Here is a 135,194-nt window from a genome sequence, read left to right on the forward strand (position 1 = left end):
TATTATATTATTTAATTTGGATGGTTATGCACTTCTCGTGATACTTGTTTTGGATTTTTGCTTATCCGATTCTAACATTCATGCCAATATATATAATTATATATATATATCTCACATGCATCTTAGCATCAATCTAGAGGTGTATGTATGTATCTATTATTATTCAAATATATATATGCTCTAATTAATTTTATCTTGGTCATTTATATATGTTATATTATATTTTACTGCAAATCTTGTCTCTTGGACTCACTTTCTGTCCCTTGGAAATTTCTATAAATCGACTTAAGTAGTATTAATTAATTCAATTTTATGAATTTATTAACTAGTGTTTCCAAATTAAGGATAAGTTACGTTATTAGGGACGAAAAACTTATAAAAACTGTCTCAAAATATATTCGTGATTATGTGTATAAATGATTATTTTCACACACACACAACACACAGTATGAGTATGACCATTATTATTTGTTAATTAAACTGTCCATTGTAAAGTTTGAACACGTTAGAGATCGAGAAGACGAAGATTCTAATCAATCTATAATATTAATTAATAATTAATAATTGATATATAATAAGAAGGTAGTGGAAATGAAGCAGTGCACGCACCTCTCACATGACCACCGCCGATACTGTGTTGTTTCATGGAGTGTATATATATATATATATATATATATATAGTAATCATACTTATATAATGGTATAATTACAATTCCTAGGAGCGACAGCTTAAAAACACTGACAGAATATTCATTACTTATATAATTACTTTCTCTTAAACCCCTCTCTCTCTCTCTCTCTCTAGACCTCCCCTACTTTTATTCCAACTTACACGAATTTTAATTTACCAAGTATAAGTTTTTCACTAGAAATGTATGTATATTCAGAATTAAAAAAAAAAAAAAAAAAAAGAGAGAGAGAGAGAAAATTTTCTCGTTGGTCACACACACGCATGCACACATGTTAGTGTGTGTATGAATAATAATAATAATAATATAAACAAAGGGCACGGTTTTCTACAGTGTGTAACTAGCTAAACGACTATTAGCAAGAAAACGAGAGAGGAAGAAGAATCAAAAGTGTTGTAAGAAAGAGACAAAGCTACAAGGTTCTCTACTCTGTCCCATTCTCAAATTCAATACACCACCATCCTTCTCGGCGATAACCCCAACGCTATATATACCTTTTTATTAATTACCACTATTACCCTAATTACCCTAATTTTATTTCAATTAATTAATTAATTAACCTCAAATCAAGATTTGGCATCCCCAACTCAATCTCAATACAACACACACAGTGTGTGTGTGTGTGTGTGTTTTTATGTGTTTGTGTCATAATAAAGAATCTTTTTATTTCTTTATCTAAACTTTATTAGTAGTCATTCAATATCTTAAAATAATGCAAAATATATATATATATATATGGCTGGTCAAAGATGGTCTCCAGTAGGGTGGGTGTCTGCAAGTTGCACGGATTAGGTCTAGATTTGGATTAATGCCTCACGAGGGGGCCGGGTTGGGGAGGGTATAATAAGTAATTAATAATTTTCAAAATATATATAATTAAATAAATATAGCACGAGGAATAGTCCTAGTGATATAAATGGAGAGGACAAAGGGTTTGCTTATTTTGTCTTAATTATTTATAGAGATATCTGGCTGTATGTATAGTATAGTATAGTATAGTATTAATTCAGACGCCCGGCCAGTTGCATTTATATGCCTGAAGGATTATTTATTTATTTATTTTTCCCTCATGATTTTTTAGTTTTGAATTGAGTTTTGTCATTCGTTCTTTTTCTTTTCTTTTTAATTATTAAAACATATAGGCAAGTTCCTTTTTTATGTTCCTTTTCTTCAATTTATATAGTATAATCAACAGGCCTGGTGTATATTTGTCAACCCTTTAGGATACGAATTACCAGAAATTAAGTAAGTACTTTAGGAATTAATAACAAAATCCAATAAAGAAAAATGATGTAAAGAGAAATAAAGTAGTAGTAGTAGTAGTATTGGGGATAGTGTGATTAGACAGAGAACCAACAAAGCTAATTAAGTAAGTAAATGGAGGAATAATTAGAAGATAAGTGAGAGTCTCTATACATGCGCAAAAGTTCCTTTAACAAAGAAAACATATTTGACTAATTAAAAGCAGGAAATTAATATAACTTATATTAATTATATTATCTTTTAATTATTTATATTAGTATAGCTCCAAAAGGAGTTTTCCTTGCCAAAGTTTAAACTTTAAAGCCATTATTTACACTTCTTGCATGGCTCATTCTTTCTAATCAATTATATAAAAGCCGATTTTTACATTCTTTACGGATGCATTAAAAGTAGTGTCATCTCTCTCTCTCTCTCTCTCTCTCTCTCTCTCTCTCTCTCTCTCTCTCTCTCTCTCTCTCTCTCTCTCTCTCTCTCTCTCTCTCTCTCTCTCTCTCTCTCTCTAAAATCTTTGCATGCATGCATATGGGCTGGTAGAATTTTATTTTTCCTATGAATTGACATATATACATAATGTAATAATGAGAATCAAATCAAACCGCAACAATATAAATAACCTATGACCTGAAAATGATTAAACAAAAAAAAAAGTGGGAAAAATCGATTAGCCTCCAAATTAAAATGTTGTGCCTAATTAAGAAAAAGGACAAGATATGTTAGAAATGGTGGGTTTTGAGCAGTAATATAGTTAACTTTAATTTTATATTAATCTTTATAAATAAATTAATTTGATATATTAATATTACAACATAATAATAATAATAATAATAATAATAATAATAATAATAATAAGGAGGAAACATAAAGGCTGTTGGTTCACATGCACATCACCTTTCTTTTCTCTCCTTCTGTTTCTCTTCTTTTCATATACTGTGCCTGATAATTAAACGTTACAAGAAGGAGAAAAGGGGGTGAAATAAATATAAATATTTAAAATTGAAAAAAAGGGGAATAAATAAAGGTTGTAATTAATTAGAATTGGAGCCCACGTTCATTCTCAAAGCTGCTGCTCCAATTTCCATTTCAATTTTAATTTCTATTCAATTATCTCCCCCCAATTCAAGGGATTCCATTACCCAAAAATTAATTAAGACCTGAAAAATAAAATAAAAAAGAATTTAAAAATTTAATTATGGGTCCCTCCATGATAATATTCACCATCATTTCATGCAATATTGAAGACCCACCTCTCGTGTTCAATTTTAACTTGCAAAGTAGTAGAACATATTATTAGCCTTCTCATCTTCACTACCAATAATTCAAATTTAATTGGGAGTTGTAATTTATTTATTTTTCTTGATGTTTTTGTTTCTTTTAATAAAGGGATTAGGGTAATGAACATCTCATCATATATATGATGTATAAATTTAGCAGCCGTTGATTGGGGGTATAAATATTGATGTATTAATTTCCGATTTAAAAAAATTCCGATTAAAGACATTATTAATTAATTATCACTACATCATTTGCACTACAATTGGACTTTTGCTTGGATAAATAAAAAAATGGGTTCAATTTAAGATATAACTAGATGTATTTAAAACTATTAAATGCATAGATGTTACACCAATTGAAATATATGATCTTGAACCATTGTGTCATTCTGCGCGCTCAGTTGGTGATTAGTTTTATAATTGAAATAAACTTTTTCTTAATATTTCTAATCTTTAATGACTAAATTACCCTCGCCTTTCTACTCCAAGTGTAACTGGCTTGCTAAAATCATGGCTTTAATCCTTCAAATCACCCAATGAGAACAGAGGAACTGACGTTTTTCCATTAAAGATTTTAATTGACATATATGATATATACAATGTAATTCAATTTAAGAAAAAAAAAGAAAGAAAGTGATGATACGACATCGTATTGTATAAATAGATTATAGCATGAGTGAGATAATAAAACAAACACCAACAAGCTCGTGAGTGGGAGTTAAATCAGAAGGTCTAGATAAGTTAGTTGAGAGTGAAGAATATGCGTGCACAATTAATTAATTACATGAAATTCTAGAACGTTACTTCAATTAAACGCCCGCGCATTATCACGTTCTTTCAAGTGTATTTAATGAATAATAATATATATAGGACCATTAAATTAAATTTAAATAAATATTCGTTTAAAAAAAATTTAATTAAATTACAATGTTTCTCCTTTAATTAATTTAGTTACATATACTTAAACACGGCCCGAGCTCGATTCTTGGTAGCAACTATTTTTCAGATCGAACTCGTCGCACATGCTTTCGATCCACTAATGCATGCACATATGCGGTTATGTACAACTGGTGTTAGAGAGTGGTGTGTTTTGGTATAATTCTTTTATCGATCAATTAAAATTTAATGAAATAATAAAAAGTTAGGAACTACTAGTCTAGGTTTGTATAACTGACATTCCAAGTAGTGTAGGTGTAACAAAGTTGCGAGTAGGTGCAATGTCAATTTATACAATTTCTCTGGTGGATGTTAGCTGGAGATCGATGGTGGAGCTTCTTCAATGTTAATTATTTCATCCACACAAATTATTTTCACTACTCTCCCATAAATATAAGTAAATAAGACAAATTAATTGTATCACAGCTCAAATTATTTTGTGACTTACGTCAATTTAACGTTAGTCTGCTAGTTAAGGCAGTGACGGACACGTGCTTGATTCCCTTATTATCAACAAGAGAAATTGACGAAAGGACAAAAACTGTTGAATGTTTTAAACACAAAGGACCGAATGTGGAATTAATGCAAACTTGAGGAATGAAAACTGTATTTATATCTGATGGAGTGAAAAATATTAAAATATGTGATGAGTTGGTTATATCAAAAGTATGGTTAATTGAGCCAAAAATATACAAGCAAGCACATCTCTTTTTTTCCTTAGTGTAAGAAAAATAATAATAATGATAATTGAGAAAGGTAGGTTGGAAGAAGTTTTATGGACCTACAAAAGATTGGTGAAGTGAAGTAACTTTAAAAATGGCAGAGAGAGAGAGAGAGAGAGAGAGAGAGAGAGAGAGAGAGAGAGAGAGAGAGAGAGAGGGAATGGATATAATTTGGATTGAAGAACAAAATCCCACATCGGTACAAATGGTGATAAAGACATACAAAGTGGAAGTTTACAAGGCCAGATATATACCCCACCTGACAACCACAATGCCTTAATCAAAAAAGAAAAAAAGAAAGGAAGAAAAGAAGAAAAAACAGCTTTATAGGGAATAAGAGATGTTCTTTTTTCTTTCCCCCCCTCTAAGAAAAAGAATTAATTGACCTTATGACGTGGTTTTACAACACATTGCATAAAGCGATTCGAACTTCCTACATCACACAAAACTACGGTAGCAATCGAACACAGATCGGTTAACATATTCGTATAAAATTCCAAATTTTTCGAAGAAAGTGAAAAATCGTTCCAAAATAATTAGGAAAATTTGAATTTCAGTGTTTAGAAACTGAAATAATAGAATTCGTCTAAACTCGAAATTTTTTGGACCGGAATCGACAAAATTCAAAAATTGTATCTTTTTTTGTTACAAATGTACAAAATGCATCATATTTTTTTCACTAGTCACGCAGACGTCTATAGCTGGTCATTTCAGGTTTATACCATGTATGCTGCATGGGGTGAAATACAACGGATATGATAATAATAATTCTACTTCCATTACCCCAAAATCAGAATGATTATCAATACTTTCTAACATGAAAGAAACAAAGATTTGATGATATTTTTCACAAACACATGCATATGCTAATGTTTTTGGGTGGATAAAGCAATTTGACATGACAAGAAATAAATTCGGCAGTGGAGAAGGGAATAATTTTCAATAATGCTACTACAAATTGCATATATGTATCTATGTAATAATAATAATAATTTTAATGATATTAATAAATAATACTAATAATAAATAATAATAATGATGGCCAAGCATATTCACTTTCTTCTTTGTCATCACTTTTCTATGGCCTAGTTAAAAAAGAAGGTTTTTAAATCAAAATTAAAACTTTAAAAAAAGAAACATTTTTTTTCTCAAAAAATAGAAAGAAAGAAAGAAAAAAACATGTGTCCTTAGCTTAATAAATTAGTTCCCATCCCATGTATAAGCTTGCTCCACAAGCTTGTCCAAACTAATTATTTCCAACAGGCTGACCTGGAATTTAATTTAAATTATATTATAAATTAATTTGGTCCTACTTGCATTAAGAATTAATGGAGCTCCTAATTCATTCTATTTGATCAGTTTCTATCCTTGTCAAAAGATGCTAGATAAGTTCAGGAGGATTGCGACAAGTCAAACTCGGTCAAAATCGAACACGTAATGAATGACATCCAAGAACTAACAAGTTAGTAGTGAAGCAAACTTGTACACATTGTTGTTTAGAAACCATATTACATACATACATACAGACGAAGCGGTTCATCATATATGATAACCAAATGCACGTACGTGGATTAAAAAAAAAAAAAAAAACCGAAGTTACGTTAGATTCACATATAAACCTCCATGCCAATATACTTAGACGACTGACACAAGGGACAAAGACTCAACTTACTCTCGCAATCTTTACACAGGCAGAGATGCTTACAAGGCAACAAAAGCATGCTCACCTCCTTCACCCTACAAACCCTACACGTCAGCATAGCCGCCACGTCATTCGCGGAGGGTCGTCCGTCACAGCAGGACGCGGTATCGTCCACCTCGCTGTCGCCGTGCCCTTCTTTGCTATCCCTGCTCTGCGCGTAAACCTGCTGTAGGTTTATCTTGAGCGTGTTGATCATGCTCTCGTTGTATTTTGCCCTTTGCTGCCACGCGTTCGCCTCGAGCGCCAGCTGTTCCATTCGCAGCTCTAGCTCGGAGTTCTTCTTGTTGATGTCTTCCACCTCGGCCTCTTTCTCGCGCAGTTTCTGTTGGACTTTTTCTTCTACGTACGAGATTGTCTGGAGCTGTGTTGCTTGGAATTTTTCGAGTATGGCTTGTCGTAGACGATTGCCCTAATCGAGGGTTAAAACAAGATTAGATAGTTAAATGACAAAACAGCACACTTTTAAATCACACCTTTCGTTCGGTCAGATAAGAATATTCTGAATTAAACAAAAGAAAACCCTGATGGCAATTAGCAAATGTTTGGGATTGTGGATTGGACATGATTTATTATTTCAACTCATGTAAATGAAGGACTATTAATCATGTTTAAGGGTTGAAACCAAGAAATATAATTTTTTTTCGAAAACCCTCAAATTGAACAAAAATAACCTAGACACTTGAGGAAATTTTAGATGTTTTATGAACTATCCTAGATAATCGCGATTCCCGAACTGTTGATTAGAAATTATTATACGATATTTCATTTAGTAATCATATATCTAAAAAATTAAACAATCTCATATTACATACACTATAAAGAATAGGCGTAATCCTACATAATCTAATCAATATTATCTATCCTAGGAACATTCTCAATCGAGACCAAAAGACATCCTTAAACTCGTTGAAATATTACAGCAGCAATCAGAACCGCAGGAAAGCCAAGTTTAAGAATGCTCAAACAACATTGAAGAAAAATAAAATCATCTTATTAAGAAAATTGTTCGAGCAAAAAACTGTCTCATATCTAGATACACAAACCTAAGTGAGAAAATGTGCGTCACGAGTCGAAACCCGAGTGAGAAACTAATTTATCGAGCTAAGCCAAATAACTACAAAGCTTAAATTTTTAAAGCAGCCATATATTATTGCTACTTCCAAAGGATAGTGTATACGAGTGTTCGGGACGAATATCAAAGAATCGTGTTCAAACAATTCCAATTCAGATAGTACAACGGATAAATTCAAACCTAAATCGCTTTTCATCGTCTGCAGTGTAGTTCCGAACTCAATCTATAGTTAGACGACGAGAAACTATTCAAATACTAAGATGTCGATTTGCTGCACTATTCAAACATGTTGTCTAAATATCACACACAAAGGGTCAACCCGATTACCCAAACCAGAAGAACTAATTATCAGTACCAACATTTGCTCTATCGCACATTTGTACCACGATAATGAATTAGCCAATCAAACTCGAAAACCCTAAAAATTAAATTTCATCACGAAATGAAATAAACGAATCAAGAACCCATAATTTCGCACCTGAAGCTTAATATATCTATCGATTTCGGCGTCCTGCCTTTGCAATTCCCGATCAAGAGCATCTCCGAACAGCCCAATCAGAGCCGAGTCGCCGGAAGAAGTCAATCGGGGATTTTCCAACGAAAGGCCCAAACCAGTAGAAACTGATCGGGCCTGAAATAAATCCACAGAAGATATCTGAGAGTTATTATTGCTTTTATTATTGTTGTTAAAATTGTTCTCCAGAAAAACTTGCTCCGTAGGCCTCTCTTTCTTCAACCCTAGCCCGAAATTCCACTGCAAATCCGGCCCGTTTTCTTCGTGAGACGGGCCCGGTGCCAACCCGGCCACTTGAACTGAAATTTTGAGATGGGCATTAGGAAAAATGAATAAACCCCATGAAAAATAATTAAATTAAAAAAAAATATTAGTCAAAGTGTGTAGAAAAATACAAGGAGGGATGTAAGGAGGGTGATGATCGAGAAGATTAGGGGTATTGAAGTAGGCCACTTGCTGTGAAATCTGACCCTCCATGTTGCTGTTATACACATCTCTGAAAAAAAAATGTATAAAATTGATAGATGAAACAAAAATTCAAAATAAAAATTGAATCTTGATAATAAAATAGAAAACGAAAAGCTACAAGGGGAATTAATTACCTGAAGGGTTTGGATTGTTGTGGCTGTGAGGGTGGTTGCTGCTGAAGAAATTGTTGGAAGTGATCTTGAGGAAAAGACGCCATTACTGGGTCTAGAGAGAGAAACAAGAAATGGGTCCTTGATTGTGGGTGGGGGTGGGGGGCTGGGGGTGGGGGGACGTGGTTCAAAGGAGAGTGAAAGAGATAACTTTTTTGTATTTGCTGATTGGTCCTTCAAGTGTTGGACAATTCTGGATTTTGTCTCCTTGTGGATAAGAAGAAGCTGCATTGACTGCTGATTGATTATTCATCGAGGAAGGGTTTTGTAATTTCGGGCCGAAAACAAAATACACTTTATATAAAATTTCGGCCCGAAACTATAAAGAATTGTAAGGCCCATTTAGAATATGAAACGTGAAGAGGTTTTGATATAATCTAATAGCCCAAGCTTATCAAAGAATAAATAACAGCCCAAACGTGCGATTTTCTTATCTTTCTAATAAATATTTCTCCATTGATTAATAAAATTAATGTGTAATTAAAATTTTAAAATGATAGATAAATAAAATCTACAAAAAATGAGAATTAAAGTAAAACGGAGTGGGAGTGAGTGTAATAATTTCCAAAATTAAAATGAATAGGAGTAGTAAGGTGGTGTTTGCAAAAACTTTTAAAAATAGATTATGAGCTTTTTTTCTTGTATAATTTATTTTTAGGTATTTGCTAAATCGACTTTTGTTTTTGCTTCTCTTAAAATAAGTTGCTTTAAGCTATAATTTTAAAAGCACCAATGTACATGTGTTTCTATTTTAGTTCATTTTCAACATTTTTTACAAACACCCCCAACTTTTAGAATTAAGCTCTTAATATCAACTTAACTCACCATCACTAACTTATGTTTTTAAATAAGCTTTTGCAAACCCTACATGAATAGAGAATAGTGTTATTTTTCTTTAAACATACACAATAACGAAAGTAAAAGCGTGTTATTATAAATAAAAAAAGAAAAAAAGAAAAGGGTAAATTACACCAACACCCCTAAGGTATGCTTAAATAATTTTAAGGTCCATGTAGTATCGATAATTACACTCACCCCCTTGAAACGTAGTTATAAACTCTATTGAGATAATGCATTGGATACATTATTACCGTAGAGTTCTAACGGACTATTGGTTTCAAGAAATGGTGGAGACAACAAAGAATTATGAATTATTTAAGAAATATTGAGGGAGCCATGTCACCCCATAACTCCTCATAACTCTATGTTATCTCCACCACTAGCTAAAAGTAATAGTCCATTAGAACCCTATCGGAATAATGTATCCAATGCATTATCCCGTTAGAGTTTCTAACTACGTTTCAGGGGGTGAGTATAATTATCGACACCACAGGAATCTTAAAATTATTTAAGCATACCTCAGGGGTGTGGGTGTAATTTACCCAAAAGAAGAAAAAAAAAAAAAAAGGAGTAAAAAGCGTAAATCAAGGAAGGCAAAAAGTAGAAGCATATACTCGTCGGCGCGTTATCTTCTTCCTCCATGTGACTTCCTAACTTCACTTCCCCACACCTTGTCCTCTTTCTCTCTCTCTCTCTCCTCTTTCTCTCTCTCTCTCACACACACAATAGCACACACACATCTCGCAATTCATTTATCTCCACATACTCACACACACACACACACTTCCAATTCCCATGGCAGCAAAAATTTCCTTCATTCACATATTTTCCCTTCTCATTATAATATTCACTTTCACCATTCCCGCTGCAATTGCTGCTGACGTGGATGGCCATGGCATGAACGAAACCCTGGAATGGCGATTCCAAAGCCAGTTCCATCTCGAACCAGAAATCGTCGTACAAGAAGAAGAAGATGAAGAAGAAGTAGAAGGAGATGGCGCATTGCACCGTAGATCTCTGTACTGGAGCTCACCTTCTTCGCCCAAACGATACTACATTTCGTACGGAGCTCTCTCTGCGAATCGGATCCCCTGCCCGGCCCGATCCGGCAGATCATACTACACCCATAACTGTTTCAGAGCACGAGGACCGGTTCACCCCTACACCAGAGGCTGCTCTGCAATTACTCGCTGCAGAAGATGATATATATGAAGATTTAAGTTACATCTCTTTACTCAATTTTCTTATCTCCACCGGATTTTAAGAAATTATATATTTACTAATATATGCTTGGTGGCGTTCAAATATATTTTCTTGCTTATTTTTGTAATTCTTATTGTTCAATTGCTGTTTTTCTGTATCGCTGCTTGCTTCTGTGGCGGCCGCCTCGAAATTTTCTAGATCTATGATAAAAATGAATTTGTTTATTATTTAAAAATAAATAAATAAATAATTGTGTTGCTTGATCCTATTTCTCTTAAGTTCTTATTGGCAAAAAAAAAATTGGAGTAGAGGAAATTGATTAATGTTTGAAGGTTATGAGATTTAGACATAAGATTTTGAAATGGTTTTTGTGTGATTGTGGGATTGGAAAAAAAACGGTTTTATAGATACTCCACCCGATAAAATACATTTGAGTGATCTTGGCTTCCACCACCGACGGGAATCTTGAAGATTAATGTCGATGCCGCTTTCCCCAAGGACAAGGATTATTTCTCAACCTCGCTAGTGGTTCGGGATTGGAATGGAAAATGCATTTACTGGAAAACTCGAAAGTATCTTGGCAGGCCACAAGTTACTGATGGTGAAGCTCGGGCAATACTTAATGCACTGGATTATGCAACTACGAAGGGTTGGAGATCGATTATGATTGAAGGAGATAATATCCAGGTCATTGAAGCTATTCGAAAAGGAGAATCAACTTTATCACCATATGGGGTGCTCGTTGAAGACTGTTTACAGTTCTCGAGTTGTTTCTCTCATTGTTCTTTTCATTTTATTAAACGAAACGGCAATACGCTAGCACACAACATTGCTATAACGTATGGACACGAATGTAATGAAGGATCGTTTATTCCTTTGATTTTGGCAAACTCTGCCTAATAAGAGAATGTTTATTTTCAAAAAAAAAAAAAGATCTTGCACCACTATATGCATACGAGCCTAGTGAGCCGTCATTGCACCGAGTGAAATATATTCGAGTAGTTATTTGTATAGGTCAAATTTGCAGAATCCTTCGAGCGATTTCACCGAGTGTAGAATTTCATTGACCGAAAAATCAGATGGAAGCGAATTAAAGTTGTATCTACCATTTCTCTATATGAAAATTATATACTAATAATACACAAAAACAAATTATTTTTGTTCTTTATTTGAAGAATAATATACTGAAATCTGAATTATATCCTCAGGATTTTATTAGGAAAAATGATTTCCAAAAACAAGCACATTAGCACACAAGATACAAATACTATTTTGTACACTGATGGGGCCCTGGGGACGAGGGATTTCGTATTTGGTGCAAGCAAAAAAAAAAAAAAAAAAAAAAAAAACTCACGTAATTTAATTATTACAAAAAATAAAAGTTCACAATAATACAATATACTGTCACAATTAATAAATAAATAAATAAATATACAACGGTTGATAATTCATGTCAACTGACCAAAACACCCTGTTTGTAATCCATATGATCCAAACTCCATTAATCTTGATCATTCATAAGTGCATGAGTTCTTGAGTGATATGGGAACATTCAACTTCTTAAGATCTAACACAACGGCGCAACCGATTTTCTTGTCGAATTTTGGTTTCACCAGTTTCCCCAGAACATAACCCCTTGATCGGACTGTGAAGTTCAGCTGTAGCGGCACCGGAGAGGTGGTGATCAACCCCGCCGGAGTCGTCAAACTAACACCACTTCCGTACATCGGAATCTTGTCTCCGATCACCGACACAACCACGTTCCTCTGGCTCTTTCTCGATTGATAGAACTTCTTCATCTGTAAAATCCCCCAAAATAAAAAAATCTTTAATTAGTTGCCAAATTTCCTAACAAGTTTGTTTAGGATTGATTTCAGAACTTACATCTCCAGATCCAATGGTGAGCTGTGTGTAGGAGAGAGAAAGAGGAGTGGTGTGAACATGAACACCAAAAAAAGTGGCTGTGTTACGGAAAGTGAGCTTCACCGTTGAGTTGACGGAGATCATGTCGGTGGAAACTCCGCTCTCATCTGAACCGGCTTGAACCACTAATCTCTCAAATGTAATGCTCTGCAATTAATCCATAAGAACAAAAAAAACCGATTTATAATAAAATTGAAAATTAGAAAGAGGAGAAAGCTAATTAGGGCAAATTGACAGTACTCTCTCACCTTCACGGCGATTACAGGTTTCTGAGGTTTACTGGCGCCCCACAGAATCAAAGCAAATAACGAAAACAGCACAAAAAATCCGACGACGAATGCCAGAAAATAGCAGCGGCGGGGCAATCCTTTCTGCGATTCCTCGTCGTCGAGGATTCCTTCCTCTTCAATGGCGTCGCACTCCTTCCAATTCTTCCGGCGGTTCTTCTTCCCGCCAGATCCGGCGTCGTTTGGGGAAACCTTCTTAGATCCGGGCTTCAGGGAGCCGGAGAAGCGGCTGGTGGAGGACTCACGGGAGTGGCGGCCGACGGAGGAGTGGGAGTGCGGAGGAGAGCCCATGGGGCTGCCGGCGACTGGAGTCGAGTGGAACGACGTCGTCGTCTTCTGATCCCCATCGTGCGAGTCACGTGAGGGGCTCTGCACGTAGTACACGGGGCGGCGGTTGTGGTCAGGTGACGACGGCGCCAAGCTGGTCGCGTCGGAGTCCGTCTTTGCGTGCATTCTCGAGTTCTGTGTGTGTGTTTCGGTGCGTGAGTTTCGGAGTAAAAAAATTAGATTTGGAGAGAGACTTGTGTCACTGTAGAATTGAATTTTGCTGTTTCGGCAAATATTTATTTTCTCTTGGCGAAATTATTTTGTATTAATAAAAATGTGAGCAATTATTTTTCTGTTTCATTTGACGGTACAGTGCTGAAGATGATAATTGCAAAATTAAATATAAATAAAAAATTATTATTCTAAATTGTTGATTGAATCAATATTCTAATGGTCTAAGTTGACCACAATTTTATGAAATCAACTAACATCTTCAATAACAATTGAAGTGATATCATATATGTACTGAATTTAATTTGGTAAATTAATAGCAATAAACTAATAATAATTATATCACCGACTGGGAAAAAAAAGGACAGCAATTGAGAACGAGTGTTTTGGTGGTTTGTAATTGTGACAGCTGCGTAGAGTTGGCAATCCAGCTTTCTAGTGGAGTTTGCGCCGCTCCTGTGTTCATAATTACTTTTTATTTCTATTATTCATTCATTATCGATATTTATAATAATTTTCAATTAAATTCGTAAGAAAAATATTAGTAAGGAGTATATTTTTACTAATTATGTGAAACTAAAACTAGAAGACTGGGAAATTTATGATTACAATACAACCGAAAGCAACATGTGAAACCATGTGCAAGGCATGTTCACTTTGTCTTTCCAAAAGGAAAATATCAAATTGTTAAGATAACTAAGTGATTATGCACAGTCTTTCTTTCTCCCTTAACATCTCAACTTAATTACAAACCTAATCACGATTTAAATTATTCATTACAATTTGCAAACGATACGTACAAATTAAATAAGTACCATTACAATTAAATAATTAACCATTGTTATTCAAATGAAGCAGAAACTTGTGAGCAGAATAAAACTAAAAATTAATTTACAGAATGTGAGTTTTGGGCCTCACATTAATTTAAAAATTGACGAATATTATATTAATTTTTTTTCTTCAAATTAAATTAATTTAAATATTGTACATACATTAAAAAAAAAAAAAAAAAAAAAGCACTCTACAATGTTCAAATACGAAAACAAGAAATTTCAAACATTAATAAATTAACAGTGTTATGTTTCCCGGCTTAATCCTATATATCCTTGACAATCATAGAGAATGGTTAAGTTTATATCATTATGATCCGGCCAGATTTAGTATGACCATAAGGGATTGTCCCAATTGAACTGGCCCATGTCCAATTGAATTGGGCTCATGCAAAACGAGGAAATAAAGCCATGTGGTATATGTGACGAGCAAGTGAGTGAGAAGAAGACAATAGGCGACGAGCAGACGAGCAAGGCGAGCAGGCGAGCAAGGCGGCCGGCGAGCAAGGGGAGCAACGAGCAATAATTGACGAGTGGGAGGTGGCAAGTGCCACCTCTTTACTTAACACTAAGGCTTGGACTTGAAGTCACCTTATTAAGTAAAGTGAATAAACTTGTTGAAGTCCACCAAATATCTTTACAATAAATAGAGGCTTATATCATTTTCTTCAGGGACACACAACAATCGGCAATAGAAGCCATAAATAACAGATTCAATACTATCCCTCCTTTAATTTTATTTCTTTAATTTTATTGAACATATTATGAATCTGAGAGGTGTTCTGACTTGAGCTTCGGAGTGCTAACGCCGGGAGCACCTCTCCCGGTCCTTTTGCAGGTTAAACGATGAACATGCCCTAGACGAAATAGACTCGAGGGTTCAAGGCAAACGGAGAAGATGTTATCACATTCGACCGAGCCAAGAATGGGCGACCGAACCCGCTCGTAGCCGGATCATTATCTATATTGTTGGTATCAGCCGTCATCAAACAAATACAAGCTCTACAGTTCAAACCCTCCAAAATATTTCAAACATATTTTGTATAAAATTCAATCCGAACGGATCACATTACATTGAATGAAAGAATTTCTTACATTACAAAAAAACAATTAAACCTCAATCAAATGAAAACCTTTACACAATTAATTAAAAAAAGAAACTAAAAAATAAAGTGATGAATGAATGAATTAATTTCCTTGGCCCGGGCTCGGGCCTGATCTCTTGATCCCTCCAAGGGTTAAACTATTTCCATCTCCTCCATGGCTCGGCCCTCCGGTTTTCACCGCCTGAATATACAGCTCCTCCAATATCTTCTCAATGCCATTATCGATCAAATTATTAGTTGTATTGACATATTCTTCCTTTAGAACACGGCCCTCGGTCACCGTGAATAAACAACTCAAGAAGATTATTGCATAAATGACGAAGAACAAGGTTAAAACATTACTTCTATTTGCTGCCATATTAATCTGCTAGCTGTCTTGTTTTTTTTTTAAATCAATATAATCTCGAGATTATAATATAAGAAGAATTAATGCTTATTTGATTTGTGATGAAATGAGAGTTTCTAATCATGTATTTATAGATGATGGTCATGCTCATGCATGCAGAAACAGGAAATTTCATAGGGTGTCAGTTTGAGAAAATTTTAACTAATTGAGTATATATTAATGAATTAATTAATTGAACACGTGGGGTATTAGTGAGAGAGTACTGCCGCCATATCCATACTATTGATCTGTTCAATTTTGAAGGTCGAATTTATATAATTATAATATTGGTGGTGGAAATAATTAGGACTAAAATATTATATATACATACTTTAAATTATTCATTGACTAGCTAGTCTAACCATAACTCGTTCGAGGTGACTCGGGTTAACCCATTCCCTCTTTTTTTCTTCTTCTTTTGTCACAAAGGGAGATGAGTTGAGATAGTGATTGCCTCGTCGAAATGCATACATACAAGATAGTTTTAACTTACAACTTCATTTGAAAAGCTTATTAAAAGCTTAATCTGTTAATTAGATAAATAATTGAACTGAATATGGAGGGAGAAAAATAATTAAAGGGCATAATCAGGTTTGAAAGTCAACACAAATTGTATGAGTCCACAACATCGAAAAGTAGTGAGCTTTTGGGTCAAAGTGGAAACTTTTGGGAAAAACTAAATGTTGTACAAATAGGATCATAAAGCAATTAGGTAAGGATGAGGTCAAATTATACCTAATTAGGAAATGTAATTAATTATTGAAGACTAATCTTATTATATTCTATGCATGAAGTTTCAATTTTTACGTCACGTTTGCGTCATTGTCTCATTATCATTATATTGATGGTTTAAGATCTACACCCTCAAGGTTTGTCTTCAAATTCTACTCCTTTCGACCATCGGAGAGCACATCGGATGTCGGACCTTTAGGCTGACGGTGGTAAAAACACGAGGATGGGCGGCGAGCTTCTATGCTCCATGCAATGAGGTTGGTATCATTGAACTCTAAAAAAGAGCTTCGTGATATGTGGGGTGAAGTCTTGGCTAGCCTTATCGTCCCGAGAGCGGAGGGTTAGGCCGAATCCTGTTGAACTATCCATCAATCAGTTCGTCCAATTCTTTTCGTGATCCATCGGGCCTTTAACCCAATAGCTAAGAATAAGGAGTTTGGCCCAATAATACTAAACCGAGAGTTCTTATTGGCCCATGATCACTAAATAAATGACCCTAGACTTTGGGTCAAATCTATTTCCCAATTAAATACAAGCCCATGAAACTATGAGTTAAATGTATCCAAGCCTGCTTATATATATAAATAAACTCATTTTATACTTTTATTATAATTATTAAATACACTTAAAAAAAGATTAATTGTATTGTCTGCGTTTTATCATGCTCTGGACACTGCCACCAAATAACAATCGACTTTCCTTTCATAGAAGCAAAACCTGTAAAACTGCCTATAATGGCTGACTTAAATTGACTCCCCAAAAAATAAAATTAAAATAAAAATTAAAATAAAAATGAGCAGCTCTGCGGCTGCAGAAAGCTCCACCCCCATCTCCGGCGGCGGCGACGCCGGAAATAAATCCGTGAAAGAAGAGGACGCCGATTCAACCCCCTTTCGAGAAGGTGAACAGGTCTTAGCTTATCATGGCCTTTGTCTGTACGACGCCAAGGTGAGTTTATTTAATAATTTCATATTTCGTCTTCTGTTGGGAAAGGGGAGGGTTTCCTGTTTGATGCGTGTTATTTTGAATGCATTCACTCAGCAAAATTGGGTGAAATCAATTTGGAATTCTGAATTAGCTATCTGAGAAATATATTCCTTCTCTCAATTTTGCGAGAAACAACGTTTAAACTTATGGTGTTATGATCAATTGACATGATTAGTGATTACTGTTGTCCCCGAAGAAAAAAAAATAATGAAGAAAAAATATGAATCGAAATGCTGCTTACAGAAAACGATTAGCTAATAGGAGCATGCTTAGATTCAACACACACTGGACAAAGGGAAGGAGAGTTTAGAGTAATGCATTATCGAGAAATAAATTGACAATCGAGAACAGTTAAGAACGAGAATTCAACTTGTTCTTCTGTTTGTATATATATTAGTTCGAGCTTACGGATTGCTGTGAGAAATTTTTTTGATGATTATTTTTCCTGTTGCGGATTTGATGTTTAAATTTGATCTATTTTTGTTCGTTTACTCCTTAAGTTACACTTAATGGTTTCGTAGTTCCTTCTTTGATGTAGTTCTTTTGTTTTTTCATGACAAGGTACAAAAGGTTGAATTTCATATCGACGTGTGGAGGTATTATGTTCATTATCGTGTAAGTATAATCTCCTAAGTTCCTAGTTCCTACTGCTAACAGCATTCTCGTTTCTGGTTGTTTTTATTTAACTAAAAAAGTGATAGATTTAATTGAAATGTAATTGTATAATCTCCTAAGTTCCTAGTTCCTAGTTCCTACTGATAACAGCATTCTCGTTTCTGGTTGTTTTTATTTAACTAAAAAAGTGATAGATTTAATTGAAATGTAATTGTATTTTTTTTATTTTTTGTTTCCTTTCTCTTCTGCAGGGGTGGAACAAAAAGTGAGTGTATACGTCTGCTCTATATAACATGCTTGCTGACATGAATGTGAAGACCAGTCATTTTTATTGTGAAACTGGGAATTGTAGATTTTTTATATTTAGCAATCCTTTTATGAGCTGTTCTTGCAAGTTTCGGGTTAAAAAAGGCTTTACATGGAATTCATTTGGAGCAGTGCTTCATGTTTTTCCACACTTATATTCTGTACTAATCGTTTCTGATAGTCTTCTTTCGAAAAAGTTTGACGCAAGCTCGACGTTTTGGTGGGACAAAAAGTAAATTTGGAACTCGTGATTTTTCAAGAAGACCAATAATTTTAAGCATTTATTTCTTCTAGTTTCTTAAATCTATTGATGAGAATTTCTGGGAAGCACACAACTTCTTTTGGCCCTCAACAAATGGGATGAATGGTTGGGAGTCGATTGCCTGTTAAAGCATACGGAGGAAAATGTTCGAAAGCAAAAAGAGCTCAAGGAGAAGCATGCCATGGAGAAGAACGTGAACGCTGCACGTCTATCGCAAGATAAAACTAAAAGTCCAATTGGTTAGATTAACTTTTTCCCTTTCGGCTTTGATTCGATGGGAAGACATATTCTTTAAGTTGAACTTTATGCTTTTCCCGCTTGCACATCGGGTTTCGGTCAAATTTGAATCTTCTTGCTGTATTCTTCATGGGATATTTCTTAGCTGAAGTTTAATGCGGACTGCTATCGCAGGGGTGAGAGGCAAGAAACGGAAACAAGAAATCCTTGAAAAGGTAAAACTGTCTTTATTATTCTTTAACGTTTATGTACCAACGCCTCTAGGATTCGACTTTATCCTTCTGCAGTTCGTATCTTCAGATTAGTCCTCGTTTAGGTTTTTACTTGGTTGGAGACTTGAGTGAAACGTATCTTCTTTTGTTTGGTAGGAGTGCATTGTTCCTTCGGAAAAGCTTGTAATCATCCAAATTCCATCTACCTTGAAGAAACAACTGATCGATGACCATGAATGTATAACTCATCTGGATCAGGTAAACGATGCTGCAAGTAATATCATCTATTGCTAGAATTTTTAAATAATTTTCTTTGTCTTTTGTTGCAGTTAGTCAAACTTCCTCGTTCTCCTAGTGTTCATGAGATATTGAACAAGTATACTGATTACCGGGTGAAGAAAAACGGCAAGTAAGTCCCATTGTTTAAAATCAGTTCTCTTTCATGTAATGGCTTTGAAGTTGTAACAGTATAGAAAAGGTAGTGGTTATTATGTTCGTAAACTTTTATTTTATTATTATTATTATTTTCTTATGGGTGAAGGGTACCCGAATCAGTTGGAGAAATTGTGAATGGGTTGCTCTGTTACTTTGACAAAGCGTTGCCTTCAATGCTCCTCTACAAACACGAGCGTACACAGTACAAAGAAGTGATTGCTGATAATGTATCTCCTTCGAGTGTATATGGAGCCGAGCATTTATTAAGACTCTTTGGTATGCTGAAATTCTCTGTCCACACAATCTTATTAATTATTACAGAGAGACTAATTGTTTTTGTATATTCAGTCAAATTACCGGACATGCTCTCGTGTATGCATATCGAAACCGAGACACTAACGGAGCTGCAGCAAAGATTGAACGACTTGCTCAGGTGTAATGAATTACGAATTGTTTGATCTTTTATATATATATTCTCTGTAATATAAATCAAAACTTGCTTATGTTGCGATACAGGTTTCTCCAGAGCAACCAAGGTGCATTTTTCGATTCAAATTACCAGAAATCTGAAGGTTTTGTGGGTGCTGTAAAGAAAGAAGAGAAATAGGTAATATATGTTTGGACTCTTATTCAGTTATATATGCTGTCTACCAATCATATGCTTACATTTGGACATCATCATCTGTTTGTATAAAAACATCAAAACACTGTGCTGTGGAGATTATTAGTGAACCTTATCCAAAATTGTTACAAGTTGTTAATGAAGAATATATTCAAGTCTTTGAAAACAACTTGTCAATAATTCATAAAACCAGTCAGAAATGGGAAACTATTTTTCCTAATTCAACGAATTCCTATAGTAATTTCTTTTACCAATTATTATTTATTTTGAAAATACATATTAGACTCCAATTTAATATTTTTCCTAAAGTTCCATTTTATTAAATTACACTAATAATATAAATATATACCATAGGTGAATGAGAACCAAAATTCCTCGCAATTTCTTCTCTTTTCTCGTCTCTTTTTGGGGAAAATAATTGGATTAATTTTTGCTTGATTTAAAAAAAAAAGTGCCAATTTCGAACTAGTTAATGCATGATTCGAAACAAAAGTTAATTAAGTAATTAACAATCGGTAATCAGTTCATCATCTCTCCCTTGTGTTATAAACTATTTCGACATAAAAATTTATAGCGTTAAGCGCTTCTGCTGCTGCCGGCGGCTCCTCCTCCTCCATCTGTACACAAACAACACTACCCCGAAAATTATTTTTCTACGATCGAAGAGAGAAAAAACAACACCGCCATTTCCGAATTTCCTCTGCATTTCCAAGGTTGCATTTTGAAGATCTAAGCCTCTCATTATTCATTAACTGATCAACTCTTGATTACCATAATTAATTAATTAATCATATCTCATCGATTAATTAATCTTGCTTATCCCCATTCTCTTCACAACAGCATTCCTAATCACCTCACTCTGTACGCACAGCCCGTTTTGATCAACCCCATTCCCCGCCATGTATTCCCTAACCTCCTTTCTCACCATCTCTTGCATCACCGCCAAGAATTCCGCACTGAAGAACTGCTGACTTGGCAGTTGAGCTGCCGGAGGCTGTGGCGGCAAGGCGATATGAGCGATTGGCGCCGGTTGGAGCAGCGTGGGCCCGGTTCCTAGAGCTGGTGGCTCCATCCTGAGTTTCTGGTTCGAATCGGGCTCGGGCTCGGGCTTTTGATTTGTATCCGATCCGGGTAAGGAAAGGCTGAGCGACGTAACGAGGTCCGTCTGTAGCTCAATCGGGCATGCTCTGGCAACTGGCCGGTAAAGATGGTGGTGGGTCGAATCGCTCGTGTCCGACCCGGAAGGAGATATATCCGAGCCCGGCCCGACGCTGGCGGATCTCTTGAGCGGCGGCTGCTGCTGCTGGGCCTCGGGATCGAAGCTGCTGAAATACTCCTCCGACATGGACAAGCACTTGCGCTTTAGGGTTGAGTTCCAGTGATTCTTTATCGCGTTGTCGGTCCGGCCCGACAGGAATCGGGCTATGGTGGCCCACTTGTTCCCGTACTTGAAATGGGCCTCGATGATGGCATCGTCTTCCTGCGGCGTGAACGGGCGGTGCTCCACCTGAGGGGAGAGCTGATTGCACCACCGCAGACGGCATGATTTCCCGGACCTGCCGAGAATCGATTTGCTTATCAAAGACCAGTTTCTCGGCCCGTGCTTCTCCACCAGCCTCTGCAACAAGTCGTCTTCGTCGGGGCTCCACGGCCCCTTGATCCGATCCGCGGCCTCACTCCGTCCTATCTCCGGCGGCGCCATTAGATAATATAATACAAAATACTTTGTGTGATTGCTATATATACAAGTAGGTTTATTATTGAGAGGCGGGGGCTCGGTTTTCAGTTATAAGAAGAAATTAGAGAGAAGAAACAGCTGATATATATACCACTTGGGGAAGAAGATAGAGATGACCGGTTTAGGGGGTGAGAGTGACCGGCTGGAACGGTAACTTTACCCGATTAGGGAACACGCGTCGGCTAATTAGGCAGTAGATGGGACACCTATTACCGGGTATTATTTTATTATGGTGATTAGTGGGTAATTCATGAATTATAACTGACTGGTTTATGGAAGTTGATATAATTTTGGGATTGCGTGATTTGACTAAGCCAGCCTGTAGAGCATTTTTTGGATTTTATTTTTTCTAGAGAGAGAAAAAGCTTGATAGAGATTTCCGGGTTTAGAGAGAGAGGAGGAAGACGACAAAAATGTTTACAACGAACAGAGAGTAGGAAAAAGTAGGAGCAGTGTGGCACAAGCCAGGCTGTCGACCATATATAAGCCGTTGGATTGGATATTAATAAAAAATGAAAATGTATATTATGTGTGTAGTAGCCAAACATTACCTAAAGTGTTAGGGGGAAAAGAGAAACAAGAAAAGAAGCGTGTTTATAATAAGACAGTGGTGGGTGGGGGCTATTTTTGTCTTTTTAGTTATAAGAACAAACACAGAAAAAACGCATGAGGCGGTTAGCGCTTCTGAGCAGCCGTTACTACTGGTTTACAGCTGGACTTCTCTCTCTCTCTCTCTATACCAAACATGCAGTATCACGTGCTGCCATCGCCTACTTGTGTCCTTTCTTTGTACCCGCGCACGTGCGCTCCTCACTATCTTTTCGCGTCCGTCACGTGACCACTACTCCGCCCGCACGAGCGTCTCATTTTTTTATTTTTTGAGAAAACACCATTACCTCATATAATGCTTGCAACTTATAAAGATTAATTTTAATTAATCACTTTTTTATACGGAACTACGGCAATTAGTACCTAACAATTTGCACTTTTGAATTGTGTTTTAATTTTTTAAATACAAAAGTAACAATGATTAATGTAGCCAAGAAAAATACAGGCTACAACTTTAGGCAACAAAGTCTAGTGGTTTTAAAAGTTGTACATTAAGTCTTGGTTCAATCTATATATTAATTAGCATTAAACCTCTTGTTTTGTGCAAAGTACAAACTGTACAAGTAAAGCAAGGAATAATTTTCTTATTTATTTAATTATTTTAATCGGAATTTCAAAACTTTGGCTTTATTACTGAGATTCTTCTTGAGGTTTGGGAAGAATGATGATGCTTGGTAAACTCGAATATTTCAGAATTTTGGATTTACTCACCACCAATTGGAATTATTGCAGCTTCATTTGGAAATTCATTTTGTACTCTCTAAATTTTAAATTTACTATGTCACAACAAGAAATTACAAAGATCAGTAGTTGGAGAGCATTCATCACAAAAGCAAGAAATATGAACGATTTAAACGGATTTCGATTGAAATAAATTAAAATATTCGAGATGGAGATATTCGAAGTAACTAAACAATCTTTATTAAGCATAAATTGTCAACATCTTTAATAATGGATAAGAACAAGAGGTGCAATCTTGACCAATAAGTTGCTTCCTCCTTTGCAGAAAATATAAGAAAGAAAACGAATTGGTTGAAAGTGATGGAGAATCTATAGTTGAACCTAACAATTAATTATAAATGACATGTATCTATCATGCGTGTAGACAATTCGGTACATGTACGATGCAAAAATTATTAGTGTTCGTAAATGTTTTTCACATGATTACAAATACATTTGGTGTATATTGTTACGAATTCAAATGTGAAACGATTCACAATTTCTGAAGTTGGGCAACTGAGCAATAATTTATAATACTAGTACTTCACCTAATGATCCATCGAACCGCAATGTGTATTGAACCTACCATATAAATTTGGCAGCGGATTAAGATTGTTGCCGGAAAAAATGAAATTAACAATTCTAGTGTTTGTACATAAAAATGTCGATTAGTGGACCTTGCTATAGTTGTTAGCTATGATAATAATATTAGTTCAATTAATTAGTTTTGTCATTCTGATTGAACGGTCAATCTTAAACTATAACGTTACTAACATAAATCTAGTCTATCACGGACAAGAAAATGAAATTACACCATCACCTAATTAATTATTTAGTTGGTCCATGATTTGATTCATCTTTACTTTTTTTTTTCCTTTCTTTTTTTGAGAGAAAAGAAAATCATTTTGGGCAGGCCCAATTAATAAGTTTATTTTTGAGGACCCAAAACAAATTGGGCTTGTTCATTTTAGTAGTTAGTATATGTGTCCACTAATTAATTATTTTCAGTCTCCATCATATTGTGCAATAAATAAATAAAAAATACTATATTTACACCAAAAAAAGATTCAATTATGGAAGTAATTTCATAATCTGAGAAGAGCAGGCAAGACCAGACATACATATAACACTTACATACTGTTTATTAATTAATTAAAACATGGAGTCTAATTAAGTACCAATTATCCTTCCTTAATTAACAACAAACAAAGCCTGCATAGAATTACTGCTAATTAATAAATTAATCTACTCCCAGATAGCAACTTCCATGAAACCATCTTCAGTAGCACAAGCTCTAAACATCCCAATCGAATTAAACCCATACGCCACCTCACCTTTGCTCGAAACCGCTATCATTCCGGCGAACCCGTGATCCAGCCGCTTCTTTATCACGTAGTCCACCGCCTCCTGCAGCCCCAAACCCATGTACTCCATCACCGCCGCCACGTCACGGGCGAGTGTCCCGCGTATGATGGCCTCCCCTTCGCCGGTGCACGAAACCCCGCACAGTTCGCCGGCGTAGGTGCCTGCGCCGATCATCGGCGAGTCACCTATCCGTCCGGACATCTTGTTCATCAGTCCGCCGGTGGAGGTGGCGGCGGCGCACCGGCCCTGGCTGTCCACCACCACGCAGCCCACCGTCTCCGGGGCATATATGCTAATCGGGAGTCCGTTCATTTGAAGCGGATTCTCCACGGCGGCACTGCAGGTGGATTCCATGCCGATCGTCGGGATTCTGTAATCAAACTGCTTATATATATATATATATATATATATATATATATATATATATATATATATATATATATATATATATATAGAATTTGTTAATAATAATTAATAAATATTAAAAAATGAAATAATTATTCGCACTATAATTTTGACTTACGAGAATTGAGTTGGCTTCTTTAGCGAGTTTAAGCATGCCAACGTTGTCCTCGGTGATGAAGTAGTCGTTATCAACCATCTCCACACCCTAATTTAATTTAATATAATTTAAATATTAGTGATAATAAATATATTTATTTTATTTTTATTACTTGGAAAATGCTGAAAAATTCTAGAGAGAGAGAGAGAGAGAGTAGAGTGAGAGGTTTAATACCTGTTGTTTGGCGAATTCTTCGGCGCCGGAAAAGGCGAGATAGGAATGGGGGGATTTGTCCATAACAAGGCGGGCCAGAGAGATGGGGTTCTTCACGGTGGTGACGCCGGAAACGGCGCCGCATCGCCTCCCGCACCCATCCATGATGCTTGCCTCCATCTCCACCGTCCCTTCCGCAGTCAGTGCAGATCCACGCCCCGAATTGAACAGGGGATCCGTTTCCAGTTCTCGTACCTACACACATTTTCATTAAAAAAATCGAAAAAATTAAACGATCATAGAAAAATTGTTTATAGTGAATTAAATCGAAGCTTCTGCATGGGGATTAAATTATCAAAATTCAAAATCGAAATCTGCAATTTATGGAGATTCAAAACGGAAACAAAAACTGAACGAGACTCCGATCGGAGAAATATACAATGGTAGAGAGAGAGAGAGAGAGAGAGAGAAAAAAGGGGAAATCGTACGACGAGTTCAACGACATCAATGGCAGAGTGAGAGGAACGAAGAGCGGAGATGCCGAGGTTTAGGCAACGAGTGAGTAGTTGCTTCGCCTGTTCCTGACGTTGATTAGGGAGGTTTGGATCCACACCAGCGCCGCCGTGCACCGCTATAGCCCAACCGCCCATCCTCTATCTCTCTCTCCGCCGCCGCTATTTGGTGTTTCTAATTGGTTTCTGAGAAATCACTTCTCTCTAATTTAGAAAGCTAGGGTGGTGGTGGAATGAAATGTTTTTCACTCGTGGATATTTATAGGCAGCGTGGAATTCAAATCAGTCTTAATTGGATTCTTTGTATTTGATTTAATCAATTTAATATAGATTTGGATTCCGGCTGGCAACAGCCTTCCTACCATTACGGGAAACTGAAAAATCGCTCAACTTATCAAAGTCTGCGTCCATCGCATAACTCACCTGTCTCTTCTCTGACTGTATTTGTTGGTGTCATTGTCCGAAATGCCCCCACTTAAATCCGTTTTAAATTAATAAAATCGATTTTATATTTTTGAAATCATTTTTTCGTAAATTAATTTTCATCATCAAATTACACTTTTATTATCTCACTTTACATCGATTTCGTATTGATTATTTTTTTTCTATATTTGCTTTTTATTAATAAATTCTACCAAACATTATTTTTCTTCCTTATTAGTGATTACTAAACTCTATCCAATATTATTTTGCCTGATTACATTTAAATATTTAATTAATTGAGAAAGAATTAATTAAAAATAAATAAAAATTAAATCAGTATTTTATTTTTTTCCTTTTATAGTTCTTGTTTGCGATTTATGTGGTCTCGGAAATTGAAGCATTAGTAGAAATATTAAGGTGGGAGAATCCCTAGAACAACTAGTGGTCCTTGTTCCATGCACGAACATCAACTAACTCTGTCAATTCTCTCCCGCCAATCCCACCTATAGTATATTTTTCTTTTTAATAATTTAAATTGAAGTACTATATAGTTAAATAATAAAATATTTTTAAAAAATGCAATAACTATTTTGTGATAAAATATTATAAATATCTAAATTTTCATATAAAGTTCAGTTATATTTGCAAAAATGAAAAACCCACATAGTAATTAGTAATAACTCCATAATAATTAGTATTAGCTTGTTAAGATAGATTTTAGTGTATTACGAACACACTATAATGAGATGATGACTAGGATGCGATAAGGACGATGATTGGTCGGATTTTTGCTTAGGCTGATGACTAAGCTGCCACTAAGCTTTTTAGATGAACTTGGAATATTAAAATTGGTCCAAATTTCTTAATAAAGGAATTAAACATATTTGCTTATTAGTTAAACGTGATGGTTACAATTAATGAATTGGTTGGGGAATTGAAGTGGTGTCTACTTTCTCATCACATAGTAGATTGTGGGGCAAAAACTTTTTTTTCTTTTCACTACAATAATATGGCTTTATAAATAATTATTATAATATATGTAACATAAATGTTCTTGGATTGATGTTTCTTCGAGTAGGATCTGCAATATAAGAAAAAGACAATTCGGACTTAGGACGATGTTAGCACTCCGACGGCTAATTCAGTATTTTCCCGTGATAGTTTATAGTTTTTAAGGTTTTAATTAAGTAATAATAATAATAAGTTTTCTTACCTTGCATGGATAAGAGGTCCAGTAGGGGAGGATTGGACTTCAAACTCCATTTTCAATTCAATTTAACGTGTCCAATCAAATTATCCCCCGGCTCCAAATTACATTTTCAATTATATTTACTATGTCACCTCGAGTGAGTAGTGAAACAATTGCATGTTCAGACGCAACATAAATTCTTTGAACATGATAGTTGATAAAACGTCCATTAGGGTTGTTTCGCACCGTCGCATGCGACTGACCTCTCGTCGTTTGAGGTCACTCGCCGCTTCTCTTCCCACCATAGTTTCTCGGTGGCCTCTCTCCATTTGGTAGCTTGTGTGCGATGTCATATTGCTAAACTAGGCTTCCTTTTATAGACTTTATTGGACCGGACTTACTTAATTGGCCAGAATAATTGCAACTGATTTTCAGATCAATATGCACTCAAAAAAATTCGAATGTTACTCGTCAAAAGAATTCAAACCATAAACACTGGTATATAAATGGAAGGAACTTTAACTTTTCAATACTATGCATATACCAAAAATGCTTTTGATTGCTCTTTATCAACTTATTGATAGTTCATTTTCTTATTCCAAATTCAATCTTCCTCCAATGTTTTTTTAAAATAGAAAAAAGAAAATAAATTATATTTTCATTCTCAATCAAAAAAAAAAAAAAAGTAGCACGAAACGTAATAATCAAAGGGACAACGTGTGATGCAACCTTTTGGGAATGGAGAAGGATGCAGAACGCATATTCACATTTATTGGAATCCATTTCAACCACGACCAATCTCTTCTTACCAAATAACTTTTTGCCCCAATTGTTCGGAAATTAATATATTGCCGTCATTAACCATTTTTTTAATTTTCTTTTTCTTTTTCGTTTTTGTGTGGTGTTGCTGCGCAAAAAGGAATCTGCTAAGATACTTTGGGCCCGTGACCAGGACACTGTCCACGGGTTATTTTTTCTTTCCCGGAAACGAATTACGTGTTTCTTTGTTTCTCGAATTTGAACCTCTCCTTTATACAAGAGCTTTCACCTTATGTTACTTCCTTTGGTCAAGAGTCAATACTACTTGCACCAAAAGGCGAAATCACTCGCCCTCAGGGCCTCCATCCCTTGGCCCGACAAGAATCGATGGAGAAATGTAAATCATGGTAATACAACGACCCGTTGAGGTAGCGGACCCGAACCTGGTGCCCACAAGGAACCAACCCTCATTCGAGTTGAAATTCCCACACTGCGGCTGCCAGGATTTGATTCTAGGACCTTGCACCAACTTATCACCTCCAGAACCAGTTGAGTTACACCCATGCGGGCAAGAGTCAATACTACTTATTTTTATTTGATGTTGCCACACACTGAATTTTAGATTGAAAAAAAATAAAAACAATATATATATATATATATATATATATATATATATATATATATATATATATATATATATATATATATATATATATATATATATATATATATATATATATATAGTATTGATTGAGAATTATTTTTATTTGAAATTGATATAAAATTGGTCATCTGAAGAAGGCCTGTTCATCCTATCATTGCTTTAAAAAAAGAGGAATAGGCTTAATTGGGCCCACAATTGATGCTTGAAACTTCCTAGCCCAATGATAATCCCACCAAATGGGCCGTTTGAATTTTTGATTTAATAACAGAAAAGGAAAATAAATTCAAATTGATAAATTATTTATTATTTAAAATACTTGTTTCCAACATTTTAAACGTCATCTGACCACTATTGTATATTTTTTCCCCTTTCAAAATATAAACAAACATTACTTTTATTTTCAAATTCTTCATTTGCAACATATCTCTCAAAAATAAAATAAAAATAACTCTCAAAACGAATCCAATCGTTTTGAAACCAACATAACTTTCTTATTTTTTTGGCTCAAGCTCAATTAAACCAGCATAATTTTTTTTTTTTACCAAAATATAAAATAAGGAAACCGGGTAACCCACCCGAGGACCCACAAAGAATCCTAAGAACAAAAGATGAAGTTCCACCACAATGATCTTCTGGACCACACAGCAGATCCGACCACCCGTACGGCCCAGCCCAAATAGAAACAATTCTGCTTTTTTCCCACCAAATTTGGCCCACTTTGTTTGTCGCAAATCGCCTTGTCTTCAGAATTTTATATTTGTCATTTACCCAAACATACCTAACAAACATTTGATTAAACATCGGAAATACACTAGTTTTGTAGAACCTACATCCGGTTTTATACAATTAATCTACACGTAATAATTAATGTAGATCTGCGATATTTACAATTACATGATGTATTCCATCAGATGTAGGATGTTATAAGCCGCCGTAAAATACGTATGTTCAAGAAATCAGGGGAGACTCCATAATAATAATAAAATAAAATATTTTAATATTTATGCATGAAAAATAAATATGATGAAATTAAATGATTATAATGCGAATCACGGCCAGAGTGTGTCTGCAAAACAGATGGGTGAAAATGGCCTTATTATATCTCTCCCAAAGTGTGGTTCCAATCATATCTGAAATTTATGGGCCCTTTTATTTAATTTTTATTATTTTATTTCAGACTTTATGACAAAATAATTCATTTTTGGGTACTATCTCCTATTCATCTCTTCTCTCCAATTTTACCTTAATAGTCATCTCTCATTATTCAATTATTCTTCCCTTCTCAATTTTCTTTTTTCTATTTTTATTTTTTTTAACTATCTCTCTCTCTCTCTCTACTTTCCTTTTCTTTTTCCTTCTTTGTTGAAAGAGTGAATCTACCAAGTGTAGATGCTAATTATTAATTGAGTATTTATTTAAAAATCTAATTGGTTTTTTTTTTAAGAGGAATGATGCGAAGCGCATGCCTATATATGATAACATATTCAAAGTTTTGTCAGGCAAAAAAAGTTATGGGACGAAGGAAAAAATTGAATAGTCAAATACTTTGACTGGTAAATCCTGATTAAATTGTGTTTTGGATTTTATATATAGATAATTAAATAATTGAGTTGTATTTTATATTTGCGATGAACTAGTATTTTTCCACGTGCAATTCACGGAATAATATTGTAAAAATGAAAAAAAAAAAACAATTATTACAGTATATTACAATAATATAATCAAATTCAATAGTAATATCAAGATTCATACAAATCAGATTTCATAATGCAAATCCACATAACCAATTTGGGCAATTCAACAGTTCAATTTAAAATATATTAATTAATCATAAATTCCTATAATCTTTGTCTTCCATTTTGTCAATCTTGGAAACACTAACTAACTATTTTAATGTTAATAACCTAATTAAGTACAGCCTTATGTTCCCTTTTTCTTTTCCATGTAATCAAAATAATATACTTTTGGTTGAAAAAAAAAATCAAGAAAACACATTAAAGTGTGTGTATATGTGTGTGTGTGACAAAGTAATGAACATTAGGTAGAGATGAGAGGAAAAAAGGATATATTTCAAAAACATGGTCCACAAACTCTGACTTCTCTCATATATATGAAACTCTGATGCACACAAAAATTTGAACCGGTCAGTGCAAACAGCAAAGCAACTTGTGAATTATTGAATGATATATCAAATTTGTATGTAGTAACTATTTTCTTTCTTTTATTGCTATAAATTAATAAATTAATTAATTAAAAGAAAAAAAAGGGAGCAAAATTCTCAGATTTCAATGTGGGAACGCTGTACAAACTAAGTACATATAGACTTTCTGGCATGTGCATTGGCCTGCATCAATCTTGAGGAATTATTAATTATTTTCACAATTAATTAAAAGTGGTGTATGTTTTTTTTTTCTCTCCATACAATGATCAAGAAATATATTTAAAATAATTAATTTTAAATATCCTTCTACTACTTAATTAATTATGATACTAAAGTTGCATTCTTTTTTACTTTATTTTTATTGCATGTTATATTAAAGAGGAACCAAAGTGGAAAATATTAACTGGATCCAACTCTCTTCTCTTTCTCAATATATAATAATATGTATAAAATAAAATAAAATCAGTGCCACACAATTGTCGTTTCTCCTTTAGTTTAAGGGGTTTGAAAAAAACACTAAAGTCTATTCTTCAAACAACCAAAAGCAACCAACTAAAAGTGCCAATTATAAAGACATCTTGCCCAAAGTTAAAACACAACATTCTCTTCTTGCTTTTACCTTTTCTTTTCTTCTTCTTCTCTCTTTTTACTCTATTTTTATCATTTGCTTGAATCTTGTAATTGTGTATAATTTCTATTCTAATCAGCTCTTAAACCACATTTATCAACCTCATCTAGCTCTAAAATAGAATTATTAGTCCCTTTTCACATTTACTTCATTGGTTTAATTTCCTAATGAAATACATCAGATAGTTTTGCACGTTTTATGTACTTACAGAGTTACACTCACATACATATGCATGTATACGTGTGTAAACTATATATGAATCTATGTAAGTTTATGATATGAGATAACCCGATTACGTTTTCCTCTAATTATTTGTTTTTTCCTTCTTTTCACATAGTTTAATTTAATGTTAAGTACGTATATGATGAACTTCAATGAGTGTATTGATGAACTTAATCCACCGAATTAAATATTATATACATAAATATATATTCGAACAAATTTGTCTTTACTTTATTGATATTAATTATTTAGTTTCAAATATTTATTTTCGTATCAATTAATATGTATATATGACAAAAGTTTATCTAAGTAAACAAAGATGCAAATGAAGAAATTAAGGGGGGAAAAAAGGTTCCATTGCTTTAACAAAAATATATTGACATGCTCATTTTCCAACTCATACTCCTCAATGATTCAGTCAACATGGTCAGAAATGAACTCATGACTTTATCATGCATTTATATATTCAAAAATTAAAATATTTATTTATAAATAATATTTTTTTTTTAAATGTATACGTGTCTGTACAAACCTTTCTCCGATATTCACGGTTTTTCATTACCAAAGCTCCAATTTTAAACTGATTCAGCTGTCTGAATTGAACAGCTTGTTGTTAATGTAAGAGTACTTGTGTATTAAAACTCCCAAGAATAGAGCCAAATCATGATTCCTATGTAGTTTCTTTTTTTCTTTTTTTTTTTTTTTTTTTTTTTGAGCAAGATTCCTATGTAGTTTAACACTGTAAGAAATGCACATGCCACCCTTGTTTTTTTTTTTTTTTTTTGAATTTAATAATAATTGATGTTAATTAATAATTAAAAGTTGATAGAAAACTATATTTAGAGTCGTTATACTCAATTTCCTCACAGTGTGAGAAAGCGCGAGTCTCAAACAGCGACTATGCGTATACAACTATTGCAAAATCCCCAACCCCCAAAATTACGTTAGTGGCCGACAAATTGCTCCTCACTTCACATGCAAACAAATTCAGCATTTTCCCCCCAAAATAATATTTATCCCACATCGGTCCCTTTCTGAATTCCCCCTGTGGAAAAGACCCCCCCACCAGTAATAAATAAATAAATAATAAATAAAAACAAGACACCAAAAACAAATAACCCTTCGCCTTTGTCCAAATTCTTGGATTCATTTGGATAAAATGCCAACCATCTTCGCCTCTAGGTATTTTACCATCCATTTCTTTAGCCACATATTACAAACACTACACATACAACAAAGCAGCAGGGGGGTGGGTTTGGATTCAAATGCAAAGATGGTTGGCATTTGATAATTAATCCATACATATATTATTCAACATATATATATATATAAAAATCTAAAATTGACCTATAGTCTTAACATATATATATATATTAAATGAGGGATCTTGGAGCTTGAAATTGGGAAGATCATAAAATTTCATTCTTTGGACTTTGGGACTTGATTTTCTTGGACAAAGGCTCAGGTGAAGAGGAGACAGAAGCAATTGGTGTTGTTGTTGTACTAAATGACCAAGAATCATGGGAGCTATCAGAGCTGAAAGACACATCCACCACACCTTTCGGGCTGCCCGGAACTGACCCAAACTTTCTCTTGTTGCACGAGTAGAATTGAATGCTTGTTGCAACTTCTTGTATTAGACCACAACACTCCTCCACTTTGTCCTGTTTTTTTTTTTTTTCATTTTACATGAGGGTAAAAGGTAAGAAGAAGATAAAAAAAAAAAATTCAAGTTTCTAACTTGGGACTCATTAAATCAGCTGTCTGAGAAAAGGGTTGTAAGAAAATTGAAGGAAAAAAAGATGGTGGTATGTAATGTATGTATATGTATATATACCTTGTTGGTTCCAAGAATGTTTAGTAATTGATCTTGATACTCAACCCCATAACAGGGCTCAAGGCTGTTGATTACATACAGCATTACAGCAGTAGCCATTGCAGAAGGCAGATAGCACATGAATCTACAATCTGCAAAGTGTGTTGTATTTCACACAATCAGACAACAAAACACACACACACGAGATCCCTTACAGACATAAATATTTAGTTTCTCTCACCAGAAAGAAGAGAGAGAAGCAGGCAATCGCATCTCCTAAGAAACTCGGCGCATAGGGCATCCTTCAACCCGAGCCTCCTAGCAATGTGTTCGAGAAATGGAAGTGGGGTGACTGGATTCATCTTCCATTCGAGTGTTGTCAGAATCAAAATCTCCATTCTTTGAATTGTTCTCGATTCGAACACGTACTTGGAATCTTCCACCTGTAAAAACACACTTCAAATCATTACCACCTTGCAATGAATTTTTTTCTCCCAAAGACTGGATTTTTTATAATGTACATATATATACCTGAAGGTCTAAAAGAAGAGGGACTTGGGTTTCTTCAACTTTAGCAGCCAAAGAAAGACAAGAAACAGCAGCTAGATGAATCATCCATGGCTTCTCCCTGTGGGACCGGAAGCTATGGAGAAACCTATCCAGATAGTTAACTGCAAGAACCGCAGTTAGTGCAGAGAATGAGTAGTAACCAACAACCTTAAGCATCCACTCCACCGCTTCACACCTTGCCTCTGCTAAAGATGGGTTCTGCTCGAGGCCGGCGGCATCGTGCAGTTCGTTTCCCTGCTCTTTGTGCAGTAAAGAGCTCAACTCGTCAACCTCCCACAACTCCACAAATAAACTTGGGTCTGAGTTAGTAGAACTTTCTCCTTGGCATTTTGTCAAACAGTTTGCGGTGGTGTGCATTAATAACTCAACATTGTCCCAGTGCTCTTCCTCGCAGTAGAGAGAATCGGAGAAGAATTGAGGGTTGTGGTGGTGTGAATCCATCTTCTTCTTAGAAGAAGAGTTCCGAGGCGCGCACTCATTCTAGGTCAAATAAAGATGCGAAGAAAAACGAAGAAATAGAGGCATGGAGATGCGCTTTCAGCCATCTCAGTAGGTGTGTATAGTGTGTGTGTGTGTGTGTAGAAATGGCTGGGTGATATATATGTTTCTTTTTTCTGTTTTGGCTGTGTGGGATTTGGGCCGACGAGTGTGCGTATATATGTGCGATAAGAGTGGTGTACGAGTGTGTGTAAATATATATGATACAAAGACAATAACTCAAACACGTGAGTGTTTGTACGTGTGAATGTGTATACGTGGGGCCCTCTGCTGTGAAGTTGGGCCCCACAGCAGAGATTTCATTTCATGTGGGTTAGCTGAAATAAGATGGATCAGCTAGCCCTAAGACCCTCCAATCAAATTGGCGCCTTTTACCATCGTATATGTTATTTATCCGTATTTATGGGGTCTGTTAGATTTGAGGATCAACGGATTATATTATATGATTCTTTTATTATCCAAATATTTGGGCTTTGTTTGATGTTTAGTATATCAATAATTTATCGGGTCGATCCGCAAATATTATGTTAGTAATTCTTATTTTTTTTTTATTGAACTTTCAAAGGGACAATATTAAATTGGGCTTTATTAGATTACATTAAGTTAATCATGATTAATCTTATCTTGTCAACCAAACAATACCTTAATTATAAAGATGAAATGGGATGATTTATGTATAAAAATGAAAATTAGTCCAAACATTACAGAAATACAAAAGTATGCATTATTTTAACAAGGGTTGATTACACTTGCCTCCTCTAATAATATTAGTTGTAATTAATTGAAACCTCGTAATTGATCTTGAAATTCGGATTTAAAAATTCCAACAAAAAAAATAAAGAGTAGAAGATAAGAAAGTAGAATAGGAGTATAGACCTCTGTTATTAAAGAGTCCCTTAAATCAAAGGTGAAACGCAGCCAAACTCCTCCTTTTACTCTAAAAAATGTCACACCATAACTTTATTTACTCAATTAATTCACCACTTAGACCCCAAAATAATAAAATTAAAGCTGGTTCATAACTCAAAATATTAAATACTAACATATAATAATAATATAAATTATTACAAGAAATATATATTTTATTATTCGGTAGAAAAACAAAAAGGCGAAGAAGAAGGACAGAGTAATTGCTTTACTATTTTCGACCACTCTTTTGTACAGCTTATTTCATTGGCAAGGATGCATCAGTTTGCAGAACCAACCCTTCTGCATCTAATCTACTTTCCTTTAATGGTTACACTATTTACCCAACTCCAATTACGATTTTTAATGTTTTGTGACACCATCAAACCAATTCATATTTTTATATATTTTAATTTTAATATCATAGTAATAATTAATAAATAAAATATAATTATTAATTGATGCGTTACATAATAAATGAATTACCTAAATAAATCAATACACCGAGGGAAGAGTATATTTTAAATTTTAACTATTGTGGGACTAGGCATTATTTTGTAGTAGCTACGATGAGTTGCTTTCAATCTTTTTCTTTGGCTTTGCTTTTTCTTTTTTTTTTTAATCTTAACTCTCTCTCTCTTCATTTCCCAATCCTCGAGGCTTACATTGTTTAGAGAGAGAAACAGTCATTTATAAAAAAAAAATATTACTGTTTCTGGTTATTTTATTTAGAGAGAGAAAAAAGAAATGATTAATGGTGTCTCTATGAGTTCATGAATGAGCACACGCCTAGACATGGCCCCGGGTCGGGTCGGGTCCGGTTCCGGGTCGGACCCGCCGGGTCCGGGTCCGAGTTTTGGAGGACCCGAAACCGACCCGCGGGAAGGCGGGTCCGGGTCCGGGCCGGGTCCACTCGGGTCCACCCGGTTCCGGGTCGGTTCCGGGCCGGGTCCGGGTCCGGACCGGATTTTCAAATTTTGTCCAAAATTGTTATGGATGGAATTCGAACCCGGGTCACAAGACACTTGAAAAGAATTCCAAACCACTGAGACAAGATAAATATTTGTGAAATTACTTGCAAGAAATATACATAAACATAAACAAAACAGTATGAAATGATTAAATAATGTTAAATGCATTGTTAATTTTCATATTCATAATTATTAAACCATTTTAATTACATTATTAACAAATATAATATCAAAATTAAAAGGACTTTAGATTAATCCATTTAAATCTTACGATTCGATTCTAATATTTGAATAAAATGTATATGTAAAAAAACGATTAAATCATATGGTCTACAATTTAATTCCTACGATTTTTACAAATTAAATCAATTATTAAAAGAGAAATTACATCATAATATTTTGATTATACTAGTCATATATAATGTTATTTTTAAAGTAAGAATATTAATTGAAATGGGATATAATCTATTTTTGTTAAAATAAACACCATTTATATAAATAATTATCTTATGATAAAATACTCAATAATATTAATAAGTTATTGTCAACAATTGAGGTTAATCGACTTAAATTAATTGAAATGGGTTATAATTTGTTTTTTAAAATAAACATATTATTTTATTTTTCATTCGATTTTTTCACACTATCGATTTTAATAACATAAGTCAATTTTTAATAAGTCAACGCATTTGTTTATATATTGAATTGATTCAATACTTTATATTTTTCAACAGTGGAGCTTATATTGATATATTAATTAATAATAGATGTTTTGAAGTATTGAATTGTGATTATATATATTTTTCTTATATTGCATTTGTTAATTATTTAATTAAAATTATTTAACAATAATTAATATGAAAATTAATAATTTATTTAACATATTTATCATTTACGCCATAGGTTTATATTATATACATTTGTTGTCTATATATAATCAAACATATTGGTTGGCCTGGTGGTTAGTGTTCAGTGAATCACTCGGGCTACCCGGGTTCGATCCCCAGTCGGTGCATTTTTGGTGATTATTTCATTAAAAATCCGGGTGGACCCGACGGGTCCTCGGGCCGGGCCCTCGGGTCCGGTTCTTCGGGTCCACCCGCCGGGTAGACCCGGCGGGTCTCGGGTCCAAGAAGTTGGGACCCGAAACCGACCCTTACTTGGCCGGGTCCGGGTCCATGGTCAACGGGCCGGGTCCGGGGCGGGGCGGGGCAGTCAACGGGTCGTGTCCGGGCCGGGTCAGACCCGACCCGTGGCCATGTCTACACACGCCCTTCTCCTTTTCCCTACAACTGCCGGTAATTTAATTGAAATTTTTATTTTATTTATTTATATATAAATAAGTTAAATAAAGTACAAATATTACAACATTTCAATAATTATTATTTTGTTTTTTCACCTTTTTAACTAGACGTAAGAAAATTGTTACTGTAGCGTGTGGTGTGGTCAAAGTAACATCACCTCGTACTTTTCATCCAATAATACTTTATTCTTTATTTTAATTTTAATTTAAATTTAAATTTAATTTGTATATAATATATATATAAATATAATAATTTGAATGAGAGGAACAAGACTAGCAAAACCCTTTATTGGAACTCAAAAGATTATCTACTGATACTGAGGCCCAGCCCAGTATATAGCTGGCGCGTGGGGACCACTCTACACCTAAAAACACATCCTCATCAGCACACTTTTTTTTATTGCATCAACTGTTTTTACACTAATTTTGTCCCTATTTACACTGTTTTATTTATTACCATTAATCCCATCCTAATTCCTAACCAACAATTTCGTGTAGATCATCAAATAAACATTTTTTTTTAATTATTATTTTTGTCTCAAATTGATTGTCGTTTTGATTTTTGATTTTATTTTTATATTCTTTGTCAAATTTAGAATTTTATTTATACATTAATTATATTTTTCTTTCAAATATAACTCATAAATTATTTTAGACATTAATTTTCATAAACAAAAAAAAAAAACTTTTCTTAGCATTTATAATTTTATATAACTATTTATGAGGATTAATTGTGATTTTAATATCCAATAGAATTGAATTAGTTTAATTGGATAATAATGTATGGTTATAGAGTTATAGCGGCCGATCCTAGATATGGGCCGGGACCATGTACCTTAATACTAGCTTGATTCACAATGATAATGTTTGTCCGAATAATTATGGCATGTTTTAAAGAAGCTATGTTCATTATTATCACTAATTAATTGTTTTATCTTAACTGTTTTCGGCAGTTTATTTAAACCCTAATGAATTCTTAATCATCACCCACTAATCGAGTTTTCACCTCCCTTTATTTAGCCAATAATCGGCAATTAATTTGTTTTTAATATAAACTCTAAACCCTCTTCTCAAACCCTTAATTAACTATCATTGGATTATATGGAGTAGATTAATAAGGTTTCTTTGTTGAATGAATTATTATGACGTCATAATACAACAAATTATATATAATATTTGATTATTAATTCCAAACGAGCTGTCTTGTTAAAGCATAAATAAATACAGCAGAGTTCCATATTATTGAAAAAAATAAATGCTGCAGTGCTTTTTAACTGTGGATCATTCATTTCAACAACCATAAATCACTTACACATATACATATATCTACATTTAAGCCAATATTTATTATTTGATTTTATATTCAATTTCATTAGTTGGCATGAAAAAAAAAATTAAAAATATACGTATATATATAAAATATAAGAGGATCGAATCAGCAGAAAAGATATATAGCCTGAATTTTTATGGTGACGACAGTTTCTAAGATGGTTAATAACAAGATTTCTGCACAAGTATCGTGAAAACTCAGACTTGCTTATAACTTACACCAATTCTTCAATTTAATTTATTGCAATTTTTAATTTATTATATATATGTGTTTGTGAATTCGAATAAAAGCAAACATTAATTGAGTAAGTCCCTTCTGGCATTGTCATGTACAATAGATGTAACCATTCATCGTTTTTTAACATTTCACATTTCCACTACTAAAAAATTCAATCCACCCCCAAAAAAAATTAAAAAAATATATAAAATACTTGCAACTTATGCAGGCGTAAGTAATTAAAATATGGTTTTAAGAGCAAACTAAAATAATATATATGTAAATTTAAGATTTGATATAAGATGATTTTGACTTTTGAGTGGGGGGTGGTTAGACTAATTCAAAAGAAACTAGGAAATAAGTCAAATTATTTAAAAGTGGGACCCATTGTTTGAGTAGGTAGAAGCAATTAGGGTTGAAAAGTCAAAATAGAAATTTGGTACTAATGTGGTACAAAAGAAACAAGTGTAACAGTCGATAGTCGATACAGCTCTCCCCATCCCTCTTTTTTGCCCTTTTCAAAACACATTGCCATAAACACCACTTTTTGGTGACCATCCTCACTTTCTTACTTTCTTTCTTTCCAATTAAATTTAGGGTTTCATCACATTGTGTTTTATCTAAACAAATTAGAATTAACAACTAATTATTCCGTCAAGTGCATGCGAATTTCAGAACTTTGCACTTGAAATATCTGAATTGAGTGGTGGTGAGTTTCGAATTCAGGACATTCATTTGGCATGGCCCTAATATCACGCTACACTTAATTTTATTTAATAAAATGTATTATTTAAAATTTAATATTTCCAATAAACTAACGAGTGGCCAATAGCTTTGAAGTACTACTATTAATTAAGAATGCAACTGACCAATTGCAAAAAGGATTCACACTACAAGTATACACTATACACCAATAATTTATTGTCTCAAAATAATAAATTAAATAAATAAAACATAAATGGAATGGGATCAACTCAATTTACACCCAAGTCTAACCGTCACATTGAAAAAACCGTGTCTATGTCTATAGTTACTAATATATCTTAGCTGTCAATCTTTAATATATATATATATATATATATATATATATATATATATATATATATATATATATATAAAGACTTATTAACTTAATCTAAAAAAAAATTAAGGAAATATTTACCATCTTGTCCAAGAGAAAAAAGAAAAGAAAAAAGTCCAACAAAGTCAAACGAACCCTTTTAGTCAACACTGGGCAGTATTATTAATTAATTACTAAAAGCTAAAGGCCCAGCAATTTGGCAAAGGCCGAATTTCATTCATATCTTTTGTTGGCCCGGAATATTATTGGGCCAGGCCCATTCAACTCTCAATGTACTTAATAACAGTTTATTATATTTAGTAGGCATGTAAATATATCGGATTTCTAAAAAAACAAATCATCTGTTAAAAATATTACAAAATACATGGGTGCTAAATACAATAAACTTTACTAATAACCTTATATAAATTTACATGTTATGCTAATTATATAATTAACACTTTTTATCATATCGATTATCTTAGATTAGCAATTTGTATGCAGTATGTGGTATTGGTTTTTATTAGGCTATACAAAACTTATTATTCTAAAGTTACATAATTTATTGATCCAGAATTTATTATAAAAAAAAAAAAATCTGGATGGCTTTCGACAAAACTTCATTCGATTAATGTTTTTTTATTTATTAATTTAAACGGAAAATTTAAAAGAAAATGGCCCAGCCCAGATTCATAATAACGGGTTAAAATTAACCCAGATCAAATAGGCAAGTTCAGTCCAAGTAGCCCATGATTATGAATAGTGTAGTTTTATTAGTTACTATATTTTTTTTTTTGGTTTTAGATTGAAATGATTATTTGCAGCTTAGTTTAGTATATTAAAATTGTGAAAGATTATCTGAATTTATTTCGTTGCAAGGTGTTGTTCTTTCGGAAAGTTACTTTTCTGTTTTTTTCCCCCAATTCCACACGATTATTTATGTGATACACGGGGTAGATTTTTATATTGATCCACAGACACCAATGTGAGTGTTTGTGTGCTTATGAATAGTAAATATTTATACGTTGTATTTCACTATGTGTAGCATAGTATAAATCATTCGGCATAAGTGTTTATAATAATTGTTTTCCGCCTACTATTAGGTATTAATTAAGGTTTAACAAACATACTTATTGTTTTTGCCAATGGCCTTACTTCGCCCTGGTTTGAATCCCATCAATTGGTTCAATTCAACTCTCCCAAACTAAATTGCTTGACTCGTTCCATTATTTTCTTTCATCTTTTACAAATTCAATGTTTAGAAGTTTGATTTTTTAAGTTGATAGTTGAAAAATGTTTGACCATAACATAAAATATGCATCATTTTTTAATGGGATCTTTTTTTTTTTTTTAATGGAAGTTCTTGGTACATGTCGTGTTGACGTGTTGATTATAAGTTACAAGAATTAGACTAGTCAATAAATGTTACCAATTGTTCTACAAAAGTGCTTTTGTTGGTGGAGCAAATACAATAGACAAATCAATTTACTCAAATTCGAATATTATTATTTCTCAAATTATTCTTTGTAGGGTACTTACTCACTATGAAATAAACATATTATCAATAGAAATACAAAAGATAAAATGAGTTGAGAGCAAAAAGATACAAACAGAGATATCTCCTACGCATGGAGTTGTTAATATTTTTAAGGGTAAATTACAGTTTGCACCCTTGTACTACGGAAAAGGTCGCATTCACCCCCACTTTACTATCAAAATCTACAAAGACCCCCCCCCTACCGTTAGGACTGACTGCTGACTTCGTTGGTCGCGTTAACCGACCGTTCCATAGAGCCTTTGGTTTTTTTCCGACGAAAACACCCCCAAGAATCACAATATAAATGTTGCATACGTTTGCCCTTTTTTCCTCACCAAAATTTTCACCTTTTCAGCTCGTTTTTTCATTTTCTTTTTCTCGTTTTTTCTCATGTTTTCTTTTCTCCCTGAATTCTGCATTTTATTCAACTTCAATTCTTTTTTTTGAAATTCATTTTATTCAACTTCAATTCCTTTTTTTTTTTCCAGCTTCGTTTTTTTTTCATGCTAAAATATCTTCTAATAGTTCAAATTCTCAACAATTGTGTCTTAGTTCCAAACATTATATGTCTTATTTTTTTTGAATCACATGCCGATGTAAACGAAGAGCTTCAATTCCAACATATTGGACTTCGAAAAATCCAGGAAGAAAATTGCTGCATTAAAAAAAAAAAAAAGAATTCAATCAATAAAATCCTAGAAAAAAAACGGAAAAATCCCTCATTTCGAACTACATTAGCTATAATTTCAACGAATAGTAAAAATCGTCAAAAAGCCCTAATTTTCGACAAACAATAAAAATTGACAACAATAAAAAAATTAATAAAAAAATAAACCTATTTTTTATTCAAAATCATACCCTAAACCTTCGAAGCTCGTCGGATTCAAGAACCCCCAAAGAGAATTCTGTACCCGCACAAGTTCATGGCATAGTCAAGAAAAACCCTAAAATCCGAAATCTTACCTTCTTCTACGTAAGCGTCCTTCGAATGCTCTCATACAGTAGTTCCTCCAACCAATTTTGCAAAAACTCGGAGAGAGAGATAGAGATGTTTGTGAGAGTTTTTCCCTTATGAAAATTCGAAACGAGAGACAGAGAGTGAGTGCGTGTTGTTGTGTGAGAATGAAAGGACTTGGAGAAATTTCGACACTCATCAGACGTAAAAACAAGGGTAGAAGAGTAATTGCACAATAAAAGTTAACATTGTCAAATGTCTGGCCATTGACTGTTAAAAGCGGGAGGTATTTGTAGATTTTTATAGTACAGGGGGATGAATGCGACCTTTTCGATAGTACAGGAGTGCAAACTGTAATTCACCCTATTTTTAATGACTCAGTTTCCTCGCACAATCCAATCCTTTTGTTTAGAACATACAAATAGAAGCATACCACATGTTTCAAGCACGAAAAATTCACCAGACTCATAAATCCTAGATCTACCCCTATTCACTACTGAATTGACTCACTAACACACGCACGGTCGACCGGTCAACAAAGAACACTTTCAATACTCATCAAACGAGAGAGTCACGAGCGAAGAAATGAGAGAGAGATTGGGATAGAAAACAACTTTTAAATGACTAGATTAAAAATAACGATTACTCTAGAAATAACGGGTGGTCAAAATCGCTCGAGCTGACTGACTCTCTTGAGTCTCGGTTGAATCCAATATTAGACTACACATACGATTAAAGTGAAATCGGACCAATCGAAAATAATTCATGTCTCGGCCCAAAATACGCACGTTCTTTAAAAAAACTACACAACACAAATAAAAAGATAGTACAAAGTTGTATGAAAAAATCAAATGTACTTGTTGCCCTTATGTTATGAGCCACAACCAACAAAAAAAGGACATACACATGATATGTCAATTGTCATGTGAGCCTCTCTTGCATCTACAATTGACTAAACTTTGATTTTATGAAGGTAGATACAATTTAACTCGTGGGGTATATATTATTCATCATTACTTCTATACCCTAACAAATAATTTAATTACCTAGGTAAATAATATTTAATGGCCATTTGTAATAAATTACATGATTAGACTACAACTTAAAAGCTTTAAGCTATGCACCTTTTCCACTAATTGAGGACATATTTTATTGATTGCTTAATTCTTAGAGAATATTTTTTGAGTTTTCAATCTGGAAGTAGGGATGGCAATTTGACCCGCCCCGACGGATCCCCGCCCCGCCCCGCCCCGAAATTTTCGGGTATTACCCGCCCCGAAAAAAAATGGGGCGGGTATGGGGATTGAAATTTTTTTTTGACCGGGTACGGGTACGGGGATGGGTTTGCCTATACCCGCCCCGTAGACCCGCCCGTACCCGTCCCCGTACCCGCCCCGCATTATTTATATATATAATATATATTTTTTAATTATTATATTAAATATAAATAATTAAATAGTAGGAATATATTAAATATTAGTTAAAATGGGGATTTTTAGGTTTCCATTATATAATTAAATATTGATTTATTTGTTGAAATAAATCATTAAATTGCATATTTATTTATTAAAAAAAAAAAAAAAAAATAGACGTGGATTTTTACCCGCCCCGATACCCGTGGGGATTTTATGGGGCGGGTATGGGGATTCTTTTAATACCCATGGGGATTTTTTTACGGGGATGGGGATGGGGATTTTCATAGCGGGGCGGGGATGGGGATTGCAAAACCCGCCCCATACCCGCCCCATTGCCATCCCTATCTGGAAGCCAGGGTTCGTAATTTTGTATACATTTATTTATAAATAAAAAATAAGAATTTAAATGATTGGACAGTTAAAAAGTAAAAATAAATAGAAAATAAAAGAGGTTAAATGGCAATTATGTAATTATGATGAGAGAGGGTATTTGAATTGTGGAGTAGAGTCACTGTAACTGAAAGCAAAGCAAAGGTGAACCCCACACGGAAAGAGAAAATGGGATTGTCCGCACTCAACCTTCAATCTTCAAACCCTAATTCGTAATTCCTATAAGAATTTCCTCTTTAACAAAAAGATAATCCGAAAGGTAAGACAAAAAAGAACCCCTTTTTGAGCAAATTCCCAATTTGAAGAGAGCAAATCCCCAATTTGAAGATAAAACCAAATTTCTGCAATTTAAAAACACCATCTCAGCGGAGAAAACAGGGGTTCTCCTCCTCCTTCGCGAATGGGCCAATCGTCTTCCACCTCGAGGCCCGTATCCTTCAAGCCCGCCGCGGTTATTTCCCCGTCGGTGTCCGAATCGGAGCCCCGCCGTAGCCCTGCCGGACTTGAGCCCGATTCGGGCGATGTTGGATACGATTACACGTTGAATCTGCCGGACGAATGCTTGGCCTGCATTTTCCACTCGCTCTCCGCCGCCGACCGGAAGCGGTCTTCCCTGGTTTGCCGCCGATGGTTGACGATCGACGGGCAGAGCCGCCACCGCCTCTCGCTCAACGCGCAGTCGCAGCTCGCCTCCGCCGTCCCTAAATTGTTCTCCCGCTTCGATGCGGTGACCAAGCTGGGCTTAAAATGCGACCGCAGATCTGTCAGCATCGGCGACGATGCCCTAATTCAGATCTCCCTCAAGTGCAGGAACCTCACCAGATTGAAGCTCCGCGCCTGCCGCGAGCTCACCGACCTAGGCATGGCGGTCCTGGCCGAAAATTGCAGGAGCCTCCAGAAATTCTCATGTGGGTCGTGCAGCTTCGGTCCTAAAGGGATGAACGCCCTCCTCGAAAACTGTGCTCTTCTCGAAGAACTGTCGGTGAAGAGGCTGCGTGGCATTACCGATGGGGCTGCACCTGAGCCAATCGGGCCGGGAAAAGCTGCTGCATCTTTGAAAGTGATCTGCCTGAAGGATATTTACAACGGGCAGTGTTTCGGGCCGTTGATTTCCGAGGCGAAGAATTTGAGGAGCTTGAAGCTGTTTAGGTGTTCTGGTGATTGGGATAAACTTCTCGAACTCGTCTCTGTTAGGATTGACTCACTCGTGGAGGTTCATTTGGAGAGGATTCAGGTTAGTGATATCGGCCTCTCAGCTATTTCACACTGCCCTAATCTTGAAATACTGCATTTGGTGAAAACACCCGAGTGTACGAATCTTGGACTTACAGCAGTGGCCGAAAAATGTAAATTGCTTAGGAAGCTCCATATCGATGGATGGAAAACGAATCGAATAAGCGACGATGGGTTAATTGCCGTTGCTAATAACTGCCCTAATCTTCAAGAATTGGTTTTAATCGGTGTGAACCCTACACATTTGAGCCTCGACAAATTAGCAACAAACTGTCAGAATCTAGAAAGATTAGCGTTGTGCGGTAGTGAAACCGTGGGTGATGCCGAAATTTCGTGCATAGCTGCGAAATGTATTGCGTTGAAGAAGCTGTGCATAAAGAGTTGCCCCGTTTCAAATCATGGCATGGAAGCATTGGCTGGTGGTTGCCCTAATTTGGTGAAGGTTAAGGTTAAAAAGTGTAGGGGGGTGACATCAGAAGGGGCGGACTCTTTGAGGGCAAGTAGGGATTCGATTGCGGTGAATTTGGATGCAATTGAGCCTGAATTACCGAATGCTGAGATTAATAATGAACAGGAAAATGGTGGTGCTAATAATAATCGAGCGATGGTTGGTGGCAGAATTAGAGATGGTAATGTTGCACCGAGCAGTAGCACGATGAGGTCATCTTCGTTTAAGATGAGGTTAGCGTCTTTTTCGGGAAGGAGTTTGGTGGCGTGCACCTTTAGGAGGTGGCCGAGTCTTGGAACTAGGTTCCGGAACAATCCGGAAAGAAGGTACTCGGATTAGTAGTGAAGAAAGACTGTAAGGTGTGCTGGTTCTTTATTGTCTGTTATATGTGCTGTTCATTTATGAAGTGAATATATGGGGATTTGGGATTGGTGAGTTCGAGTCGAATAGAAACAAGAAATGATATTATGTTGTATCTTGTTTTTTTCAAGTATAAATCTCCTCTTGTGGATATACTCTGCAAATTTGTAAGCAATTATTGCAGGATTCTGTTATCTGCTCTGCTGTTATTTTCCGCCATAATCGCAACTGTAAAATTTATTCTTCGTTTTTTTCTACGGAGAGTAATTGTGGCTCTTATCTGCTCAAGCTTTACTTCTTATAATGTATGTTATATTAGCATGGTTTATGATGCACAACATTAAGTTATCTTGTAAGAAAGGGTTTATAGTGACATGAATCCCACTTATATTTGATGTTACTGCACCAAACAAAATTGCAAATGGTGCATCGAAATTAAAGAACTAGGGTTCAAAAAACCGGAAGTACAAGCATTGTAGTATCTATTCCCTACTTGTGCTGATAACAACGCTCGAGTGAAATTTAAAGAGTTCATCCGTAGCAGTACAATCTTTGGGGCACCAAATGTCGATTCTCTAATCGGACTTCTTCTCTTTCTTCGTTGATGGTTTTTGGTACATGATTATTTGACTCAAGATTGTCCCATTCGTCATAATGCCAATCACAGAACCCATAACCACTGAAATGGGGAAAAATAAATTATTTCATCATTAAATTAGCAAAATTACTCCCGGATGCACAACGAAATGGTGCATTCCGAATTATTTGAAAATATTTATTCAAGTAAGTATGGGTAAATTACCGCTCATCGGTGCCTTTTCCTGCATGCTGGTAAAGACCCTCACTGCCAATCAGAAACAAGATTTTACAGGAGATGAGAACTTAACGATTCCGTTAATTCACAAAGGCAAACGCAACAAAGCATATAATGAACTTACCCATGGAACCTGCAAAGTTCATCAAAGAGGTCAAGAAGCTAAGCTCTCCAGTACTTTTATTCTGTTCAAACAACAACCAACACTTGTTAGCAATGATGTACCACTCTAAAAGGGGGAGTGTTAATGTTATTAGTTATTACCATATCTGCCATTTTGGGTCCGAGAAAAGAAAGACGCAACCGTATGGTAAACTAAAATTTAAGATGATACGAGAATATAAACTACCTTGAAGTTTGCCCAGATTTGTGGAATCCTTGCACAGAAAAAAATTGCATGCTGAGAAGCCTGTTGAATTCATTTCAAATGGAACCTCAGATACAAAAGTGACTTATAGAAAACCAATGTATGAATGCCTGTATATTGGACTTACATATAGAGCTTCGAAAAGAAACGGATCAATCTGACCAGCCATGATGGTTGGTGCTATTGCGCAGTATCTGTGGTCAAATGTTGAGGAAATGCAGACTCCTATTTTTAATGACACAGTTATAGGTTCTTAAGTATATCGAAAAAATACAAAATGCTATTATTACATGGATGCCATTCTCAAAATGAATATGTGGAAGTCCCTAGAAAGGAAATATCGGGACACTGAAGAACTTGAATGCTCAAAGGATACAGTAATGCTCTGATCCATGTCTTGGTTCCTAGAGGCTGAGAATAATAGTAGATGATTGCTACTAGAATTATGCCTGCAATGCGAAAAAAATGGAATACGTTGTTAGAGATGTTAACTTTGACACATGAATTAGCCACATCAACTAAGAGGTTTATCGAGAATATTTCGAAACCAATTGTAAATTAGATAAAAATGCAATTTTATACATTTTTTTTAACATGCCAACAGCTATAAAATTATGTACAGATCACCATCTTTAACTCCAAGTAGAGAAGAAACAATTAGTTCTTCCTATGTATACCTAGTAATTTGTCGAACAAAAACCATGTATAGAGAGAAGGATCTACTGCATGTACCTTGAATCAAAAGGAATGCCAATTCCCCATAAGCTGAAAATGGAAGTCCCTTGTGAAGACAGTATGCCAAAGCAATGGTATAACCAACTACCTCAAGTTCGAAAGATAGGACGCTTAGCCCTCTGACACTATTGTTTTTCAAAATCTTTAGTATCTGTAATATAAAACATCGAAATCTAATGTATCCATCTCGTTTAAAAAGCTAAATAATAAAGAACAATTTATTCCTGAAAAAGACATACAGTGCAAATGTACAGTGTGAAGTTAAAACGATGCTTCGGGTACATTCTGAAATTACCACCATACTAAAGATTCCGATTTCTATATTTTACAAGAAAACAAAGAATGGTTGATGAAATCTGGAAATTAAGATCTCAAGTCTTCAGTATTCAAACTATAGTTTTAGATTGCTGAAATTTTAATTGGCATAGAGAGTCGGGGCACTGAACCCTAATATTTAAATTTATTCAATCACTATTCATTCACACCAGGGAGGAAAAATCAAATCATGGTTGATGCACTTCGTCCAGCTCCCAACCCTCACAACCAAAAATTCACAACAGCGATAATGAAATAATTCAATTCAGAAGCATCCACTAAATTATCACCAAAAACCTCAAAACAAGCAAACGCGGATCGAGAACTACAACAATGAAAATGCAATCGGCATTAAAAAATACGAATTACTCACAAAAATGAACTTAAAAAACAAAATAACCTGCGGGAGTTTGACGGTGGTGGAGGCGGCGACGATGCAGTAACCCAACAGCTTTGATATTAAGGGAAGTAGGCAATCCTTTTCCGGAAATTGACCATGGCTTAGAGATCCCACTGCACAGCTAAAATCCATCCCCAGAAATTTCATCTCCACCATTTCTCTCTAATTTAACGGTAAATTTTTTTAATTTATCAAACTATTGACCTGAGATGTTCGAGCTTCTCGTCTTTGTTTGATGTTCTTCTGATGGGCTTCAGCAAATAATTTTGGGCAAATTACACATACCTCCATTAAATTATGAATAATTACAATTTGACCTTTCAGGTTTCGTAAATTATATAAAGCTACCCAAGATTCGATTAAAATTACAAAATAAACCTAAATTTAATCTATCGGGTTTGATTACAATTTGTCCCTTCAGGTTTCGCACATTTCAAACCAATGTTTTGAAACTCAGACTGGACCGACCGGTGGAACCGGTTAAACCGCGAACCATTGCCTTGTCCGGTCCGATTTGGCCAGTTGAACCGTAATATGAATCCGGGCAAAAATTAGGGTTATTCGCCCAATTTTTTTTTTTTTTTTTTTTTTTTATATATATATATCAAAAAACAGGCCAAAACAACATTTTTTACTGTCCAGTTGAGAGAAAAATTAAGTAAAATATTTTTTTTGAAATTGAAAGACATGTTATTTTTTTATTATAATTTCTGTAATGTCTGAAATGATTCAGTGTGATAGCGTGTGAGTTCTATGTTGTGTCATGTGTGTGTAAAGGAGAAATAAGTTTAATTTACATTTTAACTGAAAATGAGTAATGAGTAATGAGTTAATGTGTGTTGAGGAAAATATGTTTTATTTACTATAAAAATAATGTATAAATAATTATAAAATAAAAAACGAAAAACCCAGTTGGACCTCGATTGAACCAGTCCAACCGTGACCAGTAGCTTGTCCGGGTCGATATTCGGTCCGATTTTTAAAACATTGTTTCAAACCTATTTTGCATTATTTATTTATATATATATTACAAGGGGTTTATATTTAAAATATATTAGCATATGAAGACTAACATTAACATTAGCATAAATATTAGGACTACAGCCAGAGCCATCAACCCTATTAAATCACATAATAACATTTCAAAATGGGAAAAATAATTATTTGTATACATAACGATAAAAAAAACATTTTACACTATTATAATAAAATGTATTAGTGATATAAGATGCTTACAAAAATTGTAATGAATTATTTTGGGTTCAATTAGATAATTTTGAGTTATGGGGATTTATATACTTGTATAAATAGTTAGTCCATTTAAAGAAAAAGCCCAAATAAGGTGCTGGAGTAAGCCCAAGACAATATTAAATAATTTGTTAGTTGCGTCTGCCACGCCAGTTTTCCCCTCTGCAATACCTCATTAATTCTCTCTATCAATGAACGCTTATATATATAATAATTAAATTAAATTAAATTAAATTAAATAATAATCCTCTCTATGAACAGAATCCATAATAAATAAATATAAATAAACACAGAGAAGAAATTAGAAAAATAAAATAAAAAAATGAAAATGGGTGGCGGAGCAGGCGTTTCCGACGACAATACCGCGGCCTCCGCCGTCACGGAATTCAGCCACGCGGTATGGCGGCGGTACCAGCACATCCTGGACAAATCGACGCCGCTGGTGCTGTACCGGTGGATCTTCCTAGCGGCGATCGCTTTGATATACGCGCTGCGCGTGTACATAGTGCAGGGTTTCTACATAATCACGTACGGGCTGGGAATCTACATCCTGCAGCTGCTGATAGCGTTTCTCTCGCCGCAGGTGGACCCCGAGATCCAGGAGCTGACCGACGGCCCTGCCCTCCCCACCCGCGGCTCTGAGGAGTTCCGCCCCTTCGTCCGCCGCCTCCCTGAGTTTAAGTTCTGGTCAGTTCAAATCTCTTTCGCGATCTATCTATTTCCCCCCAAATTGCATAAACTAATCCAGCCTTGGCGTATTATGAATTGAAAGCACCTCAATTTTTTTAATCATGTCTTTACTTAATTTTATCTGAGATTTAGTGAATCACATATGAGAACATTGTCATCAGCAGTACATCCTGATCACTAAATAATTTAACTCTCTGTATCTGCGCGTGTGTCGGTGAGGTGGGGGTGGGGGGTAAATAATTTGAGGCTTTGACTTGAAATTTCCAAGTATTTCTAACATATTGGGTTTTATAAGAGATGAAGGAGTGAATCATTTCAGTATGTGGTTATTTGATAAGATTTGAGAGAATTTTTTAGTGTGTTTCTTCATAACATGAAGCTTGATATTGGTTAGTGTTCTTCACATTTGCTGGAACCTTACAAATGATTCTAAATTAATTCAGAACACTTGCATGGAATTTCGAGGTTGTCTTATTTTCTGACAAGGGTGTTACGTCATTTATATATTTTATCTCATTAGTATTCTCATTCGATATGTGGTTACCTAAAATCTTGGATTAAAACGACGGTGGGAAAATAATGATTTTGTAGAGAAAGAGACAGATTGAATGAAGAGGGAGAAAGATCTTCATGCCTTTGGATGACTCGTTTGTTGATGGTTTGAACTGGCATCTACTTTTAAATGGGAATTATAAAAAATAGCTATCCATTAAATGTGTTCAACCAGAAAGAAGGCAATTATACTTGATTCGTGATCACTGAAACTGTGTTGGGTAAAGAAGTTATTTTAAGATTTTAATTCATCCATCATTTAGATCATATTCCGTCTTTGATTGATTTTATCTGGATCTAGCATAGCCCTTTTGAAAACTGAGACCCGTGTCTCTAGATATGGGTGAAACGAGGAGTATATGCATGACTGTTTCCATATGACTAGCAACTGCTTTCTGCTCGGCAATAGATATACATAATTTTCACAAACCGGCTTCATCTGACTTATTAGTTCTCAGTGGCAGAAATGTATAGGCCACTTGTCGAATGATATGGTGCATAACCTGTTGTATAATAGCCATTTGTGCTCATCTGGATCCAGTCTTGGGTTGAATCATTCATTTAAAAACATATGTTTGGGCTGGATGTTGAGACAGAGGAACACGACTCTTATTAAATCGGAACATTTTCACATATTGTTAGTGACTAGTATATTTCTTTTTCCTGATTGAAGTTCCATTTGATGTCTGGAATTTGTACAAAGTTTTCCTCAAGACGTTACACGGTTCAAATCTGCCTTGAAGAAAGTTCTGCATTTCTAACTGAAAGTCTGAGCTGAGAACTATGTAGGAAGTTGCTTGCGTTGAGTATTTTGTAATTCATGTGACCAAAGTAATATATTTTTAGAAACAGTTACACTTACCTTATTAAACGGCTTATACTCCTCTCTGTCTGTTATTGGCTGTGGAAATAACCTTCAAATTCCAAATTTATTTATGTACATGTATGTATCTCTTTTTGGATTTTAATAGAGATTTTATTTTTTTCGTTTTTATCATCCTCAGTTTCTAATCTTGATGTACGGAATGGTTGGATTAACCATTTGGTACTCTCGATTGCAGGCATTCGCTCGCAAAGGCCTTTTGCTTCGCCCTTGTGTTAACATTCTTCAGTGCCTTTGACGTACCTGTATTTTGGCCAATTCTGCTATTCTATTGGTTGGTTCTGTTCATTTCGACAATGAAGAGGCAAATAATGCATATGGTTAAATATAAATATGTCCCTTTCTCATTCGGGAAGCAGGTATTTATTCTTATAATTTTCCTTTATACAGCCTTTTTCTTCATCATATTTTACTATTAAAAAAATCTCAATTTTTTTTTTATCAGCGTTACAATGGAAAGAAGGCAGCTCCAAGCGACGAAGCAAACACTTCAAGGCCTTAAATGTTTCAGGTAGATTAGGGCCTTAAAATTCTGAAGATACCCTTATGTTTAGTGTTGAATTTGATTCTACCGTATTCTTTTAGCATTCCACGTTTAGGCACGATCCATTAAATCTGTAGTTCACTAGTAACTATTTTCCAAGATTTGTTTTCACGTGTTTTAAGTTCGCAGCCATCTTATCTCCTACAAGAGGTAACATATTTAAATACTACCACAAATTTTATTTTCTGCTAAATTGATCAAAATTTATGGTTACTGCTCTGTCTGTCGAATTTCTGTGGTTTGTTGAAATATCTTAATGTATGATAATATAGATTATGGTCCCGTTTTTAATGCGAAAGAAAGAGAAATGAATTCGCTCCTGTTACGATCGTAGTTGGCTGTGCTGCCTGCAGGATTTCAGACAAGTGCCTTTCACCCTAAATATCAGAAACCTAATCTCATATGGCAGCTTGTTTCTTCAGCCTTTGTGGGCTTGTGCCGAACGAAGCCAGCATAGGGCCAGGGGGCCATGGCCCCCCCACTGCTTATCGAAAACTTAGTACCAATAGGAGTTCCTCATTAAAATGCCTTCAATCCTAAAAGATAAGGGGAAGTAAGACAAGTTATTATTGTGAGGCATTCAATTTCTCTGTTGAGAGAGGACCACCATTTAGTGGTACAGTGTTAGTGACCTGGAATCTTGTTCATCTTTTGTTTAAATAATCTTAATTTTTTTAATTTTTTTTTTGGGTAGGGATAAAATTCGATTTCGATTTCGATTTTTTTTTTTTTTTTAATTTCCGATGAATGTTGGTTGAACCTAACTCTAATTGGAATTAAAAAAAAAATAATCTGGTCCACAAAATATTATCATTTGTATGAATTAAGGGTGCCAAGATTTGTACCAGAAAGTTAGCTCAATTTGTTTTAGGTAATGAATATTAATTGGTTGGCGTTACAAGTGAGACAAGCTACACAGGAACATCCTGTTGGTTGTTTCTTCATCACTTTTTGTTCAGTCTTAATTGCTTGATAAAAATAAAACAAAATAATATTACATAAAACAGAAAAAGAAATGTCAAGCTCAGTTATTAAGATACATAATTGTCTTGATCTTAAGTTGCATTCTTCCATTGATTCTAAAAAGATTCGAAATCAGTCCTTAAATTTTTATGCTCAAATGGGAATTAAAACAAAATAATTTTGAGACCAAGTTCTTGAGTGAGGGAGAACAAATGTCATTATCAAACTTCTATAGATACATCAATTTATCTCTATATCATAAAATAATGGTGCAGATTTAAATTTCCAATTATTCAAGAATTGCATTAACATGTGGTGGAGTTTAGTATATATATCTTACTCTTTGTGAAATTATTGACTCCAAATAGTTTTCCATCAAAGCATAATATATAGCAAGCAACACCTTTTTCTTTTGGCTGTTTTCCCTTTAATATAACACTACAAATTGGAGAACACCTTTTTTTTCTATCTTTTTTTTTTTTTTTTTTTCTCTCTTGCATCATTGAACAATGGAAGGTGGGATTCCTATGATAAACTGTTTATTACAGCACACACTTAGAAATTTATGTGCATGCTCTGATTCTTCCTCCACCACTTCAAAATGGGCATACGCAGTCTTTTGGAGAATCCTACCAAGAAATTATCCTCCTCCAAAGTAAGCACCTTTTTCCACTGCCCTTTAAATTTCTCAAGTTAAATAAATCAATGCCACTTTAAAAAAAAAAGGAATCTTTTTTTGGCCATTCTTGATTTATTGAAGTGATTTTCTTGATTTTTTATTGATTTTTGCAGGTGGGATAATGGAGGAGGCCTTCTTGATCGAGCTAAAGGAAACAAAAGGAACTGGTAAATTAATTAATTAATTTTCTCCAAACATTTGACTACTTAAAAAAATTATGTCTCATTTTAAGGTTAATTTTTTTTTCAGGATTCTTGTATGGGAAGATGGGTTTTGTGATTTCTGGGAGTGTGAAAGAGGTGGGAAGAGAAGATTTGGTGCTGATACTTTCTTCAAGATGACACACGAGGTTTATAATTTTGGAGAAGGGTATATGTATATTATATAAAAACTCTTTTGATTTATTTAATTGATACAAAAAAAATTAATTAATTAAACTAATTTTTAGGTGGTATATTTTCTAATTTAATGGATGGTTTGTTTGTCTTTGTAGATTGGTGGGTAAAGTTGCATCAGATAACACACATAAATGGGTGTTTAGAGATAGCCCCATTGAGAATGATCTTTCTTCATGGAATGTATCCATTGATCATGTAAGAAAATGTTTGTTTAGGGGAAAGAAATAAATAAACAAATATATATTTTTTAATAATAAATTTCTTGATTATTTTTCATGTTAACAGCAGCCAAGAGCATGGGAAGCCCAGTTCAGCTCTGGCATTGAGGTAAAATAAAAATAATGTTACTCGATTATTTTCGGTTTCGTTCTATTACATCAAATTTTCAGACAAGTTTCGTTATACGGCAGACTATAGCGATTATATCGGTGAGAGAAGGTGCCATCCAACTTGGCTCATTCAACAAGGTGTGTCTGTGTATATATATGTGTGGTTGCCAAATGTGTTCATATATATATATATATATATATATATATATATATATATATATATATATATATATATATATATATATATATATATATATATATATATGTATGATCTGCAAAAAGATTGAGTGAGTGATGATCTAGGTTGTTGAAGACGTAAACACGGTGTTAAGCATACGAAGAAAATTCAGCTATCTGCAGAGCGTACCTGGACTATACCCTATGCAGAGGCCATACGCACCAATCGAAAATCGAAACACTTTCGAAGACAACAATTGTCAAAAACTTTTACAATCCAACGAACGTTCGTATAGTGGAATTATTGATGATAAGCACCACATGGTCGGATCAAAAAGGCAAAACTACGATCAAATCGACGATTTATTGCCTGCTAAATCCTTATACTTAGGGTTCAATAGCCCACAAAACGGCAATAGTGAAGCGTTACCCTTGTGGTCTATTCCACCCCCTTTTCCCTCAATGCCTTGCAATAACCTCAGCGCAATTTTTTCGAAGATTCCGTCCGCTTTGATGCCGTACGATGATGCTCTTGAAGGTGGGTTGGTCAATAGTCAAAATTTGATTCCGGACGTCGATGTTAAGGTGGAGGCGCCAGGTGTACGAGAGGATGGAGTTGATGAAGATACAAGATCCTTAAATCAGACAATAAGATTGGTTTAGGGTTTTTCTAAGTCTTGATTTATCAGAGTACTCATTTTCTATCCTGTAATAAATATTTGCTAAGATTGCTTTTTTTCTTTATTATTATTATTTATTTTTTATTGACTAGAAATTGGTGAAAGATGTACACTTAAGGTTACATGTAATAATTGATAGATTGCAATAAACAAGAAGCAAAAGCAGAAATAACACTGAAATAAAAATCAGAAACATAAATAAAGATCAAATTTTTTTCAAAGCCAGAAAAGAAGGGCCTTCTTTAAATGTATGAATCATCAAATACAGATACAGACACAGAAATCTGGAGATTGAGCTGCACCGATCGATGGCAGCCACTAATCATCGTAAACGAAAAAAGAGAGAGACTATACAATAAATAGACAATGTAGAAACAATTATCATCATCTGTTATTCTTGTTCGGATCCGAACCTTGGAAATATAAAGACAGAAAAACCATGTACAAATCAGACCCCATTAATTCCCACTTCCTCGAATGTTCTCTTCAGTCTGAAATCTTTCCTTTTACATCCAGATTTCAAACTTTTTTTTTTCCTCAAGAACTGCTCTTCTTGCCTTGCTTGCCGAAAGCACCGATCGGTTTTGCAAGAATGCTCTTCATCGCCTGAACTCCAAGCGGGTTATTCTTGCTCTGCGTAATTAAGAAACATTTATCAGATTCATAATCAAGAAACCAAAAACAAAAAAAGGATAATTTAATAAGATAAATTACTCACAATCGAGCAAGTTCCAGCACGGATGTTACAGACAGGGTACTCATGGGGGCAGCAGCTGTAGTGATCTTCGCAGCAAGTGGCACCCTCGAGCGGGCAGCACCCCCATGCGAAGCAGTATTTGCCGTACTCGTACACACAGCAGCATGTGGTGCTCTCTGGGCATTCGTAGTAGTCGTCACAGACGGAAGGTGGGGCCACCGGTGGAGAAGGAGGAGACGGGCCGGGCTTTGGAGGGTTTGCACCCGTTTTTGTTGGGTAGGATGGCTCGATAGCTATGCCACACAGACCGTCTTTTGAAGCCACGTTTCGCTCCATTCTTAAATAGCCCTTCTCTCCCCAACTCACTCCCCACGAGTTCCTCACTATCCAATAGTCCTTTCCCTTTTCGGTGCCGTAGCCAACCACACTCACACCATGGTCCAATTCGACCCCACATTTTCCGGAGAATATTCCCTGAAGAGATTTTTTTTAAATGAGGAGTAATTTCAAAAAAAAATTAGAAATTTTCCACAATTAATTTCATCACTGTTTTCATTAGGAACTAAACATATTAGACATTTTCAAATTCACATGGTTCTTCATTTGGTTTAGCATTTTCATTTTTCCTCAATTCAAAATTTCATAAACCAAACAGAGCCCAAGAGAATTGTTGTAGATGGTGCATGATAACTAACTCCTAACATCCTTTGTCAAAGTACTATGATGTAATAACGTCGTTTTTGTTAAAAACTCACCGAGTTATAAAGTTGAAAGTCCCGCCCACCGGCTTCAACAGCCACGCTAATGGGTTGGCTAGCAGCCGCCTTCTGCAGTGCCTTTTCGTCGCTCACAGGCACATCCTCATAGCCATCGATCGAGACAACTTTGGCATTTTTCTGCATTATCAATTATTTTAAATAATAATAATATATATATAAAAAAACAATTAAATGTCAGCTTGAAATTCAACAGGAAATAGTCTATTAAGAAATCAAGAATCGGAAAAAAAAAAGGGCCGAACCCTGGTTTGGTCGCATTTTGCATCACGGCCTTTGTAAGGATAATCTTGATCGGAATCGATGCCGCCATTCTTGATGATGAACTGGAAAGCATAGTCCATAAGGCCGCCATTGCAGCCTTGGTTGTATGACCTGTCGCAATCGACCAGCTCTTGCTCTGAAAGCGAGATCAATTCTCCGGTCGCGATTTGGTTTATACCTTCCACTGCAGTTATTGTAGAGAATGCCCAGCAACTCCCTTCAAATAATTCAAATCATTTCAATCAAAACTTTCGTCATTATCAAGATTCTTGAATATATACATACCATCAGAAAATAAATTAATAAATAAAAATTAAAAAAAGATTCTTGAATATGGACTAGAGTTAAAACACACAATTGAGTAAAATATATAATAATTCAATATTAGATATTATCAATACAGCTAACCAAATTAAAGGGCAAGGCCCACAAAGGAATGACTTTTATGCATGATAATTGGTGATATGTAGGCACCACCATATACAATGAAAAGATTCTAAAAAGATTATCTTTTTTTGGATAGATTATCTAATCAACAAATGAAAATACAAATAAACCTCTATAAATTAATTTATAGAGTCGGAACTAGCAAAATCCTATTAGTTTAACGAAATATTAAATTATCGAACTAATAATTCAGTATGTTTACATCGAGTCGAAACCAGAAGAAATTATTATTTAAGCAAAGTTATTATTTTGTCGAGATTCTACTGTATAATTTTTCACATCAACCAGATCTATGCACTAAGTTCAATAGTGTATATTCATACCAGGTTCTTGTCCAGAAAAACTAAAGGAAAGTATCCATTTTTATCCTACAAAACACACTAACAAATATTTAAAATTAAATTGTTTTTAAAGAAAATTAGTTAAGAGTAATCAATTTATTAAAATACCACTAATTTTCCTACCAAACACACTGATTAAGGCAAACCACCAATCGTTTACCATCAATATCCACACACACTCTATAATTAAGAAATTAAATGTCAGTCATCAATTATCTGTGTATGGGTAGACTGACTAGATCCAAATTAAATACATGAACAAACATTATTATATTTAAAAAAATAATTCAGAGTTATGGAGTTTAAATATATATTAATGACTTATAAATTAATTAATTAATTAATTAAATATGTGTTCATGAATTAAAAAAAAAAAGGAAGAAGAAAAAATAGTTACCGCAGCTGCCTTGATCTTTGATCGGAACGACGGCGCCTTTCTCCCTCCAGTCGATGGAATCCGGCAAGGCGTCGCCGACTTTAGGCGCGTACCGATCACTTTTCCGGCCGGTCAACCGGCGTTTGCCGTCGGGTCTGGAGCCGAGGAACGTTTTCCGGTACTCGTCGTTGGTCAAATCGGCGAAGCGGTTGAGGCCGAGCTTGTAGGTACGGTTTTCGATGGCGTTCTGCTCGTCGATGTACCTCAAATTATCCTTGAAAATCTCGAGCCTCTTCTCCTTTTCGCCGACGGCGTTGTAGGACTTGCCGTGCTCCGCCATCCACGACTCGTGCATAGAGACCACCTCGTCGTGGGACCGGAGGCCCGCCGGCACGGCGAGGTTGTTCTTCCGGTCGTAGGATATGATCGACATGTCGGAAGCCCATGCTTGAGCGAGAAACAGAGAGATGTAGAGAGAGAAAGTTAACAGAGACATCGTCGACGACGACGGAGATTTTGTTGCAGCCATGGCTTTTTTTTCTTGGGACTGTGTTGTGTGTATTTCTTTTGGGTGAGAAATGATCTGAAAACTGTGGTGGAGGACTTCAATTATATAAAAAAAAATATCCTGATTTTTTTTAATATAATATATATATAAAAAAAAATATTTTAGGGGGGAATAAAATGAATTTAATATTTACAGTATGTAATTAAATAGAGAAATATGAAAAAAGGGGGTAAAACCAATTAGAGAAGGTAACAGCTGGTAGGTGACGAGGATGTGGATGAGATGTGATAGGTGAGAATGGAAAGTAGCCACGTGACAAAAATAATTCAAAATTGGAGATGATGACCAACCAAGAATTGAATAGTGTTCTATTTTTTCCCAAAGTTTGGGCAAATTGCAAATAATTAGGGGGGTTTGTAATAAGGCTAAAATAGTATTTTATTAATGCTTTTTTTTCTTTTCAATTTTGCCCTTATAACTTTTAAATTCTCTAAAATATAAAATTCCTAATAAATTAAATAATTACAACAAAAAAACAGGGGTACAATTACGAAACCTCCCGTCAGAGCCGGTCCTGAGAATTTGGGGGCCCTAAGCGGAGTTTAGCATTATCGTTTTGATTTTTTTAAGTAATATCTTATAAATTATATTGTTATTGGTACACATTTTTAACAAATATCTTATTTAATAAACAAACTTTTTTTCTCTTTTATTGAAAATAACAATATGAATTTGAAATATATTAAATACGAACCTTAATGTTGTTGGCATTGTAAAAACATTTGATGACATAATGATATATGCATCTATTTGATGCATAAACAACACATTATGGGGAGGAAAAAAGACAATCGTTGATCAAAATTATTAGAGGTACATATATTGATCATTATATTGTTCGTCTCAACCGATAACAGTTCTTTTCAATCTTTTTGTGATATGGATACTTGCTTTAAGATTTAATTATAATCTTAAAAAACTTGGCATATACATTTGGATATTAATAACATACTATAAGTAATTATATAATTAATTTATAAACAATATTATCTACAAAACATAATAATTAAATTGGTCTTTCTTTATATTTTTTGAATATTTGAGATTATAAAATACTCCATTAACATATAGTTTAAAATAACATCTAATAAAATATTTAAGGACTAAAATATGCAATATAACTAATTATTGGGGCCATATAGTGGTTTATGAAAATAATTGTGGGGACCCCTTGTGGGGTGGTGCCCTAAGCCAAGGTTTCCCTGGCTTACCCCAAGGCCGGCTCTGCCTCCAGTGAACTTAGGCTAAATAAAGAAAAACTTCCCCACGTATTCGTAATGACCAAAAAAAGCTTGATGTTTGTTTCCGTCTTACACCAATCTCTTACGGTGTGACTTTTCACGATTTTTTTTTTAATTTCAGGGAATAGATTTTACACAATTTAAATAATTTCTTTTATTTCTCACCTATTTAACAAAATGTATAATAAATAGTACACATTTTCTGTTAAAAAACTCGATCAGTTAATCAGAAGGGATTTTGGTTATTACGGGTAGATATGGGTGTTTTTCGTTATTTAGCCTAAGTTTAGGGATTTTTTATAATTTCCCCAAAAAATAGAGAGCATATGAATTCGTTGAATAGTAAAGTGTTGGTGTTGCCCGTAAACTACAACAGGCTAATCATGTGTGATAAAGTCGATCTAACGACCGTTGGTAAGAAATTTAAAACTTGAATCAATTAACACCAGTTCACTTGCTCCAACTATTCGATTTTAGTCGATGTGGGATGTGAGATATTCAATTGATTTGATTCTATGGTTGGGCCAATTGGACTTTTTGTTAGCATTAATTTGAATTATTTGAATGCATAAGCAATAAATGAAAGATATGTAGAGGAATTTAGTAGGATGAAATAAACGTGGCAATTTATATGTCGTTCGGTGTATGTAGCAGCAGCACTGGTTTGTTATCCGGTTCTACTTTCTCCACGTCCAACCGAAATCAAAATATCTATACGTGAAGTGACGTGGCCCAGAAAAAATCAATTCCTTGCAAATCCTATTGTTAATTAACAAACTGGAGTGGTTTTCCAATTTCAACATGTTTTAGCCTAAATTTAAGGAGTTGATTAATTAAAAACTAAGATATAGTTAGTGAACAATAATTAATCAAACATATGATTAAGGTGGCCACGTCGTGCATTATTAGCTCGTGATTAAAATCGAATTCTCTTGTTCAAATCTGCACCATACACTTTTTAGAGTTCGGTTGCTTTCATTGCAGTTTCGTACGATACAAACTATTAAATTTGTCTGTCTTCGGCTTTGTTTAGTTCATTATTCCCACTAAAATAAATTAGTCACAATTTATATACTGTTTAATAAAAAATCATTAGTTTCGACAGAAGTACGATATCATTGTGTAATCAATTTAGATAAGTTTGGGAGTAAACTGCAAAAACTACCCCTGTGTAATCCCAAAATAGCAAAAACCCCCCTGTGATAATTAAACTAGCAAAAACCCCCCTGTGAAATTATTTAAATAGCAAAAACCCCCCTATGGAACTATTTGAGGGTTGACTTGATATAAAAAGACACAAATACCCCTGGAGTCTTGCAATTAATAAATTCTTATATTTTATAAATATTTTAATTATTTTATTTAAAAAATAATCAATTTAGTTGTTTACTATTTTTTTTAATTTCTAAACAAATAAATTAAAAAGAATAAATATACATATAATATGTATATATATAAATACATTTTGAGGGTCAATTTTGTCATTTCAAGTCTAAAAAATCAGCTAGGGGGGATTCTGCCTTTGACTAAATTTCACAGGGGGGTTTTTGCTAGTTTATTTATCACAGGGGGGTTTTTGCTATTTTGAGATAACACAGGGGTAGTTTTTGCAGTTTACTCATAAGTTTGGTCTATTTCTATTTTTTCATGTTTAAAGGAGCAACAAATAGTTATTTGACAAATAGTCAGTTAGTTGCTAAATTATTTTTTTGATAAAATTTTCGTATAATCTATACCGGACTACGATTCGATGGTTATCCGTCGTCCATTCACTTAAAACAAAAAACTTATGTTGAAGAAAAAGAAGCATCAACATCATAACTTAGTTGATTTCATTGCACACGCTAGATTGAATGGAGGTGCTTAGTCCAAAACGTGCACTACTTATTTACATATACTTCTTTTCTACATAACCAATTCCACTACTTGAATTTAGGGGTGTAACAATCTACTTATATACTAAAATTCGAGTGTGAGTTTATCGAACTTTTTTTTTACGAGCTTGAGTTCAAGCTCTTTTTGTTAATTTTTTGGTTTAACTGAAATTAATGTATATATTTTTAATATTTATTATGATTATACTACTACTATTTATAATAAAAATTGAAAATGCGTGCGAACAACTCGTGAGCTTATAAACAACTAAAAATTGAACACGTACAGAGTTCATCATCACAATTATCCACAAATTCAACTCATTTACGCATCTACTCATTGAGGGGTAGATAGCAAAATGCATATTCTAGTGGGCCTTCAAAGAAAAAACAAAGATGATATTTTTTTCATATCAATAATAAAAAAAAAAAAAAAAAAAAATAAAAAAAAAGATGTAGGACCACAATTAAGATAAAATGGGGACAAAGACTGCAACATGTGATAGCAACAGCTAAATTACACGGAAGGTTCACTGATCTGATCTCACAATCAACGGCCAATTTTCAATCAATTATCAACATCATATAAACGTTTTTCACTTTGAAAAATCTAGAGAAAAATTAGTTGCTTGATATATATAAATATGCGGATTATCTATTACATACATAAAGACAATTAAAATAGTTTTGTTATATAATTAATTAATCACATATATAACCAATTAAATTTTGAATTATTAGTTGAACATGCTCCTAAGTCCTAACATAAACAAGAAATTGATGGAGAAAGATTGCTAATTAATCCATGAAATACTAATTCAATAATTGCTTGCTTGAGAATTAAGATAATCCACGTGTATAAATAGCCATTTTCCTTTCTTTAATTATAATTTAAAGTGTACAAGAAACCAAGGAAAAGATTCCAGGGCCACTGTGGTTTCAGACGAGGTGGAAATTATTGATGTTGAAATTATAATTTAAATCCCCCTCTTTCCTTATCTCTTATAAATTTATTTTTAATATTTTTCTTTTCTTTTCTTTACTCAATTTAATTTTATCTTAATAAAATTTAAATGCTAAGCTATTCTTTTATACAGTATACTTAAGTTACGAGACCGAGACTTTTTCTTGACAGTAGTGTCTTATTAATTTCTTTATAGTGGTTGAAATATTTAATCACTAATTTATAGTTTTCCCACCAATTATTGATCAAGATATTACTAATTAATTATTATCTTTTTTTTCAGGATGGAATTGATCAACTGTTAATTTGTTGAGTGGAAATGTTTGTTTTTTTGCCCCTCATACATTATATTTAATAAAAAACAAATTGATTTTTTATACTTAATTTTTGCTAAATAAACTCGTTTTGAATATACAAATTAATCAATCATCACATACAAAATAGTAGGCCGGGTGGCCCGGGTATATTTGGGCTTCGGATTTAAAGGCAGAGCTCACCAGAAGAAACTTTTATATGGCCCGGCCCATCTAAACGGCCCGTTTATATTCGGGCTTCGGATTTAAAGGCCGAACCCACCAGAAGACACTATTATTTGGCCCGCGTTATATTTGCGCTTCGGATTTAAAGGCAGAGCCCACCAGAAGAAACTGTTTTATAGCCCGGCCCATTTAAATAGCCCGGGTATTTTTGGGTTTCGGATTTAATGGCAGAGCCCACCAGAAGAAACTTTTATATGGCCCGGCCCATCGCATTGGCCCGGTTATATTTGGGCTTCGGAATTAAAGGCAGAGCTCACCAGAAGAAACTACTTATATGCCCCTCTATAAATTATAAATTACAAATTACAATCGCCTTTTTTCAATGAACAACCTCAGCCTTATTAGTGTTAGATTATACTATTTTATTTATCATTATTTTTTCCTTTTCTTTTTTAGAATTATTTATTATAAGTTTGAATAATTTTCACGAAGCTTCTCAAAAAAACAAAAAAGAAATGGTTACAAAGAAACATTCAGAATATAAAGACATAATGCTAAAATCAAAGCCCCACATCTAATTAATATTATTGAATTGTTGAATACTTATACCCCGAGTAATAAATAGTCAAGAGGGTTTGCTGAAGAAGTAGACCATCAACATTCAACACCCAAATTGACCCGTCAATAAACTTTTAAAAAAACTAATTAATATTAAAACCCTCCAAGCAATATAATTTTGCATATAGTCTACAAGTATAATTAAGCGTAAATAGCACTTAAATCTCTGTCGATACAAACTTTTGCAGATGATCCCTTTGCATTCGTAATATCAGCACATAATCAATATGTTCTTGATAGGGGTAGTATCTATTTTTTTTCCCGTTAAAATTAACTGCTCGTGTCTAACGCCGAATCTACATATTTTTTAAATAATAAAAAAAGTCAAGAAAAGCATCATATTCTTGATACAAAATATTGGTTGAGAATTGGTACTTGGGGTGGTGGAAGGTCAATAAGTATCACCTCACAATTGTAAGTTGTAACAGAAAGCATTAGCATATGATACGTATCGTATCATCTTCCTTCTTTTTTCTGTTCATTTCATCATTGTTAATACTAACTTATTAAGACAAGTACCATAAAGCATGAAGTCAAATGTTCTCAAAATATATAACGTTGGAGTAAAATATGGGCAACTCCCATTCCTTCAACTTTGTCTCTCTTGTGAATTACCCAAATTCTCCCTCCCTTTTCTTTTCCATATTTTATTTTTAGTGCAGAATTAGCATCTTGACAATTTTCATCAAAGATCAAAAGTCATAATAATCAAAATAGGCCAAACAATGTCACACACATGACAATTGACACATTATACTATCTAGTGGTTGATTAAAGTAAAGTCAAATTGGGAGAATCACATGTCACCTTTGTGACTTTAATTTTATTTTATATTTTTATTATTTTATAAATATTGTGTTTGTAATTTCAAACTTTAAAAAAAGGTACCGGTCACCGGTAAAGCCAAAGCGTAGGTGGTCCCCATTCCCTAACCCTAATCCTAACCCTAAACCCTAACCTCCCTCAAATGGACTTTTGTATACAAAGCTGTTAAAAGGTCAACTCTAGAATATCTAACTTGCCGATTTTACCTTCACCCAATCCAACGGCTCATTACTACCCTTTTGACTTTTTGTACACATTATGATATCATCAATTCCACCACCGGTTCACCCGTTAAACCGTCCCCACCACCTTAAATTTAAAGTTGGTCAACGCAGCGCTCAGTTTTTAAAAATTAAAATATTTATTACGCATGCGAAGCCCAGACAGACAATTCTCCCACGTACCAAAAGCTCAATACCACTGGGCTAAGACTTATCTCTTATATATATATTATATAATATAGACACACACGTGTAAGGATATAATTGGTTGTTGCGTTTGACGAGAAGCAGGTCAGAAGAATCGACAGTACATTGGAATAAATACATTAAAGAGAGAGAAAACAGGCATCACCAGTTTGACTCTCTCTCTCTCTCTCTCTCTCTTCTTTCTCTCTCTTAATTTATATACCCTTTTGTCCTCCAAACAATTTCTTGTTAATTCTCTCGTGTTCGGAATTTCTCTCTTGTTGAATTTACTTTGTGAGAAAATGGCAGTGGAGTTGATGCCTGGCTACAGGTTTACATCTAAAATGGAGGCTAACGCCGCCCAGGAAGCGGCGGCGGCCGGCCTTCAGAGCGTCGAGAATCTCATCAGATTACTTTCAAACTCCCACCATCAAAATTTCCCAGATCAACAACAATCCTCCTCCAAATATCAGTCATCGGAACCGATCGCCGCCGCTGCGGATTACCAGGCCGTCGCCGATGTCGCCGTCAACAAATTTAAGAAGTTTATTTCTATACTCGACCAGACCCCCCGAACCGGGCACGCCCGGTTCCGCCGTGGCCCGATTTCCAATCCCACTCAGAAGGTCAAACCGGCCGGCCCTCCAGCACAACCGCCAAAGACAGAGGAAAATAGTACTGTTCCTGCTCCCGGTTCGAGAATTTATTGCCCGACTCCGGTTCAGCGGCTACCGCCGCTGCCCCAAAACCACCTACAGCTGTTGAAGAACGCCACCGTCGAGCGGAAGGAGTCAACCACCATAAACTTCGCGTCGCCGGCGACATCGTTCATGTCCTCCTTAACCGCCGGCGACACTGATAGCCTGCAGCCGTCGATGTCTTCGTCGGGATTTCAGATCACGAACCTCTCTCAGGTTTCCTCCGTCGGCCGGCCGCCGCTGTCGACGTCGTCGTTCAAGCGGAAGTGCAACTCAATGGATGACGCCAACACCAAGTGCGGCGGCGCGTCGTCTCGTTGCCATTGCCCAAAGAAAAGGTAAGCAAATAGAAATTCAAAAAAAAAAAAAAAGGTCAACTCCAAGTTAATTAGTAATTAGTAAATAAAAAAAAAAACACGATTAACATTAATCTTAATCCTAATCACTTAAATTAATCAATTAATTACAACAGGAAATCAAGGCTGAAGAAAGTAGTTAGAGTTCCAGCAATTAGCATGAAAATGGCTGATATTCCACCTGATGATTATTCCTGGAGAAAATACGGTCAAAAGCCAATCAAGGGTTCCCCCCATCCTAGGTAATTTCTCTTACCTTTTTTCTAATTTATTTATTTATTTTGAAATTGAAATATTGGTTAATTAATTGACTAAATATAGAGTGATTAATTAATGATTGTGAAAATGATTAAATTGTGCAGGGGGTATTACAAATGCAGCAGCGTAAGAGGGTGCCCGGCCCGAAAGCATGTGGAGCGGGCTTTAGATGACCCGGGAATGCTAATAGTAACTTATGAAGGAGAACACAGTCACGCCGTTAACAATACTGAAGCACCTGCACTAGTTCTTGAATCATCTTGATCTCATCAAATCCAACGGCCCAGATTTCGGCCCGCTAGAAACAAAAGGAAATCTAATCACCACCGTCCATGGCGTGGAAAAAGAGAACGAAGATGGTCAACTCTGGATGCCTGCTCCACTACCTAGATTTTAAAAATAATTTAAAAAAATATGAAAATTATATATAGTGGTCTATTTTTTTTATTTTTTTTTTTTATGACTCCCTTCTTTTTTTTTGTGTGTTCTTTATCACAATTCACACCCTTTGGAAAAACCTTTGATGCTTTAATTTGTGGGAAGAGTCAAAAGGCAAGAAGAACAAAAAAAATAGAAAATTGTGGATTTGGTGCGAATTCATTAATCATACAAAATAGTGGGTTTTCTTAATCTTTGTTTTTCCACATTGGCCAATTAAATATTTTCCAATTGCTTGATTTGCAATATTTTTAGTTTAATTGATGATATTTTTACTAATTCGGTGCATTTTTGTTGGGTAATGGGGGAGGTGGATTCTTTACTAGATGCCCCCTTTTAGTTGTTTATTATATATAAATTAAAATTTAATATTCTTTATTTTTTTCCACAAAGACTAATATTGTTTAATTGTTTTAAAATAATTTGTAGGAGCAGTTGGTCAATGGGTGGAAATTGAGTAAAATTAAAAAAGAAAAGAAAATGGTGAATATTTTAATGGTGAGCGTGTCGTGTATGGGACGGTTGACAAGTTAGACCAGACAATTATTTTGGAAGATATAATAATTAATAAGTGGTGATGGTGGGTGGAGCTATTTAATATATTTATATATGATAAATAATTAATTAAATATCAAATAAAAACTTGGACTTATTTTTAGGAGATTATTAATATTATTAAATGCTACTATGTGAGGATGAGAGTGCAACAGTTGGAATTATCTTCCACTCAAGATTGAGCTGTGTTCTTGCTATTTTTTCTTTTTCTTAAATCATATGTTTTGATTAATTATTATAAAATGTATTATTTAGGTAGTTCGCAAGTCATAGTCAGTTCATTCTTAAGGATTAATTATTCTACATAATATTAATGTGAAGTTGAATTTCAAAAAAATACAATTGATTAAAATAGATGCATGTATGGCTTGTTTTACATAAAATTATAAATACAATATAATGCAATATTGAAATAATTGAGGTATAAAAAAAATAAATCAAGTTGTTGAATGTGCATGTAGGGTTGACTAATCAGCAGATATGGCGCAGGTGGGTGGATGGGGAAGCCCAAGTCATAGATCACAAGAAATAAGGGAATATAATATTCTAAATTAATTAATTATTGAAGAGGATTATGACTAAGCATCCTCTATATTTTTAATTCCCACTTTGTAATTTTCCAAGATTTAAAAAGATTTTTATTCCCTTGTTGTTATTTTTTTTTTTTTTTTTGTGAAACTTGACCTTATTAAAATTATGCATACAAGTTTCTAGATGTTGGAGTTGCCCCAAAATGGCCAAGATTGAAGATTGAACATCAAATATGCTCGTTTAAAAGTGTTACATCATATGTATTAAGAAAACTAATAAATTTTACATCAACTACTTAACGGACTGTTGAGTCGCCGACTCACCACAATTTACACATCATCATGTCGTAGCAAATAGGGACCTTGGAGTCGAGAGATTTTGCATTTTGGTGCATAAAGTCAAAACCAAACTTCCACAAAGTTTGAACCATTAATATGATTGAATGACGATTTATTTATTTTCAAATTGTATAAGGTGTAACATTATTAAATAGTAAAATTAAAAACTCAAAATAACATGGCCTCCACTTTTAAAGTGATCCCTCATGTATTTAAACTTATTTTGATGTGGTCATATTTCATAATTTCAGTAGACTAAAAATTGAAGTATGACAATCTAAGTATGAAGAAGGGCTAAATCGGAATATCTTTACAATACAAGACTAGTAAAGATATTGAGTATACTAAATATTAAACAAATTAAGTTCAATTAATCGTAATTAATCTCTCCAATCAGGCCTTAAAATACTATTTCATCTATTTTCAATGAATTATATTAATTTCCAAAAGTCAACATCCAGCTAATATGATTTTTCTAGAGATTTCATTTCATCTATTAATAGATTTCAATAATTCAAGATGTCAACGGCCAGCTCATCCAACTGGTTTTGCTTTATCGTTTTCTGTTGGGCTTCAGTTTAAGATGACAATAGTGGGCTGCTTTCTTGTGGGAAATTTTACATACGAATGTTTAGCCCAACAAAACAGTTGGAAATAGGGCATTAATAATATTTTATCTTATAAATAATGTATATGTATTTTTTTGAGAATCTAAATAAATAATTATAACAAACGTTTCCGAGCTTTCTATAACAAAAAAATTATGATGATCCCTCGTCAGATTTTAATGATCCGACGTCGCTTCAACTCATAAAAATCAATTTTATGCTATTTAAGCAGTTTAGAAAATTCATCAAAACATAAAATGACGGTTTCGTAAAGTGGATTGTTTCTAAAATTACAAAATCTATTCGAAATATGTTTTAACCAATTTTCACATTTGTCTATGGTCGTTTTTTTTCAATTTTTGGGTTTTTTGAGTTTTAATAGCTAGTAAACAACCCTATTCCAAAATGGCCCGACAAACAAAACTTATGAGCATAGGTCATGACTCGCGTCAGATTTCGATGATCCGACGACATCTCAACTCATAAAAATTAAATTTTACTATTTTAGAAAATTCATATCAATTCATAGAAACATCACATGATGAATTTGTCAATTGTGAGGTTTTAACTCATTTTTGCATATTTATGCAAAACAGTCGTTATCCCGGTTTATTATGGTCTTTTGAGTTGTAATAGCATGTTAAAACCCTTGACTCAGGATGGTTAATATTCTCTACTTTTTTCTCTTCTTGAGTTATTTCAGATTTTGTCACCCTAGAAATTTATCTGTAACTTGATGATGTGTGTTTGCATGTGTGTTAATTTGTGATGCATCTCATTAATATGTGTGTACCTGGTGTTTTTGATATCATGAAAAGTTTATAATTTTTTTTTTCTTATTAAAAGTGATATTTTGATATATGATTGTGATCTGTTTGGATCCCTTGTAGTTAATTACACGAATTTGAATCATTGTAAATTTGTAATGATTAAAAAAATAATTTTTTTAACCGTGGTATTGATTGGGATTACAGCTGCAAGAGCTTTGGAATCGTTGAACTTTGCTCCACTCGGTAACAAGAATATCCGAGTGATGTACTCGCATCGGGACCCAAGCACCGAAGGACGCCGCTTGGATAAGTTCGATCGGGAATCTCAAATGTAAAAATATCTCCGATATTGCGCTTCTTCTAAAGTCTTCCGATTCTATTGTCCACAATCTTTGCCATGCATACGACGTGTGTGTGTGTATTATCATAAGGCTTCATCTAGGCCGTCCAATTTCTTCCTTGCGCTTCGTAAATGGTACCCTTCTTTTCAGCCAGAGATGGAGTTTCGTTGCTTTGTGTTGAATAAACTCCTTGTGGGGATTTGTCAAAGGGAAGTGACCAACTTTCATCCTACTCTTGTTGAAAGGAAAAGTCATTTAAAAGCTATGATTTTGGACTTTTTTGTGGAGGAAGTGAAGGGGAAATTTGGGTCGGAGAGTTTTACGTTTGATGTTTATGTCACGAAAGATGGGCGGGTTAAGGTATTGGATTTCAATCCGTGGGGTGGTTCGACTCTCACGTTGATGTTTAGTTGGGATGAATTGGAAGATGAGTCGAGAGAAGGTGATGAATTCGAATTGGATTTTAGGATTGTGGAGAGTAGATGTGGTATTCGACCGGGTTTGAAAACTGCACGTTAGTAGCCCTATCCCAAGGAAAACGGCCTGAATAATAAAACTCATGACCAATGGTCATGAATCGCGTCAGATTTCGATAATCCGACGTCGTTTCGATTCATAAAATAAGAATAGATGATAGAAAAAAGTAGAAAAAAAATCACTAATTTACCCCGTAAGGTAAATTTAATTTATCAAACTATAGAAATATTAAAATTATGCTGGTGCAATTTTAAATTGAAATATAAAATCTGGTAGGTGACCTAAGAAACCTACCTGAGTAACACTGGCCAGTAACTACACCACCAAACATATACATACACATAATTAACCATAGTTAATGAGCCACCTAAAATCCTTCATTTTATGACTCACCGACGCTTTACATTTTACAGCTACCATATACATACAATAAATAGTACTCGTATATATTGATGCACAGTTGCAAGAAATTAAAAGATTTAAACTAACTGGTCCACATAGTTTTTGTACCACATTCATAAATATTAGCTGGTAAGAAATAATTTTTTTTTAATCTTTTTTTGCCACGAGTCATTTAAAGGGTTGGGCTTTGTAATGGGCTTTATTTTATTTTATTTTATTTTATTTATTAATAATAATTAATTTGAAATATGTGGGGGTGTATTGAATGATTTGTGACCTTTTGTAATGAACCCCAAGACAACAAGTACACTGTCGAAAAAAGCCTATGAACACACAAATCCACACACAGACACAGGTGCTGCTGACTGCTATGTCTGTTAGAGAGAGAAAGAGAGGAGAGAGAGAGGTGTATTCGAATTCCCCCACCTCTCTTCTCACTTCTTTTTTTCACTTCACGTGATTTCTGACTGTATTCTCGGATTTCCATTCCGACACTTGCTTTCTTCCTTCATCACTTATTACATACTCCTGTCACTCACCGTATCCCAACGCCCCCCCCCCCCCCCCCCACCCCCACCCCCCTTTCTCTTCACTCACATGTCGCTACCGAAAAATGCAGTACCCACAATTATTCAGTAAACCAAACCCAACAAACAAGATAAACAAACCCTAATAATTAAATACATTCCTCATTTTACCCTCATTTTTCCGTCCAGTTCAAGAAACATGGCGAAGCCGCATTACCATTTTCTGCAGAGTGTTCTTCTTTTTATACCCCTACTGTACTTCCATTACAACTTCATCCTAGGTTCTTCTTCACCTTCTCCCGGCAAAACCCTGTTACTCCCGTCTGATTCTTCCGCATTGTTGGATTTCAAGTCGAAAGCGGATTTGAGGAACGTCTTGGATTTTTCTGCTAAAACGGGTTCGGGTTTCTGCAAATGGGGTGGTGTTCAGTGCTCCGTTTCAAACAGGGCTGTCAAAGTGGTTCTGGAAAACATGAATCTTGGGGGGGTTTTCGCCCCCGACACTCTTACCCAGCTCCGGCAGCTCCGGGTTCTCAGCCTCCGGAACAACTCCCTCACCGGTCCGGTTCCCGATCTTTCCGGTTTGGTCAACCTCAAAGTTCTTTTTCTTTGCCGTAACTATTTCTCCGGCGCCGTTCCGCCGTCTGTTTCCACCCTCCACCGTCTCAAAACCCTCGATCTTTCCTACAACATGCTGGCCGGTTCGATTCCTCTGTCTCTCAACGGTTTGGAGCGGCTGTACTTTCTCCGGCTCGACTTCAACCGGTTCCACGGTCCGGTCCCGCCGTTCAACCTCTCCTCCCTGCAAGTCTTCAACGTCTCCCACAACGACCTCGCCGGCGCCGTTCCGGTGACCCCCACCCTCTCCCGCTTCAACACGTCGTCGTTCGCTTTAAACTCCCGACTCTGCGGCGCGATCGTGCACAGGCAATGCCGTTCGACGCGGCCGTTCTTCGGCGACGCAGCACCGCCTCCAAAACAAGCCGCGGCGAGCGCGCTCAGCCAAACCGCCGACCAGCACGGCGGCAGCGTGGCGTTAAGCAGCAGAGGTGTGGTGATGCAGAAGCGAAAGAGGGCTGCAATGGTGATTGGGTTCTCATTGGGGGCGTCCATTTTCGTCATCTCACTGATGATATGCCTAGGTTTCGCGGCGAGGAACAAGTGGAAGAGGTCCGAAATTACGAAACCGGGATTGGGCGAAGCTAGCGTCACGGGGAATGCAGAGGCTGTGATGCGAATCGAGGAAGAAAACGAAGAGCTCGAAGAAAAAGTGAAGAGAGTAATGCAAGAAGGGAAGCATCTTCATCTTCAGATGGTGGGGAAGAGCGGGAGCTTAGTATTCTGCGCGAGCGAGCCGCAGGTGTACACGCTGGATCAGCTGATGAGGGCTTCCGCGGAGCTGCTAGGGAGGGGGACGATGGGGTCCACGTACAAGGCGGTGCTCGACAGCCGTCTGATCGTCACGGTGAAGAGATTAGACGGTGCGAGATTGGCGGACGTAAGCCCGACAATGTTCGAGGGGCACATGGAATCTGTGGGTGGGCTGCGTCACCCGAATTTAGTGCCTCTCAGAGCTTACTTACAGGCTAACGAAGAGAGGCTTTTGATCTACGATTACCATCCCAACGGCAGTCTTTTCTCTCTCATCCACGGCTCGAAATCGGCAAAGGCAAAGCCACTGCACTGGACTTCGTGCCTGAAGATAGCCGAGGACGCAGCACAAGGGCTCTGCTTCATCCACCAAGCCTGGCGTCTCGTGCACGGCAATCTCAAATCCTCCAACGTACTCCTCGGCTCCGACTTCGAGGCGTGCCTGACCGACTACTGCCTCGTCGCCCTCGCCACGTCGTCGCCTGTCTCCAACAATGACGAATTTGACCCTTACAAAGCCCCCGAAGTTCTCAAGCTGAAAAACCCCCACCGTGAGGAAACGTCCAAATCGGACGTTTACTCGTTCGGGGTTCTTCTGTTGGAGCTTCTGACGGGGAAGCACCCGTTAGATCACCCCCCGAGTAATCTAACGGATGACGGGATGCTGAGGTGGATGGGGTCCGTCAGGGGTGCTGATGACGCGGGAGAGAATCGGTTGGAGATGCTTCTTGAGGTGGCTATGGCTTGCAGGTCGGGCCCGCCCGACCAGAGGCCGACTATGTGGCAGGTTTTGAAGATGATTCAAGAGATTAAGGAGGTTGTTTTGATGGAGGATAGTGAATTTAACATTAATTCAGGGACTGATTAGCAATTTTAATCAACTATAAGTGATGCATATGTATAATGTGTAGACATTTTTAATCAATTTTAATAATTATTAAGCTATGTTTAAGAATTTTATTGACAGGTTGTATATATTGTACTATACAAGGACAATTTCAAACAGATCACCTTCGGAATCGCGATCGAATTCGACCGACTTAATACTATTCGCTCTCTTATTATTATTACTTCTTGTGCCGGCACTCCATTGCGAATCCATTCTTCCGATCGAGAAAAGATCGGTGCTATCTTCACTGCCTAAGGTACGGACCCTAACAAAGCACGGGTTCGGAGTTCGGTGCAGATTCCCAGGCGCAAATTTGAAAGGGCATTGTCCGAAATTTACGAGAGCAGTAACATCGGCATTTGAAGCTAACGTTGGATAAAACGGAGAGGTGAATTCCTCTTCATCGCAGTTGAATTCATGAATTAGTATCGAATCAACTGTGAAGAAAACCCGTTTCTGGCCTGGATTGTAGCCGCAGCCGATTACGACGGCCTTTTCCGATATTCCCCATTTGCCCTTTTTGGATTCGGGCGCAATCTTCGTTCCTGTGGAAATTTAAAGTGAAGCAATTATACATACATGTGGATGATATATATTTATAATCTTTAAGCAATTGCAAGTTTAAATTTATGCATCACCGTTACGATATACGGAACCGGTAGAATTGAAGCCGATTGAACCCGGAAAACAGCCCGGAATTTTCATTGGGATTTGGCCTTCTCTTGTCAATCCAACTGAAATCAGCAAAACAGCTTCATTTTGCTTTTCTTGCAAGATCGTGAGTTCGAAATACGCTTCTTGCGGGAAAGATGAGTTGTCCAAACGCGGGCCTGGCAAAGGCAGAGCAGCCCGAATCACGGATAAAGACGAATTACTAACGCGGGTGATGATCTTCTTTAATCCTGGATTGAGTCTAACTTTCTGCATATAATCTGATGATCCTTCACAAACTTCCCAACCAGTCTCGCAAACCCCGAATAGGGTTGTTGTGAGGGCAAATCGTGACCATCCGTTTTCGACGGCGTCCGCGACTAGAGATGGATGGTCGGCCCACCGGAAAACGTTCGAAGTGCTCGTCGTGAAATCCGGTACGATAGGTTTACGGGGTTTCGGGTGCAGGCATTCTTGGAAGATCAGAAGAAATAGAAGGATGAGAATTCCGGCAAGAGCAGCTATTAGTGTTATATGCAGCCAAGTGATCATCTTTGAATTTTTATTTTCGGACAAGATCAAATCTTTGCAAATTTTCAGACAAGACTAATAATAATGTTTTAATTAATGATTTTGGAAAATATAATTGCAGCAAAGATATTGCAATTGCAAAAGGAGGCATATGAATTGAAAGAGATTATATATATTTTAAATGAATAAATGACTTTTCTTTATTGACCATTTCATCACTTAATAAATGTGTTCATATACGCATTAGTGTGTGTTTATAAGGAATGAGTTTCTGCTGACTGCATTCATAAGAAAGACACAGTCTTTTTATGGGATTTCGATTATGTCTTTAACTTTTTTGACAAATTTGAGTGAGACCTTAATTTAATTCACTGAAAATTTTCATCATAAATGTGTGTTGATAATTTCTCATTTAAAAGAAAGAAAAAAAAAATCTACAAGGTGAAATGGGCTTTAAATATATGGCTTAACTTTTGATTGGGCTTTATGAGTTATTTTGCAAATGGGCTTGCATAAAAGATAGTAGCCGATTTTTAGAGGCAGAACTATAATTTTTGGATGAATATTTCTTAACTCTAAAAAATTCCGTATAATATCACGGGCTTTAGTTTTGCAGGTTTGTAACCCAGGTGTTCGTCCTACTTGGTCGGATCATCTATGTGCGTGCGGAGACCTACTCCCGTATTCTAATCCAATCTCTGTTTAATTTAACCCAAGACGAGTGATACAACATCAGATATAATACAACATGTGGAATAAGTGTAATTTTCACAAATAAGAAATTGATATTCATAATTCAAACATACATATCAACTCAAAAGGTTGTCTCTATTTTATTTCCTGGTTATCCTCTTTTTTCAGTCTTGACCAAGAAATAAAGAAGAAAAATAGGATATTTGATCAGTTATTAAAAATAAAAAAAATAACAAATAAAAGTATTCTTTGTCCACTAATTTAAAAATTCGATGCTTCCGTGAGGTACTAAGATTCTGTGTTGTCATCGTCTTATGCTCTCATACATCACTATTTTATTTTATTTTTTTCTGTTATTAGTATTTTAATTTAGTTACTTTTACCAATTAATCTACTATGAAATGCTAATTAACGCTTGAAGCCTATACAAATTTGTGTCCCTGCTTTAAATAAACAAGTAATTAATTACTTAAGGTGGAAAAAAATATATAAACAAAGCAACTAATTGTTTGTCTTCTTGTTTGAAATTGGGCAAAGTCAGCAATTCCATCAAACCCAAAAAAAGCCATCAGATTTTTTTTTTTCTTTTTACATTTGTCCTTGGGCTATTCCTTGTTTCTTTGTTTTCTTTATTTTTTTGATTAAAAAAAATAAATAAATAAAAATAAAAACATTGGAAGTTTCCCTTATATGGCTAAAAAAAGTAGTTGTAAGTGTTCAAGTTGTTGAAAGGGAATGTCTTCAATGATCATTGGTTTTATGATTTATCCAATTTGTGCATTTCTCCACCTCACAACTCCCCACTTTAATCTATTCATATAATTTATTAATAAGCATGCACCAAATTGGCAACTTGGCTCACTATGAATTATTAGCTTATACGTCTATCAGACGCTACACCTGATGCATGTAACACAATGTTCGATTATGTGCAGATCAATAGTTCAAGATCACTCGTTGTATTTCACTTAGTATAGCATTTACAAAACTCTCAAGTCAAATAGTTGAAAATCAAATTGAATCAATCAATTTATCAGATTAGTCATGCTTTTGGAGGAAATGTAACGGAAACTCATTTTGGAGCATTTATTAAAATAAAATAAAAAATATATATTATTTACATATATTCTACATGGTGATAATGATATTATTTACACTTATATTAACAAGTCCAGAATGTGGTTAAGTTGTTGCTTTTAACATACGTCATTTGAATAGACCCAACTTAATTATTTATATTTCATTGTAAATTTGTAATAGAAATTATGAATAGAAGACAGACACTTGTTGGTTTATCGTGCTAGAACTGTAATTGATGCTGACAAATTATTTGTTTATATTTAACCTCCATTAAAATTAATTGCAATATTTGTCAAGAAAAATTAATTGCAATAAGATATTATATAGGATTTCTTTATAATGATTGAGAATGAGAAAAAATGACTGTATGCGTCGGCCAAAAATTGTAGTTATCTTGTACACGTGGCGGCCGTGCTTAGACGACACACTATCGGCCAATTACGCAACTCCCTCCACTTATATATGTGCGGCCGATCCTTAATTTTCCTCCACCATGTCAACATTATATCTTTTTTTTTTTTTTTTTTAATTCCTTTTAAATATCATCGAAATGGGATATTTAATGATAATTAATACATTCAAAATATTATATTATTAAGCGTTTTATGTATTTATATATATTTAGGTGTAAATATGTAATATACACCAAATATCTAATGTTCCCGATTTGGTAATTTAACTATAGTATAATCTCGATAAATTAATAATATTGATTAAATAATAATTTCCTTCAGCCCGACTCGACGAAAATGTGTTAAATTATTAACTTGATAATTTAATAATTCGTTAAATTAATAAAATTTTCCTAGTCCCAACTATATTAATTTATAGAGGTTTAACTGTACTTTTAATTTCCAACAATTCACCACACAAGTAAATATATATCCACCAAAATTAAATGATCCAAGGCACTAAAATTAATAGCTACCCTATGCATGTAACTAATTTTGTACTTAACTACTAAAAATAAAAATAAATGATTTTATACCTAAAATATTACAAATTAGTATACGATGTTATTGAAAAAATAATAATATTTAACTACTTAATATTTTATCTAACACAATGAACCAAAGATGTTAATAATTAATTAATTAATCAAGTAAGCAAGAAGTTCAATTTTTTTTTTAATGAATACATAAGCAATAAATCTATTTAACTTGAAATTAAGCCGAGATATAAATATAAATGAGGTGGTGGGCCACAGACTAGTGAATCTTTAAAATAGCCCATATCCAGTGCAGCCCATATAAATAGAGACCCACCGCATCAAAGTATCAATTTTTTTCTAGCACCAATTGCTAATTTAGATATTCTCTCTTCTCTCTCTCTTCTTCCATTTCTTACTTACCAAACCCTAATTCTCAATTACTGAAAAATAGGGAAAGAGTTATCAATGGAAGGGGGTTGCTGTACGGCTTCTTCAACATCTTCATCAGGCGGCACCGAGATTTCGAATTCGAATTCGAAGAGGAAGCAAATTAGGCAAGACAAACCCTACCGAGGTATAAGGATGCGGAAGTGGGGCAAGTGGGTGGCGGAGATCAGGGAGCCCAACAAGCGCTCCAGAATCTGGCTCGGCTCCTACTCCTCCCCCGTCGCGGCGGCGCGTGCCTACGACACCGCTCTCTTCTACCTCCGCGGCCGCTCCGCCCGCCTCAACTTCCCCGAGTTCCTAGTCGAGGAAGTCGTAAGCGACGCGCGCGATTTGTCCGCCGCCGCCATCCGGAAGAAAGCCACCGAGGTCGGAGCTAGGGTTGACGCGCTCCAAACCGCCGAGCATGCAAGCCCCGTCTCCAATAATTCGGGTCGGGTTTCTGAAAAGCCCGACTTGAATGAGTACCCGAGTCCTGAAACCTCGGAAGATAACTGAAAATGGTATAAACATATATAAGTACGGTTTGTATTAATTATTAGAGTTTTTTTTTTTTAATATGTTTATTTTTGTTATAATTATATTAGTGTTTTTTAAATTGTATAATTTCCGCCGGAAAAAAACAACTGTGTTTTGGCTCCGGCACCGGAAGGAATTAGAGGATTGCAGGGTGGGGGTACTATAGAAAATATAGAGATTAATTAAAAGTGTGTTAATGTAATCCAAAGGGATTATAATTTATATCTATACCCAAGTTCAAGTATATAAATATATATATATTTCTTCATCAGTTAATTAATTGTGAATTAACAAAAATAATTAGTAAAATTGCAACTTAATTTTTTTTTCCCCTTCAGTTTTTTAATCAAGATATTAAAATAATAAATAAATAAATAAATCACTGTTCCATTGAATATTGCTAGTGTAGAGGAAGAATAAGACAAGAGAGAGAGAGAGAGACGAGAAGTGTGGGGCCCACTTGTTCATAGCAAGTTGACGAGAGGATAAGGTAGACACAGAGTTGGGTGCTCCAACAGTGGCGTTGCATTTTCTTATTATCTGACGTGTCGACTGTCTATGGACTTCACTCATCAAATATCATAAATTAAACCGGTCCGTGAACTAATGAACCGGTTCCATTGGGAGTAGTGATGACTGATGAAACAGTGGGTTTATGGAATTGTTTAATTTAGTAGTAGGCTTTAATTATTTATTTATTGCACATAAGCATGCGTCTGCCTAACTGTACTCCATCCAGTTATTTTGACTTTGTTTACTTCCACTTGAACACTCTCTTTTGCACGGCTTATTATAAATAATTAAATAAATAATAAATAAAGCAGCTAACATGATTGGATGAAGCAGCTCAGTGACGTCGTTTTGTAGATTAAAGTGTGGAAAAAGGAAAATTAAATTATGGGCAGAAAAATACCAAAGGTATATATATATATTTTATTTATGGGCCGAACTAGTCCAACAAAGCATAGGCCCACATCTAATTGCCCATTTAAAGACTATTAAATCTCTATAAAAAAATAATTTTGATTAAAAAAATTAATTAATTAATTGAAAAAATAATTAAATTAGGTGAATTAGGAGAATATGAATGAGTCACAAAGTACAAAGACAGTACTTGAAAATAATAAACAGCAGCATGGTGGTATTGTCTACAAAATTTATTGCAACTGTTAAACATCCGTATATATAGAACTGCAGGCTGACTTTAATGTTTAGGCGTCAAGAAGTCAACCTCCAAAATCAATTTTGTATATTTTTTTTTTTTTTGATATTTTTAAATATTAGTGTGACTTAGGTGCACTAGTTGTATATCTGTTTATATTAATGTTAATTTCATTTACAAAATTAAAATAATTGTAAATGTGACTATATATGATGTTATACCTCTCTCTCACATCAATTGTGATTAAATGTTTGGAAAGAAAAAAATGATATAAATTGGTAGCTAGCTCCATCAAACAGCACTTGTGCACTTGTTACATGTCCAAGTTCTAATGAATGTGTAATTACTTATTATTAACTTACTTCTCTCATCTGCCCCTTCTTTATGTTTGCAACAGAAAACTGAAATTCCACATTTGTGGGCCGACTAATTAATTTTGGCAACTACCGTTTGCAGTAGTCAAATTAAGTTATCACACATTTAAATTCTTATATATACATATATATCTAGTACAGTGTACAAGGTACAATTTACAACCACTGATGTAAGCCTTTCTTTATTTTTCATTAATAAGTGTAAAAAAGAAAGAAAAAAAAAACATTAAAGAAATATAATTTCGTTACATGACAGGGAAAATGAAATGATAAATGGGCCAAACTTGGCTCAATTAATATTATAATTGGGCTTCTTATCCAATTGGACCTTCCGGTACCATTAGATTGGATTTCTTGGAAAATAAATATATTTTTAAAACTTAATAAATCGATATTTCTAGGTGCTAATTAATAAGACGGATAATTGAGATGGGCCTAACTTAAACCCAATCACTCGGCTCGATTATAATTGAGTCGAACCTATTTTTTAGTTAACAGTATTAGAGATATTAATATTAAATGATACATTTCACTAAAAGCTTAAGCTTTTGGTTGGGATGGTCATTCAAAATGGTATCAGAGCCAGAGTTCGAATCCCACAGCCACCCATTTAAAAAATATTTTAAGTGCAAGGCTTCAAAAGTAACCCCTGGACTTGAGGGGGCGTATGGGAGATATTAAAATTAAATGATAAATAAAAAATTTTTACCGTGGACTTGAGGGAGCGTAAGGGATACATTAAAATTAAATGATAAATAAAAACTTTTTATGATGGATTTAGCAGGATATTATTTCAGTGACATCAATTCAGGAAATGGTTGTTTGGACTGTCATCCATTGACACTCTCATCTAACAAAAAAAAGTAACCCCTTTTTTTTCTCATTTTTCTTTCAAAAATTAATGATGTATTTGTCCACACTTTTCCCTTACAAGATATGACAAATTTCTCACCATGCGATCATGCAATCATCACTCCACATTCTCTCTCTCTCTTCATTTTCTTTTACCTTTACCCAAAAAAAAAAAAAAAAAAAAAAACCCGAAAAAGAAAAAGGGAAAAGGATTTAAGACATAAAGTGAAGAGCTAAATTACAAGAGAAATGATGCTAATCTCCAAATCAAATAAAATGGGAATAAATGTCAATCAAGGCAATGATGGCTACAACAATTCACTTCTATTTTTCCAATTATATCGCTCTTAATAGCAGGAGTTAGATACATGACGAATTTCAATCATAAATTTGATTAAATAATCACCAACTAACCACATATACATAACAGTGCATATGTGTGTAATTATGTATAGATTTACGGTTGTATTTCATACTAGCACGAGAGTAATTTTAATTGTTCATGTGTGTCCATGAATTGGCTATTAATTTTTTTTATTGTTATCATAAAGTAATTATATTCTAATAACTACTTTAGTGTTATAAATAAGTATGAATTCGTGTTCACATAGGTTTGCCAATTCAACTCGAGCACGAGTCAAATTTTAACCGAACTCGAGCTCAAGCTTAATTCAAGTACTAGTTCGTCATTCACTTCATTTGGTATTTGAAAAAATAATATGAGAATTAAAAAATGTGCACGAGCAAGTTAATCTAGCAATTATTATACTACATGTGACACAAATGACAAATCATATAAAAAAATCAATGGTGGAAGGGCAGAATGTTTGCGTGCACATTTTTCCAACGTGTGCTTGTCAATCAATTAAAAAATAATTTACGTCAATTAATTAAATAGAAAACAAAAGACAAAAACATATTTATAGTTATTACTTATTTGCAGAGCAATCGGAGATATATTATGGTATGTTATGATTCGCCCCAACACTCGCACGCCCGACCCGAAACTGTGATATGGGAATGGGTCACGGAAATGGCTTATAATTAACATATTTTTATATTTTTATATAATATATATATACACATATATTAGTTCTAAATTGGTAATTTTAATAAATTCTACTTAATGTGAACTTGAGTTTGGGTTGGGCCTGATTTGACACGTGGAAATGATGGGAATTGTTGTTCCGGTAATGATGGGCTCTCACCGTTTCTTCCACTGTGTGGGCTCCACCGCTAACAAACTTTTTCTTTGACCCAACTTACCCCTTTTTAATAATTTTTTTTTCTCTCTTTTTTTTTTTTTTTCTTGTTTGAATTTTGAAACAATAATTCATGCAAGATTAGACTTGATCACTGTTTTAAGAGAAAAAAAATTGATATATTTAAGTATTTATCATTTGTTTCTATTTGCAGCATTCCTTTCGAAAAAATAATGCAGTATTTTCTTACTATATATATCTTGATATTCAAAAAATTCAGACAAAAACCTAACCACATGCATTATAATCTGAAAATGTCAATATTCGAATCATTTTTCCACAAAAATATGTTGACCCATGTTGTTTGGAATTTAGGACAAATCAATGGAGATTTTCCTCAATATGGTCCACCTGTGCTATCTATATATATACACACACACATATATATATATATATATATGCAGGTTCAGTGGTTGATTGAACATGCATTATTGTCTCATGAAAATAATAAAATCGCATTCGATCTCTGGTGCTGAAAAGTCATATTTTTTTTTTTTTTTTTTTTACCACTACTTGTTTAAATTTTGAAAATCAATTTCCTAAGTTTGGACAACATTTTTGCCAGTTAACTAATTAAGGACTATATGCATGTGCCATTGTGAACATAATAGAACCTTTCTTCAGCCTTCTTCTATGACACCATTCATATATGTTGTGGAGAAATTGAGTGTTAGTTAATTTGGCCCAATATATTTTTTTACCTCTATCTCTCATGATCTGATGCTTTATAAATTATAGCACAAGAACCAACGGTCAAAGACAATAAAGTTGCCTTCTTGTTAATGCTCTTCGTGTACGACGACGAACGTTGATAAAAAATAAAAAATAAAAAATAAAAAAAATCGACGAAAAACGACATGAAAAATCAGGAAAAGTACAGTAGAAGAGGAGACAGATCGAGAAAGAGGGGTTTTTTAGACCTAGGTTTATAAATCAAGGATGGATAGCCAAGATCAGACTATTTATTTTAAACGATCAAGATTAGTCAAAACCACTTAAATCGGGCTAAAGTTAGCCACTGGGCCGATTCCACAATTTGAGTTGTTCAATTATTAGTTTTTCAAATCGTTCAATTATTAGTTTTTCAGGCTCTATTCACATATAGGGATACTTACATATTGACCTATAAAGTGCGAAAAGAATTTGAAAACATTACCAAACATAGCCTAACACATTTCTTCTCTAAGAAAGAAAAGCCATTAAGTTTGTGATGGACCAATATATATTATAATATACTGATCAGTCTTATTTATCTGGAAATAACAACTATTATTAGTTTATTACAATAAGTGTTTCTTCCTCATACAAAAACAGGATAAAAAGGTAGAGTTTGTGGAGTTACACTATTTGGGAAATTGGAGCAACAGTTCCCAATAATAAAGATACGTATATATATATTATATATATATATATATATATATATATATACTATATTAATTTGTGGTAGTATTTGAAAAAAAGTATAAAACACAGTGATTAAAAAAGACTGCATTCAGCACACACACACCATATCCGTATCTTGAAAAGGAAAAGAAAAAAAGTGTAGGCAATTTCAAGTATTGGGATTGGAGGAATATATATATATATATATAGTTTTACATTCCTTGTCTATATATATTCTCTACTTTCACATTCATAAAGTGGCACCGAAAAGCATATCTATAGGACAAGTTATCATGAAAGCAAGAATTTTTCACCACTTTGATTAGACCACCCAACCACACACACACTTATTATTACTTACATATATAGATACAAAATAAAGCCCTACCCACCCAACCCAACCCCCAACCCTCATGCATACGTACACTAGATCTAATTATACATTTTTAGTTACATTAGCAGAGTCAGAATCTTAAATTCGGAGGAAGGCCGAATGTATTAAAAAATATTCTGGAGTAACTTGTATTAATATAGATTTATGAAATATTGGAGATCCTTACTCGGGGCTACTTCCTACTTGCATTATGCTGGCTCCGTCACTGTTTAGTTAACTTATAATTTCTTTTTTTTAAACCTAATTTGTTTAATAATTAATTATGAAATCATGAAGAAATTCTTTGTTAGCAAGCTAAGTATGATTAAAGGACAAAACTCTATGTATTTCTTTTCTAAGCTAGACTATCTATTTTAAAGTTTAATTTCTCCCCTGTATCTATAACTTTCCATTAATATTCTTTTGAAGAAATGGAAATCTCAAGTCAACCTCACCTCATCATTTGGTCTTGGTTAATCTTAGCCTCAATCACCACTCTTCTTTTCTTTTCCTTTTTTCACCTTTACCTTTATTTTCCTTTTTTCTCCTCTCTCTCCCTCTAGCAATAACATGATCGATCGGCTTTCTATATATATATATAATATAACCACTGCATTATTTGCCATCAAATGTCACTGTAATAAATAATATAACACGAATGCAAAAATTAAAGGCAATGAATGTGCACAACTTCTCACGTGGCTTTTGGGAGCACGAACCCACCTCCCTCTCCCTCGGCCGCTGCAAGCGGCTGCGCCCTCTCGCACCTAAGCTCGTCTCCACCACCACCGCCGCCACGAAAACCACCGTCGACGCTAATTTTGATCTCAAGAGCTTCATTAGACCTGAAAGTGGCCCCAGAAAACCCGGATCCGAGGATTCTCATCACAAGAAAGAATCTCCTCAGGTAATTCACACACATCTGCACACAATCACACACACATGCAGCGCAGCTGTGCACGTGTGCACATAGAACTACACTCACACATTACACCTTATAGTGCGTGCTGAGAATGAACCACATGTACTCTCTCTCTCTCTCTCTTCCTCACACAATGACAAGTGAGACAAACTGACAAGAGTATATTATATTATATTATATTAAACTAAGTGGGCCACGTGGATTAATGTGATACAGGTGGAGGCGCAGGCGGGAGGGACGAGATGGAACCCAACGCAAGAGCAGATAACAATACTAGAAATGCTGTACAGAGGCGGAATGAGAACACCGAACGCGCAACAAATCGAGCAGATATCCGTCCAGCTGGCCAAGTACGGCAAAATCGAAGGCAAAAACGTGTTTTACTGGTTCCAAAACCACAAAGCTCGCGAGAGGCAGAAGCAGAAGCGCATCACCACCACCACTTGTATTAGTTCATCACCATCTCCTCCTCCTCCATTTATTAGTTCATGCAAATTAATATCCTCTTCGCCGGTAATTTAATTTCAGACCGACCGAAGTTAATAATCTTCTACAACATATGTCACACTTTTTTAATGGAAGCTGATAATATTCTACTGTGTGTTGCAGGAGGAATTTGAGTACTGTACACCGTACAAAAGAAAATGGAGATCATGGGGGTTTGATCAAGAAGAAGAACAAGTGGAAGATAGGACCCTCAACCTCTTCCCTTTGCATCCTGAAGGAATAAAGTTTATGGATTAATTAATTAATTTAATTTTGGAATTATTAATATTCATTTAAATAATTAATGTTTTTCATCTGTATGTATATGTAGTTGGCGCTTCGTTACGTAATTTGTTGCTTCGTTCATTTTTCTTTCTTTACTTTCATTCGAGAAAAAGGAAGAACAACAAGTTGGTTGTACGTACGCGCCATTTTTAATAATTATAATTAATTGCGTTTTCGGGGTTAATGCATATATATGACAATTGACAAGTACTAATGTATACACATAGAAACAAGCATACAAGCTAAGTGAAGTATTAAAATTAAACCATCAATTACTGTAATTAAGGTTGACAACGTAACGAAAGTCCATGCACCTAGTAAACATGACATCTTTCATCGCGGTGCGTTGTTGTTTTTTTTTTTTTTTTTTTTTTTTTTAATTCGGTGCACCTTCGGAGTTTTAGTAATAGAAATATTGAGATGGAGACATGCAATTTTGGTATATAATTGTTATTTAAATCCATGTAATAGTGGTTTGTGTAGGGTTCGGAATATATATATATATATATATATATATATATATATATATATATATATATATATATATATATATATATATATATATATATATATATATAGGTGATGATCGTCTAATTTTGTTTTTGTCGGCAAGCCTCTGGAGTGGGCAATGAATTTGAATTAGTAGAGGCGGTACAAAAATAAAATCAAACATTAAAGGAGAAGCAAAATGGCCCATGGAAGTTGGGCTAACCAAAAAAGCCCCTTATTTCAAATAGCCCATAACTATTGGGCTACCAATTCTTTTCTTTCTTTTTATCCTTTTTCTGATCAAGTTCGAGTTAGTGTCGAACTTCATAGATTATCGAACTGATATTCACGTGCAAATTTGGTTCAGTATAGTAACGAATAGAGTTTGAATGAGCTTTTCCGATCGAACTCAAATCGACTATTGAATAGTTTGGTTTGATTTCCCACCCAACTAGTGATAACTTAATTCATTAGTTGGGCCGCCTATTTTTATGGTCAAGAAATTTACTTGGGCCTTGAAACGTGCTGATCCATAAGCCCCAATTTTATTCCATAGTTTATTACATAATAATATCAACTTTGTGTAGCATCATATTTCTGTACAAAAAAAATAAAAAAAATATATATAATCATTAGATTCTATTCATCACATTAATGTTTTGTTTGAACATAATATTCACTATATTTGTTTTTTGGAAAATTCAGCTGTTAACTTTTTCCTATAAGTATATTTATGTGTTTGCATAAGAGCATCCCACTTTTGGGATGCTATCTGCTAAAAATAAATGATTATACCATTTATGAACGAAAAACTGAACTCCAACAGGAAGGCTAAATTTTAGCTGGTCAGCTAAAATTAATTGTCCAGCTGCTATATATACCAGCTCCTGTTCACATCAGCTAAATGAAAAAATAATAAAATAATAACTAAAGCAGTGGGAGAAAAGGAAACTTCCAAGTATAAAAATTAATTTTGGTTTGTAGAAGAAATGAAACTTCCAGTTACCACGTGCCACATATTTATTCTCAATATATGCTTATAATATTTTATTACCGATATTTAATTTAGAAATTAATTAATTAAATAATTTTTATTTACATTGAGCATTTGACATTATAACTTTCTGATATCTATTTATGATTACTTATTTGGCAGATATAATTTATAAATACCTATTATAATAGAAAAATTGAGAAGTAATTAAATATAATAAATGGTATAAATATAGGTGGTATGATTGGAGTGCAAAATTAAAATTCACTTGCTAAAACACTGTTCCCCACCAATAATAGATATACCATTCGTGTTTTTACCTCACAAGGTTGGAGATGCCCTAAGTTGTAACTTGTATGTAGCACGGACACAGTAATGGTGATACATGGAAATAAACACCTGGGACAATATGTTTAAAAAAAAAAAGGGTTACAAGAATTTGAACTTGGGTAAATATGTCAATTTTTACTATTCAAACATATTTTTAACTTTTTAGAAATTGCAAAATAACCGATAGGGTGTGTCCGGCGAATATCCCCAAATATCCGACACGAAATTTATATGAGACACGAAACACAAAAAAATTAAAGTTTTCGTACTAAAAAGTTTTCGTACTACGTAGTATAGGTTAAACTTATTTATTTCAAGTGGACAATTAAATCCTAAACCTATTTACTATATAGTCCACAAATATGCATCCAAGACACTTGGATCTCAATTAAACTACTACATACAATTATTATATTATCAATTTATCATAAAACTGTTTTTTTTATTTAAATAAAAAATTAACAGGTATTGAATAAAAATAATAAAATAAAATAAAGTATTTTTTAATTATACGGCACGCAATCCTTCTCTAAATCTGACTCCGACGTGGCACTGCACCAGGACTCCTTGCCACACCACACGTGTATTCATCTGTATTATGCCATAAGCCCGACAATCCAATCCGACGGCCACGATTTCATCTTCTATTCCAGACTTAGGGTTTCCTGTCATATATATGTCACCACACTTCTCTCTCTTACCCGAGCGCGGTGCAGTCTTCTCTGCCCTCCCAGTTATCAAAAAAACAAAAAAACCTCCCAAAAAAAAAAAAAGGAAAAAAAAAAAACCCTAAAAAAAATAAAAATTCAATCTTTAGATTGCCCCTTTTCGTTTATAAACCATAAGTTTTAGTCATAACTTTCCTTTTAATCCACATTCTCCACCGAAAAATCCGAATATCCTGCCCCCATTGTTCGTAACTCTGTTAATTAACCCCCCCCAGAGAGAGTCAATAACAAGGAGGAGGACTAAATCTCCCTCGGAAAACAACAATCCTTCCGAAATTAGAACTAATGGCGCAGACTCAGGCGGTGCAGCAGAATTTGTCGGCGGCGGCGACTGGCGGAGCGAATGGGGCGGCGGGAGGACAGTTTCTGTCGACGTCTCTGTACGTGGGCGATTTGGATTTCAATGTGACGGACTCCCAATTGTACGATCTGTTCAATCAGGTCGCCCAGGTTGTCTCTGTTAGGGTTTGCAGAGACCTCAGCACTCGCCGCAGCCTGGGTTATGGTTATGTCAACTACAGCAACCCCCAGGATGGTTAGTATTCTCTACTTTTTTTTCTCTTCTTGAGTTATTTCAGATTTTGTCACCTTAGAAATCTATCGTTACTTGATGATTTGTGTTTGCATGTGTTTTAATTTGTGATGCATCTCGTTAATCTGTGTTTATCTGGTGTTTTTGATATCATGCGGTACGAAAAGTTTTTTTTTTTTTTTTTTCTTTTTTTATATATATATATATATATATTTATATAAAAAAATTCTTATTAAAAGTGATATTTTGATATATGATTGTGAATGTTTGTATCCCTTTAAGTTAATTACACGAATTAAATCATTGTAATGATTAAAAAAATAAATCTTTTACCCGTCGTATTGATTGGGATTACAGCTGCAAGGGCTTTGGAATCGTTGAACTTTGCTCTACTTGGCAACAAGAATATCCGAGTGATGTACTCGCATCGGGACCCAAGCATCCGAAAGAGTGGAACTGCAAATATCTTCATTAAGGTAATTGTCCATTGCCATGTTGACATTAGTTTCTTGATTTATCCGATGTGTTTAACCCATTCTTATTTGTTTTTCTTTGTAGTGTTTTATGCCTTGTGTAGTTATGTAATGCTGAAATTTCTTTTGCAGAATTTGGACAAAGGAATTGATAACAAGTTACTGCACGACACCTTTTCAACCTTTGGGAACATCCTCTCTTGCAAGATTGCGACAGATGGCAATGGCCAATCGAAGGGCTACGGATTCGTACAGTTTGATAGTGAAGAAGGCGCACAAAAGGCCATAGATAAGTTAAACGGCATGCTTTTGAACGACAAGCAAGTGTTTGTTGGTCATTTCCTCCGTAAGCAGGAGCGAGATATTGCGTTTGGCAAGACAAAATTCAACAATGTATTTGTGAAAAATCTTGCCGAGTCTACTACAGATGACGACTTGAAGACAATTTTTGGCGAATATGGTGCAATCACTAGCTCTGTGGTGATGAGGGATTCCGATGGAAAGTCGAGATGTTTCGGATTTGTGAATTTCGAAAATGCTGATGATGCTGCTAAAGCTGTTGAAGCTCTCAACGGGAGGAAATCTGACGACAAGGAGTGGTATGTTGGGAAAGCCCAAAAGAAGTACGAGAGGGAGCAAGAACTGAAGAGTCGATTTGAGCAGACCGCTAGGGAAGCCGTCGACAAATTTCAAGGGGTTAATTTATATATTAAAAACTTGGATGATAGCATCGATGACGAAAAGCTGAAAGAGATGTTTTCAGAGTTTGGTACTATCACTTCTTGCAAGGTAGAGATGTTTGGACTTAAATTTATTGCTATTTTTCCGTCATCAAATAGTTAGCTTTCGGCTGATTTATGTCTTGGGATTGTAGGTTATGCGGGATCCGAGCGGGATAAGCCGAGGGTCTGGATTCGTTGCATTTTCGTCTCAAGAAGAAGCTTCTAGAGCAGTGAGTTGTTATCTAACAGCAATTTTTTTACGTCATTTCCTGGATTTATGTATGAGCTGATTACAAACTATTCGGTTTTCACCTTTTTTTAGCTTACCGATATGAACGGGAAGATGGTGATTAGCAAGCCACTGTATGTTGCGGTTGCACAGCGTAAAGAAGATAGAAGAGCAAGGTTACAGGTAAAATACGTCTTGTGAAATACACTGTAGATGAAATCTGAAACAGGTTTCCTCGTTAATTTCATTTACCCCGTTTTACAGCCAGGTCGTAATTACTGCAATAGTTTCGGCTATTTTATTTATTGCCGTCTGAACCCCGGAATGCTATTAAGAAAAAAATAAGATTGTAACAAGTTGCGCAAATTATCTGAATTGCAGGCCCAGTTTTCACAGATGAGGCCTGTTGCAATTCCACCGTCGATTGCTCCTCGTATGCCGATGTACCCTCCCGGTGCTCCTGCTATGGGTCAACAGCTGTTTTACGGTCAAGGTCCTGCCATGATTCCTCCTCAGGTAAACAGTTGCTCTCTCGACTTCACTCCGTTCTCGATTCGAGTCGAGTTCAGTTTATGCTGCTTGAACAAAAATACTTTTTACGTTCTGTAATAATAATACTTTTGAAAATTTTCCAGGCTGGATTTGGTTATCAGCAGCAGCTTGTTCCCGGAATGCGCCCTGGAGGTGCACCAATGCCGAATTTCTTTATGCCGATGGTCCAGCAAGGCCAGCAGGGCCCACGTCCAGGTGGCAGGCGAGGACCTGGCCCCATGCAACAAACTCAGCAGCCTGTACCGCTCATGCAGCAACAAGTCAGTTGTTTCTATTTTGCACATTTTTTTTCCTCGTAAACGTTTAGTTAAAATCATGCTGAATATGATTTGTTATTAATTTGCAGATGGTACCAAGGGGTAGAATGTACCGTTACCCTACAGGTCGAGACGGGCCCATGCCAGGTGTCGGTGGAGGAATGCTTTCCGTACCATACGACATGGGCGGCATGCTTCCTCGCGACTCTGCTCCTATTCAACCGCAACAGCCTATGCCAATCACCGCTCTCGCAACAGCACTTGCTAACGCAACTCCCGAACAACAGAGGATTGTAAGCATTACTATTCATTATTATTCCGACTAATATAAAATTGCGTAATTCGTTTTCTTTGAATAATTTTCAATTTTTTTTGCGGGTAGATGCTGGGGGAAAACTTGTACCCACTGGTTGACCAGCTGGAGCACGAGCATGCAGCGAAAGTGACGGGGATGCTTCTGGAGATGGACCAGACGGAGGTTCTGCATTTGCTGGAATCGCCCGACGCGTTGAAAGCTAAGGTTAACGAAGCTATGGATGTTCTTAAGAATGTTCAGCAGCAGGCTAGTAGCCCTTCCGACCAACTTGCTTCTCTCTCACTCAATGAGAATCTTGTTTCTTGAAGCTGTCTCTCTCTCTCTTGAGTGTTTTAAGTGATTACAGATTTGGCTCTGCCCATCCGAGTCAACTCAACTCGTTTTGCTAGTGAGGGTACTAAATTTTGGTTGATTTTTTTTTTTGACTTTTAGGTTTTTGAATTTGACTTTTCTTTTTTGGTTTCCAAATACTTTCATTTATTTATTTATTTATTTTGAAAATGGTATTCATGTTTGTTTATTTTAATTAATGCTTATTGTTGGGGAACTTGGACATCATGTTCTTAAATTTCAAACAACACTTGACATAGTAATTAAAGTGGGATATACTTTGGAATAGTATTAATAAAATTATAAAAAAAATGATTTTGTACGAATAGAAAATATGACCAATGAATTATGACATCTCAATTAAAAGTAATCTAATCAAAGATTAAAAAAGAAAAAGAAAAAAAAAGAGATTTTCATATAATTATTAATTTATTATTAATATAATTATATACTACAACAACATCTTTCTCTAAATTTGTCTACGTAATACACAACTCATTCTCATGCCCCACGTGTGTACATCTCGTGTTTCAATAGGATCGAGACTCCGATTTAACGGCCACGATTTCACCTCTTTCCAGCTAGGGTTTCCTGCATCATATAAATTGCTGCACAGTTCACCTTCTTCCCCGAGTGCGGTGCAGTACTCTGCCCTCCCAAAGGAAAAAAAAAACCCCCAAAAATTTCTTCTCATTTTTCCATATCCTTTGATCTACCATTAATTTTATTCCCCGCTTTATCATTCATCTCTATCTTAAATTAAAACCCCAAAAAACAAACAAAAAAAGGAAAAAATCTAGTTCAAATGGCGCAGATGCAGGTGCAGCAACAGAATGTGGCGGCGGCTGGGCCCAACGGAGCGGCGGCTCCCGGTGGAGCGGCGTCTGGACAGTTTCTGTCGACGTCTCTGTATGTGGGTGACTTGGACTTCAGCGTGACGGACTCCCAGCTCTACGATACGTTCAATCAGGTCGGTCAGGTGGTTTCGGTTAGGGTTTGTCGAGATCTCAGCACTCGCCGCAGCCTTGGCTATGGTTACGTCAACTACAGCAACCCCCAGGATGGTTAGTGCATTCGTGTTGCCTTTAGATTCCTGACAAACTGCTGCTTTATTAGAATCCATCGTTGCCTGATATAAATTTGCGTTGTTTGTCAGTGTTGCATGTGATTAATTGTGAATTTTGTGATGCATTTGATGAATTAGTGGGGTACATTGTGTTCTCAGATGCTTTTGTGCTGTTTACCTATTGCTCTATGGTGTAATTTATGGATGAAATAGCAAAACATCCTCCTTTAGAGACAAAATATTGGCCTTGTTGTATCCACTCGTAAATTGTTTTTGTCAAATTAATTGAACCACCCAAGCATTCTTTTGGAGTTCTCTATATTCAGTTGTGGTGGTTAAGTTCGCCCTCGTCCCATGTTGGGCAAATAAACAAGCAGCTCAGAAGCATGATAAAAGGAAATAAAAATCCAAATTTTAGCCAAGAGTTAATGGATTTTTAAATATTGTCCCACAAAAAATAAAACTAATAGTTGGTAGTAGGAAGGCATAGATATACTTTTCACCTGAAAGATTACACTTTTCACCTTAAAGATTATAATTTTACCCCGTCTGATGCTTTTCCTATTACCTGGGCATTCAGCTGCAAGAGCTTTGGAAGCTTTGAACTTCACTCCGCTCAACAACAAGGTGATCCGAGTCATGTATTCTCATCGGGACCCAAGCATTCGGAAAAGTGGGACAGCAAATATATTTATCAAGGTGATTGTCTCTTTATTCTTGTTTCCATTCGTTTGATATACTCCCTTTCATGATTGCTGATCTCTTGTCATGGTCCCTTTCATATTTCATTCTAATAAAAAGTTGTTGACATGTTTCTTCTTTGCGAAATGGATGTTATATGATTAGAGCAAGAATTTTAGACTGAGATTGTTGGTTATTGTCTGCATGTTTATAGGATTGTGGACGGCTATTCATTTATTTGTCATCTTAATTTATAATTTATTTCTTGCACTTCAACCATGTCCATGATGATATAACACTCTTACTGAGGTGGAGTATAGATATCCAGCCAACTGCCGTATATCCCTGTGTTACATTACTTCTATCAGTGCACCTGGGATTTGTTGTTTGTTTCTTCAACCACTTCCACATGATATTCTTCTTGTAGTTATTTCCATCGACTGTTCCATGTCTATGCTTTGTGTAGTAATGTTCTGTGAAAATTTATTTTGCAGAATTTGGACAAAGGAATTGACAACAAGTCACTGCATGACACCTTCTCAACCTTTGGAAACATCCTCTCTTGCAAGATTGCAACAGATGCTAATGGCCAATCAAAGGGCTATGGATTTGTACAATTTGATAGCGAAGAAGGTGCACAAAAAGCCATAGATAAGTTAGATGGCATGCTTTTGAATGATAAGCAGGTGTATGTTGGGCATTTCCTCCGCAAGCAGGAGCGAGATACTGAATTTAACAAGACAAAGTTCAACAATGTCTTTGTGAAAAATCTTGCTGAGTCTACTACAGATGATGATTTGAAGACAGCTTTTGGTGAATATGGAACAATCACTAGTTCCGTGGTGATGAGGGATGCCGATGGGAAGTCCAGATGTTTTGGATTTGTCAATTTTGAGAACGTTGATGATGCTGCCAAAGCTGTTGAAGCTCTCAACGGGAAGAAAATTGATGATAAGGAGTGGTTTGTTGGGAAAGCCCAGAAGAAGTCTGAGAGAGAGCAAGAACTTAAAAGTAAATTTGAGCAAACTTCCAGGGAAGCTGTTGAAAAATTTCAAGGAGTTAATTTATATGTTAAGAACTTGGATGACGGCATTGATGATGAGAAGCTGAAAGAACTGTTCGCCGAGTTTGGTACCATCACATCATGCAAGGTAGTTTTATATGTGCTCATTACAGCAGATATGTTTAGACTCAAATATATAGCTTTTGAACCCCCATCATTTTGCTACCTTGCTTGAGTATTTATTTTTATCTTGGATTTCAGGTTATGCGTGATCCTAGTGGGATAAGCAGAGGATCTGGATTTGTTGCCTTTTCATCCGCGGAAGAAGCTTCCCGTGCTGTGAGTTGATATCTTACGATAAACTTATTGATGACATTTATTTAATTAATCTCTGAGCTGATTATGATCGTTATTGTCGTTCTAGCTTTCTGATATGAATGGGAAAATGGTGGTCAGCAAGCCACTCTATGTTGCGCTTGCACAGCGGAAAGAAGAACGAAGAGCAAGATTGCAGGTAAATTATATTTGAGATATATACATTTCGTTCTTCGAGTAGTAGTTGAAGAAAGAGACATTCATGCAATATGCCAGAGTGGGTCCGGCAGGATCCTTTGTTGGTGGTTGTTAAGTTCGGACAGCCAAATTTCGTACTTTTTTTTATTTTAGTTAGTACATCAATGATTAGTTTTTTTTTCTTCTAAAATTGGTTTCCTTTATGGAACACGAATGCTGAGTCAGAGTCATATAACGAGCTTGAATGTTGAGTCATAGTTAGTGTTCTAGTTTATATTATTTTCATTAGCTGACTACAATCTGTTTGCGAAAAGCAGGCTCAGTTTTCACAGATGAGACCTATTGCAATGGCACCATCAATTGCTCCTCGTATGCCAATGTATCCTCCTGGTGCTCCTGGAATTGGGCAGCAGATGTTTTATGGTCAAGGCCCTGCTATGATTCCTCCACAGGTGACAATTCTCCTTTGAGTTTAACCTCAATCCTGTAGCTATTTAATACTCTATTCATCTACTACAATTGCTCTAGAGTTGTTTGCGTAGATTCAAATATTGCATAAAATATTTGTCCACGAACGCAAACTGATTTTGGTACCTCCTTTCCTAAAAAAATTCCAGGCTGGATTTGGTTATCAGCAGCAGCTTGTTCCTGGAATGCGTCCCGGTGGTGGGCCCCTGCCGAATTTTTTTATGCCGATGGTCCAACAGGGCCAGCAGGGGCCACGTCCGGGTGGCAGACGGGGATCTGGTCCTGTACAACAGACTCAGCAGCCTGTTCCACTTATGCAGCAACAAGTCAGTTTTTTTTTTCTGTTTTCCAGATTATTGTTTTGTTACTTTTGCAAACCTTTACTTAAAAATGCTGAGTATGATTTGTTATTATTTTGCAGATGGTACCAAGGGGTAGAATGTTCCGTTATCCTCAGGGTCGCGATGGGCCCATGCCAGGTGTCGGTGGAGGAATGCTTTCTGTTCCATACGACATGGGTAGTGGCATGCTTCCTCGTGATTCTGCTCCTATTCAACAACAGCAGCCTATGCCTATCACTGCTCTCGCTACCGCACTTGCTAATGCAACTTCTGACCAGCAGAGAACTGTAAGCACTAGTATAAATTCCACTTATCATTTAAGAACAAAAATCGTATAACGGCGTGCCTAATTTGCAATTTATGTGGTTAGATGTTGGGCGAGAACTTGTACCCACTAGTTGACCAGCTGGAGCACGAGCATGCTGCGAAAGTGACGGGTATGCTTTTGGAGATGGACCAGACGGAGGTTCTGCATTTGCTGGAATCGCCAGACGCTTTGAAAGCTAAGGTTAACGAAGCTATGGATGTCTTAAGGAATGTTCAGCAGCAAGCCAACGGCCCAGCCGACCAACTCGCCTCTCTGTCGCTCAATGACACCCTTGTCTCTTAGTGTTTTAAGATACGGCCATGTGGCCTATCTAAGACGACTTTTTTGCTAGTCAGGGTACTAAATTTTTGATAATATCTAGGTGGTTCTTGATTGAGAGATTCTTTTTATTTTTTTGCTTCCTGAATCGATTTTTGTTTCCTTTTGAATTTCTTAGATGCTTGCTGTTTTTTGATTATCTTGGAGTTCAGTTTATCGGATTATAATTTATTTCGGCAATGTTTGATTACCTTCTCATTTCAATTCGATTCTTTCCGTGATAGAGGATTCATTCTATTTGAGGGTCTGATTGAGTTTCAGTAAACCTACTAACAAAATTGAAATTGATAAAATGCATTTAGGATAAAGAACAACATTGTAGACCAAGCTAATCTTGAAAATTCTTGAATTAAGCGTAGGAAGAGAGAGTACATTGGGTGATGACAAACTTTCTGTGATTCACACCTTGGTTGGAATAGCCTCGAGGGGAACTGCCTTATGCAGCGAAAGTCCAAACTTCTCCTCCGTATCCAGTTTCACCCCCGCCTCGAGTTTCCAATCAAAGTTATGAATCAAAGAAGCCACCGTAAGATGCAGCATTCGATCAACCAGAGGCAAACCCGGGCACATCCTTCTCCCCGACCCAAACGGAATAAGCTCAAAATCTTGTCCCTTGAAGTCCACTTTGCTGTCCAGAAATCGTTCGGGCTCAAATGAATCTGGATTCGACCAAATGCTCGAATCTCTACCAATAGCCCAAACATTAACAAGTATCTGCGTGTCTTTGGGGATCGTATAGCCGTTGATTTCAACATCATCTTCTGCCTTGTGCGGTATTAAAAGCGGCCCCCCTGGGTGGTACCGAAATGTTTCTTTAACCAGAGCTCGTAAATATGGGAGTTTCGATATGTCGGATTCTTGGACTTGTTTGTTTTTGCCAATCAAAGTAGTTAGCTCATTTTTGGCACTGGCCATCTTTTCGGGGTTGAGGAGTAATTCCGTCATCGCCCATTCTACCGTGCTCGATGTTGTGTCTGTTCCTGCAACGAATAAGTCCTAATAAGAAGAACAATTAGTGAGATTTCTTTGCAATGCTATCAAAATTAAGAGATGTAATTTATTTCTTTAGTTCTTACCACAAGAAGATGTTTGATATCTTTGCAAGTCAAATCGTAGTCGGTTCCTTGGCTGAGATCAAATAGTGTTTCTAGCAGATCATTTTTCCTTGAAGATCCAACGGTCCGCCTTGATTCCAATCTTTGATTGATTATGTCTTCAAACAACCCAAGCAGTTTCCCAAAGTAAAATTCAGCCTTCTTCTGAATACCTTGTGGATCGAACCGTTTGAAAATTGGGAAGAAATCGGCGAGATTTGGGGTACCTAAAATCTTCGCCACACCTTCAATTGTCTCCTTTAAATCCTGTGTAGCATCTGAATCGAAATCGGTGAAATCAACCGAGAAAAGTGTGGCCGACATTAGATTCAGCGAGGTTATGAACGCCGCCTCGCCGATGTTCACGGCTCGGCCATCTCCTCCTCCTCCTCCGCCGCCGCCGCAACAATTGCTCACGTAGTCGCACAGTTTCTGCAACTTCTCCCGCCGGAGTGCTTGGCTTTCGTCCAGGCGATGGGTGGAGAACATGTGTTCTCGGCATATTTTGCGTTTCTTCCGCCACTCGATTCCGGCTGGCAGGTAGGCGATCGAGATGTTGTGGTGGTCGTGGACTTGGGCGGCGGCGCCGATGATTCGGCCGGAGAAAACCTGGTCGTGCTTCTGCAGTACTTCTCTTGCGATTTCCGGCGACGACACGACGACTGTGTAAACACTTCCGAGATGGAGAGACATTAAAGGGCCGTAAGTTTTGGAGAGGTTGGCGAACGATTGGTGAGGATTCAGACCGAGCTGGGGAATATTGCCGACGATCGGAAACCTGTAAGGTCCTGGTGGAAGCTTGGCTGAGCTCGGCCGCCGCCGTGAATTTGACCGGAATACATGAACCGCCGCCCAAAGCACGGTAAATAGAATAATCAAAAGAGTTATAAACCCCATTTCGTCTCTCTCACACACACACACACACGCACTGCACTCAAATTCTATATATACTAATTGAACGCATACAAATATACAACATTTATTCATTAATTAATTCAAAACTAAAAAATGTGCACCATTTTTCATTTTCTTTTCTCTTAACCGGTAGCACGTTCCGGGGCTCACTCGCCGATGCCGCCAATTCCGTGTATTAAAATAATCGTGCTATACACGCGCCCAAGTGAATGGATTATTTATAAATTCTGCAGCAAAATTATTACAGTCTCGTTTGAGTTGAAGCAATATAGATTCATCTCATTGATTCATTCATTCATATAACCGTCTCCCATTAATGACGTCATATTTAGAATTATTACACGAATTTTGCAGAAAATATAATCAATGATCAAAGACTAATCCTCCTGAACATTCGACGTTACCTGAATAGGACTCCTCACACTGTACTTACCTGTCTCATCGGTCCAAGTGATCGAACCCGGCGTCGCCGGCGGGAAAAATCCCGCAAGATAACGAATCGACAAAGAATAACTCAACTTCTCGTACTTTTCTCGAAACACCAACGTCTTCGGCCTAACCCGAACCGTTGCATTCGATGGAGCTTCGACTTTAACTCTATAAGTGGCCCCACCTTTCCCTACATTCGTAAGAGTCCTCTTGAACGACCTCGTTAATCTCCGCCCCGTTTGTGCAAACTCGTAAAGAGCTATAAAAGACGGGTAGTTCAGGTCGGGATACGGAGTCGAACAGTTGAAGTTGGATCTCGTGATTGTTTCTGTTTGCTCGCGGGTGAAATTCATGGAACAGACGAGATTCACGAGGTCTTGTGTGGAGGCATCGTAGATTAGGCCCGGATTGAGGGCCCGGTTCGGGTCGACCTGGCCCGACCCGATACCCGTGGGTACCGCGAGCATACGGTCCACTTCCTTGATTGGCTGGTTGGTGTTGTCGAGTGGATTGGCGGTTGTCATCATTGCGGATTGAATAGCCGCCGGAGACCAGTCGGGGTGGGCGGATTTGAGGAGGGCGGCAACTCCGGCGATGTGTGGGCAAGCCATTGATGTGCCGGACAAGAGAGTGTAGTCAGTTGACAGGTATAAGTTCTTGCCGATTCTTTCTGTAGGGTTCGCGTGAGGGCTGTAGGCTGCTAAGATCAGAACTCCCGGTGCCATAATATCGGGCTTTAGTATGGGTGGGTAGCTTCTTGCGGGGCCCCTCGAGGAGTCGTCGGAGAGTGCCGGAGCGGCGACCGGAGATTTTGCCCCGATGATTGTCTGTTGGAAAACTATGGTTGCTGTTGGTTCGGCGGTGTTGGATATGTAATCGATCACGTGTTGTGCTTCTGCGGGTGTGATTACGACTCCTGGGGCGGGGAATAGGGTTGATCGGAAAATGCGGATATCTTCGGAGATGATGATGGCTGCTCCGACGTTTTCTGCCCTCGATAGATACCCCATTGTGGAGTCGAAGTAGGAATTTTCGATTGTTAGATTGCACACGATTATGCTGCCGAACCGTGCTGATGCTAGTAGTTCGTCGGAGTTGCAGGCGGAGAACGTCTCGTTGTAGACGAGGGGGGTGTTTCTGAATATGGCTCTCGCCGGAAAAGTGGTCCACCCGGTGATGGTTTTCCCGTTTCCGAGAGTCAACGTCCCGGCGAACCACCGGTCGACGGTGCCCGACGCGACAACCACTGCCCACGGGATTCCGGATCTTAGAGTCGCGAAGGAGGGGCCGCGATTCCCGGCGGAGAGACAAACGACGATTCCCTTTTTTCTCGCGCCGAAACTGGCTATTGAGAGAGCGTTCTCGTACAGATTAGTGCTGCGGTCGCTTAGAGAAATGGACAGTATGTCGACCCCGTCGGCGACGGCCTGGTCGATTCCGGCGATTAGGTCGGAGGTGACCCCGCCGTCCCAGAGGACTTTGTACACCGCTATTCTGGCGCGTGGGGCCACCCCTCTCGCAGTTCCGGCCGCGTAGCCGAAGAACGAAACGCCGTCGACGTAGTTTCCGGCAGCGATGGAGGCAGTGTGCGTCCCGTGACCGTCTATGTCTCTAGCAGAATACATAGGTATCGCGACACCTGGATTCGCCGCTCGAAGTCCTTCACGGAAATATCTAGCTCCGATGATTTTCCTGTTGCACGACGAGGAATTGAACTCTTCGCCCTCTTCGCAGATACCCTTCCACCTTGTAGGTATTTCCGTCATTCCGTCGTCCCTAAAGCTCGGACTTTCAGGCCAAATGCCAGTGTCGATAACTCCGATTATGACATCTTTGCCGTAGTTGGAAGCCGGCCACAGACCGGTAGCGGAGTTGAGAGAGAGGAATTTAGACGAATGGGTGGTGTCTGCCGTGACAACACCATCTTCAAAAGCCGAAAGGAACCCCTGTGATTTCTTTACAGCTTCCAGTTCATCTTCAGACAACACCGCACTGAATCCATGGAAGGCATTGTCGTAAGTGTAGATAATCTTCGATTCGGGTTCGTCGAGTGATTTAGCAGATTTGAGCATGGAAGAATACCAATGATGGTGGCTCGAAAATGCCTTTGGCATGGAGAATTTGTCCATGTGGACAATATATGTCGATCTTTCTGCCGACACATCATCGGCCAATAGAAATATCGAGACAAGAATTAGAGGAACCGCCATAACGAGAAGCTCCATTATTTTTTCACTCAGTGGTAGATGCTTCTAGACCAGTCTGCTATATAATAAATTTTATTACAAGGCAGCTACTTACTTTCTTTGCAATATTTCTAGTGACTGTAATAAGGTAGAAGAAACACCGACAAGAGGATTTATTGCAATGGCCCCATTTCCACCTTCCAAATCTAGCTACATGCAAGACTGTGTGTATTGAAAGCCACACATTTGAGTAAGTATATCTATATCTATATAGGATATGGATCAGTTTAAATATCCCATAAATTGAAGGGGTATGTACCCCCATGTGCAAGATACAGAATATATATTTATTAGGTGTATATTGAATTCAAACATCAAGTTGCTCCCCAACTGTAGATTTATTTGGATCCTCAGTAAAAAAACTTTTCACTCAGGCATTTCAACATACACCTTTGAGCAACAGTTTTTCGAATCGTGATTTAGAAGAAAACAAGTCGACCAATGATGGTGGCTGGAGAATGTTTTGGGCATGGAGGATTTGTCCACGTGGACAAAAATGTGGATCTTTTTGCTGAAGCATGTTGATATTTATGAGCCAATAGAAGCAATGTGAACAGAATCAGAGAAGCTACATTACTGGTAAGCTTCATTTTTTTGCAATCTGAATCTTTGGTGCATGGAGTTCTAATTAATAAGATGCAATGGAAAAAAAAAACTACACTAAAATTAAAAAAAAAAAAAAAAAAAAAAAAAAAAACCGGAACTAGGAGAAATTATCAGCTGCTGCCGAAACCATAATAGGACTTCTGACGGTGTACTTGCCACTCTGCTCGATCCAAGTAAGCGAGCCAGCCCTATGTAGTGTATCGATATCGGCATTATATCGAATCTTGACAATGTAGCTCAGTTTCTCGTTCTTCTTTTGGAAAACCAACGTATGCGGCCGAACTCTAACTGTAGTATTCGCCGGTACTTCGACCTTTACTCTGTACTTAGCTGCCCCATCTCCTACATTCGTCACCGTCCTCTTAAACCTCCGTGTCACAAACCTTCCGATATCCGCCGAGTGAGTAAGAGCCACGAAAGACGGATAGTTCAGATCGGACGAAGGATTCGAGCAGTTGTAGTTTGTCGACTTCACAATCGTTTGAGTTTGCTTGCGTGTGAAGTTCATGGAGCAAACAAGATTCACGAGGTCCTGTATGTTAGCATCGTAGATTAGGCCCGGGTTGAGCGCTCGGTTCGGGTCAACCTGCCCCGATCCGATGCCTAAAGGTGTGGCAACTGTACCATTAACTTCCCTGATTGGCTGATTCGTGTTATCAAGATGATTAGCAGTTGTCATCATCGCGGATTGAATAGCCGCCGGGGACCAATCGGGGTGCGCGGATTTGAGGAGGGCGGCAACTCCGGAAATGTGCGGGCAAGCCATGGATGTACCCGATAAGAGAGTGTAATCGCTCCACAAGTATATGTTGTTACCGATTGTCGGTGTGTCAGTTGCGTAAGGGCTGTAAGCTGCTAAAATCGAGACACCTGGCGCCATTAAGTCGGGCTTCAAGATGCCCTCGTAACTCATTCCGGGCCCTCTCGAAGAATCTTGCGATAGCGCTGGAGCAGCTCTCGTCCCATCCCCTAAAATCGTCAGTTGAAAATCGATGCTTGCTGTTGATAGGGAGCCGCCAGCTGCGTAGGCGATTACCTCTCGTGCTTCGTTTGGTGTGATCACAACTCCTGGAAAAGGGAAAGAGTTGTATCGGAATATACTTGGATCTTCGGCGATTACAATAACAGCTCGGACGCTAGAATTTTGTAGATTTTTCATCACACTATCGAAATCTGTGTTTCCGTTGGTGACATTGCATACTATGATGCTATCGTAAGGTGCCTGCGCCAGCTGAGCAGAGTTGCATGCGGATAAGCTTTTGCTATAGAAGACCTGCAAGTTTCTGATTGTGGCTCGTGCGGGAAATGTGGTCCACCCCGTGATGGATTTGCCGTTGCCGAGAGTCAACTTGCCGCCGAGCCATCTGTCGACGGTGCCAGATGCCACCACCACTGCCCAAGGGATTCCGGTTCGTACGGTACGAACATCCGGGCCCTCATTTCCTGCAGAGAGACAAACTACGATTCCCTTTTCCCTAGCGGCGAAGCTGGCTATGGAAAGAGGGTTCTCGTATAGTTCGAACTGGCGGCTGCCTAAAGAAATCGAGATTATATCAACTCCATCAGCCACTGCCTGGTCAATGCCCGCAAGTATGTCGGACGAAACGCCCCCGTACCACATGACCTTGTACACCGCCAGCCTGGCGCGTGGGGCCACCCCTCTGGCGATACCGTTGGCGTAGCCGAAGAAGGAGGCGCCGTGGACATAATTACCGGCGGCGATGGAGGCGACGTGGGTCCCGTGGCCCTCGTCGTCCCTGGCGGAGTTGGTGGGGATTTCAATAGACATAAATCCCGCTTGGTGCATCCCTCGGTTGAAGTATCGTGCCCCGATGATTTTCTTGTTGCACAACGACGAGTTGAATTCCTGGCCCGCCTGGCAGATGCCCTTCCATCTCGAGGGTACTTCGGTCATTCCCTCGTCGCTGAAGCTCCGGCTCTCCGGCCAAATCCCGGTGTCGATGACTCCGATGATCACGTCTTTGCCGGAGTTGGAAGCCGGCCACAGCCCCGTGGCGGAGTTGAGCGAAAGGAATTGGGTCGATCGAGTGGTGTGTGTCGTGATGACATCATCGGCGTAGGAAGAGATAAAACCCGGCGACTTCTTCAAAGCTTCCAACTCATCTTCAGACAACACCGCACTGAATCCATGGAAGGCATTGTCGTAAGTGTAGATAAGCTTCGATTCGGGTTCGTCGAGTGGTTTCCCGAAACTAAGCATCGACGAATACCAATGATGGTGGCTCGAAAAGGCCTTCGGCATGGAGGATTTGTCCATGTGGACAATGTATGTGGATCTTTTTGCTGAAGCATATTGATATTGATTAACCAATAGGAGCAAAGAGAACAGAAACAGAGAAACTACATTAGTAGTAAGCTCCATTTGTTTTGCAATCTGAATCTTGGATTTTGACAAATAATTTAGGCAACAACCATTCTTGTTTTATAGTGAGATGAGTCCTAAAATAATGGCAAGAATTGGCGCCATTTGGAATTGGTCTCTGCTTTTTGCTCAAACTGCATTTATTGAGCTGGGATTAAATTAAATTAAATTAAATTATTAAATTATGTTTTTCTTGACTTTCTTGTTCTTCTAATTTCTGTTTTTTTCTGTAACTTAAAAAAAGGAAATCAAGTCCAAAGTAATACTGTGCAGTTATAATTCTTGAACCAGTCACATCCGGATGATATGGCTGAAGTGGTGGAACCACAAATTTTAATTAAAATAGGATTTTTTAACAGAAAATAACAATAAATAAATAAATATTTATTTATTTATAACGTTTAATTAAAATAGCATAAATCTTTAGAAAATTATACCCTACAGTAAAAGAAATAAAAACAATCAATTTATTAGCTGCCCAACTAGATATTTTTGGAATATTTGAATACTATGGTCGACATATCTTAATATATAAGATATTTCGTTATTTAATCTATAGTTATTCAATATTTATTGACTAGTAATTGTGTTAGTTCAGGATTTAGATTATGCAACTCATTTTTATTTAATTAATTAGTAAAAATAAATCAAATAAAGCAAGCTTGCATTAGTGTTGAAGAATTTGGATTTGAGTAGAAATAATGAAAAGAAAAATCAAAATGACTGCCAATGATTCCATAAGTAGGTTAAACAAGAACCAATGAGCATCAAAATCCTCGAGTTCAAATGCCGTTATTTTTATCAGTACAGGTTTTCGTACATACATTACTTACATTGCCGATGAGTAACGAAACGATGAACTAACACACTATTAGCCGAAGTTATCGACTCCTGCAGAAACCACAATCGGACTTCTGACAACATGCTTGCCATTTTCCTCTACCCAAGTGAGTGAACCAAACGTCGGAAATGCATCAATATCACCTCTATAACGAACATTTAAAGAATAACTCTGCTTCTCGTATTTCTTTCGAAACACTAAAGTCTTGGGCGAAATTCTAACTCTCGTATTCTCCGTTTTTTCCAGCTTAACTCTGTACGTGGCTGCACCGTTCGCTACGTTCGCACCGTCCTGTGGAATGTCCGGTTAAAAGTCAACCCTCTTTCGTCGGAGTTAAAAAGTGCAATGAAAGACGGGTAATTCAGGTCCGAAGAAGGGCTCGAGCAGTTATAGCTCGATCTCGTGATTGTTTGCGTTTGCTCGCTGGTCAAATTCATGGAGCAAACAAGATCCACAAAGTCTTGTGTGGTCGCATCATATACGAGTCCCGGATCAAGCGCGCGATTGGGGTCCACCTGCCCCGATCCAATCCCTAGAGGGGTGGCGTTTCTGAAATCAGTAAATCCCAAGTCCTTGATTGGCTGATTGGTATTGTCAAGATGATTGGCAGTTGTCATCATTGCTGATTGAATAGCCGAAGGACTCCAATAGGGGTGCGCTGCTTTGAGAAGCGCAGCAACTCCAGCTATATGAGGACAAGCCATTGATGTGCCGGATAAGAGATTGTAATCCCTGGACAAGAATAAGGTCTTACCAATGATCGGTGCACTAATAGTAGTGTAAGGATTGTACGCTGCTAAGATTAGCTCTCCCGGTGCCATTATGTCGGGCTTCAATATGCGGTCGTAGCTTAATCCGGGCCCTCTAGATGAGAAATCCGATAGGGCTGGAGCAGCTCTCGGCTCAGTCCCTATAATCGTCTGTTGAAAGTCAATGCTCGCTGTTGGAGAGGTACTACTCGATGCGTAACTGACCACCTCCACCGATTGTGCCGGCGTTATTATAGCACCGGGAAATTGAAAATTATTGGATCGAAGTAAGCTCTTGTCTTCGGAAATAATAATAACTGCTCGGACATTGGAATCCGCCAGATAGCTCCACAGGAAAAAGAAGAACGGATCTTCTTCCGTCTTGTTACAGATGATTATGCTGCCGAATGGTGCTTTCGCCAATAATTCGGTTGAGTTGCAGGCAGACAATGTCTTGTTGTACACAAGGGGCAAGTTTCTGATTGCTGCTCTTGCGGGAAAAGTGGTCCACCCTGTCATGGCTTTCCCGTTCCCGAGGGTCACGGACCCACCGAACCACCGATCAACGGTTCCCGATGCAACCACCACAGCCCACGGTATTCCTGCTCGCACAGTAATGCCGCTAGGGCCGCGATTTCCTGCGGAGAAACAAACCAAGACCCCCTTCTCACGAGCACCAAAGGCAGCTATAGCCATAGGATTCTCGTACAGACTAGCCCGTCTGAAAGTAATCGAAATTGAAATTATATCTACACCGTCAGCCACCGCCTGGTCAATGCCTGCGAGTACATCCGATTCGTAGCCTCCGCCGAAAAGGACTTTATACGCCGCCAGCCTGGCGCGTGGGGCCACCCCTCTTGCGGTTCCAGGGGCGTAACCAAAGAAGGATACTCCGTCGACGTAATTACCGGCGGCAATGGAGGCAACATGGGTCCCGTGACCTTGGTCGTCCCTCGCAGTATCCGGGACAGGGTTTTCAGGGAATGCGGCTCGAGTACCTTGGTTGAAATATCTGACTCCGATGAGTTTCTTGTTGCACAACGACGAATTGAAATCTTGGCCTCCTTGGCAACTGCCTTTCCATCTTGGGGGTATTTCCGTCATGCCTTCATCCCTAAAGCTCGGACTCTCCGGCCAAATTCCGGTGTCCAGGATTCCGATGATCACATCTTTGCCGTAGTTGGATGCCGGCCACAACCCTGTAGCAGTATTGAGCGAGAGGAATTTATAGGAATGTGTGGTGTCTGTTGTGACAACACCATCTTCAAAAGCCGAAAGGAAACCCGGTGACTTCTTTAAAGCTTCCAATTCGTGTTTGTTCATCACCACACTGAATCCATGGAAGGCATTGTCGTAAGTGTAGATAATCTTCGGTTCAGATTCGTAGAGTGATTTAGCAGAATTGAGCATGGAAGAATACCAATGATGGTGGCTGGAGAATGCCTTGGGCATGGAGGATTTGTCCATATGGACAATATATGTCGATCTTTCTGCCGAAACATCACCAGCCAACAGAAAAATCGAGACAAGAATTAGAGCAGCTGCCATAACAAGAAGCTCCATTAATTTTTCACTCAGTGGTAGATGCTTCTAGACCATTCTGCTATATAATACATGTTATTACAAGGCAGCTACTGACTTTCTTTGCAGTATTTCTAGTGACTGTAATAAGGTAGAAGAAACACCGACAAGAGTGAAGATATTTTAAATGGTCCAAAAGATGAGGATTTATATATAGCTATGGCCCCATTCCCACCTTCCACATCTGCCTCTATGCAAGTCTGTCTGTCTGTGTATCTACATTGGATAGGGATCCGTTTAACAGCCCATAAACTAAAGGGGTACGTACTCCCATTTCCAATATATATAGATACATATTTCGACAAAAAAATGATTTCCATGCATCAAGTTGCTCATCTTCCAACTACCTATTACAGTAAACCTTTCTCTCAGGCATTTCGACAAACACCTTTCAGCAACTCGAATTTCAGGATGAAATAATTGCAACATTCAGCCATTTTCCTTTTTAACCGATAATTGGTGGCCAGTGGCCACTTCGATCAAGTAGAGGGAAAATTTGGAAGTCCGGTTATTTAATTTTGGCATATTTTTTGAAATAAATTCAAATAACTAAAAATAAATACTCCATAATTAAAAAAATATATATTAGGATTTGAAATATAATTTTTTATTTATCATTAATTTTTAATATAATTTTCTTGTGATTTACAATTTTTAATATTAAAACTACCAATTAACAATAACGGTGACACGTATAAATAAACCTTCAATTTTCGGGTCGAATCAATTAGCCCGGTTTATTTATTGTGCACGTGCACATAGCCCACATACAGATCGTTAAAACCCGACCGAAACAGCGGTTCCCGGAAACTGCGTGCTCTTCGCTCCTCCGATTTTCATTCTGACCGGCTTCTCTTTTGTAACGGTACGCCATTTTCGTGATTCTGTTTTCTTCAAGGAAAATATTTGTGTCTTCTTCTCTTTTGGTTGTGTTTCGCTGAGCTTCTTCATTGCATTTTCGCCTGAATATTAGTGTAATATCCAGAACTGATTCATGATTTGGAAAGAAATTAGGGTTTTTTTGTAAGCGAATTTTTATTTCTTAAAAAGTGCATTAGGTTATGAAATTAATCTACTAAATTTTTTGATGCTGGACATTTACTTGCTAGTGTTCATTTCTACTGCACAACACTTTTCCTATCCTGAGTCCTGACCTAGCCAATTTGAATAAATAACTTTGAAATATGGATGATTTGGTTTAAAATTAAGATATTGGTTTAAGAAAGATAAATAAGGTATTTATGCAAGTTTTATTATTTATTATTATTCAGAGGTTTCCAAGATGGACTTATATCATCACCAGTGACGGATGAACTAACATAGAATTAGCCGAAATTATCAGCTCCTCCAGAAACCACAATGGGGCTCCTGACCTTGTGCTTGCCAGTTTCCTCGATCCAAGTGAGTGAACCAAATGTCGGAAATGAATCAATATCGCCCCTGTAACGAATGTTTAAGGAATAACTCTGCTTCTCGTATTTCTTTTGAAACACTAATGTCTTTGGCTGAATTCTAACTCTGGTATTCGCAGGTTTTTCCAGCTTAACTTTATACGTGGCTGCACCATCTGCTACATTCGTCACCGTCCTGTGGAATGTCCGGTTAAACGTCATCCCTCTTTCGTCAAAGTTAAAAAGAGCAATGAAAGACGGGTAGTTCAGGTCGGAGGATGGGCTCGAGCAGTTGTAGGTTGATCTCGTGATTGTTTGAGTTTGCTCGCGGGTCAAATTCATCGAGCAAACAAGATTCACAAAGTCTTGTGGAGTAGCATCGTAGACTAGGCCTGGATCGAGCGCGCGATTAGGATCCACATGCCCTGATCCAATGCCTAGAGGCGTGGCGTTACTGTAATTAAACGCCATATCCTTGATTGGCTGATTGGTATTATCAAGATGATTGGCAGTGGTCATCATGGCCGATTGAATAGCCGAAGGACTCCAATCGGGGTGTGCTGCTTTGAGAAGCGCAGCAACTCCGGCAATATGAGGGCAAGCCATGGATGTGCCTGACAAGAGATTGTAATCACTCGACAAGAACACGTTCTTACCGATAACCGGTGCACTATTAATACTGTAAGGACTGTTCGCTGCTAAGATCAGCACTCCTGGTGCCATTATGTCGGGCTTCAATATCCGGTCATAGCTTAGTGCAGGCCCTCTAGATGACGAACCTGATAGGGCTGGAGCAGCTCTCGGCTCAGTCCCTATAATCGTTTGCTGAAAATCGATGCTTGCTGTTGGAGAGGTACTACTCGATGCGTACCTGACCACCTCCACTGATTGAGCTGGAGTGATTATAGCACCGGGAAATTGAAAATTATTTGATCGAAGTAAGCTTGTGTCATCGGAAATAACAATAACCGCTTGGACATTGGAATCCGCCAGATAGTTCCACAGGAAAAAGAAGAACGGATCTTCCTCCGTCTTGTTACAGATGATTATGCTGTTGAATGGTGCTTCCGCCAATAATTCGGTTGAGTTGCAGGCAGACAATGTCTCGTTGTACACAAGGGGCAAGTTTCTGATAGCTGCTCTTGCGGGAAAAGTGGTCCACCCTGTGATGGATTTCCCGTTCCCGAGGGTCACGGTCCCACCGAACCACCGATCAACAGTCCCCGATGCAACTTCGACAGCCCACGGCATTCCTCCTCGCACAGTAGCACCGCTAGGGCCGCCATTTCCTGCGGCGAAACAAACCAAGACCCCATGCTCACGAGCACCAAAGGCAGCTACAGCAATAGGGTTCTCGTAGAGACTGGCCCGCCGAAAAGTAATCGAAATTGAGACTATATCGACACCGTCAGCCACAGCTTGGTCGATTCCCGCGAGTACATCCGATTCGTAACCTCCGCCGAACAGGACTTTATACGCCGCCAGCCTGGCACGTGGGGCCACCCCTCGTGCAGTTCCAGGTGCGTAACCGAAGAACGAGACACCCTCGACGTAGTTTCCGGCGGCAGTTGAGGCGACGTGGGTCCCGTGACCATCGTCGTCCCTTGCTGAATCGGGGACAGGGGTTTCAGGAAATGCGGCTCGAGTACCTTGGTTGAAATATCTGACTCCGATGAGTTTCTTGTTGCACAAAGACGAATTGAAATCTTGGCCGCCTTGGCAAGTGCCCTTCCACTTTGCTGGGATAGCGGTCATGCCTTCATCACTAAAGCTCGGACTTTCCGGCCAAATTCCGCCGTCTAAGATTCCGATTATCACATCTTTGCCGTAGTTGGATGCCGGCCACAATCCCGAAGCAGTGTTGAGTGAGAGGAATTTATAGGAATGGGTAGTGGCTGCTGTGACGGCTCCATCTTCAAAAGCCGAAAGGAAACCCGGTGACTTCTTCAAAGCTTCCAATTCGTGTTTGTTCATCACCACACTGAATCCATGGAAGGCATTGTCGTAAGTGTAGATAATCTTCAACCCGCGTTCGTCGAGTGATTTAGCAGAATTGAGCATGGAAGAATACCAATGATGGTGGCTCGAAAATGCCTTTGGCATGGAGGATTTGTCCATGTGGACAATATATGTCGATCTTTCTGCCGAAACATCATCGGCCAATAGAAAAATCGAGACAAGAATTAGAGCAACTGCCATAAGAGGAAGCAGCTCCATTGTTTTTTCACTAATTAGATCTGAGTTGTGAATATGGTAGATTGGTTTAGACAAGTAGTTATTAGTACCATTCTGTTATATAAAGATATTTGCTGACTTTTCTTTGCTTTTGCCAACCAATTATTATACTTTTTTTTGTTTTTAAATTCAGTATATGTTGCTGTCATCTTGCCAGCGCAAGTTGATAATATTACAGGATAATGCAAAGGGGATAAAGAAAAATCCTTGTATCATTTTCAATTACTGTATGTACCACGTACATGATTGGTTTGTATAGGTGCATTAGATTTTATTTGGACCATGCATATTTCCAAGTACCTATTACTGTAAAACCTCTCTCTCAGACATTTCAACATACACCTTTCAGCAGCAGTGGCTTGAATTGACTACGAAATAATCGCAACATTCATCTCTAAATACATGTTCGTCTTACACGTAAATGCGAATCCTTGAAACATTTGTCGTTCCATCATCAATCAAGTTTAGCTTAAACTTTATTTAACCAATAAGAACTTCACTTTTTAGCGAAGTACCCCTAAAAACTCACTTCTAACAGCGCAATTTGTTTTCATTTTTTTTTTTTTTTAATTTGAAGAAAGTGAAATATACATTTCGTTGGAATCGAAGTAAGTGAAGAAGAGTGTCAGGTTCTTCAAAAAATCGCGAGTTCATTATAGCGTGATTCTTTGATTCTGTAGAAGCGCTGTTGTTTATCGATTCTGGGTTCCAACATTAATCTTGCAGCACACACGATATGCTAATGTTCGTGCCATCTGGTATTTGCATTTCTGTTTCTCAAGATTCATGCACTCAAGATGTTTGATTTTTGTCCCAAAAGAACTCCTCTCAAGTCTCAATCTTTCTCCTCCTTTTTTTTTGTCTTTCCAATTCACCTTATGTCCATTAGTTACGTTAACAAATCCATTTTTCTTGTTCCAGCAGACTCTACTCAGTAAATATCTTTCTTTTTTTTTCTTTTGAAGTTACTAAGCAAGCATGCCATTTTTCTACGTTAGCCAGGAATTCAAACAATGTCACGTTGTATCTCCAAAGGCCAAAGCTGATTGATTCAATGAAGCTGTGTACCCGTTTAAATGCACCCGAAAGCTCTCCTGTTAACATCTTTAACAATCCTTCAATGGACTCGTTTGTTGTGATCAATGCACTTCGGTCAGCTCCCTCGCCCATCGCAGCCCTCTGTTTGATCGAAAATCTAAAAAAGATAAAAGATTTTCCTCATTCCGAAGACACCCTCTATGCACTGGCCAAGATTCTTGCTAAATCCGGAAAAACTAGTAAACTCAGAGCATTGATCGATGCCATCAATAATAGTGGCAAGTTTGTAAATGTGGCGTATGTCAGTTTCTTGGATCGGGTGAAGTGGAATGCAGGGTGTTTGGGAAGAGTGGAGAAGAGCCTTGGACAAGCTCCCATGTAACTGCATCCTATAATATAGTAATGAAACTTTGTGTTGAGAAGGGCATGGAAGAAATGGCAATAAATGTATTCTGCAGGATGATCGATGGATGGGAGCTCTCGAATTGTAGAATCTACATTATTATTATCCAGCACCTGATTAAGTTTGAGAAATTATATTCGGCTATGAAACTATTTCAAATGCTACCATTGATGCGATTTCGTCGTACATCAAAGAAGTATTATTCATTGGTCGAAGTTTTTACAGACTCCGACAATGTAAATGTTGCGAAGACTTTACTTAACGAGATGCGAGCTGACTGGACATTAAAACATTCTCCCACTATGCAATGCCATTATTATTATTAATTTTAGAGGTTTCCAAAGATCGACTTATATCATGACTAGCGAGTAGCGAGTAGCGACAGATGAGCTAACATAGAATTAACCGAAATTATCAACTCCTCCAGAAACCACGATGGGGCTCCTGACCACGTGCTTGCCAGTTTCCTCAACCCAAGTGAGTGAACCATGCCTCGGAAATGCATTATTATCACCCCTGTAACGGATGTTTAAGGAATAACTCTGCTTCTCGTATTTCTTTTGAAACACTAATGTCTTTGGCTGAATTCTAACTCTGGTATTCGCAGGTTTTTCCAGCTTAACTTTATACGTGGCTGCACCATCTGCTACATTCGTCACCGTCCTGTGGAATGTCAGGTTAAACGTCATCCCTATTTCGTCGTTGTTAAAAAGAGCAATGAAAGACGGGTAATTCAGGTCGGAGGATGGGCTCGAGCAGTTATAGCTTGTTCTGGTGATTGTTTGAGTTTGCTCCCGAGTGAAATTCCTGGAGCAAACAAGATTCACAAAGTCTTGTGGGGATGCATCGTAGACTAGGCCTGGATCAAGCGCGCGATTGGGATCCACCTGCCCCGATCCAATGCCTAGAGGCGTGGCGTTTCTGTAATTAGATGCCGAGTCCTTGATTGGCTGATTGGTATTATCAAGATGATTGGCAGTGGTCATCATTGCCGATTGAATAGCCGAAGGACTCCAATCGGGGTGTGCTGCTTTGAGAAGCGCAGCAACTCCGGCAATATGAGGGCAAGCCATGGATGTGCCTGACAAGAGATTGTAATCACTCGACAAGTACACGTTCTTACCGATAATCGGTGCACTATTAATACTGTAAGGATTGTACGCTGCTAAGATCAGCGCTCCTGGTGCCATTATGTCGGGCTTCAATATCCGGTCATAGCTTAGTGCAGGCCCTCTAGATGAGAAATCCGATAATGCTGGAGCAGCTCTCGACTCAGTCCCTATAATCGTCTGCTGAAAATCGATGCTTGCTGTTGGAGAGGTACTACTTGATGCGTAACTGACCACCTCCACTGATTGAGCCGGAGTGATCATAGCACCGGGAAATTGAAAATTATTGGATCGAAGTAATCTGATGTCTTCGGAAATAATAATAACTGCTCGGACATGGGACTCCGCCAGATAGTCCCACAGGCCAGAGAAAGCTATATCTTCCTCTGTCTTGTTGCAGATGATTATGCTGCTGAATGGTGCTTCCGCCAATAATTCAGTTGAGTTGCAGGCAGACAATATCTCATTGTAAACCAGAGGCAAGTTTCTGATTGGTGTTCTTGTAGGAAAAGTGGTCCACCCTGTGATGGATTTCCCATTGCCGAGGGTCACGGTCCCACTGAACCAACGATCAACGGTTCCTGCTCCGACCACCACGGCCCAGGGTATTCCTGTTCGAACAGTAGCGCCGCTTGGGCCGCGATTTCCTGCGGAGAAACAAACCAAGACCCCCTTCTCACGAGCACCAAAGGAAGCTACAGCGATAGGGTTCTCGTACCAACTAGTCCCTGGGGTACCTAACGAAATTGAAATTATATCGACCCCATCAGCCACTGCCTGATCCATGCCCGCTAGTACATCCGATTCATAGCCGCTACCAAACGCGACCTTATACACCGCCAGCCTGGCACGTGGAGCCACCCCTCGTGCAGTACCGGGTGCGTAACCGAAGAACGAGACACCATCGACGTAGTTTCCGGCGGCAGTTGAGGCGACGTGGGTCCCGTGACCATCGTTGTCCCTTGCAGAATCCGGGACAGGTGTTTCAGGTTGTGCGGCTCGAGTACCTTGATTGAAATATCTGACTCCGATGAGTTTCTTGTTGCACAACGACGAATTGAAATCTTGGCCGCCTTGGCAACTGCCCTTCCACTTTGCTGGGATTGCAGTCATGCCTTCATCCCTAAAGCTGGGACTCTCCGGCCAAATTCCGGTGTCCAGGATTCCGATAATCACATCTTTGCCGTAGTTGGATGCCGGCCACAACCCTGTAGCAGTATTGAGAGATAGGAATTTATAGGAATGTGTGGTGTCAGCTGTGACAACACCATCTTCAAAAGCCGAAAGGAAACCCGGTGACTTCTTTAAAGCTTCCAATTCGTCTTTGTTCATCACCGCACTGAATCCATGGAAGGCATTGTCGTAAGTGTAGATAATCTTCGATTCAGATTCGTCGATTGATTTAACAGATTTGAGCATGGAAGAATACCAATGATGGTGGCTGGAGAATGCCTTGGGCATGGAGGATTTGTCCACATGGACAATATATGTGGATCTTTCTGCCGACACATCACCGGCCAACAGAAAAATCGAGACAAGAATTAGAGCAGCTGCCATAAGAGGAAGCTCCATTGTTTTTGCACTAACTCTGAGTTGTGAATATGGTAGTTATTATTACCGTTGTGCTATATAAAGATATTAGTAGCTTGCCTGGACAGTAAGCATTGACGGCTGCTGACTTTTCTTTACTTTTGCCAACCAATTATTATATTTTTTTTGTCTTTAAACTCTGTTGTCATCTCTGCCAGGGGAAGTTTATAATATTGCAAGATACTACAAAGAGTTGCATTTATTGTATAAATAAATAATAAACTTCAATTATTATTGTATTTGTGAGTGTAGTGACGTGTCACACTCACAGTAAAAAAAATGTATAGTTGCACGATTACCAGCCACCGTTCGCTCACCACCGACATCATCGGTACAATCGAAACAACGAGACGAGAAACAGAGCAGCTGCGATAACAAGGAGCTCCATTCTTTATGAAAGTGGTACATTTTCTTAGACCATTCTGCCATATAATATTATTACCATGCAGCTACTGACTTTTCTTTGCAATCTTCTTAGTCACTGTAATAAGGTTAGAAGAAAGACCAAAAGATGAAGATTTATTGCAATGGCCCCATATCCCACCTTCCAAATCTGCCTCTATGCAAGACTGTGTATTGAAAGCCACACATTTGAGTAAGTATATATATCTATATCGGATAAGGATCAGTTTATTTGAACACTACATATCTTCCAATGAACTATTACAGCAAAACTTTTTTTTCTGTCAGACATTTCAACAAACACCTTTCAGCAGCATTCATTGTATAATTTTCAACTTCTTTTTTTTTTGTTATTTTGCTCAATTAATAAAAAATATCGAAACCATATTTGGATAAAGTACTTCTTGATTACTTACGAATAAAAATCTTCTATACTTTGTATTTTGAGTGTTAAAATTCATAAAAAAATGATTTGAATATTTCATCTATTTTTATGGGGAAAAAATAAAGTGTGCTGTAATATTTTTTGTGATTTAGATAAACTATTTTTTGATAAGTTAAAATTCTTAGGGGACTTTACAAATAAGCCCATTAATGGGTACTTATTTTTAAAGAGATCAAGACAAAAAACTTTTTTACCAATAAGTCCACACATGGTCCAGATTTTTGTAAAAGACTAAAATAACCCCTCATACTTTAATATGCTCCAATTTCATCCGTAACTTAATTTAACTTCAATTTGACCCCAAATTTTACAAATTATTCAATTTTGACCCAAAACCATTTTTTATTCGAAAACTTTTTTTTCCCGCCGGATTCCGGCGATGACCGGCGGTCAACGCCGGTCTCCGGCGTTGACTTTTTCAACCTTTTTTTTTTCTTTCTTTCTTCCGGATTTTTTCGCCGGATTCCGGTGTTGACCGGCGGTCAACACCGGTCTCCGGCGTTGACTTTTTTTTTTCTTTTTTTTTTTTTCTGTAACTTTTTTTTTCCGTTTAAACAACAATATTGTTGTGATTGACAGTAATATAAACTATCTTACTGTTAAACACAGTAAAATTAACTAAACTATAGTTTAACACAATAATATTGCTATATTAATCTCTAGCACATTAATATTAACACAACAAAACTCATTATTATTGTGTAATAAAGTAATATTACTATGTTGACCGTTCAACAAATGCAAACATAATAAAAAAAACCAAAAGAATTAATATTACTGTGAGTGACAATAATATTACTATAGCAACAGTAATATTACCGTCAACCACATTAATATTACAATAATATACAGTAATATTATTACGTTACTCCGTGAATAACTCAAACAAACAAAAAATACAAACAAAATAATAATATTGATGTGGTTGACAACAATATTACTATAACAACAGTAATATTACCGTCATCCACAATAATATTATTGTGTTTACAGTAATATTACTATAATAAACAGTAATATTATTACGTTACTCCGTGAATAACTCAAACAAAACAAAAACCCCAAAAAAATAATAATATTGATGTTGTTGACAGTAATATTATTGTGTTTACAGTTATTTTACTGTCAACGACAGTAATATAATTACGTTGACTTGTCAACAAATCAAACAAAATAAAAAAAAAACAATAAAAAATAAAAAATAATAATATTACATTAATTTACTGTCAACGGCGGCACAATTACATAAATGTAATGTCAACGGCAGTACAATTACGTCAATTAACTATCATTGACAGTATAATTACGTTAATTTACTGTCAGTGACAGCACAATTACAGTCAACGTTTAGCGGCGAACGTGGAAAAACAAAACAAACCAAAAAAAAAAAAACTTAAAAAAACACTAAAAAAAGTCAACGCCGGAGAGCGCCGGAAACCGGCGAAAAAATCCGGAAGAAAAGAAAAAAAAAAAAAAAAAAAAAAGGCAACGCCGGGATCCGGCGGCAAAAAAAAAATTTGAAAAAAAAATATGTTTGTGAAAAAAAAAAATTGGGTCAAAATTGAATAATTTGTGAAATTTGGGGTCAAATTGAGATTAAATTAAGTTAAAGGATGAAATTGGAGCATATTAAAATATGCTCCAAAAAAAAGTCAAAATTGAATTTTTGTGGTCAAAATTGGATTTTTGTGGACAAAATTGATTAAATTGGGGTTACAATTAAGAATTGGGTATAAATGGTTGAAGGTAATATTGGGATATACATGAGTGTTTCATTTATTTATAATAAATATTAAAGTGATGGGCTTATTGGCGAAAGAGATATGTCCCCTAAACCTAGAATAATAAACATGTTTGGTTGGGGACTTTATCACAAAAACCCCAAATTCTTATATACTATATATTTGCAAGTCAAGAAAATATTAAAATAATATGAACATTTCAGTTAATTGTCGCAAATATACAATTTTTTTGTGATTTTCAACAAATAAAAAATTAGTGAAATCTTTTTTGCACTAATAATTTCTTGGCTGCTCATGAGTAACATTTTATATACTACATATTTGAGTATTAAAAATAATTTGAATATTTCAGCTATGTTGGCAAAAAACTTGTGCGAGAATATGATTTTTCGTTATGTTGCTCGACTGATAAAAAAATAGTGAAGTAAATTTTAGATGAACCATTTTTTAATGCTTATGGATAAAAGTTTTGTATACTTTATATTCGAGAGTTAAATAGTGTTGGAAAAATATATGGGCATTTCAGCTAATTTTACAAAAATCATCTAAAAAAAAAAAAGAAGAAGCAGCTAATTTTACAAAAAGCGTGTTATATGAATAAATATTTTCTATATCATAATTGCCAATGCTAACAGCGCAAATTATTTTCATATATATATTTTTTTTAAATTTGAAGTGAAGTATACATTTCGTTGAGTCGAAGTAGGTGAAGAAAACTGTCTGGTTCTTCAAAAATTGTGAGTTGCTTATGCCGTGATTCTTTTTTTTTTTTTTTTTTTTTTTTTTTTTTTTTTTTTTTTTTGCCGTGATTCTTTGAATCTAAAGAAGCGCACTCGTTTATTGATTCTCCGTTCCAACATTAATCTTGTAGCACGCAGCCATTTGTTGTTATTTGCAGTTCTGTTTCTCAAGATTCATGCACTCAAGATGTTTGATTCTTGTCCCAAAAGACATTCTCTTTGTTTGTTTGTTTGTTTTTTCTTGCCCCAATTTATCTTATTTCCATTAGTTGCATTAACAAATCATTTTTCTTGCCATTTTCAGCATCACTGATAGTACTCAAGCATACACTACTCCGTAAATATCTTTTTAAAGAATTTTACTCTGCAAGCATGCCATTTTCCTACATCAGCTAGAAATTCAAACAAGGTCACGTTGTATCTCCAAACGGCAAAGCTGATTGATTCAATGAGGCTGTGTATCTGTTCAAATGCACCCGAAATCTCTCTTGTTAACATCTTGAACAATCCTTCAGTGGGCTCGTTTTGTAGTGGCCAATGCATTTTGGTCAGCTCCCTCCCCCATCGCAGCTCTCTCTTTGATCGAAAATCTAAAAAGGATCGAGGATTTTTCTCATTCCCAAGATACCCTCTATGCACTGGCCTAGATTCTTGCTAAATCCGGACAAACTAGTAAACTCAGAGCATTGATCGATGCCATCAATAGTGGCAAGTTCGTAAACGTGTATGCAGGGTGTTTATGAAACTATTACAAATGTTACCATTGATGAGAATTCGTCGTACATTAAGGAAGCATTCTTTATTGGTCGAAGCTTTTACAGACTCCGACAATTTAGATGTTGCCAAGACTTCGCTTAACGAGATGCGGTCTGACTGGACATTAAAACATTCTCCCACTATGCAATGCCATTATTTATTATTATTATTATTAGAGGTTTCCAAAGATCGACTTATATCATGACTACCGAGTAGCGACAGAATTAGCCGTAATTATCAACTCCTCCAGAAACCACGATGGGGCTCCTGACCAAGTGCTTGCCAGTTTTCTCAACCCAAGTGAGTGAACCATACGTCGGAAATGCATCAATATCACCCCTATAACGAATGTTTAGAGTATAACTCTGCTTCTCGTATTTCTTTTGAAACACTAGAGTCTTTGGCTGAATCCTAACTCTGGTGTTCTCTGGTTTTTCCAGCTTTACTTTATACGTGGCTGCACCATTCGCCACATTCGTGACTGTCCTGTGGAATGTCTGGTTAAACATCATACCTCTTTCGTCATTGTTAAAAACAGCAATGAAAGACGGGTAATTCAGGTCGGAGGATGGGGTCGAGCAGTTGTAGGTTGATCTCGTGATTGTTTGAGTTTCCTCGCGAGTCAAATTCATGGAGCAAACAAGATTCACAAAGTCTTGTGGGGATGCATCGTAAATGAGGCCTGGATCAAGCGCGCGATTAGGATCCACCTGCCCTGATCCAATGCCTAGAGGCGTGGCGTTGCTGTAATTAAACGCCGAGTCCTTGATTGGCTGATTGGTATTATCAAGATGATTGGCAGTTGTCATCATTGCGGATTGAATAGCCGAAGGACTCCAATCGGGGTGCGCTGCTTTGAGAAGCGCAGCTACTCCGGCTATGTGAGGACAAGCCATTGATGTGCCGGACAAGAGATTGTAATCCCTGGACAAGAACAAGTTCTTTCCGATAATCGGTGCACTAATAGTAGTGTCAGGATTGTACGCTGCTAATATCAGCACTCCCGGTGCCATTATATCGGGCTTCAATATGCGGTCGTAGCTTTGTCCAGGGCCTCTAGATGAGGAACCTGATAAGGCTGGAGCAGCTCTCGGCTCAGTCCCTATAATCGTCTGTTGAAAATCGATGCTTGCTGTTGGAGCGGTACTACTCGATGCGTACCTGACCACCTCCACGCTTTGTGCCGGAGTGATTATAGCACCGGGAAATTGAAAATTATTGGATCGAAGTAAGCTGGTGTCTTCGGAAATAACAATAACCGCTCGAACGTTAGAATCCGCCAGATAGCCCCACAGGAAAAAGAAAAATGGATCTTCCTCTGTCTTGTTGCAGATGATTATACTGCCAGATGGTGCTTCTGCCAATAATTCAGTTGAGTTGCAGGCAGATAAGGTCTCGTTGTACACAAGGGGCAAGTTTCTGATTGATGCGCTTGCAGGAAAAGTGGTCCACCCTGTGATGGATTTCCCGTTCCCGAGGATCACGGTGCCACCAAACCACCGATCAACGGTTCCCGATGCGACCACCACGGCCCACGGTATTCCTGCTCGCACAGTCGCGATACTGTAGCCGCGATTTCCTGCAGAAAAACAAACCAAGACACCCTTCTCACGAGCACCAAAGGCAGCTACAGCGATAGGGTTCTCGTACAGACTGGCCCGCCGAAAAGTAATCGAAATTGAAATTATATCAACACCGTCAGCCACCGCCTGGTCGATTCCCGCCAGTACATCCGATTCGTAGCCTCCGCCGAACAGGACTTTATACGCCGCCAGCCTGGCCCGTGGTGCCACCCCTCTTGCGGTTCCGGGGGCGTAACCGAAGAAGGATACTCCGTCGACGTAATTACCGGCGGCAATGGAGGCAACATGGGTCCCGTGACCTTCGTTGTCCCTCGCAGTATCCGGGACAGGGTTATCAGGGAATGCGGCACGAGTACCTTGGTTGAAATATCTGACTCCGATGAGTTTCTTGTTGCACAAAGACGAATTGAAATCTTGGCCGCCTTGGCAACTGCCCTTCCACTTTGCTGGGATTGCAGTCATGCCTTCATCCCTAAAGCTCGGACTCTCCGGCCAAATTCCGGTGTCTAGGATTCCGATTATCACATCTTTGCCGTAGTTAGATGCCGGCCACAATCCCGAAGCAGTGTTGAGTGAGAGGAATTTATAGGAATGTGTGGTGTCTGCTGTGACAACACCATCTTCAAAAGCCGAAAGGAAACCGGGCAACTTCTTTAAGGCTTCCAGTTCTTGTTTGTTCATCACCACACTGAATCCATGGAAGGCATTATCGTAAGTGTAGATAATCTTCGATTCAGATTCGTCGAGTGATTTAGCAGAATTGAGCATGGAAGAATACCAATGATGGTGGCTGGAGAATGCCTTGGGCATGGAGGATTTGTCCATATGGACAATATATGTCGATCTTTCTGCCGAAACATCACCAGCCAACAGAAAAATCGAGACAAGAATTAGAGCAGCTGCCATAAGAGGAAGCTCCATTAATTTTTCAGTAGCTCTGAGTTGTGAATATGGTAGATTGGTTTAGACAAGTAGTTATTAGTACCATTCTGTTATATAAAGATAATTAGTAAGCATTGACGGCTGCTTGCTGACTTTTCTTTGCTATGCCAACCAATTACTTTATATTTTTTGTCTTTAAATTCTGTTGTCATCTCTGCCAGGGCAAGTTTATAATATTGCAAGATAATGCAAAGGGATATACAAAAATCCTTGTGGCATTTATTGTATAATAATAATAATCTTCAATTATTATTGTATTTGTACGTACTTGATATGTTTATAAAGGTGCATGTGAGTATAGTGAGTGTCACTCTCACAGTAAAAAAACTGTAGGGAAGCTTGATGGTTGCACAATTACCGGTCACCATTCACCGACATAAAATGTTAGAAATTTCTTTGGCCGAGTATCCACATGTATGGATATCGCTCTCGACTGTTGGCTAAGGGATTCGAATTTTGGTCAATTAATTCAATAAACTCGGTTGCTCTAACCGCGACAAACATTTTCGTATTAATACCTGTTGGTAGTTTATTCTCTTTAATATTGATATTTTATGATTTTTGCTATTTTACCACCAAGGTGAAATTGGATTGGGCTGATGTGGGAGTTTTATTTTTGTAATTTTTATGGGCTATGATTTTCGCTACGGCCCAATCTTCATATTTTATGACTACCAAATTATAATAAAAATTTCCAATTATTATGAAAGTATTTATTATACATTCAATTTTCGGGTCGGATCCATTACCCGAACCGCATCCGTCAATTTTTTTTCTCGTAACAGAGTTGCAGAAGGGTTTATCAAGGGGTCTCATTTTGAACGAAACTCTCTCTCTCTCTCTCTCTCCTCTCTCTCTCTGGTATGTATGTTCCGTTACTCTTTCTTCATATTCAGGGATTTGATTTCAATTAAACCTCGTACTTGTCTGACATCTCTGTTCATTCATTTTCTGAAGCTGAATATTAGGGGGGAAATAAATAATGTGATTTGATTTGGCTGTAGATCGTGGAGATTCAGCTATGGCATTGCCAATTTCTAGAAGAGTATTGCGTGCTTTTCGTTCCTCCGATTTTTCATTTGCACCAGCTTCTCTTTGTAACAATGGTATGCCGTTTTCGTAATTCTGTTTTCTTCATTTTATTTTTATTTTTATGTGCTGAGCTTCTTCATTGGAATTAGGGTTGCCAATTTTTTTTTTTCGTAGAAGTATCTAATTTCATTCTATTTTTCGTATGAAGCAGCTTCGAGTGGCCGCGTTGGGGACAGCTTACCTCCATTGCAGTCTTCTGTAGCTGGAAAGGTTGATTTTAACATAAACCCTAGCACAGTTCTTAAGATTTTTGTTTCGATTTTTAATTTAGTAATGGTTTTTTTTTTTATCTTATTATTTATTTTCTCTGTTAGAGCTGAATCATGAGTAACTTGCTATCTGTGCCAGGTGTTTGATGTGTGCCGGAGGTATTCCACTACGATTTTGACCCTAAATTCAAGTGAAGGCACATTTCCCTCAAAAGATGTACTGGTTCCTGATCGGAAACTAGGTACGACAGCTTCAGATTTCACATATGAAGATAATCTGAGTATTTTGTTTGAAAATGTTTTTGGAACTGGACTCCCTTTTATCAAGGAGTGACAAAATTAAAGGAAAAAAAATAATAAAAGTAATTCCTATATGAAACTACTCGCTGGGTTTCTTCACATTTAGTTACGAAAATTATGGAAATCGTCCATTGATTATTGTATCGTTGTCGTAGGTCTCTATCAAGACCTGGTTATTCCCGTTACAAATTTTAGCAACGAAGACAAGGGGTTTATGGTATTGGCTGGTGATGTTTTTGATGTGCCAATTAGGAAGGATATAATTCACCGTGTTGTAAGATGGCAGCTTGCTAAAAGGCAGCAGGTATAAATATGATTCTCTACTTGTGTTGTATGTTTTTGTGTAGTTATTACAACTTATTATGTGTGCTTAATTCTTAGGGCACCCATTCGACCAAAAATCTAAGTGAAGTGAGTGGGACTGGTAGAAAGCCTTGGCCGCAAAAGGGTACTGGTCGAGCAAGGCATGGAACACTGCGGGGCCCACAGGTGAGCTCGTCTTTTGCTTATAAGGGTCTTGATTTTTCTCTGCAATAGAGAGTTTGTACTTTGTTGTACTAGGTTAATGTTGTAATCAACAGTTTAGGGGCGGTTGTACCATGCATGGTCCAAGGCCACGTAGCCATGCTATCAAGCTAAACAAGAAGGTTCGTCGATTAGGGCTAAAGATTGCACTTTCAGCTCGTGCAGCGGAAGGCAAGGCAAGTTCAGTCCAACGAACATATTTTAGTATTACATTGGTATTGAACTAATTTAAAAAAAAAATACAATGTGAATGTGCAGCTTATGATTTTCGATGATTTGGAGGTACCTTCACATAAAACAAAGAACATTGTCAACTATGCGAAACAAATGGAGGATGCCAAGAAACTTCTGCTTGTTGATGGTGGTCCATTAAACGAAAAGCTGAAGCTGGCTACTCAAAACGTACATTATGTCAATGTACTGCCTTCAATTGTAAGTCTCGTCTGATTGTTCGTTTATTTACTTGGATGAAATTTATTTCGGTTATTGTATTTGTGTAACAATTGTTTTTTTTTTGGTTATAATGTTTTACAGGGTTTAAATGTTTATAGCATTCTGCTGCACGATACGCTGGTAATGTCACGTTCTGCTGTGAACGCAATAGTCGAAAGAATGCACACTCCAATCAATCGGTAATCAACGTTTCTCCATGCTGTAACCTGAGTTTTCTGGAACTTTCTGGAACAACCATAATTTTCGCACTTTTTTTCTCCCATAATAACCTTTACTGAAAAAACGAAAAAAAATCTCAAACATGTCCGATGGCCTACAATAATTGCTTACGTGAATGAAAGATAAGTTGCACTAATTTTTCCATGAATCCTAATAAACAAATACTGCTACCAATAGTTTGGATAAATCGGAGGGACTGGGTATCGAATAATTCATTTCTCTTTCTCATAACTTATTCGAAGAACGCGGCCATTACGCAAGGTTCTATTTTTTTATTTATTTGTTTTTTATGGGAAAAAGAAATTGCAAAAAAGCCTTTTGTTCTATAGTGTGTACATACATGGTGATGTTGTTTAAAGAGTCTAGACAAATGGTGAGAAGATGCCATTGATGAAGGCTAAGTTGGGCCCCACACACACACACTTGCAATAATATTTTTTGTTCTTTTAGAGAGAGACTTTTTGTAGTTCGTTCATCCACTTTGGTTAAAGCTTAATTTTATGACTTAGAATCCAATGATCCATTTAATTTCTCCAAATACATTAGTTATTAAGTTAATTTAACAAACTGTACTTCATTGACTTGTTTATGAAATTTGTCATAATTATCCGGAAATAGTTAGGTATAAATTCAATCAAGTTTTTTGAGAGGGCAAATTACGGTCATTCCCTCGATGTATGCTTGAATTACGAAAAAAGTTCTTATATTAGAATAATTACAATCATCCTTTCAACTATGTGTTGTTTTACGAAAAAATCTCTTATTTAATAGATAAATTTGTAGCTGTAAAGTGGACGTGTAAGACAATACATAGTTGAGGGGTGTTTGAAATTATACAAACATGAGGGAATTTTTTGTAATCTGAAGATAAGGGTGACCGTAATTTACCTTTTTCATAAGGTAAAATAATTCTTTTTCCCCCATTCGGCGCTGGTGTTGGAGTAAGGGAAAATAAAAAAATAGACGTGTAAGCCAATGCACAGTTGAAGGGCAGTTGTAATTATCCGATTATGAATAATTTTTTAGTAATTTCAGCATATTTGAGGGGTGTCCTTATTTACCTTTTTGATAAGGTAAAATAATTTTAATTTATAATTTTTCCTTATTATTTTTGGCCCATTCGGCGGTGGTGTTGGAGTAAGAGTTGAAAACAGGCACATCTGACAGGTATAGTCATAGAGGACATTTGGTACAAGGGATTTAGGAACACGTGACCCCATAATAATAATAATTAACGCAATCTGTAATATTTATTATTTTATATTTTTTAAATATTATTTTCCTTTTTTCTGCAATGTTTTCTCTCTTTATTTTTGCTTTTTTCCATCCAAAATTTATTTTCATTTCCATCCCAATGAGAAAAAAAGCACGAAGAAAAAGCAAAACACACAAACAAAGCAATGTGCGCCGCTTGCAGCACACACAGACACACGTGGGTGTGTGTGTGCAGATGTATACATACATGCTGGTAGTGTATAATAAAGATTAAAGAGTCTACAAAATATTCGGTATAAATTAAAAAGTCAGTCAAGTATATATTAACGCCCATTTATTGTTCCAATTTCCAATATTGCCATCTAATTTGCTCTATAATGACTCTTAAGCTTATATTTATTTTTTATGTAAATATTTGATATGATATTTTAATTCACCATCCTATATAATATATATATAGTGTGACAATAGCTGATAATCTCTTAAATGACATCGCACTCTCTTGTTCAGTTAGTCCGTCCCTTACTAATTATGATTCATTAAGTCATGTTATATACCACAAATCAAGTGAAGGAGATGTAAGAAAAAATATGAAATAGAGTGATGCCTCTTCCGACTTAATCAAAATTCGATTTCAATTTAAAACACGTGTAATTCGGAAAAATCGAATCCGACCCTCCTTTACTTTCGATAGATTTTATAATTTTCTCATCTCTATTTTATTCCATTTATGGTACTTTTTCAAATTATAAGATACATTCGGTGAATTTCACAAAATGGAATATTACTACTATCAATTTTTTACATGTACATGTAATAATACGCCGATCTATGGTATAAAATTATACCATATATTTCATTACAGGAACACATGACCCCATAATTATTACCACAATCTTTATATTTATCTTTATCTTTCTTTTCTTCTTATTTTAATTTTCCTTTTATTCTTTTATCTGCAGCAGTTTTCATTTCCATCAAAAAAAATCATTTTTCATTTCAATCCCATGACCCATCACTGGAAACTGCTGCGAGGAATCGGCTCATTGATTTGACCTTTTCATTTATACCCATTAATGAAAAATCGATAAATAAATAATAAAAATAAAAAAAAAATGTTTTATTCTCCCATATAATGAATTTCATGGAATTTTCTGAGGGCATAGAATGTGGCCCTGTGGGGGATTATGATTTATTGGTGGGGTGATTTGAGTTAAATTAAAGATTACTGCCCTCCCTCATTAATCCCTCTCCCACCCATCTCTCAATTTTCACACCACCACCACCACCACCCACCTCTTTCATTTCATTCCCCCATCTCATCTCTCCTCTCTCTCTCATCTTTTTTTTCTTTTTTATTTTTAATTTCTTTAATTTTCTCATCCACCCTCTATAATCTTCTGTAAGGTTTGAGTTTTGAGGTTTGTGCCCAATTTTTGTTTGTGAATTCTACTTGTCTGAAGAGGGGGGGTGGGGGCCGGTGGGGGGAGATTTCGATCATCTATCAAAAGTTTTGCAATTTTGTTTCCTTGCAAGAAATAACATTTATTGTTTTGACTGTTTTTGTTTGGCTGTTTACAGGTTTGGACTTTAGATCTATCGCTGCATCTGCTTCTATTTGGCTGGTATGATTCCTCTGATTGATTTTTTTACCTCTCTATTCATTTTGTTAATCTGATACTGTTCTTCCTGTTCTGTTTTTGGGTTAAAAAATTGATCTTTTTGGCTGGGTTTTTCTCATCTAGTTTAATTGTTTCATGGGATTCATCTCTTACCTTGTCTTTTCTTTTTATTTCATGGGTTTAGCATTTTTTTCTCATTTTATTTATTTTTTGATAAAAAAAGTTTATGTGGCCTTATCTTAGAAGTATTTGTGGTTGATTGATGATTTGTATGATTCAACCTTTTCCTTGTCTCTACGAAAGTTTTACAATCTGTAAGTTGTTGCCTCTTTTATTTCCCATTCTTACATTCGAAGGTCACTCGCCGTCAGCTATAAACGGTTTTCGGGTGTATATACATATTTGCAGTGTGGAATTTGGTTGAAAACGAGTTAATCTTTGTCGAGGCTTAGTTCTTAATTGTATGCTGTGTCCTAGCTCACCTTTCTTTTAGCACAGAATCAGTGTCGAGCTGTCGAGATAGATTTTTGGAAATACCGATTTTTCGTCGCTCTGGTGGTTTTAGATACTTGATAATACTATATTAGTATATTATATAGCTTGTTCTTGTTGGTGCTCAAGTTCAGACAAGAACACGCATGATTTCACTTAATTTAGAAACTTGAAGTTTTATTCCGCAAGTTCAGATGGAGACGGAGACGTATGATTTTCCACTGCAGTTGTAATTCTTTCATTTCAATGTTTATGATATTGGTAAGCATTTGTATTCACTCTGAGTTTTGATGCTTACAGATTTGCTGAAGAACAAGTTATTGGGATACTCGATAAATCCAGATTTAGTAACCCTAATGAAAGGGCACAGAGGTCTCGTAACTACCCTACCCGAAAATTTTAGCTTCGATAATGGCTCCACATCATCCGATGCTGCCATAGACACTCAAATGTCGTGGAACACCATGCAGACCTCGTCACAAAACCGTGTACCCGATTACCGAATATCATCTAACGAGGCCAATATGCAGTGGAGTTCGGGCGAAACTAGTTCGAGTGCTGGTTTTGCCTTGACAGAATCTCAATACGACCCATCGAATATTCCTTCATTGGACAGCACCGATGTAAACACAAACATCAATCAGACAGCACAAACACAATCTCTCCCTCAGGATCTTAACATGTGTTCGGAGTTTGGAAACAACGAGGATGAAGACTGCCACGTCATTGAACGGCCGAATACATCAACCGAGAAGATGCCATCGACCGAGAGTGAAAACCAGCCAGGTGCTTTGGATGGTCGGCGAATATCGTGCAAGAGAAAAGAAATCGAACCGAATGTTGGGCAGTCTTCTGGAGTAGGAAGTTCGAACCTTATCACTATTAACGAGGCAGAGCAGGCGAATCCGAGGCTGAGGCTCGGTGTTGGAGGAGCTCTCTCTGCAAACCCTCTTTCTTTGAGCGGCAGAGGATCCGCGGCGGCAGCTGCGGCAGAAAGCTCCCGCCGAAACTTCCGCCTCCGCTTTAACGGGTCCCACCAGCAAGACCACACACCCGGCGGCAGCAGTCCATTTCCGACGGAATCCGATGCTGATGTGTCATCTTCTCGTCATTCGTCGAGACTGGTTCTTCGTAATCGTTTGTTCGACTTGGCTCCATCTCCGCCTGTCGAGAATGGGACACCACAGGGCCCTTCTGCGAGTAGAAACACACAGTCGAGGTGGAGCGGAGCATCGTCCAGCTCAGGAGGCACCGGCGCCGGCAGTTCCGGTGAGAGGGATATTCTCGAGGAATCTACTTCGAGAAATGTGCTCAGAAGCATATCGGAGCACCCCATGTTTGTTCCGGCTAGTGAGATGGGAAGTTCGTCTAGACAACCTACAAATTGGAACTTGGGTGGGGCCAATTCTTCTGCGCCGCCTGTTAGGTCTAACCGGAGCTGTCCACAATACCCCCGCAGACTATCGGAGATTGTGCGGAGATCTCTGTTGTCAACGGCCGGTACTGAGGCTAGCGGCAGTCAGAGCAGCGGCCACGCTGTAAGAGCGAGTTCTTCGGCTGCTGTCTCTGAGGAGGCGGCACTTCCGTCTGGATCGAACTCGAGAGCAGCATTGCTTGAGAGGCATATTGATGGTGCTTTTGGATTGCCTTATTCGCTACGAGGTTTGGCTGCTGCTGGTGAAGGAAGAAGCAGTATGATGTCTGAGGTATATCTATCTATATCTTGTTATACGCACCGCACCTCTTTTTTTTGCGTATTTTTGTGGCTGGAGCATGTTATCATGATTGATATTCCCGTCTTGTTACTGGTTTTGCATGTGGTTGTGGTTTAAACTTGATTGCTTCTAACGTGGATTTATGAAATTTTTTATGCACGTCAATTTCCTTGTGACCAATGCTTTTGATGTGAATTAAAAAGTGATTTTAGTTGTAAATGTAGTGCTCTTGGATTTGGTTTGAGAATGTATTGATTTCTGGGACCTACGACATCGAAGAATTTTCCGTGTATCACTTGATATAATGATGTTACTTTCTCATGATACATAAGTTGCTTGCATAAATTGCAGCTCTCGTTTCAGACAACTTATGCACGCTTCAGTTTAGTCCGTCCCACATTTCCAATACCATTTCGGACAACACAGTTCAACATTGTTCTTTCTTTCTTACATCAAGAACCCGTTATAAACAAAAGCACAGCAATTAATTTACATTTTGCTTTTAGCAGATTCGCCACGTCTTGGATCTCATGCGAAGGGGCGAGGGCTTGAGGGTTGAGGTTGCTTTTTCCTCCCTTTCTTTTTTTTTTTTTTTTTTAATTTTTTTTTTCTTTCAAATTTAATATTTTATTTTTCTCTACTCATCTCCTAGGATGTGATGTTACTTGATCACTCAGTCTTTTTCGGGATGGCTGATATACACGATCGGCATCGAGATATGCGATTAGATGTTGATAACATGTCTTATGAGGTGGGAATGCAAAAAAAAAAAATCTATTTTTTTTAAGATTCCATCTATATATATTTTTTTCAGTTGTCCCGTTACGAATTACGATTTTCAATTCAACTTTTTTCCAGGAGTTATTGGCACTGGAGGACCGCATTGGAAATGTATGCACTGGTTTGAACGAAGAAAAAATAATGGGTGGATTGAAGCAACGGAAATATGTGGCAGTAAGCGCAGAAGACCAGGCTCAAACGGAGCCCTGCAGTATATGTCGAGTACGATTTTTTTTTTTTTTTTATATTTAACTTTAATATTTCATCAAGACTGCCAAAAATTGTCAATCAAATTCCAGTGTAATTATTCGCATTATTTGATGCAGGAGGAATATAATGATGGAGAAGATCTCGGAACCCTCGAGTGCGAACATGATTTTCATAAAGATTGCATCAAACAATGGCTCATGCAGAAAAATTTGTGCCCGATTTGTAAAACGACCGGACTCAGTACGTAAACCGGGACGCATCAAATTCGACCTTGGATAGAGACTTAAGACACACATCCGCTCGCAGCATCACGTAAACCCTGCCCTTTTTTTATTTAAAGATCTTCAGCCGACTCCATAAATTTTAGAAAATAATCGTTACGATCTTCCCTCGTGGAGGGATTAAATTATTGTTTTATTTGTGAAGTAAGAAAGTCGTAAGTAGGCGAACGTTACATTTTAGACAGATCGAAATTCAACTATTTCAATCCGATTATTGTTGTGTTTTTGACATTTGAATTTATAGTTATATACTTCCTGTTACATTTATTTATTTTCTATGCAACTACAAATATATTTCTCACTTGAAAGTGATTATTGTAAAATAAAATTAATATTGTAAAATGATATGTATGTATCTATGTATATATGTATGTACTTATGTATGTACTCAGGTGCGGTTATTGCTGGGGTCAGTAATTTGTATTCATTCGTAAAGATGGGTTGACTTCTACTTCAATATATATATTATTATTATTATTATTATTATTGTTGTTATATATATATTTATAATTTTTATTTTTGTTTTTCCTCTTTATGCAAGTTGGACCCAAATCCTCAAAGTTGGTTGCAATTGCATATACACACACATAAATAAAATATATATACGTGCAACTTTTTCTTCGATTTGTTACTTGATGACATATAGTACAACAAGCTAGCTACTACTAAAATCATTATGATGTAAAATAATTCTAAGTTTATTCATTTATTTAATATTTTTTAAATTCATTCAATTTTTAAAATAATTTATGTGTAGGTGCAAGTTGGAAGTACCTTGGGAATGGTGCTGTTGAAATAATGTAATCTGATTTAGGCTAAGGTGGAATCCAGTTGGATAAGATATCCAACCAAAGTAGAAAATGAACGGTGTGATTGTATTAAATTAAATTAAATGGTCGGATCCAATAAAAAATTACCCTTTTTTGGGAAAATTAAGTGGCCCCTAAAATAAAGTCAAATTACAAAAAAAACTCATATGTTTGAGTAATTACAATTACACGCAATTATAAATTTTCTTATACGTCCATTCTTATGGTATCAAATTTAACAGAATTTTCTCTACTTTGTAGTCGTTTTGTGAAAAAATTCAATTTCTGAAGGACTACAGTTTAATATTTACAAGCCAAAAGAGACACATCTTATCGTCATCTTATTTTAAAATGTGGAGTTCGAAATGGTAAAACGGATACAAAATGAAGAATATTCCACATAATCTAGAAGATTCAACAAAATTTACACCGCAAGGATAAAAGTGTAAAAAAAATCATAATTGAGGGCGATTGTAATTATCCAAACATGAGGGTTTTTTCATAATTTGACATTACCTCAAGAGTAGTAATGTGATAATTAATAGTTTTTCTTTCTCCTGGTACAGTGTATAGTATATAGTACTATAGTAGCATTTATGCAACATTTCATATGGCTAGCTGGATTTACAGCTATTAATTACTCACTAGCAGTCAATTATTTTCTTTTATAGTGGAAAATAAATTTAAAGAGTTAAAACAATTTTACAAAAAGTTAGGGTACTGATTTGCAAATAGTAGAAAATATAGCACTATTAGGCGGGATAAACCAGAGATTAATAAATGCTTTAAACATCAGCTCCTCGCTCATGAACAAATACACAATACGTTCTCTTCTCACACTCCGAAGATCAAAATCAGAAATCAATGAAATGTGCTTTTCTAAATCAGCAGAATTTCTGATTATCTCCCTCTCTCAATTTATAGCAGAAACAGGAATTACTCTCTGAATTTTAGTAATTTTATTTTTTTTGGTGATTTCGAGTTTCTATTGAATCACGAAAAAACTTTGTTTAATTGGGAAAGTTTAGCCAATTTATTGCATCTGGATGAAATGAAAATCCCCAATTAAGTCTAAATCTTGTTTGTGTTTCTTCAATTTTTGTTTTTTTTTCAATCTGATGAGTGTTGGGTGAGTTCATGAATCATAGTAGTGAAATGGCGGATCCTTATGGAAGCAGCGAATCTGAAGATATGTCTTCGTTTCTTCAAATTATTCTACAGAATTCGTCTTCTTCAGCTCCGGCTACTGACAATTCCGCATCTGCTGCCGCTAGCGGCTTGTTTTGCGGCCTCGATGCGCCGGGTTCGATGGCGAAATTTTCTTCCGGCATCAATTTCTCTGATCCCAGAATGTTTTTCGCCGAAGATTCAGATGGAATTAACCCTTCTATCCCCGTTCATAACTCGTTTCCCGGCTGCGAGGTAATTGAATCTAGTTTTTGTTACAGTATTTCGGTAGGTTAAAAATTGGGGTTTTTCTGTATATCTGTAATTTTAACTTTCACCTCTTATTAGGGTTTTTGATGTTATTAATTTAAACTAGGGTGTTATGAAACTTGTCTGAATTTTGAATTTGAATTTTGATTCGGAACCACTGAAATATGAAGGAATCCGAAGCTTCCGATCTTCCATCAAATCCGGCTCTACCACGTTCTTCGAAGAGAAGTAGAGCAGCAGATGATCATAATTTATCCGAAAAGGTTTGGAATTTTCTGATTTAGACTTTTGTGTTTGCAAAGGTTTTTCGACATTTATCTGACTCACCAGCTATTGTGAACAGAGGAGGAGAAGTCGAATCAATGAGAAATTGAAAGCACTTCAGAGTTTGATTCCGAATTCAAACAAAGTATACTTATCTTTTCATCATATTCATAAAAACTTTCACTGCATTGAGTTGTTCTGTGCTTAAAATTTCGTTGGTCTTTCTAATGCTAGACTGACAAGGCATCAATGCTCGACGAGGCCATTGAATATCTGAAACAGCTTCAACTTCAAGTCCAGGTTCTTATTTCGTATCCTCTATAATCTTTAATTACCACATGCTTATGCAGTTTCATATTTTACGAGCTCCATTTAAATTCTGTTTATTTCAATGTTTCAACTTGCTAAGCTGTATGTTGACATGAAGTTCCTTAATAATGCTATCCAATACTAGATTCTGTGTATCATGTTTATATTTCGAAATTTGAATTCTTGACCATAGCTCGTAAAAAAATTCAAGGGT

At 36.7% G+C, this 135,194-nt stretch overlaps 26 protein-coding genes, 1 long non-coding RNA gene and 3 pseudogenes across 48 annotated transcripts in view; 15 read left to right on the forward strand and 15 right to left on the reverse strand.

The window, feature by feature from the left end:
* Positions 1-6,323: 6,323 nt before the first annotated feature.
* SBP1 (S-ribonuclease binding protein 1) lies at positions 6,324-9,023 on the reverse strand. Its single transcript, XM_012983278.2, has 4 exons — positions 8,772-9,023; positions 8,565-8,665; positions 8,134-8,468; positions 6,324-6,992 (listed from the first exon to the last, which is right to left on the reverse strand). Exons 1-4 carry the CDS (start codon positions 8,852-8,854, stop codon positions 6,489-6,491), a joined length of 1,023 nt encoding a protein of 340 aa, XP_012838732.2. The 5' UTR covers positions 8,855-9,023; the 3' UTR covers positions 6,324-6,488.
* Positions 9,024-12,035: 3,012 nt separating this feature from the next.
* On the reverse strand, positions 12,036-13,816 carry LOC105959225 (uncharacterized). The gene is made up of 3 exons (XM_088813147.1): positions 13,022-13,816; positions 12,735-12,920; positions 12,036-12,649 (listed from the first exon to the last, which is right to left on the reverse strand). The coding sequence occupies exons 1-3, from the start codon at positions 13,511-13,513 to the stop codon at positions 12,362-12,364; spliced, it is 966 nt and encodes a 321-aa protein (XP_088669273.1). The 5' UTR covers positions 13,514-13,816; the 3' UTR covers positions 12,036-12,361.
* A 3,421-nt stretch (positions 13,817-17,237) lies between these two features.
* Positions 17,238-20,418, forward strand: LOC105959226 (protein MRG1). Of its 4 annotated transcripts, none has more exons than XM_012983280.2 (10): positions 17,238-17,559; positions 18,160-18,213; positions 18,465-18,478; positions 18,848-19,020; positions 19,193-19,233; positions 19,387-19,488; positions 19,560-19,639; positions 19,772-19,941; positions 20,014-20,098; positions 20,182-20,418. In XM_012983280.2, exons 1-10 carry the CDS (start codon positions 17,404-17,406, stop codon positions 20,270-20,272), a joined length of 966 nt encoding a protein of 321 aa, XP_012838734.2. In that variant the 5' UTR covers positions 17,238-17,403; the 3' UTR covers positions 20,273-20,418. The 4 variants fall into 4 exon arrangements, with proteins under 4 accessions (XP_012838734.2, XP_088669332.1, XP_088669331.1 ...); XM_088813206.1 differs by having other exon boundaries at positions 18,465-18,476; positions 18,873-19,020; XM_088813205.1 differs by having other exon boundaries at positions 17,248-17,559; positions 18,169-18,213.
* A 366-nt stretch (positions 20,419-20,784) lies between these two features.
* Positions 20,785-22,494, reverse strand: LOC105959227 (transcription factor MYB73). The gene has a single exon (XM_012983283.2). It carries the CDS (start codon positions 21,987-21,989, stop codon positions 21,090-21,092), a length of 900 nt encoding a protein of 299 aa, XP_012838737.2. The 5' UTR covers positions 21,990-22,494; the 3' UTR covers positions 20,785-21,089.
* A 1,909-nt stretch (positions 22,495-24,403) lies between these two features.
* On the reverse strand, positions 24,404-26,202 carry ASPGB1 (N-terminal nucleophile aminohydrolases (Ntn hydrolases) superfamily protein). Of its 2 annotated transcripts, none has more exons than XM_088813592.1 (4): positions 25,923-26,202; positions 25,456-25,689; positions 25,243-25,329; positions 24,404-25,100 (listed from the first exon to the last, which is right to left on the reverse strand). In XM_088813592.1, exons 1-4 carry the CDS (start codon positions 26,082-26,084, stop codon positions 24,600-24,602), a joined length of 984 nt encoding a protein of 327 aa, XP_088669718.1. In that variant the 5' UTR covers positions 26,085-26,202; the 3' UTR covers positions 24,404-24,599. The 2 variants fall into 2 exon arrangements, with proteins under 2 accessions (XP_088669718.1, XP_088669717.1); XM_088813591.1 differs by having other exon boundaries at positions 24,404-25,103; positions 25,923-26,197.
* A 6,897-nt stretch (positions 26,203-33,099) lies between these two features.
* Positions 33,100-35,045, reverse strand: LOC105959228 (cyclin-D3-3). The gene is made up of 4 exons (XM_012983284.2): positions 34,340-35,045; positions 34,050-34,251; positions 33,830-33,960; positions 33,100-33,656 (listed from the first exon to the last, which is right to left on the reverse strand). Exons 1-4 carry the CDS (start codon positions 34,817-34,819, stop codon positions 33,402-33,404), a joined length of 1,068 nt encoding a protein of 355 aa, XP_012838738.2. The 5' UTR covers positions 34,820-35,045; the 3' UTR covers positions 33,100-33,401.
* A 10,049-nt stretch (positions 35,046-45,094) lies between these two features.
* Positions 45,095-47,288, forward strand: LOC105959229 (F-box protein At1g47056). The gene has a single exon (XM_012983285.2). It carries the CDS (start codon positions 45,360-45,362, stop codon positions 46,977-46,979), a length of 1,620 nt encoding a protein of 539 aa, XP_012838739.1. The 5' UTR covers positions 45,095-45,359; the 3' UTR covers positions 46,980-47,288.
* A 60-nt stretch (positions 47,289-47,348) lies between these two features.
* On the reverse strand, positions 47,349-49,903 carry LOC105959230 (Mannose-P-dolichol utilization defect 1 protein). The gene is made up of 8 exons (XM_012983286.2): positions 49,632-49,903; positions 48,914-49,067; positions 48,558-48,630; positions 48,309-48,375; positions 48,164-48,223; positions 47,939-47,999; positions 47,803-47,844; positions 47,349-47,679 (listed from the first exon to the last, which is right to left on the reverse strand). Exons 1-8 carry the CDS (start codon positions 49,785-49,787, stop codon positions 47,576-47,578), a joined length of 717 nt encoding a protein of 238 aa, XP_012838740.1. The 5' UTR covers positions 49,788-49,903; the 3' UTR covers positions 47,349-47,575.
* Positions 49,904-51,053: 1,150 nt separating this feature from the next.
* Positions 51,054-54,224, forward strand: LOC105959234 (protein RER1A). 4 transcript variants are annotated; one of them, XM_012983292.2, is made up of 4 exons: positions 51,054-51,566; positions 53,183-53,363; positions 53,450-53,515; positions 53,821-54,224. In XM_012983292.2, the coding sequence occupies exons 1-3, from the start codon at positions 51,202-51,204 to the stop codon at positions 53,504-53,506; spliced, it is 603 nt and encodes a 200-aa protein (XP_012838746.1). In that variant the 5' UTR covers positions 51,054-51,201; the 3' UTR covers positions 53,507-53,515; positions 53,821-54,224. The 4 variants fall into 4 exon arrangements, with proteins under 4 accessions (XP_012838746.1, XP_088669385.1, XP_012838745.1 ...); XM_088813259.1 differs by having other exon boundaries at positions 53,883-54,224; XM_012983291.2 differs by having other exon boundaries at positions 53,902-54,224.
* A 388-nt stretch (positions 54,225-54,612) lies between these two features.
* On the forward strand, positions 54,613-56,869 carry LOC105959232 (protein RICE SALT SENSITIVE 3). Of its 4 annotated transcripts, none has more exons than XM_012983289.2 (7): positions 54,613-55,166; positions 55,304-55,357; positions 55,440-55,559; positions 55,684-55,783; positions 55,877-55,915; positions 55,999-56,055; positions 56,221-56,869. In XM_012983289.2, exons 1-7 carry the CDS (start codon positions 55,021-55,023, stop codon positions 56,755-56,757), a joined length of 1,053 nt encoding a protein of 350 aa, XP_012838743.1. In that variant the 5' UTR covers positions 54,613-55,020; the 3' UTR covers positions 56,758-56,869. The 4 variants fall into 4 exon arrangements, with proteins under 4 accessions (XP_012838743.1, XP_012838742.1, XP_088669382.1 ...); XM_012983288.2 differs by having other exon boundaries at positions 54,694-55,166; positions 55,874-55,915; XM_088813256.1 differs by having other exon boundaries at positions 54,799-55,166; positions 55,874-55,915; positions 55,978-56,055.
* Positions 56,870-57,059: 190 nt separating this feature from the next.
* Positions 57,060-60,548, reverse strand: LOC105959231 (low-temperature-induced cysteine proteinase). Its single transcript, XM_012983287.2, has 5 exons — positions 59,697-60,548; positions 58,493-58,728; positions 58,227-58,367; positions 57,493-57,945; positions 57,060-57,407 (listed from the first exon to the last, which is right to left on the reverse strand). Exons 1-5 carry the CDS (start codon positions 60,202-60,204, stop codon positions 57,312-57,314), a joined length of 1,434 nt encoding a protein of 477 aa, XP_012838741.1. The 5' UTR covers positions 60,205-60,548; the 3' UTR covers positions 57,060-57,311.
* A 6,231-nt stretch (positions 60,549-66,779) lies between these two features.
* On the forward strand, positions 66,780-68,593 carry LOC105959235 (putative WRKY transcription factor 7). Its single transcript, XM_012983293.2, has 3 exons — positions 66,780-67,687; positions 67,822-67,947; positions 68,068-68,593. Exons 1-3 carry the CDS (start codon positions 66,954-66,956, stop codon positions 68,225-68,227), a joined length of 1,020 nt encoding a protein of 339 aa, XP_012838747.2. The 5' UTR covers positions 66,780-66,953; the 3' UTR covers positions 68,228-68,593.
* A 2,477-nt stretch (positions 68,594-71,070) lies between these two features.
* On the forward strand, positions 71,071-72,121 carry LOC105958748 (uncharacterized; annotated as a pseudogene).
* Positions 72,122-73,149: 1,028 nt separating this feature from the next.
* On the forward strand, positions 73,150-75,281 carry LOC105958749 (putative inactive receptor kinase At5g67200). The gene has a single exon (XM_012982754.2). It carries the CDS (start codon positions 73,150-73,152, stop codon positions 75,187-75,189), a length of 2,040 nt encoding a protein of 679 aa, XP_012838208.2. The 3' UTR covers positions 75,190-75,281.
* On the reverse strand, positions 75,266-76,668 carry LOC105958750 (uncharacterized). Its single transcript, XM_088813409.1, has 2 exons — positions 75,849-76,668; positions 75,266-75,755 (listed from the first exon to the last, which is right to left on the reverse strand). The coding sequence occupies exons 1-2, from the start codon at positions 76,411-76,413 to the stop codon at positions 75,304-75,306; spliced, it is 1,017 nt and encodes a 338-aa protein (XP_088669535.1). The 5' UTR covers positions 76,414-76,668; the 3' UTR covers positions 75,266-75,303.
* Positions 76,669-79,424: 2,756 nt separating this feature from the next.
* Positions 79,425-80,335, forward strand: LOC105958901 (ethylene-responsive transcription factor ERF011). The gene has a single exon (XM_012982903.2). It carries the CDS (start codon positions 79,562-79,564, stop codon positions 80,036-80,038), a length of 477 nt encoding a protein of 158 aa, XP_012838357.2. The 5' UTR covers positions 79,425-79,561; the 3' UTR covers positions 80,039-80,335.
* A 5,732-nt stretch (positions 80,336-86,067) lies between these two features.
* On the forward strand, positions 86,068-87,342 carry LOC105958902 (WUSCHEL-related homeobox 4). The gene is made up of 3 exons (XM_088813261.1): positions 86,068-86,372; positions 86,604-86,900; positions 86,997-87,342. The coding sequence occupies exons 1-3, from the start codon at positions 86,124-86,126 to the stop codon at positions 87,129-87,131; spliced, it is 681 nt and encodes a 226-aa protein (XP_088669387.1). The 5' UTR covers positions 86,068-86,123; the 3' UTR covers positions 87,132-87,342.
* A 2,303-nt stretch (positions 87,343-89,645) lies between these two features.
* Positions 89,646-93,281, forward strand: LOC105959239 (polyadenylate-binding protein 2). Its single transcript, XM_012983297.2, has 9 exons — positions 89,646-90,234; positions 90,589-90,707; positions 90,837-91,493; positions 91,579-91,656; positions 91,749-91,838; positions 92,037-92,171; positions 92,291-92,467; positions 92,554-92,757; positions 92,847-93,281. The coding sequence occupies exons 1-9, from the start codon at positions 89,985-89,987 to the stop codon at positions 93,084-93,086; spliced, it is 1,950 nt and encodes a 649-aa protein (XP_012838751.1). The 5' UTR covers positions 89,646-89,984; the 3' UTR covers positions 93,087-93,281.
* Positions 93,282-93,556: 275 nt separating this feature from the next.
* On the forward strand, positions 93,557-98,032 carry LOC105959238 (polyadenylate-binding protein 2). Its single transcript, XM_012983296.2, has 9 exons — positions 93,557-94,174; positions 94,757-94,875; positions 95,352-96,008; positions 96,122-96,199; positions 96,285-96,374; positions 96,691-96,825; positions 96,991-97,167; positions 97,263-97,469; positions 97,553-98,032. Exons 1-9 carry the CDS (start codon positions 93,916-93,918, stop codon positions 97,790-97,792), a joined length of 1,962 nt encoding a protein of 653 aa, XP_012838750.2. The 5' UTR covers positions 93,557-93,915; the 3' UTR covers positions 97,793-98,032.
* Positions 98,033-98,089: 57 nt separating this feature from the next.
* LOC105959240 (ferruginol synthase) lies at positions 98,090-99,909 on the reverse strand. The gene is made up of 2 exons (XM_012983298.2): positions 98,905-99,909; positions 98,090-98,824 (listed from the first exon to the last, which is right to left on the reverse strand). Exons 1-2 carry the CDS (start codon positions 99,907-99,909, stop codon positions 98,228-98,230), a joined length of 1,602 nt encoding a protein of 533 aa, XP_012838752.2. The 3' UTR covers positions 98,090-98,227.
* Positions 98,941-102,657, forward strand: LOC148765475 (uncharacterized). Its single transcript, XR_016029578.1, has 2 exons — positions 98,941-99,784; positions 100,192-102,657. It is a non-coding gene; the product is annotated as an uncharacterized LOC148765475 (long non-coding RNA).
* On the reverse strand, positions 99,833-102,491 carry LOC105959237 (subtilisin-like protease SBT3). Of its 2 annotated transcripts, none has more exons than XM_088813260.1 (2): positions 100,271-102,491; positions 99,833-100,064 (listed from the first exon to the last, which is right to left on the reverse strand). In XM_088813260.1, exons 1-2 carry the CDS (start codon positions 102,489-102,491, stop codon positions 100,027-100,029), a joined length of 2,259 nt encoding a protein of 752 aa, XP_088669386.1. In that variant the 3' UTR covers positions 99,833-100,026. The 2 variants fall into 2 exon arrangements, with proteins under 2 accessions (XP_088669386.1, XP_012838749.2); XM_012983295.2 differs by having other exon boundaries at positions 100,011-100,064; positions 100,242-102,491.
* A 360-nt stretch (positions 102,658-103,017) lies between the features above and the next one.
* On the reverse strand, positions 103,018-105,692 carry LOC105959236 (subtilisin-like protease SBT3). The gene has a single exon (XM_012983294.2). It carries the CDS (start codon positions 105,499-105,501, stop codon positions 103,216-103,218), a length of 2,286 nt encoding a protein of 761 aa, XP_012838748.1. The 5' UTR covers positions 105,502-105,692; the 3' UTR covers positions 103,018-103,215.
* A 529-nt stretch (positions 105,693-106,221) lies between these two features.
* Positions 106,222-108,818, reverse strand: LOC105959243 (subtilisin-like protease SBT3 pseudogene; annotated as a pseudogene).
* Positions 108,819-109,593: 775 nt separating this feature from the next.
* Positions 109,594-112,280, reverse strand: LOC105959241 (subtilisin-like protease SBT3). 2 transcript variants are annotated; one of them, XM_012983299.2, is made up of 2 exons: positions 109,992-112,280; positions 109,594-109,634 (listed from the first exon to the last, which is right to left on the reverse strand). In XM_012983299.2, the coding sequence occupies exon 1, from the start codon at positions 112,278-112,280 to the stop codon at positions 109,998-110,000; it is 2,283 nt and encodes a 760-aa protein (XP_012838753.2). In that variant the 3' UTR covers positions 109,594-109,634; positions 109,992-109,997. The 2 variants fall into 2 exon arrangements, with proteins under 2 accessions (XP_012838753.2, XP_088669388.1); XM_088813262.1 differs by having other exon boundaries at positions 109,594-109,659.
* Positions 112,281-113,923: 1,643 nt separating this feature from the next.
* On the reverse strand, positions 113,924-116,420 carry LOC148765476 (subtilisin-like protease SBT3 pseudogene; annotated as a pseudogene). Its single transcript, XR_016029579.1, has one exon. The product of XR_016029579.1 is annotated as a subtilisin-like protease SBT3 pseudogene (transcript).
* Positions 116,421-120,503: 4,083 nt separating this feature from the next.
* LOC105959244 (subtilisin-like protease SBT3) lies at positions 120,504-123,287 on the reverse strand. Its single transcript, XM_012983300.2, has one exon. It carries the CDS (start codon positions 123,025-123,027, stop codon positions 120,748-120,750), a length of 2,280 nt encoding a protein of 759 aa, XP_012838754.2. The 5' UTR covers positions 123,028-123,287; the 3' UTR covers positions 120,504-120,747.
* A 476-nt stretch (positions 123,288-123,763) lies between these two features.
* LOC105959246 (uncharacterized) lies at positions 123,764-125,982 on the forward strand. 6 transcript variants are annotated; one of them, XM_088814652.1, is made up of 9 exons: positions 123,764-123,909; positions 124,053-124,154; positions 124,292-124,350; positions 124,489-124,591; positions 124,805-124,953; positions 125,031-125,138; positions 125,231-125,350; positions 125,433-125,606; positions 125,709-125,982. In XM_088814652.1, exons 2-9 carry the CDS (start codon positions 124,070-124,072, stop codon positions 125,808-125,810), a joined length of 900 nt encoding a protein of 299 aa, XP_088670778.1. In that variant the 5' UTR covers positions 123,764-123,909; positions 124,053-124,069; the 3' UTR covers positions 125,811-125,982. The 6 variants fall into 6 exon arrangements, with proteins under 6 accessions (XP_088670778.1, XP_012838760.1, XP_088670779.1 ...); XM_012983306.2 differs by having other exon boundaries at positions 123,800-123,909; positions 124,289-124,350; XM_088814653.1 differs by having other exon boundaries at positions 123,873-123,967; positions 124,289-124,350.
* Positions 125,983-127,924: 1,942 nt separating this feature from the next.
* On the forward strand, positions 127,925-132,428 carry LOC105959245 (putative E3 ubiquitin-protein ligase RHG1A). 4 transcript variants are annotated; one of them, XM_088814654.1, is made up of 7 exons: positions 127,925-128,482; positions 128,643-128,686; positions 129,476-130,881; positions 131,397-131,450; positions 131,543-131,641; positions 131,749-131,892; positions 131,997-132,428. In XM_088814654.1, exons 3-7 carry the CDS (start codon positions 129,532-129,534, stop codon positions 132,126-132,128), a joined length of 1,779 nt encoding a protein of 592 aa, XP_088670780.1. In that variant the 5' UTR covers positions 127,925-128,482; positions 128,643-128,686; positions 129,476-129,531; the 3' UTR covers positions 132,129-132,428. The 4 variants fall into 4 exon arrangements, with proteins under 4 accessions (XP_088670780.1, XP_012838759.2, XP_088670783.1 ...); XM_012983305.2 differs by having other exon boundaries at positions 127,968-128,482; positions 131,400-131,450; XM_088814657.1 differs by having other exon boundaries at positions 128,082-128,541; positions 131,400-131,450.
* A 1,300-nt stretch (positions 132,429-133,728) lies between these two features.
* Positions 133,729-135,194, forward strand: part of LOC105959248 (transcription factor SPATULA) — a 2,319-nt gene continuing 853 nt past the window's right edge. Inside the window, exons 1-4 of the mRNA XM_088813759.1 lie at positions 133,729-134,392; positions 134,578-134,670; positions 134,751-134,816; positions 134,906-134,971. Of these exons, the coding sequence (XP_088669885.1) occupies positions 134,108-134,392; positions 134,578-134,670; positions 134,751-134,816; positions 134,906-134,971 (510 nt within the window). The 5' untranslated portion in view covers positions 133,729-134,107. The remainder of the gene's footprint in view (positions 134,393-134,577; positions 134,671-134,750; positions 134,817-134,905; positions 134,972-135,194) is intronic.

Source organism: Erythranthe guttata, chromosome 14 (genome assembly GCF_056151865.1).
Source record: "Erythranthe guttata isolate IM_541 chromosome 14, IM_541, whole genome shotgun sequence".
NCBI lineage: Eukaryota > Viridiplantae > Streptophyta > Magnoliopsida > Lamiales > Phrymaceae > Erythranthe > Erythranthe guttata.

Coding starts and splice junctions, on each gene's coding strand:
- LOC105959231 (XM_012983287.2), bottom strand. CDS start 60,204: ATGGCTGCAACAAAATCTCCGTCGTCGTCGACGATGTCTCTGTTAACT. Junction 57,946..58,226: donor ACTTTCAACTTTATAACTCG/GTGAGTTTTTAA, acceptor AAATCTCTTCAG/GGAATATTCTCCGGAAAATG. Junction 57,408..57,492: donor GTGCTGGAACTTGCTCGATT/GTGAGTAATTTA, acceptor TTAATTACGCAG/AGCAAGAATAACCCGCTTGG.
- LOC105958750 (XM_088813409.1), bottom strand. CDS start 76,413: ATGATCACTTGGCTGCATATAACACTAATAGCTGCTCTTGCCGGAATT. Junction 75,756..75,848: donor CGGTTCCGTATATCGTAACG/GTGATGCATAAA, acceptor AAATTTCCACAG/GAACGAAGATTGCGCCCGAA.
- LOC105959227 (XM_012983283.2), bottom strand. CDS start 21,989: ATGGCGCCGCCGGAGATAGGACGGAGTGAGGCCGCGGATCGGATCAAG.
- LOC105959230 (XM_012983286.2), bottom strand. CDS start 49,787: ATGGTGGAGATGAAATTTCTGGGGATGGATTTTAGCTGTGCAGTGGGA. Junction 48,631..48,913: donor GGCATTCCTTTTGATTCAAG/GTACATGCAGTA, acceptor TTCGCATTGCAG/GCATAATTCTAGTAGCAATC. Junction 47,680..47,802: donor GGAAAAGGCACCGATGAGCG/GTAATTTACCCA, acceptor TCCCCATTTCAG/TGGTTATGGGTTCTGTGATT.
- LOC105959238 (XM_012983296.2), top strand. CDS start 93,916: ATGGCGCAGATGCAGGTGCAGCAACAGAATGTGGCGGCGGCTGGGCCC. Junction 94,876..95,351: donor CAGCAAATATATTTATCAAG/GTGATTGTCTCT, acceptor TTTATTTTGCAG/AATTTGGACAAAGGAATTGA. Junction 97,470..97,552: donor CTTCTGACCAGCAGAGAACT/GTAAGCACTAGT, acceptor TTATGTGGTTAG/ATGTTGGGCGAGAACTTGTA.
- LOC105959237 (XM_088813260.1), bottom strand. CDS start 102,491: ATGGAGCTTCTCGTTATGGCGGTTCCTCTAATTCTTGTCTCGATATTT. Junction 100,065..100,270: donor CACTTGGACCGATGAGACAG/GTAAGTACAGTG, acceptor ATTTTGCTGCAG/AATTTATAAATAATCCATTC.
- LOC105958901 (XM_012982903.2), top strand. CDS start 79,562: ATGGAAGGGGGTTGCTGTACGGCTTCTTCAACATCTTCATCAGGCGGC.
- LOC105958749 (XM_012982754.2), top strand. CDS start 73,150: ATGGCGAAGCCGCATTACCATTTTCTGCAGAGTGTTCTTCTTTTTATA.
- LOC105959241 (XM_012983299.2), bottom strand. CDS start 112,280: ATGGAGCTGCTTCCTCTTATGGCAGTTGCTCTAATTCTTGTCTCGATT.
- LOC105959229 (XM_012983285.2), top strand. CDS start 45,360: ATGGGCCAATCGTCTTCCACCTCGAGGCCCGTATCCTTCAAGCCCGCC.
- LOC105959244 (XM_012983300.2), bottom strand. CDS start 123,027: ATGGAGCTTCCTCTTATGGCAGCTGCTCTAATTCTTGTCTCGATTTTT.
- LOC105959232 (XM_088813256.1), top strand. CDS start 55,021: ATGGAAGGTGGGATTCCTATGATAAACTGTTTATTACAGCACACACTT. Junction 55,916..55,977: donor AGTTCAGCTCTGGCATTGAG/GTAAAATAAAAA, acceptor TCAAATTTTCAG/ACAAGTTTCGTTATACGGCA. Junction 56,056..56,220: donor AACTTGGCTCATTCAACAAG/GTGTGTCTGTGT, acceptor GTGATGATCTAG/GTTGTTGAAGACGTAAACAC.
- LOC105959234 (XM_012983292.2), top strand. CDS start 51,202: ATGAAAATGGGTGGCGGAGCAGGCGTTTCCGACGACAATACCGCGGCC. Junction 51,567..53,182: donor CTCCCTGAGTTTAAGTTCTG/GTCAGTTCAAAT, acceptor TCTCGATTGCAG/GCATTCGCTCGCAAAGGCCT. Junction 53,364..53,449: donor CTTTCTCATTCGGGAAGCAG/GTATTTATTCTT, acceptor TTTTTTTATCAG/CGTTACAATGGAAAGAAGGC.
- LOC105959236 (XM_012983294.2), bottom strand. CDS start 105,501: ATGGAGCTTACTACTAATGTAGTTTCTCTGTTTCTGTTCTCTTTGCTC.
- LOC105959246 (XM_088814653.1), top strand. CDS start 123,916: ATGTTCCGTTACTCTTTCTTCATATTCAGGGATTTGATTTCAATTAAA. Junction 124,351..124,488: donor AGTCTTCTGTAGCTGGAAAG/GTTGATTTTAAC, acceptor TATCTGTGCCAG/GTGTTTGATGTGTGCCGGAG. Junction 124,954..125,030: donor AGCTTGCTAAAAGGCAGCAG/GTATAAATATGA, acceptor CTTAATTCTTAG/GGCACCCATTCGACCAAAAA.
- LOC105959226 (XM_012983280.2), top strand. CDS start 17,404: ATGAGCAGCTCTGCGGCTGCAGAAAGCTCCACCCCCATCTCCGGCGGC. Junction 17,560..18,159: donor TTTGTCTGTACGACGCCAAG/GTGAGTTTATTT, acceptor TTTCATGACAAG/GTACAAAAGGTTGAATTTCA. Junction 19,640..19,771: donor CGGGTGAAGAAAAACGGCAA/GTAAGTCCCATT, acceptor TTATGGGTGAAG/GGTACCCGAATCAGTTGGAG.
- LOC105959240 (XM_012983298.2), bottom strand. CDS start 99,909: ATGAATAAATGTTGTATATTTGTATGCGTTCAATTAGTATATATAGAA. Junction 98,825..98,904: donor ATATCAAACATCTTCTTGTG/GTAAGAACTAAA, acceptor TCTTCTTATTAG/GACTTATTCGTTGCAGGAAC.
- LOC105959245 (XM_088814654.1), top strand. CDS start 129,532: ATGAAAGGGCACAGAGGTCTCGTAACTACCCTACCCGAAAATTTTAGC. Junction 130,882..131,396: donor GAAGCAGTATGATGTCTGAG/GTATATCTATCT, acceptor TTTTGCTTTTAG/CAGATTCGCCACGTCTTGGA. Junction 131,893..131,996: donor AGCCCTGCAGTATATGTCGA/GTACGATTTTTT, acceptor TATTTGATGCAG/GAGGAATATAATGATGGAGA.
- LOC105959228 (XM_012983284.2), bottom strand. CDS start 34,819: ATGGATTCACACCACCACAACCCTCAATTCTTCTCCGATTCTCTCTAC. Junction 34,252..34,339: donor CTCTTCTTTTAGACCTTCAG/GTATATATATGT, acceptor GTGTTTTTACAG/GTGGAAGATTCCAAGTACGT. Junction 33,961..34,049: donor GCTTCTCTCTCTTCTTTCTG/GTGAGAGAAACT, acceptor CACACTTTGCAG/ATTGTAGATTCATGTGCTAT.
- SBP1 (XM_012983278.2), bottom strand. CDS start 8,854: ATGGCGTCTTTTCCTCAAGATCACTTCCAACAATTTCTTCAGCAGCAA. Junction 8,666..8,771: donor CAACAATCCAAACCCTTCAG/GTAATTAATTCC, acceptor TTTTTTTTTCAG/AGATGTGTATAACAGCAACA. Junction 8,469..8,564: donor CCCTCCTTACATCCCTCCTT/GTATTTTTCTAC, acceptor TCAAAATTTCAG/TTCAAGTGGCCGGGTTGGCA.
- ASPGB1 (XM_088813591.1), bottom strand. CDS start 26,084: ATGGGCGGTTGGGCTATAGCGGTGCACGGCGGCGCTGGTGTGGATCCA. Junction 25,330..25,455: donor AAGAATTCGCCAAACAACAG/GTATTAAACCTC, acceptor AAATTAAATTAG/GGTGTGGAGATGGTTGATAA. Junction 25,104..25,242: donor AAGAAGCCAACTCAATTCTC/GTAAGTCAAAAT, acceptor TATATATATAAG/CAGTTTGATTACAGAATCCC.
- LOC105958902 (XM_088813261.1), top strand. CDS start 86,124: ATGCAAAAATTAAAGGCAATGAATGTGCACAACTTCTCACGTGGCTTT. Junction 86,373..86,603: donor ACAAGAAAGAATCTCCTCAG/GTAATTCACACA, acceptor AATGTGATACAG/GTGGAGGCGCAGGCGGGAGG. Junction 86,901..86,996: donor AATTAATATCCTCTTCGCCG/GTAATTTAATTT, acceptor TGTGTGTTGCAG/GAGGAATTTGAGTACTGTAC.
- LOC105959225 (XM_088813147.1), bottom strand. CDS start 13,513: ATGCACGCAAAGACGGACTCCGACGCGACCAGCTTGGCGCCGTCGTCA. Junction 12,921..13,021: donor AACCTGTAATCGCCGTGAAG/GTGAGAGAGTAC, acceptor GATTAATTGCAG/AGCATTACATTTGAGAGATT. Junction 12,650..12,734: donor TCACCATTGGATCTGGAGAT/GTAAGTTCTGAA, acceptor GGGATTTTACAG/ATGAAGAAGTTCTATCAATC.
- LOC105959235 (XM_012983293.2), top strand. CDS start 66,954: ATGGCAGTGGAGTTGATGCCTGGCTACAGGTTTACATCTAAAATGGAG. Junction 67,688..67,821: donor TGCCATTGCCCAAAGAAAAG/GTAAGCAAATAG, acceptor TAATTACAACAG/GAAATCAAGGCTGAAGAAAG. Junction 67,948..68,067: donor AAGGGTTCCCCCCATCCTAG/GTAATTTCTCTT, acceptor TAAATTGTGCAG/GGGGTATTACAAATGCAGCA.
- LOC105959239 (XM_012983297.2), top strand. CDS start 89,985: ATGGCGCAGACTCAGGCGGTGCAGCAGAATTTGTCGGCGGCGGCGACT. Junction 91,494..91,578: donor GTACTATCACTTCTTGCAAG/GTAGAGATGTTT, acceptor TTGGGATTGTAG/GTTATGCGGGATCCGAGCGG. Junction 92,468..92,553: donor TACCGCTCATGCAGCAACAA/GTCAGTTGTTTC, acceptor ATTAATTTGCAG/ATGGTACCAAGGGGTAGAAT.